Here is a 137,185-nt window from a genome sequence, read left to right as displayed (position 1 = left end):
CACACATATAAAATACAAATGAAGTACACAGAGAGAAGAAAAACATTACTGTTGTCATTATTTCTCTGTTCTTCACGGGACAGCATGTTATCTGCGAGGGTGTAGATTTGTTTTCAGAAGTGGGCGGAAATCAGAGGTTCAGTTCAAAGTCACTGTGGGATGCTGTGTTTGGACAATGTGTCAGTCCAATAAGTCTGAGTGAGACAAGTTCAGTTGACTCTGCTGACATTTTCAAATGCACTGTGGTGGGGGAATGAACGTGGCGCTCCAGCCAGCCCAGATGTTGTTGAGCTGGCCACACTTCCCAGCAGTCAGCGTTTGCTCCTCACCCTGAGGAAATCACAGGAGCTCAGTGTTGCACTCAGTATGAGGAATCATGGGGTTTGAATGGACTTTTTTGGTCACCAAGGAAACTCAGCTGTCCAGGTAGCGTGACCAACAAAAATTATTATTTTTTCCCCTCATTGGCTATGAAGGAGTGTTGACGTAGTCCACCCGCTGTTTTTAGATCTGATTTTATTTATATAGTCCAGAATCAAATCAAAATTTGCTTGAACCTGAACAACACAGGCGGCTCCCAATCATGGAGACTCGGAAAGAGCAGAGGCAACATAAACACTCACACAGACAGGAGAGACATACAAACACAATGAGGGAGAGAGAGAGAGATGAAGGCAAAATAAAGAGAGGGGGAGAGAAGAGGAGAGGCTGAATCTCCTGCGGGATGAAGATCCAGATCCAAACGTCTGGATGGGACCAACAGCCAGGAGGAAGAGAGAGGTTCCCGGACGGCCGATGGTCCTGCAGAGAGGAGCACCGGCGAAAGGAGAGGAGGAGGAGTAAAGTAGAGGGAGAGCGAGAGATGCACACAGCTTGGCAGCTTGTGAAAAACAGTAACAAAAACAACAGAAGTTAGAGACATGCAGTGGTTTTTAGAAAGTTCATTATTTGTTGATTTCTCGTCAGACTTGCTGCAAGACTAATGGTAACAGGGACAAGGCCTGAGGTATCGGACGATGAGAAATAATTGAAAGTTTGAGTTTTTAACTTAGATTTAAAGGCCTCAATAGAGTCAGATTGTCTGATATCAACAGGGAGGTTTGTTAGAAGACAGGGGAACGATAGGAAAAGGCCCTGCAGCCACCTGGCTTCGACTCACAGGAGCCCTGTACTCTGAGAGTGGAGAGCACGGGACGGGATATTATGAGTGAGATCAGACAGATGTGAAGAGGTAAGACCATTTACAACTTCATAAGTCATCAGAAGCACCTTAGAGTCTGATCTGACATGGATAGGGAGCAGATGAAGTTAAAAGTGGTGTAAAATGGTCAGATTTTCTAGTTTTAGTTAAGATCCTAACTTCAGCATTACATACGTACCAGCATGTGGCAGAGCAGACAGCAAAATATTACGTAACACATTATGCATTTTGCAAATGTGATGATCAAAGCAGAAACAGTGCTGTGAGGAATAAACCTCATGATTGCCCTAGGTGGTTAGATATTTTACCTGACACATTTCAAATATTGTCTGTTGAAATAATACTCCTTCTCTTAACATTACTACAATAGTTTTACATGACCATGCAAGCGATAGATGATTTATTCTGAAAGTAACAGCATTCAATCATCCATTGCATGGAACTGTTTTCTCCAACGAAACAAGCAGACGCACTTGGTAAAACTTGAATGGTGAAGGCGAGAAAAAGTAGATCGCGTCCACAACCCCGAGCGTGATTCTCTGCAGTGGTGAGATTACGAAGACGATAATAGACCACCCTACCCATCCCACACACACTCACACAATAGAGCATGGGACCAAAATGCAATTTCCATGCAAATTTTGAGCACACTTACAAAAAGATGTCCATATTCAGTGTGATTGTGACTCAAACTCTGTGTTTACTCTGCTTAACCTTTTCATTTATTTATACATTTTGACTTTTTTCTTTCCACTTTGGCTCCATCTCTGTGTCTCTGCCTCATGTGTTGACTTAATGCAGGTTTTGTGCATTGACCAGAATGTACGGGCATGGGGCTGTTTCACCCTCCTGTTCTTGTCGTTTTATTTATTCATGTGACATCTTGTCCTTTTGCCTCATCCAGCTCAGTGCTTTGCAGGGATACAGATGCTTTAGATAGCAGACACATTTGGGTTGCTCAAGCACTGATCGTATGCCAGCCACTCAGACAGCACCATTAATCTCTCTTATCAGCATCTCAGTGGGTGCTCTGGCCCCAGAATGGTATGTTCTGCATTGGGCAACCATTACTCAACGGATGTTAAATAAACGACATTGCTCCCTCTGATTTACCCTCAGTACTGAGGTACAGCCCTAGCTGGAGAGACAAAAAGGGCCATCGCTCTCCCAGTGGCATTGACTACTTTGTTATTGTTAGTTCCTTCAAAGTGTTCCTGGCCTCTTACACCAACGGCTTGACAATTTTGTAATTGCATTGTGTGATAAAAAGCTAATTAAGTTATGGAAGATCTCTTATCTGTTTTATTTTCCTCGGCACTATCCAGGGGATGACCTTGATAAGATCAGTTGGAGGCGGCTGCCTTTTTTTTTCCACTGGTGCTCTCTGTTAATAGGGACAGTGATGACTACTGTGGATGGAGATGAGAAAGGGCTCCTTGATGACAGTAAGCTTAACACAAGATACAGAGATACAGGCCCTGATAAAAGGCAGGGAGTGCCTGAGAGAATCACCCACCAATAAAGTTCTGGTTCTTGTGATCCCATAAACAACTGATAAGACTCGGAAGCCTAATGAGTTGAATTATTTTACTGACACTTAGAAAATGCGGGTTGACTGGCGTCTTATGAAGCAAGACAATATGCTCACACTTGCAAATTTGAACCATAAGCCATGGAAAATGACTTTGTGAAGCCCCTGGTGTTTTACAGCAGGGGCTTCACACAAAAAAAAAAAACAAAACATTGAAAGCAAACTCATCTCCGCCCACTGTCACTCAAAAGCCAGACATGCACACATACCTGTTTCACTCAGACTGCAGCTCTTTACCCACTGTACAGGTGTGGTGATTCACCAGGAGCCGAACAGAGCTGATATCCCATGATTGCGTAAAAGGATAGATTAGGATTGTGCTGTTTGTGCAGAAAATACATATTAGTCTGGGATTTATTGTGGCCGGTGGGTTGTTTATGGTGCAAAGCATGGCTAGCTGAGCAAGCGTAGCCCCAGACATAAAACATCATTTATTTTAGTTAGGAATGCCCGGGTGGACATGTATGGCACAGGAATAGTGCTAAATAGCCTTTTCATTCAGTCAAACATATGTCAGGGATTCTGTACTCCATCTGAGGCTGTAGACCTTGCCCCAAATGGCCCTCTCCTCCATCTAGAAGGTAACAGATATATAAGCTGCATACTCATTCTTGTAAATCAGGCTATCATGATTCAGTTATTTATATTAAAACCATACTTACGGACACAAATGTCCATCAAGAAAGAGTTTAAGATGTGGTGCCGCTACATTTAAATAAACACATAATGCCTCTCAAGCTAGCATATTGTCAAGGCCCAGCAACCTTTCACAACGAATGATTTTAGCAATATTTTGCAAGTGCAGACAATGTGGCTTTATATTTCTATTCTGTTGGATGTGTTCAGAATGTATCTGGGGGAAAATTTGACAGCGCTCTCACCATGCATTACCTAAATGAACTGTTATCCTCAGCACTCACCCAGGCCTTGTTTGGTATTAAATAATTCAGGACATTCTCTGTTGCAGACTTCAGCTGCATGCGCATCATGTCTGTGCTCGCTGTCTCCCCTGTGTTTCAGAGGCGTAATATATTACATCGGCCCATGATGCAGTGGAGACTGTTGCACATACTGTATGTAACATGTCAGCCTCGCATTCACCTGCCCAGGGGTGTGGTTTGGGTGAGGGTAGGGAAACAAATACACTGTTGTACATCATTCTCTGCATCATTCTACTATACTACTCTAAGTGTATAGAACAGCAACGAGTGATGTGGTTAAAAGAACAGAATTTGATGGTTCACATAGGGGTAAAAAGAAAAGGGAGCGATGGAGAGAGTGGACTCTTCTGTCAATTAAAGTTAGTGCAAATTACCTCAAGCTTTTTCTTAATGACTGACTCCATGGTCCTTCTTGTCTTCATGCAGCAGGAGGTTTATACTCTTACAAAGCCTCCATCAGCAGGACTTGTCTTGAACACCTTCTCTTGCAGAAATTTAACTGTCCAACAGGCTAATTACTTCTTTGGCATGTGGCCTTTCCATTACAGAAAGAGAAAATTAGAGCTGTGTTATCACTGCTACACGATGACCTGCTGACAGACAGTGTCAGAGACCCAGCTGGGATTGGTGTATTGATCAGTTGGGGTAGAACCCCATCACAGTGTGAATTGGCTGTTTACATGTAGGTAGACCTGGGGGGGTCAATTAAAAATGTATACAGTGTCACTAACTCAGGTGAGAAAAAGACACGTCAGCAGCAAAAAGAAGAAAAAAGAGTAGGAATAAAAAACACTGTATGCATTGCTACATGTTGGAAGCTTTTTGCACCTATACATGCATGCCAATTTCTTAATTTCAGGTAATACTCTACAGGGAAACGTGTAATGGATTTTTTTTCCTTCTGTGCATTGGATGAAGAGAGCAGCTATTTGACACGGCATGGAAAATGTGCCCTTGAATGACTTCCCTCAGTACTCTGGCATTTGTACTTGACAAACAGGCTCATTATTGGATGACTTAATGAAAGCCTTCCATTCCGAATAGATTTCTGTCTAAGACAAATGATGTACACGTGGCACCAAGAAATTAGAAGCCTGGAAAGGCATAGCGTGGCGCGCTCCGTCAGCACCCACTCAATTGGACAAACTCCTGCATCCAGAAGAGGTATTGAGCCCCGATCACTGCAATGATTGTAATTATGACATTGTTTTGGTCAGTTAGTCCTCCATATTAGACTGGTTTCAATAAGATGGATTTTGAAGTCCTTTGGGATTCGACAAAACCAAAAATTATGCCATTATGGTCTGCTTCCCAATACATTGATTCCTATTTAGTTGCAACATAGGAGGGCCTGAATAAATAAAAAAAGATCTTTTAGGATACAACAAAAAAGCCAACCATGTAAAAAAATGTGCAAAAAGAACCACAGTGAGTATTTTTGTGATCGTAGCACAGAATAGCACAACTATAAACTCTATCCACTGTAACAACTGAATTCTGTTCCCATTAGTCTGCAACAAGTCAAATACGGCATCTGTATTAAAAACACGACATTCAGTACAGTATCACATTACCCAGAGTCATATTTGATTTATATATGGAGGCATCTGCTGTTCCAGATCTTAAACCTACGCAGTTATGGGTAGATTACTTGTAATACAACCAATTCCAATTTCAAGTTTTTCTACTAAGGTAAGAAACAATAGCCATCAAACCCAAAACAAGTACAGCACAGGCAAAAGAAATGACTTTCTGACCACAGTTCACAACGTAAACCAGCTACATCCAAGCAGTTTACCCAGATGTCTTCTTCTTCCGACCTCTTCTTTCCCTCCCTTTACTCCTTTGTACTATGTTGCCCTAGTTCTTCCAACCTTAATCTCTGCCCCTCTCTGCACAATTGCCCTCGCTGTCTGTTAGGAGAGGTACTGGAGTCAGCAGAAACCCATCTTGTTCGCCCTGAGCTTTAACTTCACTTTAGTAAACCACTGGATTTTCAAAGATCCAGGTTTGACAAGTGCCTCATCTGTTTCTCCACCACTGGCTTGTGATTTTTTTCCCTAATGTTTGTGCTTGAAAGTGTTCTCTTGATACATAGCTTGACATCAAGGAGACATCTGTTTTTAATAGTACAGATCACAATGAGTAATGCCAATACAGTCAGCCCATTCATTTCAGATTACACAAACAAAGAACAGACGATCCCTTTTTGGATTCGCCAGGTCAATAACGAAAGCGCTAACGAAAGTGATTACACATACAATGACAGGCCTCTCATCGGAACGGGCCTAAAAGAAGCTGCAGCTTAATTCACAACAAAAAAACAACCCTTGCCGTGTGAGACGAGAATGGCGGAGGACTTCAAACGTCTTCCTTTCCACCCAAAGCCAAATACTGTAGGATGCATGATTTATTGTGGCATTAAAATTCACTTAATTTAACTACAATACTTTAGTTATTTGCTTGTCTTTTTAAAGCTGCAATAACAGATTTTTGGCCACTAGGGGGTAGCAGAAAGATGCTGTGAACACTGACCAGGACACCAGAGTTTTTAAATCTGGCATCCTAAATGACTGAAGAGGTTGATTGCTAATGACTTCCAAAACTAGATATATGACCGTTAACAAAAAGACATATCTGAGCATTGGAGAGTAGGAGTGAGACCTTTATCGTCACATCGTTAACTTTGTGAACGGTTGCAGTTTGCTTGGTTTAGGCACCAAAATTACTTGATTAGGTTTAGGAAAAGATCAGGCTTTGGGGTTAAAATGTTTCTGTTGCGTGACTTTTTTTTTTTTTTTTTTTGGCCTTTATTTGATAGGGCAGCTGGAGGAAGACAGAAGGGATGAATTGCTGCAGCAATAGTTTCAAATGACAGGTTTCACTTTAAGACAAATGTTGCAAATCATAATAGCTAATAATAACATGACAACAGATTAGAAAATCTATTAATACATTTGTACAAAAGTTCATACTTTGGTTCAGGCTTATCTTCAACTTTTTAAACAGCTGAGGTCAAATTAATTTTCAGTAAATAAATTAAGATTAGCTTCTGCTCATCTGAGCCTTTTGGGGTGCTTTACCTTCTACTATTTGCTATATTGATAAAGCTGTAAAAAAAATTGCCATACGCTCAAGTTTTATGGCTGGTAACTTAACATTTGGCTACTTTTTAAATGAGCTTGAAATTTTCTTTGATTTGAGGAATTGGGATTTTTTTTAACATGTTCCAGGCAAGAACATACCCTTATATATTGCCGTGGACCCCGGAGGTTTAAATAAAAAAACAAAGAAAAACAACAACTAATGTCTTTGCGAATTTAAAGGCACAGTTGCTTATTCCAATCAAAGTTCCTTTTGAAAATAACTTTCATGTACCTGTGGCCATAGCAATCACGATGTAAACTATATCCAATCACACATAAAATATCTACATGTATGCCTTCTAAGGAATACAGTGCAAAGGAAACATTCTTTAAACTGTGACAGATGTCTGGCAGTCTAATAGCCGTAGCTATTTGCAATCAATGGCATCAAAGTGAAGGTTAGGCAGCAAATGATCCAATATGAAAATGCACGCCTACTCAGGTTTTCAAATCGTTGATTTCAATAGTGCCACAATGTTCATTAATACGTGTCCTGAGCTCTATTTATGCCACAAAGCCATAGATCACATTGCTCAGACCACAAATAAACTGCAGAATGTTGCCTTTAAGTTCACTTGAATTTCCTCACAAGCCATTTAAACATGCATCTGTTCATGCCAAATCTGTTGGAGGGTACTAAATGCATAAGGGAAGATGTGTGACCAGGTGGAGTAGGGGTAGTGGAGGCAAAAGTCAGTCACCTGGGTTGGAAACATCAACATCATCAGCATTGAACTGATTGGTTGTGATTGGCGACACTTGGTGAAGAGTCAGCTGATTCTGATCAACAGCTTCAATGCTCTGTCAGAATAAATGATTCATTTGCTTTGTGGGTACGTCTTACTGACCAAATTTTAACATGTGGATGCCCAGTGCCTGTAATGTTACAATATGCATGCCTTGCATATACAACAAACAATGTCAACATTCCCATAAAACACATGGAGATGCTAAAATTGTACATCAAGTGTGTCCAGCGACAGAAGTAAAAGTAGAGATAGCAAACTGTATATATGTATATAATATACTTCTTTACAATTGAAAGTCCTGCATTATAATGTTACTCATATAGAAGTACTTTCTGTAATATTAGCAAAATACACTTAAATGAATCAAAAGTCAAAGTAGTACATATATTTGGTGCCTGTGTGTGTTACTGTTATAGAGATAGAGCTTTAAGTGTTTGATTTACTGTTGGATTGATTCATTTTCAGCTGCAATTAACAATTATTTAACAGACAGAAAAAACGGACAGAAAATAGCAAAAACCAGAGAGGGACTTAAAAATGACTTAAACGATTACATGTATTTAATCAAATTGTAAAGTAGTAACTATACCTGCCAGATAAATGTAGTGGAGTAAAAAGTACAATAATTTCCTCTGACATGTTGTGAAGCAGAGGCATTAAGTGGCATGACAGGGAAATACAGTACTCAAGTAAAGTACAAGTACTTCAAAGCTTTACTTAAGTACAGTGCTTGATTTAATGTATTCCATTTGTATTGAATCTTCTCAGTGGAACATGTAGAGGGAGCAGCGTTTCAGCTTCATGGCACTTCTAATAAATGTGAAACAATACTTGAACTTTGATTTGAGAATGATGTTCACTGTGCAGGGCTGATGATACTGAATTAATGTAGGAGAGATAACACAGTCTTCCTCCTCTGGTCCTGGGAGAACCAATGTCTAATGGATTAACTGGTTTGGCAAACAGCAAAAAATAAGCTTGCATAGAACTGCAGGGACGTTTGTCCATGGGAGCGAGCGGGGCTTTCCTCTGCAAATCACATAGTGGCTATTCAGGGATTTGGATGGCATTCTTCATTTCACAGTCACATGCCCTCTGCTCTGCCTCATCCCACGTTGGCTGTCAAGTTCCCAGCAAGTTACCAAAATATCAGTCATGTGCTGCTAGGAAAGGGCCTTTGTTTTGTCAAAATCAAATGATGACTTGCATAGTCTCTAATAAGGTGAGTTATCGTCAGACTACTGACAGATCATTTTCTTAAACTTGTATATTTGTTTTATGTAAATATAAAAAGATACCATCTTTCTGATCACTGATTGAACACATGGATTAGATCAAAGATTCTGAGAACAATTTCTGATTTACTCACCCTCGTGAGGAAATGGGATGCTACCTTTTATTTTGTATGCCCCAGTGTTAGATATTGAGATGAATGGTTGCATTAAAAGATAAAAGAAAGTGAACATTAACTGAATACAAAAGGGGAACACGAGCGTGGCTCCAGAGATACGAACTATAATTCTTTTCATGCAGCAAGTTTTAACATGCGATCCTATTCTTCGCGCTGCACTCTTTCTCTCTCTATTGTGGCATCTGGTATTTTTCTCAATACTGAAAATGCATCAAAACTCCCTTTAATTTAAAGTACAGTATGGCTATTCAGTCACTGCCTCCTCTTAGTGCGCCGCATAGAAGTGTATCTGTGCTTTCAATCTCTATTACGCAGTTCTTCAGCAAGACAGTGAGCTTGTGTGTGTGTTTTGGTGTATTATTGCTGCCCACTGAGCCCTTCTCTCATGATATATCCGGGAAATGATTATGTCTGCTGGGGATCTCATGTCAGTCTAAAGGATGGGAACAGACATGATTGATAGCTGCCTGTTTTGTTCTGGACTGAGCAGCGTGCAAACATCATGCGCAGTTGGTCTGGCTTCACTTCTCCACCTGTAACTATTCCCTCTATTTAGTTCCATTACAGAGTACCCCATTAAACAAGCAGCTATGTGCCCTATGCTTTCAATATGCCTGTATTGATCTGGACAGTAACTTTGTGCCTTTGTGTTGCCGGCGTCACCTTGAGTCATGCCTGGAGAGTGGCCAGGCTACTTGCAGCCAATTTGCGTCACACTAACAGCACACAGTGTTTTCTTAATGGGATTGTCACGGTGCTAGTATAGGGTCCATCTAAACCCAGTGCTTTTCCAAACTGCTGATTACTCTTAGAGAAGACCCGCGCCTAATGCCTTCACTTATCAGTAGGGAAGTAACATACCAGAGTGAAAAGCACTTATTAGTCTCCTCATTTGCCTGCATTTCCCCCACACGAGTGTACACCATATGACAGAATGAAAAATTCAGTTCCCTTGAGCAGAGCACATAAAATCTGAATATTGCTTCAATCTGGGTCATCTACAACCAGTGAAAGTGTGTAAAATACAGAGCATGCATGTTAGCTTGCACACAAATATGTACATGCGTGGGAACACTGCAAACATACTACTGGTGATCAACAGTTATTGTGCTGCTGAAGCAGGACACGTAAACCAAACTTTACTGCATATTGATGTTGACATGCCCATACCTAACATCAATTCCATACACCATAACCTAGTTATTGAGGGAATGCCAATGTAGAATGCACCAAATTGAAATATAAAACTGCATACAACACATCTGCTCTTATCTGATTCTTTGTCCAATAGCATTGCACTAGTGCACGTCAAACGGCAGAATGCATGCACACATGGAGGCAGAGAGCAAAATGAGAGTAAACACAGAGCACTGGCAATAATCTGTTTTTCCTGCTATGCCAGCAGCAGATCTATATCAAACTTTTTTTACAGCATGCTATTGTAAAGGTAAGAAATTCAATTGTAGTTGTGTACATCTTCATTTAACATTTTGTAAATTTTACATCTTTAGGTGTTAAAGGCACTTTGTGACACTCATTAAACACATAAAAAAAGCCCTTTCATTTTATGGCCCTACGTTCTATTTAACAATCTGAGCGCTAAATTTCATATGCTTTGATACAAAAACAACAGGGCACACAGCAGCTCTCGAAGACATGGATTTAACATACAGCATGCAGTGACTGATTCTGCTGACTATGCTTATTTTTAAGCAATACCCCATTTCATATTTATACTGCCAGCCACATCTATAACTGGGAGCAGCCCACAGCACCCAAAGTCTACTTCTGGCCACAAGAAGTAGGAGAGAAATAGTTTTTTTTCAAGAGTCCCTCATTTGTGTGTAAGGTGACAGCATTTTTATTCATGTTTCCCCATCCATATTTTTCCAGCTTACAGGATGAATAATAAACCTGCCAGTCAAAAAGCCATATCTATATCCTCCAGATTATATAAGGGGCAGAAAAAGCTGATAGGTCCAAAGTGCTTGAGTAGAAACTAGAACATACACATCTCATTTAATGTAACCTCACAACCTCATTTGATGAATTAAAAATCTGACTTACATTAAAAAATAATGGCATGTAAGTAGCTGAAGAGTGTAATTCTTTCTCTATTTATTATCACAGTATATTGGTTTCATTCATTCATCATTGAGGGTGAACCCCCATTTACAATGATGTGGACTAACATATATATACAGTTAACAGTTATTATATTAAAAGATACAAAAAAAAAAACAAGTTTAAAAACATAGTTTCTAAAAGATAGAAAAAAATTCATATAAAATAGGTAGGAAGAGGAGATGAATGGTTTATGATCATGGATCATGTATTCATTTTTAAGGGGCTTTGTAAAGAGTTCCAGGTAGTTAGGGCATAAAAACTGAAAGCAGATCTTCAGTTCAGTACAAACTCAAGGGACTTGCTGTAAAACCCAGTTGCTAGACCGAGTTCACATAAAGCATGGATGTGACGTAAGATGGCAACTATAAGGGCCTTACAGATGAACAAATACATATGCCTATCATGTCTCACAGACAGACAAGATACAGGTACATGCAGCAACTGCACTTAGATTGTAAAGGTCATGCTGGTTTTGTGCAATACATGTTAATTTGGGTGCTTTCTTTCACACTTCCTTGTCTTTGCATCGTTACAATTTGCAAAGGGCAAACTTATTTCATTGTGTTAGGACATAATGAACTGCGGCCACAATTTTAGTTTAATTTCAGTCTGCACCAAATTATACTATTGCTATGTCGAAAAAGTAAAAATAGTCAGGTACCAACCTGCCTTCAGAGAAACACCAAAGTTATTGCTGCACTTACACAAAATCTGAGTAAATTGTGGGGACGTTGGGAAATAACATACATCAAATAAGATGCTGCTATTGTAGAATTAACTGCCACAAATGGGTGACTCAGTGAACATAGTGACTCAGAGGTTAGGAGTCTTGCCTCTCAGCAATAAGGAGTTTTATTCCTGGCTCCATCATTTCCTGTCTTGCCCCTTTGTTCATGTGGTTTTCCTCCCATAATTCCAAGCCATTCAAGGGAGCTGGTTTGGAGACTTTAAATTGCCAGTCTTGTCTAGGCTGGTCAAGCAGAAGGTAGTCTATGATGGACACAGCCCAGGAGGGTGGATGTTACTGACGGATGCAAAATTTTCACACTCATCAGACTGGTGATGTTTGCCCTTTTATCATTGATGGAGACCACTGAGTGTTAAATGTTCTTTTCCCTAAGGGAACACCTCCCCTGCCCTTGAAATAGAATTAATAGAACTGGTCCATCAGTGGCGTTTGGCTCTGAAGAACGCCTTTCTGTCTACAACTTTCCATACCACCAGCAGAAAATGCAGCTAAAGAAGATAAAGTGTGAAATTCAAAGCCACCAACGCATAGAGTCAAGGTTTGATTCCTGGTAACAGTACCTCAAGCTTGGTTATGGGCTCCAACACGCACAATCGGCCTTTGTCACAGGTGGGGAAGCAGGTGAGGGTTCTCCTCATTGCTCACTACAGTTGTTTGCTGGTAGGTTAAAAGAAGCAGCTGGTGACAACATGTATCACAGAGGAAGCAGATGGCTGCCTACACCCTCTTCAGGCCAACTGTAGAGTTAGCTGTGACGAAAAAAATGCAGTGCAACAGGAGTTGGACATTCCAAATTAGGGGAAAGCTGGGGAAATTGTGTAAAAATAAATTGAATTCAAGAAAAAAAATCTGCTAAGAGCATTGGGAAGCAGCAGCCTCTCAACATCTCACCCACCATCTTATTGCGCAGGTTGTCTGTATAAGGTGCAGGTGCATATCCTGCAACCAAATCCAGCATTCCTCTCAAAGACCCTGTCTAACCTTCTTTTGGACTTGGTTGGAGGTGATGCAGCCATTGAGGGTGAGCTCTGATAGTGTACACTGAACACCTGCCCACCAGTTGTCTCATGCCAATGGATTATGGGGGTTGTACAATACATGAATGCTGCTGAAGCACTGCCATCAGGTGTGTGGGCACATTCTACCTGTGGCTGGGCAGCATCATTGGCACTGTGGGGAGGGTGATGTGAGACAGAGAGAAGCGAGAGGCAAGATGGCGGACATGGGTTAGGGTTAGGGTGGGGGTTAGGGTTAGGGGGTTAGGGTTAGGGTTAGGGTTAGATGTTTGGGAATTATACACCTCCTGTAACAACTTCACATCACAGTGGAAAGGCAAGGTGGAGGTTGGGGCGTTGATTCTTATATCCTTGATCACGTCATGGGTGTGTGGGGATTCTCCTGAGTTATGGTGGGTCTCGTCCAATGGGAAACCAGGATTTGGTTTCAAACTAAACGTTACACTCTAAAGGGATTTGCAAGGCCTTATGGGATTTTGTCACTATTTTCTCTGTCCTGAGTTCTTAATTCAGGCTTTCAGTTTGACATGTGACCTTTGTTCTATTGTATGGTTATACACGCAGGCCTGTCTTTGTTCACCCACGTGGTAAGGTCCCAACACAATAAATAATAATAAACTTTGTGCTATAGAGATTATGATACAATCGTGGTCATGCTTACAAGAATGTTGACTGTTGTTTGGAAACAAGAAATTGTCTGAATTTTTGTTGACCCATCCATACAACCCAACCCCCTATAACCATCTTTAATACTGTCACCTTATTTCCTCCTTTGCACCCATCATAATTCCTCTGGCTGTTAGATGGCTTTGTCACGCGACTCTAATGATATGTTGTTTTGGAGCAGAAGCTGGATCTAATGATGCTGTCATTCATCTTGGGAGGACAGCCTCTACGTGTTACATCCTAACCACATCTGCCATCGTAATGTGGCTGTTGAAGTTTCATTTGGGGGCAGCAGGTGCTCAGCAATGCCCAGCAGTAGCCATTCTCAACCCATTTATGCACCCTTCATAATACAAGTAGGGAAGGAGAGGTCTAAATGATGGAGACCTCAACTCTCAACCTGCCCACTCCAGAACCTCACTCATGGAACCCTCTTTAACTGGTGTTAAAATCTCCATTTATTGCTTTATTGTGCCCCATTTCCCTTTCTAAATGCGCACTAGACCCGGGTGACTAGTTCTAAGTAGAGGTTATAAAGAAATTCAAAACAACACTTGACCAAGCCACATAAATGGATAACCATCCTTTTTACCAGGCCTGTAACCTCTTAAGGGCTATAATGCTGTTTCAAGATGTACGGGTGCACATTAGTTAACCCTTTTACTGTACACTCAGTAAAATGGTGAGGAGAGCACAGCTGTTGGTCAATGGAACACGCTGAAAAACATCAAACAGAGCAAACCACTTTAACACTGAGTGCTTTTTTTTTTTTTACACCTATTCAATTCACACCACAGCTGATAATAAGCAACTTATCATTTAACACATTTGTATATAAAACCACTGAATGTTATTTACAGCTAACTAAATCAAACTAAGGTTTCATGCGCAAAGGTGGAAAAGCTATTCAATAAGGCATGCAGCCCTGTACATGAGATCTCTATACCTGTGGGGATCCCCTGCTCCAATCTCTCATAGCTTGCAGTAATGCTGACAGCTGTAGCTGCACTGACTCCCCCACCTGCCTACACTAATATATACATTACGCTCAATGAGTTGGAGTTAGGGAGCAAAATGTACATTGCATGGTTTTCCCTGATGCAATTTAAGACTGCTAAGCCATGAACAGTGGCATAGTCTGTTCCATAACCATGAAGCGGAATATTAGATTTCCCAGCTCCCCCTGCTTGAGCACTGTGAAAATGATAAGGAGATGGGAAACCCCCTGAAGGAGACCTGGAATCAAGCACAGTATGTACCCAGCTTGGTCTAAGGACCAACCAGATATAATTACAATGTGATGCCTGACATCAGAATTTACATTTAATTATTGTCAATTTGAAAATTCTTGGGAAAAGACTGCGGATCCGTCCTTGCCTGTCTGTCACACACAACATCTTAGAAGTTGTTTAAGTCTACAATGATAGTTACAGTCATAAAAATGTCACCCAAGAGTAAAGAAGACTTTCCTCGAGCAGAACTTCAAGTCCAAATGTCAGATCTCCATGGACAAAAAGATAGCAAATTTAGCAGTGTCAGAAGTGATATTAGAGGACCTAAAACAACATGAAAATATTAATCGTGCAGCTATGGGCAATATGTGGTGAGAGCAGAGCTGCAAAGAAGAAATGTCATGAAGTTAGATGCTAAAAAACAAGACATGGTCAAAAAGGATGAGACAGTCACAAAGCTCTGCACAATTTTGGTATCGCATATAAACTCAAAATTCAAGGCAAATTAGCATTTTTTTCTTCCTGTAGACTGAGGCACATTATCTGTACATCGCTCATGTGAGAGGTCTCCACCAGGTGGGGGTTTCATTTACACCTCTGAGAATATCGGTTATTGCCACAAATTCTCGTAAATCACTCATCCGTACCAATTTAGAACAAATCTATATGTTAGAGTGGTTCTCGCATCAGGGCGATCGTATGCTAAACTATCCTCACTAATAAGTATGTTGCAGTGGTGTAACAATACAACAACATTTTCCTGCCAAGGGAACACTTATTATTTGCACAGTTGCAAGAGGTCACTATGCAGTTACCTGACAGTAGCCTAGTAGTTCATCTTTGATACAAATGACTCTTTTTCAAATTACTCTTGAGTTTTCTGCAAACTCAATGCAACAGACAAGGTACAATGCATGCATGGGGATGTGGGGGATATGGTATTTGGGTTGAGCGGACAGTACTTTGTTGCTTAGGTGCATAGTTTCAGAATGGCGAGATCACACTGTCCATTTGGAATCTGACTGAGGGTTGTTAAATGAGAGGGCCAGACTATCCATCTGATAAAGATTCATCTAAAAGGCAGAACTGTTTGAAGACTGAAGCCAATTAGACATGATATGCAAAGGGCTCCAAGATTTACATTTTCCTCCATCAAGCGACAGATGGATTTATGTCACTAACGCCTCAGATCAGAAGAGGAATGGAGACCAAAGGCGCGCACATTATTCATTCAACACTGCTGCATGCATAATGTTTAGTCTGTGTTCGATATATTGTCTCTGAGATCTGCATCCACGGCACAGAAATGGGAAACTCTTTACTATAGCTCATGACTTCTAAATTTGAGTTTCTTTTGCAGGAGGGTTTAATTCTGTCTAGATGTATTAAAATAATCAATCTAATTACAAGCCTTCCATTTGCACAGGGAAAAAAAAAACATCAATGGGATTTTGAAAACATATTTACAGAGGCTGAGGCAGGGAGCGTATCTGCAAATATTGGATTTTGCTGTGAAGGGAGCAAATGGGTCAGGGTAACATTAGACACAGGGAAAACGATGACAAAGAGAGACCAAAGGGGGAAAAAATCTGATAAATAAGAAAAGCAATAAGTCAGATATCAATAGAGTGGATAAAGAAAGCACATCAATGCTACATACACATACACACACTGTTTATCAAGTGACTGCATGAAATCTTTCAAGCTATGCACTGTAGTATCACACAGCAGTCACTTATATAAAAACTGGGAACCACTAACTAGTGCTATAGTGTTGTGATAGTGCTCTGATAGCATGACTGTATGTCATGCTGAAGGATGACACTAATCTCATTAGGAATCTGGTGTGGTAAAATGAAGCAAACCAGCATACATGACATGCTGCAGCTAGAAAAGAAAAGAAAGAGTCAGCAGCAAGCAAAGCAGTGCAAACAATTGGGGTGAAGAGAGGCCATATTTCCAATTTTTAGAAATTAGGAAGTAGCTGACATATTTGCTGCCTGGTTAACATTAAATGTGTTATTCCAGTCTGGGAAAAAGCTATAATAAAGACGTTTAGGTACAAGGTCAGGCTAGATGGGTGGACGCTAAATGCACAGGTGAATGCAGTTGACATCATGTATCTCGCTCAGGTTTAGGCTGCTAAAACAACTGGATGGGGTTTGGAAAGGATTGCAGTTTTGGTTAAATAGTTAAAAAGTCAAAGGGTCCCGTCTCGGGTTTCATGCCAACATTGACATTTGCCAGTCAACAGTTTACACTGTGCGTATGTTTTCTATGAAGGTTTTCTCATTGTGTTTATAAAAGACATAATCAGGGCTAATTTATGTTTCTTACAAATCATTAAAAAACACAAGTATCAGATACTTAGTGTTGCGTAAGCAGAGTTCACTCTGACTGCTAATTTGCTGTATTGTCAGAAGTACGTTTGAAGAAGCTGATGCACATTTGCAGTTCCTTCATTGTTCCATCATTGTTAAACTGAGTGGAAGTATTTTTGTTGAGCCCATGCTGAATGTGTGTTGTTAAACAGTTAACAGACAGCTACATACTTTATATATGGTCAACAAGGTAAAGTCTATGTCACTATATCTACACTATACCTACATCGGTCATTGCACACACATACCAGCTACTAACAGGCCGCAATGCACACTGAATGTCTTGGCTACCACCAACAAGAAAGGGATGTCGGCCTGCCATCAGCTGTGCACAGGGCCTGCCGTTGGTTTCAGCTCATGCAGGTACTTCAGGGATGTGACTTATCATTCATCGTCCATCATGGTCTCAACAAAACGCCCACATGTTACTCTCCTCTCTACTTTCGCTATTCTCTGTCTCTTTAGCATCTGCCCTCTGACCAACTCTTTAGATAGGAAGTTTGGCAAACAATCAGAATGATGAATGATCACCTCTGAATGTGACAGCACACAAACGCAGACTTATTTATTAAGTTGTCTCCGTTCTAGATTTCAACTTCATAATTCACTCTCAGAGTAAATAAAGAGTAGCTGTGAAATATCTACATGATAGCTACAGACTACTTCACATAATGAGCACCACTGAGGTTCAGCCAAATCACATTTATTTCTAAAACCCATTGAAGAAGATATGAATAAAGACAAAAAGAAGTAATAATCACACCAGTTTGTATGACTGTGTACATGTATTCAGTAACAGTGATCAGGTGAAAGCGGTATCAGGAGCTAAATGACAGACTAACAAGAGATGCTGGGAGGCTACATGACAACTGCATTGTATGGAGCCCTGGAGTTTCCTGTCATTTCATCAGATGAATGTGGCTGACTTGCACATGCACACACTGACCGACACACGCACACGTCCACCAACCACACACACTTTATATCGACTCCTTTTTCCCCGGAGCTTAACACTTCTCCACATGCGGCGGACGGCTTTGACTAAAGTGCATTGTGGAGATGTATGGGCGGACATTTTTAGCATGAATGCTTGCAGCGGGAATCAAAGCCCTTGCCATGACTGTGTATACAGCAGCACACACTGCTGTATTCTAGATGGAGACGAAATAAAGCAGCTGGACAGATTTCAAGACAAGCCAATGTTAGGTCTATAGAGAATGCTGCAGGTGGGTATAATCTACAATAGGACAGATATGGAGGACCTGTAGGCATCAGTTGTGGGCAAACAAAACAATTTCAAAAGCTTTTCAGTTTTGAAGCAGTTCAATTTTCAGAGCGGCTGAAGTGTACTGAAGGTACGCCTTGTGCATGCCTCAACAATATATGGCAACTGGCGCAGAAAGCGATATGCACAAGTAGGAGAGTAGCAATTAGAGGCACAGTGGAGTGCTGAGCCAATACAGGCAGATAAAGAGCCCCTTTGCCCACAGTTTTCAAGCTGTAATTATGTGTAATTGTGATTTTTTGTGTGGCTTCTGAGCTGCTCTCAGCACCACGTTCCTCTCAAATGAGTCCTTTGGGGCTCACCTTCACTTTCCCTGCTCAGCACTTTCACACCACACCCACTGATGGCCCGCTCCAACTAATTATTGTGGAGCCATGTATGGTTGGGTCTTCACGCCTACATACCCACAACTGCTGCCTCTGCTGCCACCCCAAACTCCATCAGTTTAATTTAATTAAATTTCAAAATTTGCATTAAAGGGACTGTCACCACTGAGCATGATAAATGTAAAAGCATTCTGATCCTATCAGTGGCAGTCTTGCAGAGACACACAGTACAGTGCGTGACATGACCCAAATCAAAACGTGCAACGCATGACTTCAGCACAGTGTGAAAATAACAAACATAAGAGTCTTGAGCCGTGCAGCAGCTATGTGAGGCTGTGCTTTGAGCTACATGCTAACATTAAAGTGCTATCAATGACATGCTAACATACCGGTGTTAAGAATATATAGTGTTTGCAGTGCTCACTATCTTAGTTTAGCATTTGCTAATTAGCACTAAATACAAGAGTAGAGCTGAGGCTCATGGAAATGTCATTAATTTGGGCCAAAGCCAACCCAGACATGATTACGAGTTTATTAGGTAGCGTTACACTTGTATAATCTACAATACAATCCAGTTCCACAACCCTGCAATAAACTCATCCATCGTGAAACTTATTAAGTTATGTTCACACACTTCAAATGAAAGTTCTTTGAAGAGCACAGCTGAAGAGATGGAACTTCCTGCTGGCACACATTACTTAAGATTTAAGTGCAAACTATAGTAAAATGAAACAATTCATGGTATTTAAGCTACACAGTGTAAAAGTGCAAATGAGCATGATTGACTCTTGAGCTCTTCATCAAACACTCTATGCTTTCTGTCTGTTCACGGAACATTTAGACAACCACACACCTGGGAGAAGTCTCCACCTAACGACACTGATATGTCACCTGAGACTTGCAGCAAGTTGCTGAGTAAATGCTTTGCCAGATTATCTATTTGTTGCTCCTCTCTCCCATTTCACTCCCTTTGGTGATGTCTGCACAGGATTGGAATTTCAAATTTCCGCTTTTGATGACATTTGTGTCGAGGGCTCCGACATAGTGTTTTCTCAGTTGAATAAATATGGAAATAGAGACCACTGTGTCACGTCTGATTAAACAAATGAACGACTTAATCAACTGAAACTTTTTCTTTGCCAACTTTGTGCACTTTTTTATGTGAGAACGTTGTGATCGCACTGATGGCTGGTTGTACTTGTTCGCTGGACCTATGAATGCTATGTTGAGAGTTTCAAATCTCCAGTCAGCAGTTAAACTATGAAAGTTCACATACGATGCTGACTCATGTCCGTTATAGTCCCTGTTTCCTGCAGTCTTTATATTGGCAGTAGAGAAAGCAAAGCAGAGAGTGCTAGAATTTGAGAACTCAAAAAAGCCCCAAGTTGTGGCAGAGCTGGAGCCTGGTGGTGTGAACATTGAGTTTGTTCCACCATGACGCCACCCTGTGAGCCCCCAGGTGGATGCCTTGGGTTTTTCTCCACAGTTCAGGGTTTCTTTCATGCCATCTGTGCCTGGCTCCAGGACATGGCATTCAAGCAGGGCACAGAGCAGGCAGGGCTCCTACACCCTCGCTCCAAAGAGGCTGGAAGCTTTCACTTTGAGTGAGCAGACCTCAGGTCAGATGGCTACCACGGCAACCAGACATGGCATTAATTGCACCAACAATGAGCACGTCATCCTCTACCCAGTTGTTGCTACGCTTCTTATTATCATCACCGTGAGAAGACTGACACAGCTGCTCATTGTTAAATCAGTGTAGGTTGCATGTGCGCCCTCATCCGACGCTATCAGCTTCTACTCAAAAGCCATGCAGATACATTTGGATATCTGCTCCACCGAACATTGCTCATAAAACAAGCCGCGAAAAACATCTTTCGTGACATCAGCGAGGGCTGTCCCTTTCTCAAAACCAACATTAAGACGACGCAGCATCAGGTCTCCGTTTAATCAGATGCTTAGGATACAGAAGCGGGATGGCCGCCAGCTACTTGTGTTCCTGCATCCACAGCTCATCTTGAGTCCCACTAATCTGGAAGAAATCAAAGATTAGCATTTTTGAGAGGTTTGCATTTGCCTCAAAGACCGCTGACTCAGATGTTCTCCAGCCCTCCAGAGACAAATCTGTCTGGCACATTTCATATTCCACACTGCAAATAACTTATATATATTTTTTCAGAGAATGTAGGCTGCTGCTGACATGTGCCAAAGTTGAATTGATGGGGACACCACCTATTTGATAACAGGGGCGTGACCGATGGAAAGATTGACTGTGCATTGAAAATTTCAATGTAATGAAAATCGTTCTTTGCAGGAGAACATTTCAGCACTACTTCATCGTGTGGAACAAATTGCCCAGTCCTCTATTTCATTGGCAAATTAAGATTAATCACTATGTACTGTAAACATGTTAAAGAAATTAAGACTGAAATGAATTTGCCAGCATAGCCTTGATAGGTTCAACTCACAGCTCTCCGTAGTTTTATGGCTGAGATCAAGCTGACCTAGATTCCATTATTTCTAAATTCTGCTGATTTTCCAACAGCAGGTAATTAAGTGTGATTCTTTCACCTTGTTCAACGGGGCCCTGGATGTTTCAGAGTTGGCTGCTGAGTCAGATGGGGTGGCGCTATGCGGCTAACTGAGATCTAGGGGCACATCTCAGTGCTGCTGCCTTTAGTGTGTGTGCCAGCTGCCTGCCAGAGGCCCAGCCTCATTAGCTGAATTACAGAGATCAAACAGAGAGGCCGAGGAGCAGAAGAAAGAGAATCCGCTGTCCCTCTCCAAGAGGATGGGATGAAAGGCGCACAGATAGTGAAGTGGGGGCAGCAGAAGACATTGTGTAACTCGCTCTGAGTTCGAAGGGTGGGTTCTTTGATTCCCTGTCTATTATAAATGAAAAGTGTGTAGCACTTTGATGGGCCTGCACAGGTCTGTTGACATTCTAGTCTGCTTACTGATATACTGCGGTGAACGAGCATCAGCCCTATTGTGTCTTTGACCACCAAAAGCCGAAGGCATGTTTTTCTGAGAGAATACTAGATAAATAGAAGGATAATGTCGGATTAACTTTTAAAGAAGTGGCTCTGCCAATTCAGCAGAAATTCTAACTTCATGTTCATAAAGCTTTAAAATTCTGTTGTGTTCTTGAAGTTGTTTTATCAACTTCCAAATCCTTATTTTTGTACAAGACTGTGTAAGCATATCAATCTGAAAACCTGCAGACCACACCTGTTGATTTGCTTTGAGCCAACAAAGACACAGATGAAAAATACATTAATGAAGTGTATATATACAATAGATGCTCCACTACAGAGTCCACCCTTACCGATTAATACAGCCCAGCGTAACAAGCAGACAGTCCTTTCTGCATCCCTCAGTCCTACAGAATTTCTGGTCTGATAATCAAAAGGTCAAAACAGCTTGGGAATTGTTTCTTATCTCCAAACCTCTCAGCATTTTTCATTTATAGCATGGACATTCTTTCACCGATATATATATATATATATAGCAAAAATGATTTCACTCTTGAATCAGTTTATTGCCAACTGAATAAAGTCATGCTTTATTTATTTATTATTCAGTGCATTAGCTCAGAACTGGGATAAGCAAAGCTTACACAGATTAAAAGGTCAACAGGGGTGGAAAGTACAAATCAATAAATATTGCTACGCAGTGTGATTCTGAACACACTATAGTACTTCTTCATGTGTGCTACTGTAGTTCTGGGCACATCAATTTTAATGTCAGTACGTATTGATTTTAACATCGTTTTAATCTGTATGCCACTGGGATGTGCACATATTGGTATAGCACATAAATACTTACTGTGTGCATGCTTCTCAGGCAAGTTTGCATGTAACCCATGAGCTAATTACTTTTGATTTGTTTGGGCCCTCTATCTGATTTCACACATTACAGTGCAGAATACGATAGAGACTTCTTGGACCCCTGAGATTCAACAACAAAAGCCCTGTTGAAATTGAAGAGATTTCAAGTGCATCACCAGTATCTGTATTGAGGTAGTGAGGCTTACTTGAGCAGCAGAGGGGACAGCAGTGGATTTAGAGAGGGATTTCATTAGGGTGAGATAGACGAGATGGTGGTCCAGACCTCAGGGGGTGGGGTGAAAATCCTGCTGGACTGCATCACCACTTGTGGCGTTGACAGCATTGGTTTAAAGCATCTTAACAATATAGACACTTCCCTAATTAAGTCCTCACTTGCTTTTAGAAACTTAATTGATAAGATAATTGGGTGGTGGTGGGGGTCTCTGGCTAATTACGCCTTTGGAGGGTTTTTAGACACAGGAGGTGAAATTGCTTTTATAATGGTAGTCATAGAGGCTCTGATGCAGCGAAACCATAAAATCAATTGATGGATCGTTTTTTAGGAAAATGTGCAAGCACATCAGAATTAAAAGTATCTAAGTGATTTCAAGTCACTTCACCGAAAATAACCATCTCAGAGCATCCAAATAAAATTGCTGCACAATATAAATATGTGCATGATAAAGCACATAAAATTAAAGGGTTAATTGTAATAACTTTGGTGACCCTTTAATAAACAAATACTTGCTTACCTAATGACTAATTAGCACATGTTAGCGTGCTGCCATGTTAAACTAAGATGGTGAACAGTATACCTACCATATATCAGCTAGCTGTTAGCATTGTCATTATGAGCAACCTGCGCCGAAGTGCAACCTCACACAGCAAAATACTGCTACACACAGATAACAAACGGAGTTAGCACACCTTGATAAAGCATTTGTAGTGTGTCAAAGATGAAAGAAGCTTCTGCCTCATGTAATTCTAAACACAACAATACATTAAGTAGGATCCTTTGAAATGCAGTTTTAATTGTGTTCAGTCCTTCAAACAGAAATGTTAATGCCTTACCTTTTCATGTATATCTCAGACTCATACAAACATGTTTTCAAATCAAGGAGTCTAAATTTTAATGAAGAAGATGAGAATATGTTAAGCATCACAGACTCGGGGCGAGGAGCGAAGATGAAGCCGTTTCGAACACTTCAGTCGTATTCAAGCGGAGTTCAAGACAAGTGCGCTCCGCGTGGATTTACTGTCCCTGCGGAAAGGGACAGACTTCATTGCAATCTCCTTTCTCATTTTACTCCAAAAAGGTGTCGCAGTGCTTTGCATCTAAAGTGCCTTAGAAATGATCAATGTTAAAAGACCTGACATTAAGAGACACAACTTAAAGATCACTTTAAAGACCACTGAAGGAGAGGGCAAATTAAGAAACAAAGGCGCCATGTGATGAAAACTGCTGTGAAACAAATTCACTTTAAATCGCATGTCACTGCAGAGAATACTAAAGTGGTGATCCTGGTGAGTAGTAAATAGAAATACCATACTGCGCTCATTTTGTGATGCATTAAAATACACTGTAAACCCAGAAGAATTTCCCCCATAACTGGGTCACACATCAGATCTGCAAACTAAGCATACTTAGGCTGAAGCCCTTAAAAATGCTTGAGACTCCCAAACCAATCACACTGTAGCAAAGGAAATGCATGCTTATTATCTTTGCTAATTCATAGTTCATAATACGTGGGAAAAGATTAGATCTGCAGTCATCTGCCAGCCTTTTCATCCCGTGATCCATCGTGTCAGAAGTCTATTAGCACAGTGTGTTGATAAGAGAAATAGGTCACAACATTGTGACAAAACACTTGCTCTAGCTTTGTTCAAAATATGAAAAGCTGTACCTGATTTGAGAATCCTCTCCCGACAAAGATTGCAGTTTAAGCGAGGTTTTAGCTGTCACAGTAGTCATTTAAATAGTCATTCTATGCCTTTCACACATCTCTGCGTAGCTATGCCAATAAGGATATTAAGGAAATGCAAATGCACCACCATGCTTCCTTACCCGAGGCAATGCAGCCTGCTCTGTTTCAACACAGCAACCAAAGCCGAACTGCTTGCCGTCCCTGGTGTACAACTGCAGCCCACGGCAGCCAAGGGAATGTAGCAGTGAACCGTATAGTAAACTGAAATGTGGTCGCAATAACACCCATTAACAATGCTTGTTCCGTAGCAGCAGCCACAGAATTAGCTTAGCATAACTTCCACCTGGCTAAAAAGAAAACCAGCTATGGTTACTGGTAACAGCTCTGTGTACTGGTTTATTATTCCCAGTGATATAAATAAAAGATCAATATTCACTTCAAAAAACATTACTCATGTTTTCAAGAAGAAATCACTATATTGGAAAACACAGCCTGTGCCGATGGATTTCTCTTGCCTCCCATTTCATTTATGCTCGACTTCTTTATATTGCAGAAGCTGAAAGGTGCATCATCTGTGTCTTTTCTTCCAAGCAATTCAACTTCCACAGTGGAAACCCAAAAGGGCCCACCAAAGTCATTAAGCTGCACCCCCTGGGGTTCATGACAAAATTTCATTTTAATTCACCTAATAGTTGCTGAGATATTTCTGACTGGAGCAAAGAGGTGGACCAACAGACATGCAGACAGGCCGACATCGCCATTCAAAGAGCCACGCCGCCAGAAAAGAAATCTTCCATCCTTTGACATAATGCCTCCCAAGGCAGAACACAAACATCTTAAGCATTCAATATGCATTATAAATTTACAAGGGGTGGAGGAGGGGGGCTCAGTAAAACCACCACTGCGTGGGACCTTCCTGAGAACAGCAGAGAGGTCACATGTTCCTATCGCTGCACAGAGCCAAATTTTTCACCAGCCATTCATCCATATTTGCATAACCTCATTTGCCATGGGAAACTTCTATCAAAGGTTTCTAAGAACATTTTGCTTCAGCATCTCCATGAGAGTGTGAGAGAGGAGGAAGAAAGGCAGGCTAAAGGAAAAGGGACAGTGACTGAGCGCAGACTACTTTTTTTGTTCTTCATAGCATAACAGTGGTCTTTTTAAAATTCTTCTTTAATACAATTGGTCAGTCAGTAACCCTGATTCAACACGCACAACTTTTAGACATCTGAAAAAAAAATCACGTTGACTTCATTGACATTCTTGCATAATGAAATCAGATTCATTTATCCATCTATTTACATTTGAAAGTTGTTTTTGTAACAATATCCTCAACATACACACTACAGGGTTGTCTTATGGTCAACAGCTGGAAACGTTTCAACTTTTTTTCCATACAGCAGCAAATGCCCCATGTGTCTCACTGGTCTCGGATATGAAGAAGACACTGGGCACAGGTGCAGTCAGACAGCATGACACAGGCAACAACAATGTTCTTATCTGGACATTTCTTGCCACAATGCCCACTGGAACTCTTAACCTGATTGATTATTTTCCTGCCAAAGGAAACCTCAATTAGCCCTATTGAAGATCTTTCAGCCTGCAAGCTTGCAAAGTAATGCTTGTTATTATTTACACATCCAGCAGTTGCATTTCGTGTTTCTGGCCACCTGGCAGATGTAAATCCACTTTCTTTTAGCTCTGCGTTTGGTCTAACTCCTGAGGTAAATATCTGACTCGTTAGCATTTAAATGCTCTACTGTGTTCACCAGTTAGTGGCTAATTGTGTCAGTCTGCCGTTTGTTGCTGAGCCAGTGGTATGCAGAGGGTTTTTAGAGCTTTTTCACTGAAAACAACTGCTGCTGGGGCTGAAAATGACTCTACAAGAGCAGTGAGAGTGGAGGGGGGGAAAAAAAGCAAAGTTGTGAGCTGGACAACTAAACAATGAGCTGAAACTCACTATAAAGCACCGGAAAGCTGGGGGAAGCAGCAGACTTAGGTGATAATTCTATGTGGGTACATATCCATGAGCTATCCCTTTCATACTGTCATTTAATACAATGTTATTATAGCGATTATATCTGTTTTAAATCCCCTTTAAAGCTCCAACTGTGTTTCTTGCTTTGATGCTGATTTCTAAGTTTCTCTGGCTTTCTATAGCTGAAATCTCCCAGTTAAAAAAAACAGAAATGGGGACAAAACGCAAGCATTGCTGATGCACCAGAGTCCCTCTATGTTGAGTTACGAATACATAGAAAATGAAAGAACGAACAGAGGGGTAACACATTGATTTTCTCCGAGCCCATTGTCTGATATGCCTAACTGTGTCAGCACAGAAAGCACACAACACTTTCCTGAACTGTGAAAAGCTGTAAATCAGTTTTACCCAAAAAGCACCGTAAGTACATTTTGTCAAGCAGTAATAGCTTTTGAATGACAAGTCGTGTTTATTGTTTCATGTGTCAGTCATGATCATTTGAAAGATTATTTAGACACATCCTAAAGTTTGCCATTTCAGAGTTTTTCAGTATAGAAGCCAGTCAGGTCTAACTGAGTCATTGTCAGAATGATAGTATCGTTTCTTTCATCCCCCCATAATATGCCAAGAGTCAGTTTAGGAAGCTTCACACACCAAACTCCATTCAAAGATTGTGATGTTTAACAACACAACTATCTGCAAAGGTAAAGAGTAGACCTTCCAAAAACAAGAACAAAGAGTCTACCAATCCATAGAGTGGAAAATTACTTGATTATTTTTAGGCTGAATAAAAAGTAGAAAAAACTGTACAGTCCCAACAGCATAAATCCAGCCACCACATGGTCAAGGTTCTTTTCTCTTGCTACCTCAGGTTTCTCTCCACCTTTTCGAAAAAACGGCTTACAAACAAAATAGTCCTGCAATCAAGATTCATCACAGTTTGAATGAGACTCCATTGATCTTGAATTCTGTGAGGTCTGTCATACACCATCTGGAAGCCGCTGTAGGATTCCTCCCAGAGGCCCTTGCAGCAGACAGCGCTTGAGGCTTGCAGATACTCAGATTTTACTTCATTTTTTCATAAACTGTCAAATCAGTGGTCCTGTTCTTTTTTTCTTCTCCAGAAAGACTTTGACTCTCAGATTTTGAAATCCAAACATTTCCACATTGGTGTTTGTGATGCGGAAGCAATTTCTCCACTTGTCCACAGTGTTCTAAAGCTATTCTCAGTCTTTATTCTACCCTCTGTAGATTGTCAGGCAGGGTCTGAAGAACACATCTGAGCAGTGTGGACTATTTTGGCATAGTAGCAAACATCTGAACTGTATGATGCTTGTTGGCCCAGAAGATTACAAAAGCAATTACAAATTCCATTACAGAAGAGTAAGCTATTAATAATAGATACATTTTGGGGTATCATGCAATATAGAACAGTTGGAGCCTCAATGTAAACACCAAATGAGAGTCAGCGCTAAATAAAACAGCTGGTATGTCCCCTGTAAAGAAAGAAGTTATTTCCATTCTTTAACAGCAGTCTCTTGCCACCCATGAAAGTAACTTGCATCTGGTCAGAATTAAAGAGTTGCCTGGTCCTTGATTACACACAGAACTACACAAAAACAAGCATTTAACCTTTTGCCAGTGACTGTTGGGTTTGCTGGTAATAATAATTTGTCACTGACAGGTTTTATTATATATGATGCTAACAGGCACTGTAATATGCAGAAAAGACAAGCTCTTCTTACAGGTACCAAGAAAAAACCTCAGCATCCTTTCCAGATGATGATGCATGTTGGAAATATGATTGTTTCTAAGTGCACTCTGGTCACATACCTGTTCAAACAACATATTTGGAAAAACCACAATTGAGATTTATTCTTCGCTTCATTTTTTAAAAACAATATGTTTCACTTTTACAAGAGAAGAGGTTGGCAAAAGAGAGGAACAAATCTGTTTGGTAAATCTCAGATATATTTCCTCAAATCCAATAAAGAACAGGACAAAGCCTCTACCAGAAGCAGCTGGGACCATCTCCCACATCTCCAATATCTTCCTTCAATATCGCTCCAGTATCTATGAACACTGTTTCCATGAGCCTGACAGACCTGCTGTGCCTTAGATTTGCCAAGCTGTGTTTTGACATTTGATATTTAGCAGAGTGGATCAGTGCAGGGTCAGTTGGAAGAAGAACATGTGTCTGCATGCTACTAACAGCAGAGCTAACAGTGAAAAAGACTGCAGTGCATAGGGATTGGATTGAACATGCCACATTGGCATAAAACAGGAAAATCTGCAAAAGTAAAAATGAATTAAATAAACAGAATTAAAAGGTCACTTGCTGTCTAATTCATGATTTGACTGACAAAGGCTGATGTGCTGTTTCATCCATCAAATTCAATTCAATTAATACATTTTAATTAATTTATCAATACGTTTATTTATGGACATGCAGTCACTAGGCAGAGTAGTACACATATTCAGAAACCATTTCATCATATAGTCTACTATAGATAAACAGTATATTTAGATGCATGACAAGCTTTCTAAACTGTCAACACATGAATTTTGCTGGAAAAACTCAGCACTTTTTGAAAAAGTTTCGATTTTTTTTGTTTGTTTGAATACAGCAACAGCACAAAAAGCGCTTTAATATGCAGTACTTGCATATTATAATACTAGTGAGCAGTGCTGTCAAGGCCTCCTCTCTCTGTAGAGCCTATCATAATTAATTGCTGTAGGAGTTCTTCCTCCCCGTGAACAAAAGAGTCCGTTTTAAATATCAGACACTATCTGAAGCTTTTGCAATCCAGCGAGAAGTCCAAGCTCTCCATTCAGACCTCCATCACTTAATCTTTAATCTGCTGTGCTCTGTCACTGGAAATTTCCCTTTTCCATGTCCATCAAGACCTTTGCTGAGCACTCACTATTCGCACAATCAATCTCATCACTCCACACAAACGTAGGCACCCACGACAAAATGAAGAGGTGTTTCTTGGTGAAAATAAAAAAGCTGACTTCCTGCTTTTTTGATTTGCTTTTTTTGCTACCTTCCTTGGGACTACTATAAGCAGACACTCAACAGCTGAAAGAGCAATAATGCAGCGTGCACACAAATGAATCAATGCACATACACATGCAGAAACACTCAAGCATGTCAGCACAGAGACATCATTTTTGGGGCACTTTCCAGAAATACTCTCTCTTTCGGCTCACACATTTTCTATTTAAATAGGGTTGATGACATCATCGAGCCAGAAAATGCTGGCAGCGCTGGGGCATGGCACAAACAAAAATGTGCAATGTTGCCTTATGTCTGAAAACAAACAGGCGAAACAACTAGAAACTGAAAGGTTAGCCAAGGCCAAATAAACACATAAAACCAAATATTTGCCACAGTGTTTGTCCAGACCCCATGCCTCACAAAATACATTTCCACATCATAGCTACGCTGCAGCTAACCCGCCTGGCATCAGTCATGCTTTAAAACAAATACTAACACAGTTTTTCTGTCTGTCCTCACAAACTGTTACTTACGAGTCCCAAACGAGGCCAAAAGATTACACATTCAGAGCAGATAGTCAAGCAACTAGGCTACAAACGGAATTGCTATTGACGGAGGGGTTGAACAGCCCCCGCGAAAGGTAATTGTACCATGTTCTGCATGTCTTAGTCTCACTACATGCTTGTGCTCCCAGTGCTCCGTTTTGATGTGGTTGAGAACATGCTGAGCCTCAGATCCTGTAAAAATCAGCGACTAACAAAGATCTTCAAGATGAAGAGCTGTGGATTTACAGCGTTTGACGACACCATTCAGTGATATGCAAATACCGTTCTCTTCTTGCCGAAGATTTTTTTTTTCTAGTCAGCTCATGAGAATGGAAGGAAAATATGCATGGTGAAATGTGTGCGGTACTGTAGCGCAGGAAAAATGATTTATGGTATTCAGGTCTGAAAATGGCCAGAGCATTATTATACTGAAAAGCCAACAGGTCCTCACACTGTATAAAAATACTGCACGTATCTGTCAATATACTGTTGATCATCATAGTCAGATTGTGATACACACACACACACACACACACACACACACACATAAATACATACATACATATATATCACATATCACATAGTATTACTGCATGTAGCATTGTATCTTTGAGGCTACTGTACAGAGGTTCTGAAAGCAAGATATCTGATGTACACTAAAGCCCCTTATGTCAATTGTAAGAGTCATGAAACAGCTCAAAAAATCACAAGCACTGCCTGTTTTTCTAAAGGGTTCAGATACAGCCACATCCCACATGTGCCCGCTGGAATTGTTGTCCTATCTGTGTTCCCAAGCAACAAGGTGTAAACAAAGGCTGAGAGAAAAACAAAGACACCAAAGACAGTGGCAGTAGTGAGTCACCTCGTTGTTTGCCAGCCACCACAAAACATAAAAAGAACAAAAAGCAAGGTGACCGAGGAAATGCAACCAGCAGCCACCATCCACCAGAGCATCAGTTACAAGTAAGAAGAAAAGGAAGCCCAGCAGAGGGTCAGCAGGCTGAGGAAGACAATAAGGTGACAAACAGCATAACAAGACTAACCACTGGTCCATCAATCACCCAATGGAAAGAAGCAAAGATGTCTTCTTTATCAGACTGGTGGCAGAACTTCAAAGACTGCTCTGGGCATATATATATCTACATATTGCCACGGACAGGTTTACATTGTAGTGAGTTGAAAGTCCAGGCTCACATAGACGCTTAAGCAGAGGCAGGGAACCTCTGGTCCGGCCTACAAGGCAATTCATAAATAGAAAGAAACAACTACTTTTTCAGGACGCTTCAGGACGTGAACAGTAAACTAAAGGAACTGGACATATCTGCTGTTTAATGTGGAACCAGCTGATGAGCCTAAGAACCAACAGCATGAAATCATAGAGCTGCAAAGCAACGACCTGCTACTGAGAGCAGCTGTTGTCTGAAACTGACTCACAAAAAGACCGACTCACCCAAACCTGGAAAACCATCATCATCATCATCATCATCACCATCACTACCATCTGACATCAAAAGCTTAGCCAGAGAGAAGAAGTTCCAGTCAACGCAAAGGTTAGTGTGATATATGTGTTCACTAAACGTAGTATGGCCAGGGGTGTCCCCATGTGAACATCCCCGCTTCCCCCATCGCATAAACAGAACAAGATTCTCAAGTGCTGCCCAATCACCAGTGACCCCAACCCCCTCCCTTTGTGTGCTACCCCATGGAAAAAAATCCGGTGGCGCCACTGAATACAGCCCTCAACGGATGTTAGAAAAACTGAAATCCATGCACTAAAGGGTACCTTGTACGTCTGTATGAGACACCAAGGAGCGTAACAAAGCAGCGGTATTTGACACTCTGGGAGAGAGAACGGCTTGGTGACTCAATCCTCATGACGGCTTCTTTGGAATTTCAGAGAGCAGTCACACTAATACCTCAATGACACTGCTACACTTACATTTGAATACTCTGTAAATACACTGTGGACATTCAAATCCCTGCACCATAACTGCTGCACATTCACTGAAAATGTATCAGCTTATTACAGTCATCAGCACTGAATATATCTGCTTTGTGATTAATGCGTTGGTTATTTGCTGTCTTAACCCCAGGTAAAGCAGAGCAATTGCTGTCCTCCCAGGCTTAATCCTTTGATTCAGGGAGAGAGGGGGGGTAGGACGTCAGTGGGATGAACAGAGCTGTGACAGGTGAGAGAGGCAGAGGAGAGCCATTCTGTCAGTCAAGTTAGTTGGAGAAAACCGCACACTTTGCACCTTAATGGATGAGCCAATGTCCCTTTAAATGGACAAGCATGTGAGCCACACTTGCAATTTGTTTAGTTGAATGAAGATAAGTGGTGGAGAGACAAGGGGGAAAAGACGAGGAGGGGAAGGAAGAATCCACCCTGCCCTTTAACGTCGGAGGTGGCGAGCTTTTGGAGCCGATCCATGGTCAGGAAGAGAGGGACAGCCACAGTGGAGAATATTATAGAAAACAAAGTCAGTGGAGATAAAACAGCCTCTAAAAGTGCCTTTTTTAGAACAATGTGGAGATGACAGGCAACTTTACACAGAGGTAATTTACATAAGACTTATCCTGAGCAAGTTGCTCCCTTGTGTATGTAAAAGTATCCGGTTTAGGGTACAGGACAGATCTTACAACAAAGTGATATCAAAAAGGATTTACAATAAATGAAATGTACATGAGTGTACATTTACAGACTTGCATGTAGAAGTAGATATGTAATTTCGACGTGATACCAGCCTACCAACATGCAGTAACCAGCACACATGTATTTCTGATAACTTGAAGCCGAACTCCCAGCCTTTTCGTCCCCCGTGCAGAAAAAGCAGCTCCTGCCACAGTATTCATTGATTCATATCTAATCTCTTGTCTCCTCACCTTGGGTTGATATATCTTTAATGGTTGGTGTTCACTTCAGACGGATTGATGCAAAGTCATTGACTCTTTTGCAAGGTTCATTGCAGACCAGTTCATCCTGCTCTGTCAGGGGCTAGACCACAGTATCATTAATAATATAAGAGGAAGACAATACACCTTGGCTCCCAATGCACAATTCCAGATTATTGAATTGACTTGTGGGACAGAGAAATAGTGTACTGGCCATGGTGTAAATGATTCTAGTCTTCATGAGTGTAATACTTTTAGAATATGAAGTATTTTAGCTCTTGTGCATATATACATTCTGAGTGACAAATGCTGTTTGATAGCTATGTTTTTTTTTTCTTAAAAAAATAGCCTCGGGGAGAAAGCTGAGGCAGGCAAATTGCTTGAAGTTGGTGTTATTAATGCACAGGTTTACCTGAGTGGTAGCAAGGCCTCAAACTGACAGAAAACCTCATGCTCGCCCTCTGCGGTAAGATTACTCATGCTTTTCAGGAGTAAGTTGATTAGAAATGACTAATCTGCCTTTGTACTGTAGCAATGTGCATCAGTGTGCGATGGAGATGCAATATTAGGTTTTACTGATTTATTTCTTTGTGTTTAAGCATCTGTCAGTCAGGGAATCACCTGGTTAGTTTTTGGTTTAAATGAAAACGTGCTTACCTTAAGCAGAGTATGATTCATTGCACCTATTTGTGGTTTTAAAAAGTACAATAAAATGTATATGTCATGTACACCTAGGTCATTTTTAGAAGAGCAAACTGAGGTATTTTACAAGGAGTGAGTAGTTTTCCTGTGCCTGAAGCAGTAATATCACTGTAGCAGTGACACAGTGTGGTACTTATATTATTCAATCACTGCAGGATGATACACTGCATAATGTATACGCTAAAGCATGAGAATGCGGCACCCTACACAGCTGGGGAAGCACATCTTAAGGCATTGTTACTGTCTTCCTAGCCGATGCCTTGCAGTCGGCAGAATTTGCAGGAGCAAAATAAAGAAACAACAACAGAAGTCAATATGTGTCAAATAAAATCAATTGTCTCATTAGGGAAACAACAAGGAGGATTTTTCACAGACAAATGAAATGTGATAGCCCGCAGTTCACTATGCTCTTTGCCGTTTGAATATTGCCAGCGCTGTAATCACGCTGAGATTGACTAATTGTTTAATTAAAATAAACAAAGGCAGGCAAAAAAGAAACCAAATCCCAACAACAGACATACAGGCAGATTTATAGTTTCATTCATTTAGTTTCATTTTTTGCCTTCAATCTACCTTTTTCATGTGGATATAACTCTCCTTACCATGCTGAGTTCGAAATGGTGTCGACTGTATTGACACCATAAGCTTTAATATAAAGAATTCAAGATTGTTATTCTTTACAGTGCGTCAAGTATGTCTTGATTTTACATACTGATCTTGATTTACGGGACAGTTGAGTTTAGTGCACCAGATCAAAATGAAAAATTGACACAGGTATTTTGCATAATGTCAATGGTTCATACTCCATTAACAGATGCAGGCTACAATAATCATGGCACCTCACCACCACTATCACACTTTAGATGACCGCTGAGCGCACCTGTTGGTTATAGCACATGCAATGCTACCTGTGGTGACCAATCATGGCTCCAACCTCCACAGTCCCTCTGATGGGTTAACTGTAGTGAGCCTAGTCACACTCAGGGATAATGAACAGAAGTCACGGCCTGATGGTTCAGCCTGGCCTCACTCCCTCACCTTCCCCCTCCAGCTGCAAAAGTCACTTCCTGTGGGTTTAGATGACTCACTCGCCGCCAGTTCTCAAAGAGTATTGGAACGCCCGCCTCTTGATTTTCCAGCAGAAACTTTCCCCCTCTTCTCCAGAATGAGCAGTTTTGTTTATTTGCCCTCAAAGTAAATGTTATACAAGAATATACAAGCAGGCTAGGTTTAGTACACTCTGAATTCAAAACACATTGGACTGCATATCAGTCAAGACATTTCATATTAAACACGATTTGTCACGGGGCCAAGGGAAAATAAAGGTCGGACAGAATAATAAACAAATACTGTATGAATAGGGTATGACAGTTTGGGCCATAAGCTTGAGACACGTCACATTTTCAATCTCCACCAGTGGGAGGACAAATCGCCTGAGAGGAGGGATTAGGGTTGTGAATCACTGATGGAATAAAAGCCTCTTGTTGTTGCTTTGTAATTGTCTCTGCCATATTTACATGTTAAAAAATGGAAATCTTTTGTTAGGTGCTGGCATGAAAATCGTCCTCCTATGAGTCAGCAACGATGTTAAATATTCATGACTTTATGTGGAAAGCAGCATTTAGGTTCAGGATGCCAATGAGAAGTAAGCAAAGGCGCGGATTAGCAGAGGTGACAGGGTTGATGAATACAAACATTTAGGAGATTATGTTTTTGATTGGAATAATGCTTTGCAGGCAGATTTATTCAGAGCATTGGGGCAATGATTAGATTTCCACCCCCCATCATCCATATGGAATTTTGACATGCTGTGTGCACCGGCTCCCCAGAGGTGGGGTGGCATTCAGTTTTCTACTGTGGAGGGGGAATTGATCCACAAGGTGACACCCAGTATAAGAACTGTCAATAGAAGGTCAGGAGCTCTCTACCGCCAAGCATACAGAGTGTGTACTAAGCCTCCTGTGCAGCCATGCAGCGTCGATCAATGTTATATGAGAAGGTTGTAAACATCCAACCGAATCACCCTGCAGCTTTGCATTGGATTGCAACAGACGCTGAGCCGCATGAGTTTCGGACGAAAGGGAAGCAGTTCCACGGGTGAATTTAAAATTCTCGACAATCTTGAAAAACAACACTCTCAAGTACCGGTAGTTTGATAACTTGTACAAAAAACAGAAAGAAAGAGATACAGTGATTTCTTACGGAAGACTAATAGATGTGATCACTTTCAAGTGACAGACAAATCATCTTCAAGCAACACTGTTTCTGTTTGATGTTTCCTTGTCGGTGTCGGTGAGATAACAAAAGAAACACACACAAGCGCTGACGCACAGACACAGCGGCGGCCTCAGATGCATGCACACTTGTAGTGGGGCAAAACTTCAGAGATGAATTTCTGTTCTTAATGTTTGACTTTGATCTGCTTTATTTGATGTGCACTACTGAAAGAATGAGTTCCACTATTTTTTCTCTCTGACCTGCTTCCTGCTGCGACATCAAAATAAGCAGTGACCTCTTGTACAGGGGATTGACAGGTTGCTAAAGTATCCTGAGGTCTAAATCAGAGAAAATATCCGGCTCCTTTAAGTTGATTGCAGGAAGTCAGGAGTCTGAGTCTTACTTCATTCTCAATAACAATTATTTAAGGAAAAGAAATTTAAGTCCAAGCCTGACCAGACCAAGAAAAAAAATACTGGGAATTCATGTAGTTGTCCAGATATTTCAGTCTGGCCAACTGGAACAACCTAGCTATGCCGACAGTGGCATTCTTAGAGCGAGTCGCTAACATGGCGAAAAAACAGTCAACTAAGGATATTACCAAATTCATTCCATTTGATGTATGTCAAAGAATGTTTAACACAATTACTGTTTGTGCAACAATTCAGAAAAGTTTCAGCATCATGCTGTAAACAAAAATACCAACATTATATTTTTGATAAGATTAGCAGGCACAGTAAACCTGTCACCACTGGGATTTAGAAATAAGGGAAAACGTTAGGGCACCCCACCCAGGGCCGTCCCACCCTTTAGACAAGGATGCACACAGTGGATGCTTGCTGTAAAATATCAGCACAACAAGGACTGGGTTAACTAGTTCCTACATGAAGTGACGTCAGTCAGGTGGTCAGAATCAGACACCTGGTTGAAAGTGAAATGCTGTGAACATCGCTGCATTGTAGAAATGAAAACACAAAAGGACATCCAGAACATCCATCCATCCATTATCTATACACCGCTGAATCCTTTGCAGGGTCACAGGGGGGCTGGAGCCTATCCCAGCTGTCTCTCGGGCGACAGGCAGGGGACACCCTGGGCAGGTCGCCAGCCTACCACAGGGCTACATATACAGACAAACACCACTCATTCACACCTATGGACAATTTAGAGTTATCAATTAACCTCAGCATGTTTTTGGACTGTGGGAGGAAGCCGGAGAACCCGGTGAGAACCCACGCTGCACAGGGAGAACATGCAACATGCAAACTCCACACAGAAAGATCCCAGGCGGGATCGAACCAGGGATCTTCTAGCTGTGAGGCGACGCTGCTAACCACCGAGCCACCGTGCAGGTCTGGGTACAGCGGTAAATGGCCACTGGAATATGGAGACATGATATTTCAGCTCACCTCCCTTCATTCAATAGAAGTTATAATGCAACACAAGCTAGCCCAGAGGCCAGTCTGTTTGCCAGCAGTGTTACATGAGAACATAGAGACAGGTACTTAGCCTAGCTGTATTAAGATCCTACACTGTGGCTACAGAGTCGATTCCTCCTGTTACAACTAATTCATTGGAACAGCAGTTGACACTGCGTCACTTCCTGCTTGGTCTGCTCATTATTCCAGGGCTTAGGCTGTTAGACTAGGAGGGGACTCGGGAGGTAATCCTAGCAGCAGACATCTAACAGTTCAAATTTTGTACTTAGCTGCACGTGTGCTGCTGCACGAGGGTCCGGTTAGCTTGACTTTTGTAAGTGGTGGCTTAGAGAGCCTGCCAGTCATTCAATTAAACAGTGTGTGCGCGGAGGTACAATATATACCTTCCAGGGAAGCTCTGTCACTTCACATCACTGCTGCTACTGCTGATATGTTGCATTCCCTGGTCAAGTGGCATGTTCACTGTGTAGCTCTAATTGCATTGTTCTATTTTCTGTTAATTTAAATTACTGACTCAGTGCTGGTTCAGACCGATGATTTCCCACTATGTCAATATTTAAACTATTTATACTGTGTCAAATACTTTTTCTTAACAAAACCGAAACAAATACAAATTGCTGCTCCCTACTGTAGACCACTTAGCTTGACGTTTTGTCAGAATGCATGGGACTATTTTGGTATTAATATTTAAATATTAATACGAAAATAAATAAAATAAAAGGTGAGTTAAAAAGATCCAATTCCGGTGGATTTTTCACAGTCAAGTCCACCACCACAAGTCAGCTTATCATAACAAGAAAGGCAACAAATAAACTCATGAATAAATGCAAATGGATATAAATATGCACATACATAAGCCAGGCCACGCTAGTCTGATGACAAGAGGTGGTTGGATACAGAGCTTTGCTCCATCGCTGATGCACTGTTGAGCAGGGCACCCCTGCTGGCCCTCAAAAAGACTCTGCTACAATCCCCGTACCCCATTTGCAATCAAAATGCACTTAAGGCACAGTTCCATGTTCCTCCCTCTGTTTGCATTGTGTCGGTAAAGGCGTCTCTGTATTCTGACAGTAGCAGGGTGCTGTGTCGAACTGTACACCGTGTCTTTCAGACTGACAGGTTTGTTTGTATGCAGAACACACACAGCCATCACCTGGGGAGCAGCTGGGCCTCAGAGCAGAATAGGAAAGTTCAAACTCACTCAACAACACCTAGGTGAGCAGACAGGGCTATATAGGACTAGACACAAAAAGAGTCACAACTGTATACATGTCAGTGCACATGAAGTGCTGGAATTAATGGTGGTAACAGCATACGGGGTAATGGATGTCAATGACCAGTCCCCTCCAACTGTTCCAAGAACCATTAGAGATGCGGATCTATATTAAGAAAACAAAGGTGGAAGCCTGCTAAAACACCTCAGGGGTAATAGCATTAAAAAGACAAGATTGATGCGTGAGGAAGGACTGACACGCATGAAGGACACGGGAGCTTGGCCTCATCTTCAAAGACAACAAGGACTGTCATAGCAGTGAAAATGGGAACCAACTGAATTATTTTAGAAAGTGGCTCCTAGGCTGTCAGCCAGCACTCCACCAGCAGAGTGAGTGTCTGCTGCTGCTTACAACACTGTTATAACATCACTGCCGCCACAGTTTCCAAAAAGGCCATTGTCTCAGCCCGGTGCGGGTGCCACCTCAGGAAGAGACATCACGTTTAGAGGGAAGCACACTTTTGGTGCCTTCTGTAGAAGCAGCCTTGTATGTTGTCATGCGCTCGGGGGCGTAACATCCTCACAAACACTGCCTGCCAGGAGGATAGAAGTCATTTTGATTAACAGCAAATTGCCTTCAGCTTTATTACAGCTAGCTAGTTGTTTTGTTTTTTCCAATTGACATTGAACTATCATGTGGGATTAGATTACTCCACACAGACATGTCAGACTAATAGACATTCAATTCGATGAAATAGTGGCTCCTTAACGCTTTTGCACATTTCACTTCACCCAAGATCTTGATATATAGTCTGTGTTCAGTCTAGCACACCACTTTTTTTTTCTTTTAAAGCTGCTTTAATTGAATTTTGATTACTAGTGGCCAGATAGACTTCAAAACAATCCCAGAAATGCTGCCTGGGATGAGAACAGAGCAACATGTATTTCCGACAACCTGCTGAACCTACATCCAATATCCAGAGCCATGACATGGCAGCCACTTAGGTTTATGAGCCTTCTCATTCACTATCATCTGCCATTGAATGCAGAATAGTCCTACTGTCAATGCTAGCAAATGTGAGTCCAAACTCTTCTCCTGTGTGCTCCCTCAGGGTGGAACAATTACCTAAAGCGATTAAGTCAGCAGAATCCCCAGTCTTCAAAAATCGCTGGACGACCTACCTATTCCAAGAGTACCTACTCATTTAATATGTCCTATCTCTCTCTCTGAAAAAAAATGTCACTTTCCATGCTTGTATATGTTACTTCATGCACTTGCAACTTTGTGTCAGATGGAACACGTAACTGAGTAATGTGGCACTTGTTCTCGAAGGCTTGCTTGGTCTGACGTTGCTTGGGTTGTACCTCATTCATATGTCACTTTGGAAAAAGCTTCTGCCAAATTAATGGATGAAAATGTAACCATCCATTAATTTTCAGCCACTTCAGAATAATAAGATAATCGTGATAATCATCCAGCATTCACAGGCAAGTATGTTCTGGGTTTACCAACCGGTCTCCCGTAGTTGTGCAGACAGAATACAAAGTGGCTCCTATTCAAGATGTGCACAACACGCTTCTGGATCAGATGCTGAAACAACAGTATATCCTTTTAGGGCAAAGTAACAAAAAGTTACTATTGAGCTTGTCCTGATGTCTAAGCCCCTCAATCTGCTCGAACACAAAGCAGAGGAATCTCATTTTAACACGTTAGAACTATGGCGCAATTCTTTCAATCACTAACCTGAGCTCACTACTGTAGGTAGGAGCTAAAACACCAATCGTCCAGTCAATTTCACACTCCTCTCATGCTCACTAACAGAATGAACACAAGGAACAAGACCTTGCCATACTTGAACTGCTTCAATTCAAGGCAGGAGCCTACACCAAACCAGAAGGTGACAATTCACAATGTTCAAGAGGTGAGGTAGGAACTAACTAATTTCAAATCATTGATTTTATTTGGTGAATATCAAATTAAATTCGTTTCTATTTTAGTCAGGTTTTGGATTTAATTATTTTGGACTCAGCTTCGAGCAAAGACGCCACTGCTGCCACATCCTTTTTGTCCCTATGTTAGGTCTTTGTCATGTGCATGCACACATGTAAGGAACCCTAGAAACCCAGTTAAGCAAACATATCAGGTTTGTCTAGCATGATAACCCACTTATTAATAAAATCTGTACCCACTAGCATTTACCTCAACTTCTCTTCAGCAATTTGCAATATTGTTTCCGGATATTAGAATTCAGGCTTTTTACGTGCAAATTCAAAACGTGCATAAAACAGATGGGTAGAAATGTTCGTATGAGCTAAGACTTTTAGCTGTCTTATTACATCAATCAAATCAGCATTTCCTGTCCCCAGTTCATCTTAAGAGAGAGGAAGAAGTCACTTGGAGCACATTAGATTGCAAATAATTATGCATACACTTAAACAGCATGATCAAAGTAATTAAATTTGTTTTGCATTCAGACAGCAACGTGGGAATCATGTTGTAATATTTTCACAGGTCCCTGGAGGGGACTGTATGTGCCCGGATTCTTTATTGTCATTTCTATCGGAATATTTCCAGAGCTGAGGAGATCCTTTGCTCTTTTTTAGATGGCTCACCTAATCAGATTATGTCGGCAATGTTTGCCCTGTGAACAGATTTGATACAGTGCAAATGATTCTAATTTCACCAGGCCAGCCTGTGAGACAGCTCTAGGCTTGCCTTGCTGATTGGTGAAGTGCTGTTTAATTGGTTTAAACTTTGCTCTTGCTGCTCAGGGATCTACACGCTTAATTTCAGCAAAAGGTCAATATCAATAAATCTGATGCTAGAGAGGGGAGGAAGGCAGAGCCACGGAAATAAAACGCTCCACACTCCTCTGGCTCCAACTGACCACTGGGAGGGGGAAGCGAGCTGACCCTGGTAACACTGCGAACCAACAGGGTGCTAAGAGAAGATTAGAATTTGAAGCTCTGTCGGCCCACCCTCTTGTCAGGTGTTTATTGCCCATGACCTCCACGAGATGAGGTCGGATTTTCATATTATAGCAAACCAACTCCTTTGGCGCAATTGGTTGCAGTATATTCAACAACAGCATAATGAAATGGCCCAGCAGGAAGAGGAGGGGCTGTATCAGCAAGTGAAGAGAGACAAGCCAGGATAGGTAGTGAGTCTTGAGGGCCAAAGTAGAAGAGACTGCACAATATTGTTTGCAGTGCAGAGCAGATGCAGAAGGAAGGAGAGTGATATGAACAAAAATTTACTCTGTAGGGGTCTTTCTTGTTGCATCAGCTCCTCTCTTGTGTGAGCATTACAAGGCCCTACAGAGGCAGGCATGAGAGGCTGCACTGCTTTGGGCCCTTAGGGGGGTATCCACATTCCACACTTGCCCCTCAGGATTTCACTCATCCAAATGGAGAGATGAACAGCCCTACTGATTACATGTCTAATACGTTCTGCGGCTCATCACTCTCTGATGCTCGAGTGGAATGCTCGCTCAACACATGCATACACTCACACGCTCTCTCTCTCTCTCTCACACACACACACACACACACACACACACACACACACACACACACAGACAAAACTAAGTTATAATCATCAACATCCAGGCTCAGAACTACCATATTCATCACAAGATTATGTCACTTGTCAATGAGAGTCAGCCAGCGCTATCCAGGTACGATTAAAATAAACTACCACAGCTCACCCTGTGCTTTTCCTAAACTGTCAGCTGATTGGTCTAGACTGTGGTGGTCATGGCTTTAGCAAAGCAATGTGCACTCCTGCACAATGGAGCTGAAACTGGGTAATTATTCCGTCTGGTCACCATGCATCACTGCTCACATGAACTCAGAGAAAGTCAACACCAGCCAGAGGGGAAGTACAAGGAGAAGAAAATAAAAACAAAATTAATGCCAGAACTACAGTATACAACATCAGGACACAAAGATTGGGCTTTCTGTTCAAACTACATTTTACTGCTAGCAAAATCATCACTTGATTTCTTTATTTGTTTGTTAAATCCATCCCGTTAACCATTACTTTACATTTGGCAGTCCCCACCGTCAACATGCAAAAAATGGAAAGAATACAAGAGATTGCACCATGACGAAATCAAGCAGCTTGAGTGAACTCATCCCTGGTTCGAACTTTATGAGCTTTGCACTTTGATTTGGAATTAGGCAACATACTGTAATAAATGTACTCGGCATTGTATGCTGCTTCATTATATATCAATGTCAATACATCTTTGTGCTTGTTAATATTAGCAGTTGCTGAGAGACGGCGGTCGTCAGAATCAGCCTGAGAAATGAAGATCCAAGCTATGGAGACATGTCAGAGAGAAAAATATTGAATATTACTTCCTAGTGTATTGTATTTCAGTTCCTGACACCACAAAGTACTTGTCATTGACGTGGATTATTTGCATTGCCATTATTTTGCCTGGGACTGGATGTAATGCGTTGAATGTGTGTCTCTCCAATGGGAGATCCTGATAAATGATCTCCAATCGCGGATGAATTTCAGTATACGGTGCTATAAAGAGTTGCACTGTGTGTTTGTGTGTGTGTGTGTGTGTGTGTGTGTGCATCTGTGCACGCATGTGTGTGTGGCCAATTGTGTAGCACTTCGATTTGGAACAAAAATCAGTACAATCAGTAAATAATCTATGTCTTGTGGCTGTGGGGTACAGTATGCCAATGGCGCAGGTTTGTTACAGGTTTCAAGTAGTTTATTGCTGTTGCTTGAATGTCATTTGAGGGTACTGTTTTCGTAAATCTTCTGGCACAACAAACAAGGAGAAAGAAATTTATTCTGCCAGCAGAGTGCTTTCAGTGTCAGAGTTTGAAATTAACAAGCAGTGCTTATTTGGTTATCTGGAAGGAGCAAATTGGCTGAAACAATGAGACAGTTACAATAACAACAACAACAACAAAAGGTTTTCCTATACGGGGTTGCACTGGTCAGACTAGAGAAGCACTGATGCACTTTTTTCAGTTCTGATCCAATTCCTATATCTAAATTTGGATATCCAGCTGATACCTATGGCTCTTTTCTTAAATTTTATTATTATTATTATTATCTTTATCATTATTGTCATTATTGCAGAATTTTCAGCATCTGGAAAAGCATGTTTAGTATTGTTGCCAAATTGTCACTCCACTTTGTCCAGAAATTTCAGTTTTGCCTTGAGAACCTGTTTTTGATGGGGCAGTTAGCCATCCTTAGTTTAGCCCAGTCAGAGCAGGGCCAGACTCCAGGGCCAGACTCCAGTGGGCGAAGAAATTTTAAATTTCACAACTGTAAAATGGCTGATATATCCTGTCCTATCCTATCTTATCCATTAAAACAAATCGCCACTTATTGAGCCAACAAACCTGTATCTAAGAAAACGTACAGTGAAGCCACTGTGGCAGACATGATTGTTCTGAAGAACAAAAAACGGACACAGGTTCCCGTCTCGTGCTGCCCCGAGGTCAGCACGAGACGCCCTGTGTGCATTGACTGCTTGCTGTTGTGAAAAGTTTGCCCTGAAGGAAAAATCCTCCCATGTTCTCATGGTCAGCATTACCATTCAGCACCACTGATAGACAGCGACAGGCAGACAGCGACAGCTTACAGAGCGCCGGATGCACCGTCTCAGTACCATGTCTTTCTTACAATGGAATAACATTAACATAAAGTAGACACGGTGGCCTACATCACACTATACGAGGCTTATTCAAAGCGGGCTACAACACAAACTTAGATGGTGTATTCTAATTCAAAGTTGACAGTCTACAAAACCACAGGCAGTGACACAGACAGGTGCCATTACAGCCACTTCACTCACCAATTATTGTACCTGCTCAGCCTGTTCCATTCCATCATCCTCTGTAGACCAATATAATCCATATAGTTTAACCAACTTTATATATATCACGACTCCTTTTAAAACTTCATCCACCTCTCCTTCATGGAGGCAAACCTGCCAACCTCTTTGTCTTTGTCAGTGTTTATGTCCTGCTCAACACACAGCAAAATGAGGTTGGATAGTCTGTTCTGATCTGCATTTGAATGCAAATAGCTCTTAATGAGCCTCAGATGGCTCAAACTTTTGTTCAGCACTAGCACTGGTCATAGGAATGTTTTTTTCTATGGAAAATGGCCAGATGAGGGTATGCTCAATCCATGTCATTAGCAATGAAAGCAAAGATTCAATATGATGTACGAAAAACAGTGGAACTCATCCACAACTTCATCTGGCTTGGAGATGTCTTCTAGAAATAAATGAGCTCCAGCAATTTCTCTTCATCATCATAAGGGGGCTCAAAGCTCTTTGGGTTGAGTACTGTGAACAGTTTGGTCATTTCTTTAAAATCGGAAAATCAGTTCACAAACTGCCCCACAAAAATACTGAGGATGCAAAAATAAACCTTTATTTTAGCAACTTCTGCTGTCCTAGACTGGATCATCCTCTGCGCCCTCATCGAAATCTAGTGACCCTTTTTGCAAATAACTAGACAGGATCTATGTCCTCTTCAGTAAATCAATCCAAAACACCAACATTAATTAATCTCAAATGCACTCAAATATAATGTAAACAGCTTTAGAAGCTGCCTTGGGTGTGCTTTCGTATGGTATCACCACTTCTGTGGCCTGCTTCCTGAAGGCCCACCTTGTGTCTGACGGGCAGAAGCTTTAGGTTCCCTCCAGTTGTATGCTATCCTGTTCATCTTCTGGTATTTTAAAACTCAGAAGAGTCAAAGTTAAAAAGCAGTACAAGGTTTCAAGCATACCAAAAAAAACCTTTACTATAGAAAAAAAACTTGTTATACAAAGAACACGCAGCATCCATAAGTACTAGATTAAGATTGTATGCACAGCAGTGGACATATAATGCTTTGTTGGAACAGCTTTGCCCCACTCTGGCTTGCAGTGCCGTTAACTGTCCAGACATCACCCTCGTTCCATCATATGCTCGTCCCCTAATGTGATTTACATTGAGATTCTGGTCCTTGACCACCACTATCAGACAACTTGATGATATTGCCTGTTCTGGTGACATATCTCAGTGAAAACTGATTTATAGTCATTATGTCCATGATTGTGTCAATAATAATGGAAAACAACGTTGCTGCCTTTACTTCATCTATTATAGGGCTCGATATCTCACTGGCAAGAGCTCAACTGGCAAGAGCTGCAACAAGCTTATTTTATGACTGGTGGCTAAAGTATGTTACACGGTTTACCAAGTTCATCAGGTGCTGTTCAAGGATTGAGTCGCAGAGTAACTTTAATTTCAGAAGCTCCAGGAACTCATTATTTGAGTCAGGGATGCCCGGCCCAGCATATTCCCCGTGGTCCCACCGAGCTAAAAAGAGTGGTATCGACGAACCTGTGAAGGATCCTCCTGTTCCTTTCCAATTGCTCTCTCTCAGCTTTTATGAGCCCCGCAACCACAGTGCTGTCCTGACTAATATGGAACTTTGTCATGGTATATGACTTCTCTGCCTCGTGGTGAGCACTGGACTTTGAACATCTCAATCCACTCTACCCCATACATGGATCAGCCCAAGCTTCCCCGGCAGTTTTGTTGGCTTTTCTGCTAAACAGCCAGCAACAGAATGAAAACAGTCTGTTTGCTTTAGGAGAATAAACTGACCACTGTCGCTCCACGGTGCCTGAGCTCATTGTATTGGAAAATAGAGTTAGCCGTCCTTCAAACCGGGCTGACATGTACCATGCTCGATCAGAGCCCAGATCATTTTGGTGGTGAGAGCACGAATGGGAACAAAATACATTTGTAATGTTACTGTAGCACAAATCCAAGGTATTTCCCCTTCTGGTGGGAATTTCCGTGTATCGCTGAAAGAATAGCAGAACATTGCCCAGGCTGTGATTGTTATAATGCCCCAAGATAAACAGCTAAGGCATACTAAGCCAAGATAGCGTTAGCATCCCTGGCTAGCGGCTAACAGCTTGAGACTTAAAGTCACGTCAGCCTGTCCAGGATGTGCATACCTTGCATTGCATTTATTTGCATTTAGTTTCTAGTTTTATACTGTAACTGCAGATTATAGTTTTCTTTTGCTACTGTGTTTATGAGTTCTTGTCCACTGTGTTGGATATCATTTAGTGTTGACATTGCTGAGAGCTGCTTCTGCAGTGCAATGTTTAGAATTCGCAATTTCATATGACTATTGAATTTTGATTGGTATGCAGATCTGTCATGTTTGTCCGATATCCAATAAGTGGATTATGTCAGTATCAGCAATCGATAGCATTATTGGTGGATGGCATTGGTCCTAGAGGGAAAAAATGTACACACACGAACTGTCTGCCTAAAAAGTGTACCAAAACTGCACAGCTAAATGTCCATAACCCACCATAGTTGTACCACACTACCAACCCAGGGAAGTGCACTAATTTGGAGACAGGGAATGAACAAAGAAAAGAAAGAATGAAAAATAGACTAGCCCAATGAAATGCCATAGCCCATATGCTCTGCGGCTTTGCCTTGGTGATTCAAGCAATGATTAGAACCAAGAGACAGCTGTGTTACATGTTTACCACAGGTGACTGGACCTGGCCTTTGAACCATCTGCAGTGCTTCTTCCAGATTAGTGACTGTAGAAGAAACGAGTGCTTGCCTCCTGGTACGATTCTTGATGAGCGCTTCATGAAGGCATGAAGGACACTGGGGATGGACTGTATGTATGATGTGCGATGGGGTTTGTTAAAACCCCTGCCCTTCCTCATATATCACCATAATGGAACACAGGAGGGGACCAAGGTGCACATATTTCAGCTGTCAGGAAGAGGGACTTAGCACCATCTCAAGCAGTGATGATAATCCATGTTCACCTATCCCCAACCAGGAGATGAGAATCTGTAATGACAGGCCCCAATCAACTTGAACCTCGGTAGCTAGGAGGCTAATAGCATTTCATGTCCAATTAGGTTAGTTGACGCTGGTGCATCTCCCTGCAGCCTCCTTTCTGTGATAGGCAGACTCTGACGGAGAGGGAGGGGGATACCTCTGACTGGGTTGACAGACTGGGTCAAAATCAGCTCTCCAGTGGGTTAAGTAATTCTGACACTGTGTCTGTCTTCCTGTGTAACTGAGCTGAGCCACAATATACAGTGCACGGAATCATAAAAAATTGAAAATGATATTTCGCTTTTGAAACAAAATAGCCGAGGCATCGCTTTCACCACTGGAGTCCATCTTAAAGCTTAAATACCGAGGTGCATTTCAGACCAGGCTGAGACAAGTCAGGAGGGGTGATGCCTCTGAAAATACTTTGATAAAATGGGAGACTTGAGCGGTGAGGCGTGTGATGCAAATTAAATTCCTCTAACAGAGAATCTGATTGAAGTCAGAGAGAAACTGACCAAGCTGAACACAGACCTCACAAGCTCATCATTCCAGCCTCCGGCTCCTTTGGCTTGTGGCAAGATCTACCCCGCGTGGCCATGCAAACACAGATGTGGCAGCCTCATTTAAATACTTTGCCCAGGGGGCTGCAATCTCGTCCGTGCTTTCCCCAGTTGGCAACCAAAATCTCCTGTGAAAGGCAAATTTCAGTCTTTAGAGAAATTGCCTGTTGTTTCCAGTCACTGTTTTGCATGGTTGGAGTGTACAGAAATATGATTGCATGAGTGTGAAGAGAGTCTTGATTTGTTTTTAAGGGGAAAATTACACAAGTACTGTAGTATACATCAAGCTCAGCTCAGGCATTGCGTTGTTCAGAGAGGGAGGACCCCTGTGATCCTCAAACTACAGAGCTGCGGTATGGTTGCCCTCTTCTCTATAAAACAAACCTGAGTAAAAACAGTGGGGAATAAAAATAAAAATCAGTGTGCTACTGCCAGATGGAGCCCTGTTTGGTAGATAATGCCCATCGCCAAGCCCCTGAGGTACATTAGCAATGCTTATTTAAACAGCTGGGCGGAATACTGCCCTTTTAAAAGGAATGAAATAGTCCCATTAGCGGGCCATGCACTCTAGTGTTTCCACTTATTGTTTCCCACTGCTGTAAAACTCCCTCAACATCGAAGGAAAGTTGATTAACAGTAAGTGAGGCCGAATGGGTGGTAAGGTGGTGGCAGAACAACAACACTGCTGGAAGCTGGATCAAAAATACAAAAAGTCTGTCAGCATCTACATGACATTCAACCCCTTAACGCCACATTTAATCCACATGCAGCTGAATCACACATGCATTCCTCTAATGGCGGTTTGTGCATATTCAACACACACCTAGGAACCTTTTGGAAGCACTGGTTTCTCATCAGACAGGTCAAAGTAAAAACTACATCCGTTGTGTTGTTGTTACAATGTAATGGTTGTAAGCCAATTTTGTGGCTGTTTTGATGAAATAAATGAATTTTGAATAGGTTTTATGATGCACATTTATGAATTTTGGAAAAAAAAGCATTTTTATTACATTTAAGAATTAGCGCCTGTTGTTGCTAATTTGCATCATACCTAAATTTATATCTATTGTATGTGCTACAGAAAAAACTCCTCTTAATTTAGGATCATTTTGAAAGCAAAAACACAAAGAATTAATTTTTTAATAAAATTCCAAAAAAATTCAGGCGTAGAGGGGTTAACCCTATCAGACATATGTGCTCCACGAAAGAACACACTTTTAGCCTGCTCATGCTGCTCCACAGTTGGTAGATTTTAAAAAAAAGTTTTACATTCAAAACATATAGAGAACCAAGGCCCTGACACCAATTCAGATTCCAGTGGAAAGTGGTCATGGTCCTCAACTGACCCGCACAAGCAAAAAAATATACAACATACATCATACAGCATCACTCGCAGCATGCTGTCGTACAGAAGTAAACGTGGAGGCCACTGAAGTCAGTGTTTATGGTTACATTTATAACCTGAAAGCCAGCTAATTTGTGACCAGATGATGAGGAGGAGGAGGAGAAAGACAGCCAAATTATTATTATTACTATAATAATGGATTTCTGTGGAGCAATGGCTGCTACTTCTGTACAAAGGTGTGTGTGGATGCAGAGTCAGAGCCAGATTGGACTGTGACATGAATGGCTTCACAGAAACAGATTTCACCCAAAATTCCTGGATGTCAAGAGCTGCTTTTAACTAAATCTGTCAGCACCTCTCCACAAGAGTCTCTGGGAAAGACACACGAGCGAGTGAGCGCCGTTAAAGTCACATGAATTCTGCTATGAATGAGGTCCCAAAAAAGAAAAATCTCACCAGGATCTCATTTAATATCACATATGCAAGTGGTCCAAATCAGAACTGAAAGGATCAGATTCCATGTGATTTTAGCTGTTCATGCTGTCATGTGAAAAACAGGTGTAAGTCACACATGAGCAAGAAAATCATATTAGGACCACTTGTCTCTGCAGTCTTAACATAGGAACACCAGCATATACAAATGGGTTTCTTAAAGTGCCTTTTTTTAATGTGGTACAGTAAGTTACTTTTCCATATTTTCTATTCCATAAATAGGTTGAAGGTTACACTTTGAAATGTTAACCATATCAACATAGGAGAAGCACTCCATTGGGCTGTGTAGGCTCAACATCACTCCTTTAAAAAGCAACAAATTGAAATTAATTTTAGGCCAGGACTTCTCAAGGTCCAGACCTCTGTCCAGATCTGGACCGAATGGCAAGCCAATCCGGACCCACAAGTCAGTGAACACCAATTGGCAGCACGTGGGCCTTACTGGTCCCCCATACATGAATTAATTCAGAAAATGCACACATCTAACATTACTTCCATCCTGACGGTGATCACAGATTAGCTCGCCAACCCCGGGCATTGAGCCAAAAAGTCCAGAATCACCCCTTCACCCACCATCATATTGCTCGGCTCACTGGCTGGCACAGGCTCTTGTAGCATGACAAATTTTTCTAGGGTCAGATGATGCACAAGATCTCTAATCCATAGATTGAAAGTTGGAGGTCATCTTTCTCTTCATTTTAGCAGAATAAGTCTCCTAGCCAGGAGCGTAGCAAATATTGCTATTATGGCGAGAGGCTCTATGGATATTTCTAGTATCTCAGAAAAGAACATGAATAGAGATTTCCAAAAATCTGTAAATTTTGGACAAAGCCCAAACATATGTAGTGGCTGGTGTTGTTCTGCAGCGATCACAGTTAGGGTCGATACTTGGTGTACATTTAGCCAAACTCGCTTTAGGCCAATGCAGCCTGTGTACAATCTTAAATTGTATTACTTTATGTTTTAAACAAATTGAGGATGTGTGTATCCATATGTGTGTATGGTGTATCTAATGTAGATTGAAATATGTCCTCAGAAAGTTTTATATCTAATTCATCCTCCCATTTTTTTTTTTTAAATGTATCAGGGCTTCTAAACTGTAGAAGTTGAATAGAGTGTAGATTTCACCAATAATTTCTTTAGGGTGGAAAATGAGCTCTAAAACAGATTGAAGGAGAGAGCTGGGCAGTGGTGATGGAAAGATATGAAGATAGAAAGCTGCGAAGTTGCAAGTATTTGAAGATTGAAATTTTTAATCTCAACTGCTCAAATGATGCAAAATTATCACCAACATGAAACTAATCCATTCTTAGTCCAGGTATCAAAGGAGCCACCTATAACAGAGGGTTTAAACATATTGTTTCTTGCTATTGGGGCGTTGATTGATAAATTACTAAGTGACAGAGCTCGTCTGAACTGTGTCCAGACCTTCAAAGAACGCCTAACCACCGGGTTCATAGAGTAACTGGATATAGGTTCAGGGAGTGGGAACTTGGAGCAAAGCAAAGCATGTAAAGAGGCAGGTCGACAGGACAAGTTTTTGGGCTGCTATCATGTGATGGGTTAAGTCAATATGACATAGGGCGTATATTAGCTGCCCAATAATAGTATTGAAAGTTTGGTAATGATAATCCTCCTTGCTGATGGTGCTGCTGTAAAATGCTCTTACGTATTTGTGTATTTTTCTTATTCCAAATGAATGAGGATATTAGTTTATCAATGAGCAGAAGGAAGGCGATAGGTATACAAAAAGATAACAAATATAAAACACTAGGTAGCACATTCATTTTAATGCTTTTAATTCTACCTCCTAATGATAACGATAATAAGTTCCAACGTTCAAAATCTTGTTTAAGAGAATATAAGTGGTGGGAAATTAGCCTTGTGACGGTGTTTAAAATCATGCGTTTATTTTTGCTTATTTTAAAGGGCAATGAATTAAACATGATCTGATTCACTGCAGGATTCATACGCATAATTTCACTTTTTTGTATATTTATTTTGTAACCTGATATTTTCCCAAACGTACCGAGTAAGGTGAGTGTTTGTGGCAGGCTGCTTAACAGGTCAGATATGTACAAGACCATATCATCTGCGTACAGGGATACTTTATGTTCAGAATTCCTCCTCTATAAACTTTGATTAAAATGTTATCATGTAGCGCAATTGCTAGTGGTTCGACTGCCAGAGCAAATAGGAGCGGGAACAAAGGGTAGCCTTGTCTGGTCCCACGACATTGTGAAAAGAAAGATGATGGTTATTATTAGTGCAAATTGCTGCTAAAGGAAATGAGTGGAGAAACTGAATCCCTGATGTAAACCTTGTTTCAAAACCAAATCTTTTTAGGGTATAGAAAAGATAGCCTCATTCTACCCAATCAAATACTTTCACAGCATCGACTGATAAAAGTACCTCAGGAATGTTGGGTGGGGTGGGATTGTAAAGGATATTTAGTAATCAATGTATATTAAAATAGGAATAATGATTTTTAATAAATCCAGTCTGATCGTCAGAAACTATGGTGGGTAAAACTGTTTCTAAACGGCGGCCTTACATTTTAGCAAGCAGTTTACTGTCAACATTCAATAAGGAAATGGGTCAAAATGAGCCACACTGTAGGGGGGCTCTATCCTTTTTAGGAATTAATGATATGGCCGCTTGTCTCATTGCTTCAGGTAGTGAACCAGAGATAAACCATTCCTCATAGACTGAGAGTAGGATAGGAGAAAGTTCAGTGGCACATTTTTTAAAGAACTCACTTGGATATCCATCCGGTCCAGGGGATTGCAATAGTTGCAATTATAAGTTCCTCTTCTGAGAATGGACTTTCTAAATCTGTGGCAGTTTCCTCAATTTTTCATGTTTTTTAGGAGTGTGTTCATACTGATACAAACTCATAAAAATCCTTAATTTGGTAGGAAAGTGAAAATCTGAAACAATAATAGGCTAGTCAAGCCCATTGGAAAGTCTGGCGCCCACAGTGTCAGCTTGGAAAATTTCAAGCCCTTGGCCAAATGTAGTTGAGGACCCTGCGGTACCTCTTGTTATGAACAGGCTACAGGCTGCATTAGGACAAGCAACATTTTCTATTTTGAAATACATAATCTTTTTGGAGCCAGCTAAATTTGTAGTGATGTTGAGTATACAGTGTCACTGGAGATCATTCAGAGCGATCTTATACCCTGACAAACATGGTTTTAATGTGGTCATGGTGACGTAAACTGCAGATTTTGCTATCACCTCTTAAACTGCAGATACAGAATGTGTCTCCTTTTCTGTCTGAGGCTGGTCTGTATCAGTTTTGTGCTGGCCCAGTGACAAAAAGATGTGACATTAATTAATTGATTCAATATTACTTTGTTATCTCCAATCAACCTCTGACCTTGAATAAAAATCAGACGCAGATCGTTGAGTAATAATTTTAAGAACCCCTGTTTTAGAGTGTTTAAATCCATTAAATTTCGTTTTATCATTATCTCATCATCAATCAGTGATCATGGAGCTGCAGGATGGCAGGTTTTGTCTGTGCTCACAGGTCTATATGGGTGGTAGACTCTGCCTACAATAGACTCCCTACAAGTCTATTTCACTGGTAAGAAGACTGTCCCTGCCACTGTTAGTCAGGTATGGCAAGAAGGACACTGACTCACTGAGTTGAGCCATGCATAAGAAGAGAGACGGGGTCTTTCTACACTTTAGCTTTGTCATATTGATATACATTTGGGAAGTGAAGAAAATGGATGAAAAAATAACAACAACAAAGAGCAAACCAAGATTAAATTAAAACAGACTACTGGTAGACATGTAGACAAAATTGGTGGACAAAATTACGTAAAGCCACCTTTGTGGATAAATTAATAATACCCTGGTCTGGAAAAGCACACCTTACTATAATTCCACTCTAATAATGAAACAGCTGTAAATAGACATACCGACAAACATTTCTTATAAATAACATATATTCATATATACAGTATTTAATAGAGTATATATATTGCAGTATGTGTCTTGGTGATGCAGCCATGGTTTGACAGCAGCACCTTTCTTAGAGAGTGGCTGTCAGTCCGTCAGGTGAACTATGCTTTTTTTTTTCAGGTCTGATTAGGTTGACAGTTCTTTCTGTAACGAATGGTCATTTCCTGCAACACTTGGCGGCATGGCTTCCTGCAGTGAACACTTTCATACCTTCTCTGCCTGCACTTTAAATGAATGTGGTACTAGACAGGAAATGTAGCTGGGGGGCATTGTGGACGATATATACCAAGTTGGAGCCAATATTTCTCACCTGCGATTACATGCCAGGTATGAGATGTACACGTGAAAATAAATTGAGTGAGAAAATAAAAATGCTTACAATTATCTAAATTATTTCGTGTGTGCATTGCTCTAAAAAAAATATCTGATGGACACGCACGTGTATGATGTATATGCATGTGGATAGTTTGACGGTGGATCTATACATTACAGCACTTTTGTGTGTATGTGAGGGATCAAGTAGGTGAGTGCGGGGTGCGTATTTTCTTTTTTGCTTCCATTTGACAAGAGTATTGCAACCCTGATTGGAGTGCTAATAAAGCAAACAGTTTTTTCTTTGCCCTCTGAGCTCTCAGAACAACATGAGATGGAACTAAAGACCAGGCGACTGCTGCAGTCCTTTCAATTCTACACGCTATTTCCAGATCAGACACATCAGACAGACCACAGACATGCATGGATGGATGGATGGATGGATAGTCTGCATCCTCAGCCACAGACAATTTGTCACAGGAAACACCACTATCTATTGCTTCAGTTTTTTTAAGGTAGCGACGGGTGCATCTTTTTGGTGTCAAAAACACCAACAGAGTGATGAGTCTGTCAGTCAAAAAATGATCTCGCATTAGCTGACTGTCATAATCTCACCTGGTGCGGTGACCTTGGATTGCAGTCAGGTACTGACCATTCTGTCAGACGGCTGAGCGCCTGGACACACCAGAATTTTAAAAAGTGTAATTTTGAAGTTGAATTCATTGAAATCAGCCATAGCTTTGGAGATCATCATGTTAATATCTTAATCACTTTAATCAGGATATTTGGACATAAATGACTGAGCAGCAGCTTGTCCGGTCAATTTGTGCAGTCATAGCGTTCGTTAACATGAGCCCAGAGGTCAAAGTGAGACTGAGCTGTCAACAGGAGCATATAAGATGACATCTGCAGCTTTAATTGTCAAAATGACATAAAAAATGTTAGCCTTCACCACTGTATATGATTCTACCTTTGTATTAATGATGAAAATATTGAAAAAGTAATGCAGGTATTATCACTAATTTTGAGCTACTGCTCTGGTTGGGCTACAGGTCTAGATACAGATTAAGCATTTAAATTCTTCTTCTAAAGCTGACTTCATGCAAAATTCAGATGAAAATCTTAGTCAGTGGCTCAGTTAAACCCTGGTCAAAGGAAGGCATGTGCTTCATCACCCTTTTTTGATCCATCAGATTGTATTATTCCTTAAAAATTCTCTTTTGTTCGGAGTCATCATAGTTGTATGTCTAAAAAATTATGTCTTACATCAATTCTCATAAAATGTTAATGTTATTTTGAAGTGCTCACGGGGTGTACGATTTTCACAGAACCGCTTCTTTTGTTTCCCGTTGGATGGAACAGTGCGGTGGTACTAGTGGAACGAGCTGACCCCCTCCTGAACAATCCGGGCTCGAACACTGTAGACAGACAGGAATTTAGGGCATTTTCTTATTTGGTTCAATTTGAGGAGGATGGCCATATTGGTGAATGACAGGAAAGCGGAGGTGTCAGTGAAAAATGAGTTGTCCCCACTCAAATATGAAACTTGGCTATTACCTCAATAGCAATGCACACTGATTGTGCACATTTGTCATTCCTTTTGACAGAGCTTAAATAACATATAACCAGCTTTCAGACACATTTTACTCAAAACCAAACCTGCCTGCACCTTTTTTTTAGCTCGGTTTTATATGTCAATATATAGACTGATTGATTGAGGCAATAAACAACCCCCCTCCAAGGTTAACTGCTCTACAGTGATGCAAAGTTTCCTAAACTGCACTACTCTCTGTGTGATTTCAGCTGCATCCCTCAGAGCTCTGCCAGTTTGTGTCCGGAGGTTTGGCTGAGAAAAAGCTGTCTCCAGACGGACAGGGATGATATAGTCACTTCTCCTAGGCCCCCAGTACTCTAATCGGCTTTGAGAAGAGAGACTGATAGAGGACATCATTGTCTGTTGCTTGGTGTTTCAGCCCTCAAGGCCTCAGCTCCTGTGTACCAAGGCCAAGCATCTCTCTGGCCTCACGCAATCCAGCTTCTGTGAGCCACGATCTGTTTTGTGCCCCAGGGAGTTAGCCATTGCTGGAGCTCATCAAATGTTGTGAAGTCATCCCAGATTGACTTCTTTCATGTCTAGATGTGTCAGTGCCTCCACAAGATCCCAGTATAGCCATCTGTGGAGAGGAACCCCTCTCAGGCAGTTGTTCATCATTAAGGTTAGCATCTATTTTGCCTCTCATTTCACCTGCCTCTGAAAAATGGAGCTGTTGTATTAATGCACAGTTCCCCTACAGTAAAAGGTTTGTTCTTTTTTATTGAATCTTTCGGACTGCCCACACAGCTCAAATTAAGTGTCTCATAAAGCTTCCACTTAAATTGTCCTCTAAAGCGTATGCAAAGGTATTGCAGATTCTGCCATTTAAATCTGTATCAACAATTCCCCTGGCTTTTAAAAGTTGCACTGGCTTTTAGAAATACACAATCCCACTACAAGGAGGGAGCAAAATTACAAAGTCAAAGTCCCATTTCACCACCAGAAACAAAAGTCTGCATCCATTATTAATTAGCAATTTTACACCATTTTGCTCACCATATTGCCTGTTATGTCACCCTGTATTTAGCATTCCCAACACTAAATTGTACCGATGTGAGGTTTGCACTTTCCCCAGACTTGCTTAAATGTGATCAGTGTTGTTTTTTTTTCAATAATGCATGCATAATGCACCAGTTCAGCAATGCATCATGCTTCACTGTAGGGGAGTTTTTTTTCACTGATAAATTCGTAATATAACCAACCTTGGCTTTGAAGGGCCCATAGCACTGTCTCATTATGAATAAGATGTAGTTGCATTAGTATCACTTTGGCACCTAGGCGACTCGGGAGATTCAACTCACCTCATGTTTTGGCCCAGAGTAATGGGAGGGATGTATTTGATCAATAATGCATCATCAAGATAAATGCAGAGCACTCCTGTTGTTTATTCCAATGCATACAAATGCTTGCACTTTAAAGGGCACTACAATTGCCATACTATATCTTTAGTAAAATCATTCCATATCTATACACATCTAACCCAAAGAATGGTGCCCTTTATTAAAAGACATAGGACACGTCTGTCAAACCTTAAGGTATTTTACAGGAGTCCTGGTCATTGAAGTGATCTTGATATTGATGTGCTTGTGCTTGACATAACTGTAATTTGTGACTGAGTGTCTCCCACTTGTGGCTGGTTGACCCATTCAGTAGTGTCTGTGTATTTGTGGCTGTTTATTGATGATTAGCCACAAAACTTCATTTTCACCCATAAATAAATTATTTTTTGTACTCATCTTTATTCTAGTTGAAATATTATTAGGCTAATTTTTGGTGGTCAGTAAATACCTGCAAAACATAGGCTGGCTCCTTTTCTGTTTTTTTTCTGGTGGTAAATACAAAAGTGGCAACTTTTTAATGGTTAATACACAATGAGTAATTGGTTAAAATTTTCAAGTAACCGGTGCAACACTGTCCTCAATGCTTACGTATACAAAGCAGACAAAACTGCTGATGCAGTTTTTGCTGCTACAGTTCATCCTGCATAAAAATAATTAACATTAATTTCACAGCATGGGTGCCTGTGCAAGCGTCTGAATGTGCAGGCTTGCATGTGCACATGCCTGTCTGTGGAAATTTATATCTGGCTGCCTCAGTGTGTGTGCGCGCATGTGTGTGTTTGTGGCTATGCTGCTACTTTGCATGGTGACTCAATTCCAAGGCTGTGGCTGAGCGCAGGGCTGTCCTTGGCTGTCACTTCTCATCATTTGCCGGTCAGTGAGACAGCTGTGCAGAGGGCAGCATATGAGCAGTGAGGAGATGGAGGGAGTCCTGGTGCTGAGTGACAGACTCTGGCATTGAGTGACTGCACCCTGTTAGGACCCCTGTTGTCTTCATGGGGAGCCTGGCCCTCAAGTGGTATATAAAGGGATGAGGAATAATGCTGCACATCCACACATCCACACGCACGCAGGGGAACAGGCGAGCAGATGCAGAGGCATTGGAATACATACATATAAATGGGTTTGCATAAACGTATGCAGAGACTTACACAGCCACAAATGTACAGGCAAAGACAGAAATGAATGTATTCACCATGCAACCACCCACCTGAAGACGCATGCACACCTACACCTACATCTCTACACACACATCAACAAACAATTGCACTGTTGTCAGCTGCCATTGATATTCCTCACAGCTGTGGCCTTCATGCACTTACAAGTCATCATAGGCTGCCTTCAGCCAAGGCATACAGTATATTGGATCTCTGTAGCACATCATTCCTCTCTTTCTCTTTGTCCTCTCAGGAAAGAATGAGAATGCATGCAACAGTCCATCCACACATGCATGCATCTACGAGCAGTAATACAGCAACATATAGAGTAGCTATGTGCATTTATAGAATGCAAGCTCACAGAATGAAGAGACAGAAATACACATTCAGAAACGCATGCATTTAGCGCCTCTGCAACACAGTAAAATGTCTTTAAGCTGAGAAGACCTTCAGCCAGGGAAATTCACAGGTTGCTATAATAAATGACCCCTCCTTGGGATATTAGACATAAGAAAAACAAGTCGTACGCTGTGTATCAACAAGAATCCCTTATAGCTCAGTCACTCTCCACAGAAGCATCGTCAGTGAGCAGGCTGTAATGCACAGAGGACCGTGAACAGGAATGGCAGCGGTGCCTGCCAGAGATTCAGCTGTTTAGAAGACTGACTACAAAGTAAAAGCGAGAACATTCAGAGCTTTCACATTCACTGCATGATTCCGGATAAGCCCATAGTGCTGTTCTTAAAATTTAATGATCCCCGATTGCCAAGCAGTTAGGCGTAGGTGAATTTCCATGAGACAAGGCGATGGAAATTCCAGGTATTAAAAAAAAAAAAAAAAAAAGGAATATTGTAACACAAAAAAGGACATGCACACTCTGCTCCTGTTCTCTTTTTTTTCTGTAATTACTAAAACGGGAAGACAGGAGAGCGAAAAGTTCAGCACAGCTCTAAGCCTGTTTCACTTACATACCAAAATAAGAGACGAATACATCTGCAGTGATAATAACAGTGTCCTCTGAAAGGCAATGCTGTAATGCTTTAACATGGGAAAGTGTGTATGAACATGTATGTATTTCCAACCATCCTCTGTGTTGCAAGATTTAATTGTTTTTTTTTCCCTCATTTTTTATAGAAACGCGGCACCGCTCCACACCCCAACTGGAGGCTGTGACAGTGTTGTCTGAGCTCTGCGAAAACATCTTAATAAGTCATTTAATTTTATATGCTGCCTTGAAATATGATTTATGAGTAAGTACGCGCACTGCCAGACGAGGTAATGTCACCTTTTCCAATGCCATCTCAGTTGCTTCAAGTTTTAAAGAAAATCTGCCTTTAAAAATAAATCAAGGCTACAAGATTAATTTTAAGCAGAACAGCGATAAGGGTTTCGTGAGTGTTTTATTCTGCTGTCAGAGTGGCGTTGATATTTTTTTTTTCTGGCTGGAAAAATTCCCTGCTTCCCTCATTTCTCTAACCCCTATCCCTATATCTTCCCTGACAATCTCTGCTGTAGGCAGAGATTAATCAAATTGTGATATATTCTACTCTAGCAAAAAAGACTTTACTTAAGTTATTACCTTCGCTTACGTCGCAGCAGAAAAGTAGAGGCCTTGAAAAATTCTTGATTACAGGGTAACTCACTTTTACCACTATACCAGCACTTTCAAACAAAACCGATTTGTACATGCTCCAAAATCGACACAGAACCCAGAGAGTCCCGGCTCTGGCGTGGTTGTTGCAAGCGACTAGATAACAGCCAAGGGTTTGGCGATGGTTCCACGTTAGCTTGTTATCAACAAAGCTACAGTTCTGGATCAGTTTTGGGAGATAAAGCCCATAACGGCTGCTTGACTGCAGGCTCAGACGCTGGTTAGATTCATGTGTCTAGAATAAGGAAAAGTACAGCCTTGCTTCTTTAAGCAGCGCCATCTTTTAGCATGAACCGTGCTGCTCAGCAGCGTTTCCACAGCTACATGCTCCTTATCACGGCCCATGTTATTCACGCTCTCATTAGCACCGTGGATGGAGGCATTAATGTCCGCTGCGTGCATTTAGATATTTTACATCTCATATCCCGAAAGACAACACACAGTGGGTATTAATCTTTTTGTCGTTTTTCGCTCTGGTTACCTGCTGAGATGCTGCGTGTGAGCTTTGTGTGTGCGTGTGTGTGTGTGTGTGTGTGTGTGTGTGACAGAGGGAGAGAGGCTTTGCATCAGAGGAGGTGGGTAGCACATGGTGTGAGAGCGCTTTGTTTTCTGAAACTTCCAGCTGTGAGTTGTGTTAAGCACTGAAGAAAAGTGTTTTTGAGCAGATTTAACTTGTTGCTGAGTTAGTTAAATTTCCAAACGTGAGGTGTGCCTGTCTCTTCAGTGTACCTTAAATAACCTCAGTAATAAAGTTTAGAAACACAACCTCATGATGGATTTGCTGTATTCTACAGCATGCATATAATAACGTATATAGTGTTAGTGTGGATACACATGTTATAGATGCAGACGCACTTTCAGCTGGTGTGTGTTTGCTCCTCTATTTTAAAGAAGCCCAGCATCATGTCAGCATGTGGCTCAGGATGACAAATCTCCTCTCGCTATCTACAGCCACGCAGCCCTCCACCGTGTGGCCGGGGCCATGTCTCCCAGCCTCTCTGACACACAGGCAAGCGGCCTGCCTGCTAAACTACCCCCGCTCCCCAAATGGAGTTCTCATTTTCAAGGGGAACGGCTGCATGGCATAACGCACTTTGTCTTGGGAATTACTTTTTCTCTGCCTGTGTGGCTCTCTGGGATGGACATGGCTGGCTGGCTCGAGGGAGAGACAGATGGAGGCCGCTGGCTAGCCTGACACATGTTGAGAGGCTGTGATGAGTCAGTGACGAGCGGCGGGCAGGATAGGGGGGCACAGCACTCTGTCTATGTGATGTGTTGATGAGAGCGGGGAGAATCGGAGGGCGGAGGCCTCGCTCGGCCTGAAATCTGCTGTACCGAGACTCTAGATTGGAGCTGCACTAGCCTGGATAGCGAATGTGATTTGGGTACGAATAAGGACAAGAAAAAATAATCTCTTATAATATTGTGCTGAAAATATTTAGAAAACAGTGTTTTTTCTTTTTTCAGATTTAGATTCTATACATTAGTTTAAAATTCCCTTTCATAAGACCCACCGAAAATATATGTAATTGTTTTTTTTTATTTGTGCGTAAACAAAACAAAGAGTGTACAGGTATGCTGGTGGAGTGAGGCCGTGCTGAGGCAGTACAAAAAGCAGCTAAATGTTTACTATGCTCACCATCTTGGTGTTAGCATGCACTAAACACAGAGTACAGCTGAGGCTGATGGGAATGTCATTACAAGCCCCAAAATTTGAGAAATGAAAATTTGATGATGGTGCTGGAGGAAAAGTCAAAGGATCAACAACGATTACCTGCACTTACATGACCTGTGGTGATCATGAACATCTGTGCCAAATGTCATGAAACCTCATTTGAGTTGGTGAGTTGTTTCACTCCAAACCACTAAACAGGAAAATTCAGAGGATCAACAAAGTCATCCAAAGTTATCCTCTGGGAACCATGGATATGCGCCCCAAACAGATATCCATCAAAAGTAAGGGGGTGATATGATAAACTGAATAAAAACTAGCCACTGTCAGTCCAACAACCGGTGACAGCTGATATATTCACGCAGGTGTGTGAAACAAAATAAACTCACAAAATGCCAAGATAGTAAATCTTTTCACATTCATTTTACTTATTAAACAGAAAAATGCAACCATACACCTTCTGAATTCAAGTTTCTCTCTTCAACCAAACTCAGACAAGATTAACTGCCTCCACCTCACCTTTAAACGCACTTCTTTCAAACTCTTTTTTCCACTGTTCTAACAATCATCAGCTCTGGTTTGGTCAAATTAGATGTGAAAATATATTTACATGTAAATCAATCAAAGGCTAAATGCTGGTTTATAGGAGCCATACTTTTCATTACACACACACATGCTGTTTTTTTATTAGAAAATGAAATCTTGTGCATCTCATCTGTTTCTCTTGGGGTCTGCTTATCCAAAAATATCAATAGATTTTAGCTGTGATGAATGTGAATACATGTGAGATAAATACATTTACACAGATGGCGGGTTGGGCTACGTTTATATTGCAGACCAATTATCAATTATTCAGATACTGATAGCTTCCATCGTCCCCAGCAGATTAGCATACAATCCGTGAATTTGAATATCACGTAAACTGTCTTCACAAAACCGATTTTTCCATGGGAGAACAGCAAGGCAGAGCGTTTACTTTGATGAAGTGAGATCATGGAGTGAGTCTGAGACGCTAATGAACCGATCCACTGATTCATGTAATTTGTAGCTGCCTGCATCCTTACACTAGATCTTGACTGCCACTCCACAAACGCTAACTGGAGGATAGCCGCCTTCCTCTGGAGCCTCCTGCTAGATTCCAGACCGTGGCACTGAGAGAGGGACTTGGGCTGCCTTAGGCACTGAAACAAGAGTGGCAGTCGGCATCAGGGTCGAGCTGAATAATTCAGCCCCTGGATCACAGTACATTTTCATATTCAGATTTTCATGGGCACATTTATCTGAGCGACCCCCACCCACACACCTACCCCCGCCCAGCCTGAATGCATCTTCCTCTTCAGACCCCATAAATATCTGAATCAACTAATGACTCCTCTTGAGGAATTAAAAAGGCATCATTAGCCAGCACCTGAAGGTTGGGTCTGATGCACTGTGAGGACTTTGTCGATGCTGATTAGGAAAAAAGAGTCTCAAGGGTTGATCTGTATTACAGCAAAGTCATATGTACCGAGGAAACCAGGCGGACATTTAATGTTGCATGTCCCTTCCTTCTCGCTATTGTCAACACAAAGATGAATGCGTCTATTTCTTGCAAATTTATGTCGGCATATTATTTAAATCTCTATACACTGCAGAGCAGTTATAGACAGCAGAGACACACAGAAAATAATTTATACATTTTAATGTCTTTTTATAGAGTGACAGTATTTATACGGCCCTGGAGAGAAAAAAAAATCAATCAGCTGTCCTGTGACTGACATTAACATTACAGACACTGCATGGCAGCTGGGTAAAGTATAAACAGAAGTTCATTAAGTGAGCAGTATAAAAGACTGATCAATGAAAGAAAAACACAACATATGGCACTTTCGTTTCTTTTTTTTTTCTCCCCATGCTGTTTCATTTCAGCTCTCTGGATGTTGTCAGCATGGTTTTTCATAACTTCATTGTGCTGCTGTTCTACAGGTAACGTCTGAATCCTCAGAGGACACAGTAGATTCAGGATGTTGCACAACAAAGTTTTAACACAAGAAAATGGCAGTGATTCTCACAAGCTTTCTTTTTAAGTGTTTTCTTCTTCCAAAATCTGGTACCTTAGAGTGCTATTTTTAATTAAGCACTTTCTTGCGCAGGTGACAAACACACAAACACATTAGTGATTTCACTCACCCTTTCAGTGAGGTAGACTTGCAGGAGAATACATTTCATCTACTCAAGTCCGGAGCACAGCTGAGAGAAATGATGCTTGTCATGTAGACAACAGGTGCTTAAAAAAAAAGGGAAAGGGTGAGAAGGAGGGGCAACAAGGAAGATGTAGAGGCAGCAGAGATGACCCACATTGGTGCGACTCGTTATGAATTTGCAATGATGCTGCTGGGCTTGTTAGCACACGGCTGGGGAGCCGGGGGTGATGGGAGATGCACAGTCGGCTATCTCGGCTAACCCCTCTGCAATTCTATTACACTTGTTTATAGCTCTTGGCAAACAGCACACCAAAGATACTTTAGCTTCTGAGAGAAGGGCAGGGTTAAAGGGGGACGGCTACTTAGCATTTCACAAGGAGACAGAGAGGGCATCCTGAGCAAAGTGAACACGCAGGGGAAGTGAGGAAAGAACAGATCGAAAGATACAGACAAAACTGGGCTGACTGTTAAAGTACTGCTGCATGGTAATAGGACCAAACAGAGCAAAAACACTATGGGATTAAATGTTATTATGGATTATGTTTTTTTTTTTTTTTTAATCTTTCTGTGAATTTGAACCTTTATGTCCTATCCCTGGCACAATTTGAGAGGATTTGTAAAAACCTCCCTGGTCTGCATGAATATTGAGAACAGTTCTGAGTGACATTCTCTCATCCAGTTTCAAATGCTGCACCAGTTTCATGACATAGACTTACATTCATTTCCTGGAGACTTATCATAAGCATAAGCATAACCATGACCACTATTTGCCTCACCCTAACCCTGACCTTAAGTCTTTGCCCTAAACTTAAATGATTTATGTTATTGGAACTTGCATTTCATCGCCATAAGCAAGACATATCCCCACAATGCTTATGTCCCCACAACATGAGCAATACACGTCCACAGAAACGTGCTTTTGTGCATGTGTGCATGAGTGAGAAAGATGATGCAGCCTGAGCTGCTCACAGCACTCTAACATGATTGGTTTAGGCCGTTTTCAATTCTCAATCAATTGACTGTGTTATCTATGTGGCTACTGACCTACAGGTGTTACCATGTTTTCCTTTTGATATAAATTGTGGTAATTTATGTAAATTATTTAAACTGCAAAGGCAAGATGTTGAAAAAATACTCAATTAAAGTAAGCAGTCACTTCACCGCAGCAGTCAAAAATAGTGCTTACTGTGAACCGACAACAAAGCTTGCACAATGTACTTTCAAATTCAACTGCTGAATAATTGATACCAATATAGGTTGCATAAGCTTATATTGAAGATATTTTGTATGACCTGCAGCTTTGAATTTCTCTGCTATCCTTTCCCCTTTATCTTCCTGATCAAAGGCTGGATTTTGCTTTGACATGATGTACATCTGATGATGTACATTTTTCTACCGCCTTCCACAGTGCAAGACGAAGGTATTTTCTACTGTTGCTATGAATCCCACATTTCTTAGCCGCTCATGCAGAAGCACAATCAGGGAAAATGAGGCCATAAATTCAGCAGGGAAAGTTTGCCTCACAAAAAAAAAAGAATATTAACAGGGAAAATGATTACCTGTTAGCAATCAGAGTTAATTGGACCAACAATTTAAGCTGTATTCAGTGGTGCAACGGTAACCTGTCAGACAATCCTCCAAGACCTGAGGATTCAGTCAACAATAACAACAACAAAATAATCAAGCAGCGATTTATCTAAGGATTTAGATGGCTGAGGTAAAAAATATCCTTTTTGCATTTCTGAGCAAGAAGCTGCTGTTGAGCCACGTCATGTTATTGCTTTATTAAAAAAAACCATCAAGAAATCAAAAAGAACAATTTACTGTACAGATAAAGACCACAGGCCACATGTCTGAGTAAAAACAGCAACAAGGATTTCCAGTATAACAATAAATAAACTAACAAGTGATATGAATCATCAGTGGCAGTTACTGATGGAGGAATGTTGATGCATTCAGTTTTTCACTGCATGTGACTCTCTATCCTTCGGGCAGTAGGAGCATATATAATGGAAGCCCCAGCATATCTTGGCATGCTGGGCTCATTTCTATTTCCACTGCATCCTCACAGCAGGGGACAACCACAGTGACCCTCAATAAGCAGGACCAAACCGTGACGGTGCCCGTCCTCCGTCATGCGGCGCTGTCGTCACAGTGCAGTGACCGGCTCAACATGTGTGGTCGTGCGGGGAAGTCGGTGTTGATTGGAGCTGAACACGTCATGCTGCTGTTTCACATTAAAAGCGTTGCAACAGCAAATCATTTGAAAGGTATAAAACAGCCACAGCAAGTGTCAGCTTAGTTACTGAGGTATAGTCATGATATAATGATGACGAACTGCAGCCTCCTTTTTTAAACCTCTAGTTTTGGACATTTTTGGCACTTGTTTCATAGGTGGGTTTGAAATTTTTCAGGAATAAATGGCAAGGACGGTAAACATGCAGGCAAAAATGAAGACATGAACTCACGACGCACTGTTGCAGCAGTCTGAGTGACCTTTAAAGGGGAACTCCACCGATTTTACACATGACAGACTGTTCACAGGTCTTGGGGAGTACTACTGCATGCGTGAAAAAAGTTGCATGAAACCCACTGTGGTTGCAGACGAAGCTGCGCAAAGCCTGACAGATTGCCTCAAGTGATGTCACTTGAGTCAGCATTCATTAGGGTTGAAGACCACAAGCTTGAAAATGCAAATAAAATCTGGTGGTGTGGATTTAGAAAGAAGCGAGCTTACCAGACCTCTGTAGCCCCCTCCTCATCTCTGCTTGAGGCTAACTGCTCGAGGCTACATTTGCCGCTACTATCCTGACACAACCGACTCCCTGACCCAACTGTTGACAGTCTATGATAGCATTACTTACAGTAATACCACTGCTTTGCACAGAAGCTTTGCTTTAATCTCATCAAAAAGAGACAGGTTGCAACCATGAACCTAAAGTCTCCTCAACATGCTCGACAATGTCCTTTTCATCTGTCCCATGCCATGATATCTTCTCAGAGGACATGATTGGTCAGCTAATTAAGACTACGCCATAACTAATTTTGGATTAGTTTTGATGTAGAAAAGGATCTCTGTAGTTTCAGTGTTATTTTTAACAGCTGCTTCAGACTTTAATCAGAATTCTGCAGTAAATCTTCAGATGCAGAGTTGTTTTGCAGAGCTAACCACTCAGGCATCTGTAACTGTCCACATTAAAGGTCCAGTGTGTAAGACTCAGGGTAATCTATCAGCAGAATATGGCAGAAAAGGAATAGAATATTCATATGTATGCTTTCATTAGTGTATAATACCATACAAATAAGAATGATTGTGTTTTTGTTACTTAGAATCAGCTCTTTATAACTACAGAGGGAGTTGGTCCTCCTCCCCAGAGTCCACCATGTTTCTACAGCAGCCCAGAAGGGACAAACCAACACTGGCTCTAGAGAGCACCTTTCGCATTGTCCACAAGTCAGCTTATTGCGGCCACCCTAGGTTCTCCGAGACGCTTTAAAAGGGGGGTGAAGCAACGGCATTCCGTTGGTTGCATTCTGCAACCTCAGTGCAAGATGCCACTAAATCCTACACACTGGTCATGAACTCCTCACAAGTATGTAGTTTCTCCCACATTATGAAGTGGAATAAAATGGGCTCAAATACATTTTGGTGTCATGCAACATTTACATTGGAATCTAGTTTGATTTCCCATCTATGTGAACAATGCATAAGCAGACTGCAAGCTTTCGCAGTATTCACATACATGCAAACACATTCAGGCTATTGCATCATGTGACACTAAATCGTAGAGGCTCATATTGATCCACATATGTTGGGTGATTTCAGCTAAAAGACATGTCTTGAATATGACACAGGGCCACTCTTCAGAATGAGACCACAGGCCCCCTCAGACCAGGGGCCCCCAGTGCAGCTGCATGCATTGACTATATTTCCACCACTGGTGAGGAAAGTAAATGAGAAATCAATCAAAGACTTCATTTCATTGTATAAAAGCGCTGATCCATCACAGGGTGTTATGATCTGAAACAGCCTCTGCTCCTGTGCATGCTGCAGGACTGCTGAAAAAAAAAAAAAACACACACGCAGACAAACACGCACACACAGGAAGCAGACTGAAATATCAAAAGGTCAGCAGACAGGCAAGAGGAGAGACTGGTGTCGTTGTAAGACAGGCTGGGCCTCTGAGCTCTCTGTCCCCCAGTGTTCATCTGTGTGAAATCAAGGACACAAATGGAAATCATAAACAGGGCACGCTCTCTGTTTTTGGCCATGCATATTGCAGATGCCAGATGTGCCTTCCAATTCCTTTGGTTCATAATCATCATTCAGTCTCAGTCATCATAAAGCCAAAAATTCAACTACGGAATTATGATGGCTGAGATTATATGGAAAAATACTTAAGCCTCTTAGAGAGGGTGTATTTTATCAGTGGAAAACATTTGACTATACATACTTTTAAATAAATGATGTCCAGACATGAACCGATCTTTTAATTTATTCATGATTATGTGTCGAATGTGCATTAAAGACTGCAATGGATCCTCCTTAGATGCCACGTGGTGTCTTCACACGGTGGTCGTGTCATGTGACAATTAATATTTCAGTATTTAACTCAAATACCAAGAACATGGAACTTCTCTCTGTCTGTCCACCATTTTAGCCCTCAGTCAGAGCAGAGAGAGAGCAACACGTCACAACTACACCACAGTGCCACACAATGGCCAGGAGAGGAAAAGCATAATAGATTCAGATTAATTAAAGGGGTCATTCCACAAAGTATGGTTTATGTCTTGATAGTGTGGGAAGGAGGTTGTGTTTTCTCCCTTGTCTGTGTGTTTGGAAAATCTTAAAACACTGCAAACAAATCTGGCTGAAATTTGCAGGAAAGACAATCCTTTACCCAGGAATTAGCTGATTAGAATTTGATGATGACCAGGATGTGGGATGTCTACCATTAGACAGTGTTTATGTGCTACTGGGATGGACTTTCCCATGCATATACCAAGTGTCGGCACTAAACACGATAGCATTATGCTAGTTTGTTTAAGAATCAACACCCCCCCCCCCCCCCCCCCCCCCCCCCCCCCCCCCCCCACACACACACACACACACACAAAAATCTATGTTTCTGTTTTTTTTTTTGTGTACTGAAAACTGACTTTAACCTGCAAAACCTGTATCTAGTCCATCACATCACTTTCTGAGATGTGTCCCTCTAAGTCACCTTCAAATGCAGAGCGTTACTCAACACGTGTCAGAGAATGTGTGTCAGACATTTATGCAAAGGAATTCCAGCTTGAAGTTCAAAGATGGGTGCAAGAGACTGACTGAGAATGAACCGGTGAACTTTTTTCTGTTGTCGTTTAAAGCACATGAGCAAAATCCTTTGTAGGAGAAATGTTCAGGTTCCGTGTGTTTGCAGCTTTTTGGGCGCTGAGGGGAACTGAGCATATTGAGGACTGAATGAAAGCTAATTAGCGAAGAGGAAAGAGTGATGTATTGCTGGAGGAGGGGTGGTGTGTGCTCTTGAAGCTGGAGGGAATGTGGTCCCACACAGATCCATCACATTGAAATGCAAAGTTACTTTCGAATGTTATATGATTTTTCAAAGTGTATACCTACATAACATTCATACCAGGATTTCTCATATTTCTATGCCCTTTTATCAGAATCATATTCTGTTATCCTGGAAATAACATGTTTTTCCATCTGCAGGTGTAAATACAACCTCTAATTCTCCCTGCCAAACCTCATTATATATAACTCAATTTTCTCTACAGATTTCTTATTGGTTATAGGAATGGTTTGACATTTTTAGAAACACTTCACTTTCTTGCCTAATGTTAGATGAGAGAACTGATACCTCTCTCATGTATTTACAATAAACAAAAAGCCTCCGCCAGTGGCCAGTTAGCTTAGCTTAGCATGAAGACTGGAAACAGCTAGCCTGGCTCTGTCCAAAGGATAATAGCTTATTTGAGTCTCCACTGATCTCCTGGAGGGCCTGAGTACATCTTGGCCAAGAAACAGCCTAGTACATTAACCCGCCACAACACATGCTGTTGGTCATTTTTATACTTTGTTTTTTACGAGTTAGACAAATTAGACATATTGTATTATCTAGCCAGCTTTAGTGGTGCTGGTGGGTGAATCTGTTAACTTTGGACAGAGCCAGGGTAGCAGCTTCCCGCTGTTTCCCCTTTCTCCTACTTAAGCTGATTTATATTTTTGAGGTTGAGTCTTTTCTTAACTTCGGTGAATGCCTCTTGTGTGAGACACAATGTACTTCAGTTAGTGTCTCCTACTGCCGGGTCTTTTCTATTATATATCAAATTGGCTCGAGTACAACTCATAAATAAGTCAGCGCTCCAAAGTTGATCTTACCCGTCCGTGTAATCATACATGTGGATGCTGTGTGGAGACAGTCAGGATACAGATAGAGTATCAGTATTGATCGCTGTTACTCGCCTCTCTCCACTTTATTATAAAAAATAAATCCTGTGCACATCTTGTATCAGTACCAGAAAGCCAGAAACTGTGAGGAAGGTAGCCAAAAAAAGAACAATAAAAAAAGGAAAACACTGTTGATCCCTGCTGTATCAAATAAGTAGGAATATGATAGCTTATTGGGAGGGAAACAATGCAAGTCATATAAAATCTCTCCTGGGCTTTATTCTTATGGTACCAAATTGCCAATATAGTTTCCTCTGGATAGGAATGCCCAGCCTGGTTTTTATGTGTGTGTACAACTGTATTTGATGTGCCTATTTGTAGGTCTGTGCCTATGTGTGCCAGTGTGTAATAGTGTGTTTATGCATCTTGGTGCTTGTTTGTGAGCCTGTGCCTGACTAGAAAAAAAATTACGTTCTATAAAATGTCTCTATAAACGGGCATGGCACAATAAATCCAAGGCAGAAATATTAAGTGGAACCAATATTTTGCTGCACCCACTTCAGATTCCTAGTAAAACTCACAAGTCAGAATGACCTTAGCATTAAAAAAATATATTTTACAGGGGGAAATAATCCAATTCCCTTCCAATGAAGGCATCACTGACATGAAGCTATCTGTGCTGTGCACCTGGGAGAGGTCATTTATACATTCTCTTTTAGGGCGAGCTCTATTAAATACACCATGAATATCCAAGCAAAAAATATTTTGCAATGTCAAGAAAAAAGGGAACGATGGCCAAAAAAAAAGAAGTGCTGCAACATGTTGCTGTGTTCTAAGGAGGGAGCCTCCCATATGTGCAAAGAGACTGAGCAGTGAAGCTACAAAGGAAACATGCTCAAGGACACCTGTTTCTTGGAGGGAGCAGTTTGTGAGAAGCATCTTGTCTGTGCAGCGCTGCAGCAGCCATGTGTACATGCAAGGAAGGGCACAAGATCCCTACTGCAGTCGCCGAACTCCACAGAGAGCCACAATGTGCTTCAGAATGTGACGACATGCTAAAAATTTGATGAAGTCCTAAGATGACACAATGTGACTGTGTACTCAGAAAAGGATAACATAGAATATGAAGCATTTCTTATTATATTTCTTAAAAGCCCAACTTGATCATTTATTAATCAAAGAAAACATGCAAAAGAGAATTTATTATACTGCAGAATATTCCCCCAATTAGCCTTACAGCATCAGCATAACGTCTGTGATCCTAGTCGTAGAAACCACAGAGGACCCCGATACAAATTCATCTGCATAGAAGATCCACCTATTTTGAATCCACTCTGCGTTTCTCTTTACAATTATACTAAGGAATGCACTGAGCCTCTGGCTGTTCAGTACAGTTATCTGCCAAAACCCTCTGCAAACTGCCGTACATTGCTCAAGAAGTTGTCATTATGAATTTGCTTTACTGTTACATTATCTCCTTTAGAAAACTAATTTCATATTAGTGTAATTGCCTCTGGTGGGGTTATGTAGGGCTTTTGTGTTGAAAAAAATGCTGATGAAGAGGACGGGGGAGAGAAAAAGTCATGCTGGCCCTCCCTCCCTATTTCTGTCTCTCAGTCAGATGAGGTCATCAAACACCAACCTGCTTTGTATATTAATGATGCAACAGCCAGGGGTTTTTGGACACCCCGTCCCCAGAGACTGCTTGGCCGGAGGCAGAGGAAGACTTCATCTTGATTTAAGAGGGAGATAACACCCTCGATAGAACTGTGACAAAGGCTAGATAGGCAGCGCGAGAGGAGATAGTGAGGGAGTGTGGACGCCAGCAGAGAGGAGAAGACAGGAGAGGAGGGACTGCGCGGTACACTGTGCCTTTAAAGCACCAAAGCCCCTCCCTCCACCGAGCCGAGCAGAACAGCCGAGTGGTGCTGGCAGGAGCCTGAGCCCCACGATAAACTCTGGCATCAGCTTCCCTTCATCCGGCAGTCAGCGAGGACACTGTGAGGGCGCAGGGGCAGAGAGACGGGGACGGAGAAAGGGAAAGAGCACGAGTGACAGAAGGGGGGGAGAGAGAGAGATAGAGAGAAAGAGAGAGAGAGAGAGAGAGAGAGAGGTGAAAACAGGCAGATAGACAGAGAGGGAGAGGCTGTCATAGGAATCACACAGCTCCTTTTTCACAGCAGCAGCTCAGCCGCTCTGTCTGCCGCCTCCCGATGCAGGCGAACGCTGACGGGGATGACGGGTGGCGTGTTTTCGGCAGCACAGTCATCTGAGTGATGGTAGCGGCCGCGGCGGCATCGCAATCCGAAGTGGGAGCTCTCCACGCCGCTCTGGCTGTTAGTCATCTTTCAGCCTCCTCTCTCCCTTCTCAGAGTGCTATCAGGGCCATTCATCGTTCCCATCTCATGCCTCCTGCCTCCTCCTCCTCCTCCTCCACAGCTTCATCCTCCACTTCTACTCCTCCTCTGATGAGCCACAGCCTCAGAGTGAAATAGCCCTGCTGATAGAAGCTTCTCTCTCTGTCAAGACAGTAAGTAGCGGAGGGAGGGAGAGAACTGCGTGTGTGAGTGTGTGTGTGTGAGAGAGAGAGAGAGAGTGAGAGTGTGTGTGTGTGTGTGTGTGAGACAGAAAGAGAAAGAGAGGAAGAGAGAACAGCAAGCGAGAAGAGAAGATGTTAGTGTGTGCGACAGAGGGACTGCTAAAGAACCAGCAGGTTGTGTGTAGCTTGAATGATCCTGCTGTGCGTGGACAGTGAGCTCTGGGCATAGCAACAGCAAAGTGATGCACAGGAAAGGTGAGTAGGTGTGTGTTCTGGCGTGCGTGCGTGTGTGTGTGTGAAGGTGAGGTGCTGCTGCTGCTGAAGCAAGAAATGCATTTTAACAGCGGCTAAAAATCGTCAATGCAGTTAATTCCTGTCCATCTCTGAGGATCTTTAACTCTCATTTCTGTTCCTTTTTATGCTTCCATGAGGAACGAGGGGGGAGCAGAGAGGAAGGATGGTGGGGGTGGGGGGGTGAGACATAAGAGAATAAGTGATTGCTTTCCCTCCCGTCTGTCCAGGTGCCATGTGTGATTGGCCAGCGCACCCCGTGGCAGTGGCATCGCCCCGGATTTGGCGAGAAGCTCTCCCCCCTGCTTGTTCTCTGGGGCTCCACTGGGAAGCTTTCATAGGATTTATCTCGTCCTGCTGGATGGCACGGAGCTCCCTGCCTCTCTGAAAAGAGTCCACAGAGAAAACATACACTCCACGGATAAGAAGTTAAATAATTATCCAATCACAGCACAAGGAGGCAGACCGGGTTCCCTTAGCAACAACTGAAGGAGAGGAGAGAATTCTTTTCTCTTTCTGCTCCCTTGTTTTTTTTTTTTTTTTGGGCACACCCCTGTGGACTGCTGTGGGTCAGTGTTTTCTGAGAGGACTTGGATAGCGCTGTTGCATAAGACAAGCTGCCACCCAAATTCCAGGGGAAGGTGCTCATTCGCCCCCCAGCCCCCTTCTAACTGTGTCTCATCGACACCATGATTTTTTTGTTATCCCTCCACAAATCTCATCACAGGTCACATGCCGCTGGCTTGGAAATCAATTCATTCTGATCCCACGCCACCCGGAATAAGCCCCGCTTTGGGGGGAGATTGTGAAAAGACCCGCACCTGCCTCCCTCCCGTTCATGGACGACACATGAAGGACAACATGAGTAAGTCATCATCTGCAAAGAAAATGGATGTCAAGCAAAGTTTATCTTGATGTGAGTTTCTAGTGACAATCTTTTTATTTTTCCCAGAGGAGGAAACGCCACACTGCACAGAGGAATATCCCCCTTTTTTCCCCCCACAGGATCTGTCCTTTCTCTCTTTTAAAAGACAGTAGCCCTCACTGAGGGACTATATTTAGAAGGCAAATCTTGTCCCTGCTGGCCAATAATGTAGAACACGATCATTTTGAAAACTGAGCCACTGCTGGGAGTTCTATTTTTCTATCGATGTTGGATAGCTTTCTCTATAAAGGGGTTAATACGAACCCTTTTTCTGCTCTCACTTTTGTATGTTAGCCTGCCATTATGTCACTGTGTTTCACAAGTGAAAAAGATTGTACAGGACAAGTGGAAGAGGGAAAAAGTCTCTTCCCTGTATAGACAGGTGTTTTAAATAGCATCTCCTCTGGAACAATTTCAAACGTACACACTGACACATGAGATGAGTAGGCTCAACACGATTATGTAAGAGTTTCATACCAGCTTTAGCCCATGTATTTTGCCTCTTCCTTTTCCATGGATTTACAGCGTTTGACTTTTCCCATGCTCATTTTCCCTTCGTTTTTGGAAGCGTCTACCAGAGGGCATGGATGTCAGAGTGTGACCCTGTGCCGAGAGTGCGGGCGAGGCAAGGTGTTTTGGCTGCCCAGGTGCTTTTAAGATGTTGAGGTCTCCCTGCGTGGCCGGGGCCCCTGTTCGGATCAGTAGCACTGAGGCTCCTTGTAGCCAAAGACATGGACCCCGACTCGGCTCCCCCACGCCCTCAGCCTGTTGGCCATTGGCCCCACGTCGCCCTGTAAAGGATGTCCCTCAGCAGAGCTCCGGCCCGGGACACCTCTGAGACCCCCAGCCCGAGAGAACGCATCCGCAGCCACATGAAGATGGTGATCAGCCAGCTGGAAGGCATCCTCATAGAGCTCAAGGATGTGGCCAAGGAACTCCGGGAGGTGAGGTTCAAAGTTAGCTCACACACATCAAGCATTTGGGGGGATTTAGAGACGAACAGGGGAAGGAAGAGACCGAGGCAGGGAGGGATGTAGGTGCCAAGTGGGTGTGCTTCTCAGGAAGGCTGCATTTAATTAAGTGTAAAATTCCTTTCGCAGCGTGGAGATTTTGATTAAGATTTGAAAGTGATGAGATTTTTTTGTTTTGTTTTGTTTTTGTAGCAGGAGGATATTGTTGATTACAACCACAGCAAGGCTTGTCTTCCTTTTCCAATCAAATAATCGCTTATTGCCAATTACAAATGTCCTTCATGTGTTCAGTGGTGTCTTGTGGGAGTACAGTAGATGTGAAGAGCTGTTGAAAAGCAGCAAAGCCAGGCTGAAAGGAAACACAGAGGCAGGCTTAGATAAGATACAAGACTTAGCGCCGCAATAGTTATATAACCATTTTGTTAAGGATCAGCTGGATTCCTACTGTATTTTCGCAACTGCCATGGTAACACTGGGAGATTTATGCATGCGTGTGTCTGTGTGTACATTACACAGTTTGAACAAAGATCAACAAAGGGAGATACCTGTGTGCTTGTGTGTGTGCGCATGTGTTCTTACATGCATCTACAAGTGTATGGACTAAACAAAATGTATGTGTGATGGCTGACAGAGTGCATCTGTTCGTGTGTGTGAGTACAAAATGGCCCTCATCATCTCTTTGGGATCTTCCCCCTGCAGCGTCCTCAGAGTCATGAGCTGTTCTCACAAAGCTCCTCCAAAGAAAGAGATGAGGGCAGACAGGGAGGCAGAGACAAATGAAACCTGAGCAAACAGTTGTGTCTGACCCATCCGACATCCTCCAAGCGCATCACATGACTAACCTCCCACCGGCTTCTGATCGGGGATGCAGAAGGAGTGTGTGTGCGTGTGTGTGTGTGTGTGGCTTCTAAATGTGTTGAAGAAGTGAAACGTTGGACGTTCGCACATGTAATCACCTGAAGGAGGAGGGCTTTGAGCAGCCGGGCTGAAGCAGCCATAACTCACTCCATCACCGCACGTGAATCTCCCCACTTCTCCCTGACTCCCAGCTTTGTCCCACTCACCAAGCTCTACTTGATGCACTTGCACAGTTGGAGGTGCAAGGGCACAGCTCACTGTGCACCTCCTCTCTGGTGAGCAGGAGAAGCCAGTCTGTGCGCGGGAGTGATTGATGATTATGGGACAACTGCGAGTGGAATAATGCTGGCTGGAGCTATTTATAAACAAAAACACGGCCTGTGCCTCTGCCAGCTCCGACGCATATTACCATTCTTATCCCAGACCCCATTAGAGAGGGCTCTGCACAGTGGCTCAAATGTCATTTTTTATTGAGGGAGCACAATCCCACATATTGAAATGGCGAAGGAATCGTATTAGCTGCAGTGGCAGGTCATAACGCTGGTATCAATATCCTGCAATTAACTGACCTGCGAGATTGCAGACTGTATCAAAGGGAGATGAAGAAACAGAATCAGTGTAGCGCCATCAGATGCATGGAAGCCTAATGTACCATAAAATCTCTCATTCTTGGCCACATGAAAGGAACAACATAATAGATAACAACTGTCACATAAATAAATGATGAATTGCTGCGTGAACGTAGTGAAATAAATAACTCCGTGAAGGAGCGGTAATGACTGATTATCACCCACAAGGTCTTTGGGGAACCAGAGATACTGCAGTGCTCCGAGGAGTTCAAGCTGACACTCCAAGCTACATAGCTGGCCAGATATTAAGGAGTTACTGGTCTGTCACAATGCTTGTACTGTTTTCATAGCTCAGGATCACATACATCACATCCTCCTAAAAGTGATTAAAACACCTAATTCCAACCCATTTATTAGTCACACTGCAATAGAATCTGCCATATGTCCATTGCCTCAAACGGGCATACATTATTGCAGTGTTCACATAGAACATTTAGTCCATCTACATGAATTAAAATTTTAGCCTGTCTTGTCATCATGGCCTTATGCATTACCCATTTAGGCCATCAGATTGCAGGGAGTAATACTTTTATTGCGGCTTTTTAAATGAGGTTTTACAAAGATTACCAGTGTTTGATTGGATAAATATTTCAAGCCCCCAAGGAAAAATTTAACAAGGCCCAAAGGGAATCTCTCATCCACAAAAGTAGGTGGCAGAAAAGTATTTAAATCAATTTCATAGATTGATTTTCCAATAGTTGGCTTGGTTTCTGAGAAGTCTAGGAAAAGGTAACTGGAATTACCATTGCAGATTTGGGATCTTTCAAACATGATGAATGATCTGTCCCAGATGACTTGTAGTTTCTGCAGCACAATGTGATGTTAGCTCACTGATATCAACAAGCACCGGTAACCAAAGTGATTAAATATTGAACACAGTCAACAACATGATGGTATATACTATGAAAATTTTAGGTTGAAAATAACAACAGTTGTCCGTCGATTCTTCCCCAAAGTGGCTTTCCTTTCCTCATAAAGGCACAGAAGTCTTAAACAGGAGTCACCCATGGGTCTTACTTTCTTGTCTGCCAGATTTCATCATCCTCATTGTCCTTTCCCTGGAGAACAAGTGCCAACCTCACATCTTAAACACTAGCAAAAACAGGTTTGTCATCTTTACCAGAGAGTTGGGACCTCTGCAAAAAACATGAAGTGCAGTCTAATTGTTGTGTATGGTGTGCATTGTCCCATATGCCAGAGCCACAGACAAATTTCAATTTTATGTAAATTTAATGGACAAAGTAATCTGAATCTGAATGGAACTCTGCAGTGAAAGTATCATTAAACATTAATCACTGTCAAAACAGGGATTGTTTCCTGTGTGGCAAGTCAACATATCCTCATACCTAAATGATTGAATAGGCTGATTGCTAACGACTCCCAAATTGACATACATCATTGTTGTAGAATATCAGGCAAAATGATGAAGGTCCACCTTCGTCGTACCGGACCTTTGTCCTCACGGCATTAACACTGTGAAACAGTTTCTTAGGTCTAGGCAACAAAACCACTTGGTTAGTATTAAAGGAGTTCTGTTCTGATACGGAACTACTGAGGTGTCACTGACGCGGGTGGTGGCTAGGCTGACGCGCTAGATGTTACCTGAGGCTATTTGCTAACTACACTGTGACTACTTTGAATTAAAACGACTGCACTTTTGAGTCATTGGTGATCCATTTATTTTACGAGTCCAACATCAGGTTACACACCGTAGTCACAAGCCGAAATCAACAACAGTGAGCCAACATAGCGCTTAGCTTTGCCGTAGCGTAGCGTATCGGTGTACCGGTGTAGAGGTGTAGCGCGTAGCGGTGTAGCGGTCAAAACCCTTTGCCCTTCCGGGTAGGACGCCTGACCAACAACAGATGGTTCCTACCTAAATACCTGACGGAAGGTTAATTATTATGCGCCACCCAGTGGACAAAAAATAAATCAAACTCATAAAGAAACCATACATTTTGGCTCCTACAGTTAGGTTTAAGAAAAGATCATGGGTTAAAAAAAATATTTCACTTTTCCGTACTATAACAGCGGTCTTCTGAGTGAAGGTCCTGTGTGTTTGTTAGACCCATCCATCCAACTCAACTTCCTCCATGTGCAGACTTGCTCGTTGTGCTATGTCTCCCGACTTCCTCCTTTGCTTACGTCTTAATTACTATGGCCACTAGAGGTCGTCGCCTAGCAATCGTGAATATGGGTCATAATAACCCACTTGCAAAGTTTACCAACTTTTTGGGGAGGACGGGCTCGGCAAGTGCGTGGCATTCAGATCCTGATAAATGAGCACTAATGAATGCTGAATTAAAAAGCAATAACAAGGAAATTTCCATTTAAGTATATGAGGCCTGTGTTTTTTTCAGTCAGATCAGTTTATCCATCATAGCACTCTGGTCCCTGACTACATTAATGCTGTTTTTTTTTTTTTGTTTTTATTACTTAGCAAGTACAGAGGTAACAGCGCACAGCAGCCAATAACATGACATGGTGGTTCCTGAGTAACTCACAAAAAGACCAGTTTGAAAGCCTCTAACATGCAGTACAATATATATAGTTTCTATGTTTTTGCCGAAGGTGTGTTAATCACTCAAATCAGCTGGTCTACTGTGGATTAAAATCTACAGACATTTAGAAACCCAGGACATGTGGTAACCTTCCCCAAGGCCATCAGATAAAACATATTAAATTATAGGCTGTCTCTTAAACTATGCATTTATTGTATTATACTTATATCAGTATACATAAAGCGGTTTCATTAGAGAGATCATTTTAATTGAGGTATATAAAGTATCACAGTTGCTTGTCCAAGCTACTGGACAGTCTCAGGCAGTAAATCTCCATTACGTGTCAAAGATAAATGTAACACTAGAGCACACACAGTTTTTCAAGATTGCTCCCTTCAAAAGCCTATTATAGTCAAATGCAGCCTGTCTTACTTGTGAATCCCATTACAGGCTTCATGACAGGTAAAATGAGAAGGATCTAAAGGAAGGACATTGGAAGGTAACATACTGATAAACTGCACCATTTGTAATAATAATACTGGCAGGAGTGGCAACTCTGGAGGAAATAATTCATTTGGGTATCATGTCAACCTTGGACTTAGATGTCTGAGGATAAACAAGGGAAGAAATGATCCAAACAGAATGCAAAACAACCTCCGAAATTCCTGATGCTGACTAGCTCCTTTTCTGAAACTGAATTTCACCGAAAAAAAAGGGCAACTAAGGAAACGCAAATGCAGGAGTGCACTCATGTTGGTTATTAGAGAGATACAGACTGGTAAATTGAAAGAATTTAATGAAGCACTGAAAAAGAAAAAAAGAAATTGAGACTGGGGAGAAGAGGCAGTGGCATGACTGGGGGGATGGGGGTTGGCAGTGAGCAACACATCTTTATATGGAACCAAATGGGAATGATGGACTGTTATTATGTGGATGTAGTTATTATGCAGAGTCGTACCACGAGCAGACGATGCTGCACGTCTGTGCCTGGCTCAAGACAAATGAACACAGGAAGGCAATCAGGACCTGTAGAATTAAAGCTCCAAATGAGAGGAGTGAATATAAGCTGGACAAAGAGAAATTATCAGTGGCAGAGTACAGCATGTCCAGGACACTGGCCTCGATCAGTAAGCCACGCTCATCGCAGTGCTGGAGACTGGCTCACTGTTTCTACTCACATACAGGCCTGAAGAGAGAGGAGCGAGGCAGCGGGAAAACAGTCGTGTCAGGTGAAAACTGCATCCACCTAATGTCAGCTTTTTAGGAATGAAGTCCTGATTAACAGCTTCAGTAATGAGCCTGGCCACCATGCAGTTTTAGAACTATATAATGGCTTTTTGAAAGTGTGTCATGAATGCTTTTGATCTAATGAAAATCACCCGGGAGCATCAGCAGCAGGACTACCAGCCTTTCAGGTTTTGCTCGCTTCTAGAACAAACAGTCAACTTTGTGCCCAACGAGATTAGCCCACCACTAAATATGCACGAGCACATCTCATTCGAAGTTGCAGGGGGCACCATGGCAGACACGGTGGCACAAATGGGGTGGTCTATTCAATTTCTGTTCATCGCCAAACACCAGACGCGTGATCCCATTGGCCCCGCTGTCAAGTCAAGGCAATTGTGCTAAAATAGAGTGTGTTAAAGAAATCTGCTATGTAAATGATTTGATCAGAAGGGCTTCCGTGGTGCTCTTTCATGTCTGAGGCACGCTTAAATGCTGCATTGTTAAAGGTATGGAGGGTGAGGTATCCAAACAGCTGGCCCCCAGATCAGACAGCCAGCAAGGCAGCCAGCGGCGCCTCCTTACCGAGACTGAAACCAGTTATGACACATCGACGTCTGGGGGTGGAGGGGTGGGGGGTGGGGGCACGGGCGCTCTCTGTGCTGAAGCTGCCGCGCTAGCTCAGCACTGAACCAAATCTGTTCCAAACCCAGAGGCAGCCCAAGGGAGACCAAAACCAAAATCAAAGGGCCATTTTTTTTCTGCAGGGGCCATATCCTCGCCTCACTCCGTGTTTCCCCCTGCTGATGCTGCTGCTGAGCAGGGCAGGGAGGAGAAAACTGCCTAGCAAGAATCCTTCAACATTTAACCATGAGGGGGACTCCAGTAATCACTACCACTTTCACTCAGGGAGTAGAACAATCTAAAGGCTGGTGGTAGACACACTTTCATTCCATGAAAAAGAAATCCTATTACTAGGGAATATTTTGGGGAACGTTTAAGGGCATGGCAAAGATATTAGGAAATCTGAGGATTCCTGTGGGGAAAATGAATCACTGCAGAGGCACACAATGCAATAGACTGGAATATTTCAGAATTATTATAGTAAGTAAGTAATTATGCAAGCCCAATTCTGAAATAAGTTGAGACGCTCTGTAAAGCATAAATAAAAACAGAGTGCTGTCATTTGCAAAAAAAAAAAACTGTGATTATCGACAACTGTTTTGCAAAGAGTTCCTGAGCTCATGTAGTAATTTCCTTTATACCACATGTGTTCACAAATTGGTGAGCCTCACTCCATCCTCCCTTGTGAACCACTGAGCCTTTCCAGGATGCTCCTTTCATACCCAATCATGATACTATCACCTGTTACCAATCAACCTGTTTACCTGTGGAATGATCCAAACAGGTGTTTTTGGAGCGTTCCACAACTTTCCCAAACGTTTGTTGCTCCTGTCCCAACTTGTTTGAAGTGTGCTGCGGCATCAAATTCAGAGTAACCAGATATTTGCAAAAATCAATGAAGTTGATGAGGTAAAACATTAAATATATCGACTTTGTACTGTTTTCAATTGAGTAGATGTCAAAAAGAACATTCTGAGTTTTTATTTGTGTTTTACACAGCGTCCAAATATTTTTGGAAACAGCAAGTATTTACATATTCCAGATTTACCTGTAATTATTTTCACTTTGATAAATCTTTATACCATATTAAGATCTATCTTCATAGCCACAGACTTGGGAAAAAGTAGGGAAAACAACTACATTTCACTAGTGCTTCTACTGTACATGTGCCAACATGCTGAAGCAATTACATTGTAAATAAAAAGCCAGTTTAATCCAGCCATTAATGATGACTTGATATGGCTAAATATCAAATCATCCTGGCAGGAGATTGTGGCTCGTTCTGTTTGTCCAAATGAATGCCTACAATCAGAAATTACAATCAGTCACAAAGCTGTGTCCTGCTGGATCATTTCCCACAACGCAAACCATTTTGACTTGGCCGCCAGTGTTGTGGGTTTCCTGCCCAGTTGACCACAGCCCACTGATCTCCATTGAGGGTGACCCAGCCTGTTCTCCACCAGAGAATCCATTTACTTCAGATTAAGGCAGGGTTTGGCCCAGTCTACGACCTGTAAACAGGCCAACCAGCTGTCCTTGCAGGGCAGCAACACTCAGCGGGCAGCACCGAACGCTTAACCACTCACAGAGGAAAGTACCCTTCAACCTGACATACCTGGGCCAAAGGGGTTCTTCTCATTAAAAGCCATTTGGAAGAAATGACAAGTACCCGCCTGCTGTGTCTGTCAATTTGTTCCTCCTTGCCTGACCTCTTTTGTGTGTGGAAATTAAATTCCTAAATTAAACTTGGTGACGTGCCTCCAGCAGAGTCCTATTTGCTGGGGAAAACAACAAGAACAAGGTACCTCAAGCCTTATCTATTCTTCGCTGAACACAAAACATTGTGCCATCTCCACACCTGTGATGCTGCCTTGAGCTGAGCTTCACATAAATTTGTCCATTCTTGGAATGAATCAGAGGCTCAGTTATTCTCAGGACTGATGAAATACCGCTTCGGGATTTGAAGTAAAATGTCAGATCGTCTCTTGGTTGAACTGATTTTAAATAGATTCTGACCTGGCCACAGTCCATGCTCATGTATGCTAGTACAAAGTCTATTGTTGTGCATTTAGTTGATGCTTTTACCAAGACCAGCTTGCAATGGTAGGGACATCAGAGTAATTTTTAAATCCTAGACCCTGATCGTAAAAAAAAGCTGTACTGAAGACTGAAAACAGAGTCAAAGAAGGAAGGGAGCGGTGGTAAACAAGGGGTTAAGACTTCAGCGACATCTAACCTTGACAGCTGTGGAGAGAATAAAACTGCACCACGCAAAGCATTCCCCTGAGCCTCTTTTACCTAGCTCTGCTGTGAAGCTCGAGCTTCTTTAGGATGCAGGCCCAGCATATTGACTAGCCCATCATGCCTGTAAAACCCACTGGATTAGCTGGCCCTTTGAGCTCTGCCTCCCTCCACGAACCCTGCACTCAGCATAGACTGTAATGAGGGCTTTAGGTTAGACCTCTGCTGAGGTAAACACTCCAAAAATTGCGCTCGTCTTGCTCATTGATTTATATCAACTAACACGCTTACTGTGGGCTAGTTTCAGATAAAGCAGGGAAAAATTTTTTTCCATGCATGCTTATGCTTTGTGATTCAGCCACCAAACCCTTTTGCTTGTCCTTAGGCAAGGATAGAGCTGAATAGGATGAAAAAGGGGAGTTAAAGGCAGAGCAAAGAAAGACAGAGAATGTGTGAAAGAGACAGAGAGACGGAAAGAGAGAGATGAAGGGTGGATGGAGATAATGGTTTCTCTTGCTGCACAGAATTGCGACAGACTGGGTGGAACAGCTTAGATCAATTGTTGCAATTGTGCTCGTTCGTGGGCGTGTTTAGGATTGTTTTGGCCTATCTCTGTGCTGTGAATAAAACCAGTAGGCTGTAGTTAATGGTGTGAAAAATGGCATCCATCGAAGTGCACAAGCAGCCTCCAAGAATAGCTACATCATTTCATTGTGTCAAAGCATACAGTACGCAGAGGGAAAGCTTGCTCTCCATTAGCCCGTCAGACCGACCGTCTCCTTCACCAGGTGTGGATACTAATTTTTAGCAAGAGTGCAGATACACGTACGGAATAAGTAGACCTACTAATTAATAATGTAGTCTGATGTTTTCTCCCATTTCTGTAGCCTCTGAAAGTACGCAGGTCAGCGTGGGCCAACCCACTCACCAGTGTAGCAGCTTAATCCAGCTACAATCTTTGGAACTGTGTTACACTGAGGGATCATCAGGAGGCTTTTTTGTCCTTCCTTTTATTTTTAGCCGAAGTCTGTGATGCATCATAAATCAACCCAGTTTCAAAAGAGATTGTTCAGTTTTAACCAGCAGAAATAGCTGAACTGAGATGGCACACTACCGAGCATCTGTATGCTCTGGCCTTAAAAAACTTCAAAGCTTTTAGAACGTGTTTTTAGGAATGTCAAGCTGTTGCACATACTGCGTCCATCCTGACATACAGTATAATGTGCTGGTGCTCACAGATAACCTACAAAAGGTTTTGTAGTGCTATGATGATTCAGTATTTAGGATCATTTGGACAATGGAAAAATGATACAGTATCTGGTAGTTTGTTCTGAGGTTCTGCTCTGAGGTGAGCAAAGTTGCTGAATGATGTTTGGCTTGTTAGTCAGTGTTAGCAGCTGAAAGGGCATGGAAAAAAGTAGCATTTTGTACAGTGAAAGGTTGTCATTTCCATAAATTTCTTTCATTTCCTCGTAGTTTGACACATTAAACGGCTGTCATTCATTATGAGTTTTGTGTTAAAATGATGAGGAGGGAGGAAAAGTCAGCGGAACATTTCTGTTTTGTCTGGGTGTATTTTAGAAAACATTTCATGGGATAATGATGAATAAAGCTTCGCCTCCTCTCATCCACCTTGTTTTAGAGAACATTTGTGTCGAGTTCTGATCTTATTATCTCAAAACTCAAACGTCCAGTGATTCTATAAGGAAGTTGTCAGAGTTGCACATTAGCAGAGCCTCTAGTCATTCATTACTAAGCACATTCCCCAAGCACTATGTCTTTGTAGACGGAAAAAACACCACACGCATACACAGTCACAGAGGACAAAATAAGGACAGACCGCCATGGAAAACTCATTTTTTAAGGTCTATAAATTTTGGCACAACATCTGCTAGGTTGTCCTGTCTTCACTTAGACTTGTTTTATTGATTGAGTTGGAGCCCAGACAGCAAAGCCACAAATTAGAAATCTTCTCCGCGTTGCAAAAATGATCTCAGCTGCATTGTTGCGAAAGTGATGTTACTATCATGTTGGAATTATATGTGTGAAGATTTTGGAAATATTGATATGAAATACTTACAATTATAGTCAGAGTTTCACATCCTGCTTGATTTTCTCCAGCTGAATTTGGCCCTTGAACACCACTGTGCTGATTATACAATGCAAAACTAGAAAAAATTCTATGACTAAATCACTGAAGAACCAAAACCCCTGACATTATTCAACCAAACTGCCACTCACTTGTTCCACTAAAGAATAACGTCATCATTCTGAAGCGAAACAAGTAGTTGAGGAGTTACAACATGATACATATCTTTATTTTGAAGATTAATTACAAATCGTTTGCAGAAATGAGAGCAGACTTTACAAAGTCACATACAACCAATTTGCAACAGGTGCTCAGAAAACAATTAACTGTGAAGAAGAAGTCCATTCAGAGCCTCAACCATGACTGTAGAGGGAACAAAGTCTCACATATTTTATAGTATTTGCATGTATGTTGGTCTGTTGAGGGTGAAGTTTCACCCTAATGGTGCTCGTAATGACATTTGTGGATTTGCCTTAAAATTACAATTTTCAATTTGTCTTCTATTCTGAAAGTGCTGCAAAGAATATACACAACTACCAGTTCTGGCAAATAATGCAGGGATTAGTAGAATTTGCATTAATTTCTCTGATCGCTAGATCGCACACTCTTGGAGGGAATAATAAGCTTATACCAAGGAAATGCACCTTGCCATGTGAGCAACAAGACTCTAGAAATGCCAAAACATTAGATTCTCTTCTTGGGATTTGTTTCTAATCCACCTAATTAATGCCAACTAGACAGAGATCCATTTAACATTTAAATGTCATTAATTTCTTCACTTTGTGAGCAGCCTGTCTGTCCCAAGGTGTCATACTTAATCTGCATCGTGGACCTGAGCAGGACCTGTCTTTTTGAACAAATCAGTTATTTTTGTTTTCACTTATCATGCAAGTGAACATTTGAATTTCACAGCGGATGAGGCTGGTACAATAATTCTACCGACCTAAAGTGATGTACAGTAGCTGGTATGGATATTGAAACCCTGCGGTGACGTGGCCACCTGCGCATCGCAGAGCTCGTGCTGGAGAGCGAGATATTAATTTTAAAGGAAACAGTGAATCCTTTCAAGACTCACCATAGACAGCTGTACTAAACCCATGAATCACACGAAATTTGCATGGAAAATGAGCCAAGAAACACAGAGCGACACACAGAGCTGAATCAAGGCACAACACCTGTTCACTCAGGAAGCCTCTTTGCATGCTGGGAGTTGGGTGCATATATGGGGAATAGGAGACTGTGACCGGTGATTAGGTAGGTCCCTACGTTTCTGCGGTTTCCTTTGCTTTGGAATTGTTTTCTTTTAAGTGCACTATTTCAAATGGACTGGCTGTTGGCTTGGAAAATGGACCGGTGGTGTTAAATTTCATCGGGGACGTTATCCAAGGGGAAGCCTTGGATCCAACATGGAGCGAGGTTTGTGCCAGTGAGTGTTGTGGAGCAGGTGTTGAGGCTGCAGGTGAATAAGCTGGCCATGGTAGTGACTTATACCTGCAGTACGAACTCAGCGTCACATGTGCTTCTGAACAAAGAATGCTTTTTGCTCATCTTATGAGTAACCTTTATCGAACATGTTTCACCACAGTCACAGTGATTCTCAGTAAAGGGCAGCAGCTTTACAGTCTCCGAGTTTAACACGTAAAAGCACAAAACGTAACTCTGTCGAGCGTCTTCAAAACCAGCTCTCCATGTTTCTGGAGTCTCTCTCTTCCTCTCATTGCCTCACACTGACAGCTCGCACTCTGCCGGTGGCGCGGCATGGATGGCTGCCACCACCGTCTTTGTCAATAGCATGACAACGCACCATCTAATGCGGGGCAGGGCAAGATGAAAGAGGCACAGCAGAGAGGACAGGCTAATTATTCAGACACACAGCTAAGAGCAGACGGGGACAGAACATGTCAACAAACTGTTTGGGTGATTAATATTTTTTGTCATCTGTGCAGTCACCTGTGCAGTTGGCAGTTTATGGCCAAGAAAATGAAGCCTAAGATTTCTGACTTTTATGCAAAGTAGATGATACAGCAAGGTCTGTGAGGGTGAAAATATAATTAGGCTTTTTGGTCTGCCGTTATTCTCGAGGATATTAACTGGTGATGGGACTGCAGGTTGGTGCTGCGGCCGACCGTGTGCTGCAGGTTCTGATTAGGGAGAAAAATCGTAATTATGATAATGCAAAAACCAGATTGGAAAAAAATGAATTTACTGATGAATTTACTGATGAACATGCATTAGCAAATTCCCAAGGTTAATAACCCTCTGGACTGGCTTCTTTGTTTCCAACATTGTGCCGTGTCAACCATTTCCCTGAAGTATAGTTTTTAATATTTCATGATTCGAATTCCATGGATGCATATGTGTGTATACACACACACACACACAAGGAAGGGTCTCCATGATCCAAAATCATTTCAGAGTAAAATATTTGATCCTGCATATACATAGGTAGACCCGACGATTTGCTTTACTTACTGTTTTGCTCCAGTAAACACAATCATCAATAATCACAGGTGGGAGGTCTGTGGGAAGGTGTTTGTGTTGTCAGATGGTTTCATGATTATAAAGACAGTGATCCAAATGAGGGTCTCAAAACAGCTCAAGGATTTCCATTACACCATCTTTAGCTTGTTGAATAACCATCTATTTTATGAGCATGCAGCTGACGACAGGCTTTGACGACAGAAACGTAAATATTCGCCATAGATAAACACCAGTGGTTTGCGACATGATACATCACATAACTATCTGATAGTGGACTTTTAACAAAAGCACTGCACATGCAACGTGGTCACTAAATATAAAACAGATGCATGAAAGAACATACAAAGTTTTTTCATGCATTTTTAAGCATAAAGCAGAATAAATTAAGAGAAAAATAGAGAACAGAATATAAGAGCTGCAACGATCAATCAGTCAACCAACTGAACAATATTCAGCAACTACTTTAATTTAACTGATTAAAGCAAAAATGCCATGAGAGCTTGTTGTGGTTTTCCTTGTCTTATATTGTAGTAAATTGAATATCTGCAGAGTTTTAACTGCTGTATGGGCAAAAAAGACATTTGATGGCACCATCTTGAGGTTTAAGAAATTGTAATGGCCATTTTTTTTTTTTTTTTTTTTACTGTTTTCGGATGTTGTAAATAGAACAATCTGCAGATGAAAGCCTAATAATAATAGTAAGTTGCAGCCCTAAATACAGATCAGCATTTTACCCTGCACTGTCTTTGATTTTAGGCTGTCCCAGAAAAACTCTTCAGTATGCGGGAGGACTTGTGCTTTCTGATGTGTAGGTTGTCCCAGAGCCAAAGGGAAAAAAAGGGGCAATACTACGCAATAATTCAGCCTCTAACTGTTCAATTATTACAAGTCTACAGAAGTCGACAGCATGATTCATTTTATCAGCTCAAAAATAAAGACCCAGACAAAAAGCCATTTTAATGACATATCCAATTGATTCCAGTGGTGGTCACCTTCACCGCAGCCACTGAAGCGTGCATCTGTGTGAGGTCATGCACTCTATGATTGATTGAAATTAACATGCTTTGATCGACTGACTTAATGTAAGGACTTCTCCAACCACTCTCCTTGGCTGGTATACAAAAAGATAGTGCCAAATATATTCAATACAGCTACAGAGGTACATGGTTGATGGTTAACCATGGTCATCTCTTGAGTAAATCCATTATGCAACGTGGTGTTCAGGTTTGTCCACACTGACTCACGTGTACAGCCACAAGGATTGCACATGCACAGAGGACATATACTTCAACACAGGAAAATCCATATTTGCATGCAGTCTGTGGTAAGGAATGTATGAAGCAGCTGAAGAGTCTGACAAGTAAAGCCGATCCACTGTCCTTAATTCAACTATGACTCACTCACTTATGTGGCTCCCAATGAGTGAGCACAGATTATTCTCTGGAAATGAGATGGTTGATAGAGATACTAAGAATGGCTTTTTTTCCGGACAGGATAAGATACGGACTGATTTGTTACCGTAACTTACATTGTTGCTGCGCTGGCAAATGAGGATAAACAAATTCTTACTTCCTTTTATATATCCATTCTGCTGTCCTTCTTTATGTAATAGAGTACATATATGGTTTTGATGGTCAATGAATACAGTGTGATGATCAATACAGTGTGTGGTCCAGTTTGAAGAAAAAAGTGTTGGCAGTTTGTGTGTAACCAAGGACTCCAGGTTAATCATGACTGCAGTGACCCTCACAGAGCTACATTTTCTGGTACTACCACATAAATCATAGTGCCCAGTCTGCAGCTTGAGGTTTATTACCAATTCTGCGTGCATCTGTGACTTGCCAAAAGGCAAACTACGTGACTAATTGACCTAATGTTTAGAGCCTGTCCTTGTTTGGCTTTGGAGCCACTGACATGGATTAGAAGATGGAGGGCAGGAGAGATGAAGTAGAGGTGGAGTTGCAACGATGACCTCCACAGTGGCTCTCAAGGTCATAGCTGGAATTATAACTCCTAGAATCAGCTGTTCATGTTGGCAAAGAGGGCAGCTTGATGGAGTGGTTTGCCCACAGTCAGGACTTTCAGAGTCGGGTAAGGGTGAAGGCACTCAGGTCATCCATTGTTGGGTTTGAGTGGGGAGGCTTTTGTCAGCACAAAACAAATAGGACAAGAGCATCCGATGTCCGTTGCAGTCTGTATAGGTGTCTGTGCGTGCAGGGAAAACATTTTGAGACGGAGAATCAAGCGATGATGTGGGGAAGGAGGAAATGATGGAGGCTGGGTGACACAGAGGGGGAGAGGGGGAGCGAGGAAGAGGAAAAAGAAGGGAGACAGACAGACAGAAGGCTTATCTCTTGGCCTGCAGACAACAGAGCCGTGTGTGTGTGTGTGTGTGTGTGTGTGTGTGTGTGTGTGTGTGTGTGTGTGGTGGTGGAGGTGGTGGGGGGGTCCGCTTCCAAGTGCGTGAGACAGACAGTCATCAGTTCATCCTATAATTCTATGGCTGCACGTCCGTTGCAGATGCACGACAATAAAAAAACTGGGTACAGCTATTTAACACCTGTCATTCCTGCATCTGTACTGGGAGCTGAGGAGAGGGGCTGTTAGCCACTGCGTATCTGAAAGAGTTCACATAGGAGCATGAAATATTTCTCTTTAACCATCTGTGTGCTTGTGTTTTTTAAGGTACGACTTATTTATAACTGATGGTGAAATTTCAGGAGTTCTTTGCTGAGAGGCATCAGGTCCATCTGTCTTGCGTCACTATTGCTTTGCAGAGTCATTTGTAACAACCAAAAATAGCTTTGGACTACATTTAGTCAATGACATCTGCTATGACCTAAATGAAGGCGATATTAAGTGGGCTGCAAGTAGCTAAATTTGTGGTGGCACACACACTCTTTAAAAGATCTGTGTTTTCAGTACATCCTTATGTCTAAATTATGACGAACGAAAAAAAAAAAATCAAGGGCACTGCCTACATCTTCAAAAACTAAAAATGCCTTTAAAGCCACAGTACACAAACTGGAGAGCCTCTTGCTTCCTTATGTCGATGTACTGCATTTCCAGTTGATACAGGATATGGGGGCAGAAAGTAATGTGGGGCAGCACTGTTCAGAAATATAGTCTGATTTAATATCGGTTAGGAAGAGAAAAAGATTTTTATGCGACGGAGAGCTAAAGTGCAGCATACAATGAAGACACAATTTTCCATTAAGTACAAGAACTAAATTAGTATTCAAATTGGATTTTGATTTTAAACCACAAGAGTATTTTTTTAAAAGAGCACTTTTGGGGGCATTTATTGCAATGTAAATGTTTTTACATGGAAAATTAGCATACAAAATATTTCTTAATCCCCCTGGGACTTAAAGGCATTTTACAAGGAACTGCAAGAAGTGCTGAATTATACTGCTTAAAATCACCAAATATTCACATACACATATGTATGTGTGCATTATATATATTATATATATATATATACATATACGTATATATGTATATATATATACGTATATATATACATGTATAAATATATATATATATATATATATATATACATACACACACACCTATTTTTTCTGTTATTTCAGTTAGTTAATGTCTAATCTTTAAATAAACAAAATATTTGTGGCTAAAACTTTTATTTTTCAAATTTCTGAGCCGAATTCATCAAATATGAATATGACTGCACCTCATATTTATGTGGTCAAAAATACAGATTAGCACTTTAAACATGACAACACAGCATGGACACACAGCAGCCTGGCTAGGCCACATGTGCACTCGTCATAGAGAATTATGTGTTGTGACACAATAAAACACCCAATTCACTTTAGGAAACTGTTGGCACGCCTGTGCGCGAGCGCCATATTTCACCACATTCTCAATGCAAATGAAAACCTAATTTCCCTACTTATCATCCCACTTTGCTCAGATCAGTGTATTCTCTCTTTCTGCTTGTGAGCAAGTCCCACAGTGTTTTGCATTCATGGCTAAGTTGCCATTATGATGCCCCACTTTGATTCTGCCAAAAAGAGGATCTCATCCTTGCAGAGCTTCATTTCCTTTTAGTCAACGCTGCTCCTGTGGATCATTTTAGAACTTCAAAGTGTTGATTAGAAACTTAATAACTAAAGATAAACCATTTTGACATTTAGTGTTACTTTTTTGTCATTGAAGTCTAAAAAACAGTGTGCTCATCAGCCGAGTCGTGTCTCTCTAGAGGAATGAAATAAAAGAGTGAGAGACATGCAACGGATTCTAGTTTCAAAACTTTTTCTTCATACTTTCCTTTGACACAGGCAGGAGACAGTGTGACCTTTGCACATAACATAGCTGTGAATGTAAATCTCACATGGTGCTCTCCAGCTCCACTAATTGATGCCTGCAGCAAAAAGACAAAAAAAATCTGTTGCTTTGACATGCTCATGTGAAGGCTCCATGCCATTCCTGCACCACTGCACCTCTGGGAATTTGCAGTAGAGCGCCCTCTCCTCTGCTTGACCAGATGCAGCCCATCCGGACACCTGGAGGAGGGTGACACCATTACCTCTCCCTCAGTCTAATTGCATGGATGTAATATTGGCAGTTGGGGAACTGTTCCGAAGCCAAATTCTGCAGGAGAGTTAGCAGGGGCTTGATGCTCTGAAATTCATTCTGACAATCCCTGCCTGATTGACAGATTGATAAAGGTTGACTGTGGCCTCTATTCACCACAGGTAGACGGGCCATTTGCCCTGCCTCCACGGGGCTCCAGGGAGGTTGGCTTTGGGCTGAGAAGTGGAAAACAGCTCAGGAAACATTTAGTGTTGGATTTGAATTTGGCTGTAACTGTTGGTGGTCAGGCAATTAGATATACACAGTGCAAAACACAGTCTCATGCTGTTCTCAACCCACTCCTGCCTGCCTGCCTCAGCACTATACATATGTATGAGAGTAAGCTCAGGAAGAGAGAAGGAGTAGCAAACCGCCCTTAAGCCATGACTGTTTTCATTTTTGAATGCAGGTTGTCATAATGGGTTATAATGCGGAGCTGGTGTTTCCCGTCACTGACGTGCTTTGACTCTTGCTTAATCAGTATATGTTATATTAATAGTGTTTTTACACGCCGGCGACAGCTGTAGCCGGAGGCATTATGTTTGCAGGTTGTCTGTACGCTGTCCATACATCCCATTCTCGCGAACACACTGTCGCAGGAACGCCTTGAGGGAATTTGTTCAAATTTGACACAAATGTTCACTTGGACTCAAGGATTAAGTCACGAGCTTTTGGAGGTCAAAGGTCAAGGTCACCCTGACCACACAACATGTTTTTCGCCATTACTCAAGAATTAATTTGCTAATTATGACAAAATTTCACACAAATGTCTCATAGGATAAAATGGTGAAGTGATGACTGTTGTACAAAAGGTCAAAGGTCAATTTCACTGTGACATCATAATGTTCTGCAAAAAACACGCTTCTGGCCATTATTCAGCACCATAACTCAGGAACAGAAGGCAGATTGTGATATTTCACATTTGGTCAGATAGTGAATTGGTAACACTAATCTTCTGACTGTGCTGATTGTAGAGATCTTCTGTGCAGCCGGGTTGAAGATGTGTGTGAAGCATCCACATTTTACAGTTTGTAGCGTCTTTGCAGCAACATCTGTATTTGAAGCATTGTAGTTCACCACAAGCTCATTGGTTCTGCTGATATTGAGCTTCAGCTGATTGTAACTCTAGTCATTATAGTTTTATTGGCGCTTTAGCTTTATTGTCTGTACAAACTTATGGCAGCAATGTCACCTGATTCATGCTGTTAACCGCCATAGTTGCAGTCTGGGTAATGAATTTAAACCTGCTCTTTATGAACTTAAACATAGAAAAATGGGGAACCAAAGATCAATAAATGCTACTTTCACTTCACAAATATGTTGTTTTTCTTTTATCAGCGAGCCGAGTGGAGGCAGAAGATGCACTATTGATTTCTGATCCTAGGACACCAGTGAATATCCTTGAGGAATAACAAACTTTGTTGCTTGAACTTTGGTTAACATCTAGCGTATCAAAACACAGTCATATCAGGGGTTTTGCACGGCAAGATCTTGTGCAACCGAGCCTTACATCCTTGAGCAAACAAATAATGAAATAAATAATGTTCAAGCACTGAATGCCAACAGTTTTGCATTGTAATGAGGTGTGCAGAGGTAAATCTGCATACCGCCATTTTATCTTAGAATGACTGGCTTCAAATGCCCTGGATACTAAAATCTCTGATCCATGAAGATGCATTAACTCTACTCATGTACTTCTCTCAATATGCATGTCCTTTATCTGACAAATAACAAAAGGGAGCAGATAATTTCAGAATGGTGGTCCTTTTTTTTTTAAAGGGGGAGAGGAAAGAAAGAGAAAACAAACAATTGAAGGTTGCCTCGGGTATCATCTCTCTGAGGGGCATTGAGCCATTAAAGGCGAAAACAAGCATCAAGGAAGGAAGTAAAAAAGGAGCGCTCTGGCACCGCTAACAACATCGTCACCGAGCCAATCCACCCACTTCTTACCCTCCTTTCACACCACATTGTCAAAATAACTGTCAAAGTGTTTCATGCCTCAGAACTGCTGGATAAAATGTCGGACTTTGTGGGAGGTGCTGTATGCTCACAATATTGAGGACAATAAAGAAAGAAACAATCTGGCATAACTGTGCAATTTAGAAATAGAATTTATCTGATGAACGGCGGACCACGGCAAGCTTCAGCAACTCTCACCAGCGAGACTCCATTTTGAAGCAGTGCAGAATATTTCTGACGACGAACCCGTTGTAAACTTCTGTGACAGCCAGTGGCTGTATTTTCCATCCATTTTATACTTTATTGGATTTCCTTCCTTCATCTGCTATTGCTGTATTTAGTGTTGATGAGTTCCAATGAGGGAGGAAAAATAGGCCATCGGATTCTCTTAATTCACCGCACACACTCTGCCCCTGTCATTTAATTGATAGATGCACGCTCTTTCTTTTTTCACTCTCTCCCGCTCCCCACAAAGCTATCCATTTATTGCCACTTTCATTACTCGGAGCAGAACGGTGAGTTTTTGAGATCAGTGCTGGGTATCTGGTGGCTAATGAATTGGGTGGACTGCAGTGATTGCAGGAGCATCTGCCTTCACTATCTGAAGACACTAAATGACATGTTCAGAGTGACAACAAAGAGATGAGGGACTAAAAGCTACTGCTGCCTGACTCATTACAAAGCAGACACAAGTCTCTTTTCTTGCATTTATCCCCATTTATTTCTTCAGTAGTGACCAAATGTTAATCATACAGCTACAGATGGAGGCATCTTAATGCCAATTCTGGATATAAGAGCTCTTGAGATACATGTTTGTTTCCATGTTTATTCATACCACTGATTAAAGTGCCTCCTTATTGCCATGCAACTCAACACAGTAAGTATTACTGATGTGCCCTCTCTGAGCTGGATCCCAGAAATACAGTAGTAGGGCTGTGCTGGTGTTCAGTGTGGGCCCCAAGCTTCCTGCCAGCAGCACTGAGGCATGTCATTAGAAGCACCCAATCAAGCCCACACGCTGGACTGTTGCTCAAGCTGCAGAATTGTGGCCAGAGGCAAAAAGAACCCCACAAACATTGGTCCTCCAGCAGGTGTAAGGAGCAGTTCAGGTCTGCTCTGCTCTGTTCTCTCAGAGTCAGAGGGGTGAGTCCCCGTTCCTTATTTCTTATTGGTTAAATTTAGACCAGTATCCTACGCTGCAGATAGAATACTTATCAGGCCAGTGCCAAGCCAAAGACAGAGCTGCAAGAGACTCCACTCCTGTATTCCTCCTCCATTTCCACTGCATTAAAGCTCTCAGCACTGGAGCAACCCTAGCCCTAAGTTTAACTGTAGCCCAGAGATATATTGACTACTTTTCACGCAATTATGAGCAGCATTTGAAACACCCAAGGCATTTTAGTGACACATTAAAGTCACTTAATGGGATGCTGATTTTCAACACTGGACTATCCAAATAAAGTGCGACCTATTATATGAATATTTCATATGCATTTTGATGGAATCTATCTGAGACTCTGCAAACATTACCTATTATTTATTGCCCTGCCCCCTGATTTCTTTCCATTCTGCATCAGAGAGTGGATGCTTCTTTGCCCAATCAGTCATTTGTTTGACTGTATAAATTATTGAGTAGGTACAGTATATTCACATGCATCATTGAAGAGTTTGAGTTATAGATGGAAAAATCAGCATCATCATTTTGTGAGTCTCTCAATCGATCATATTTTAGAATATAGGCTGTAATTATAGTTAATATGTACAAAAATTGCTGATGTAGACAACATTTTTACATTATACAAGAGACTTTAGTTGGGATCTGGTGGCTCTTATTTTGTCAATCAAATCTCAGATTTTTAGAATCATACAGCGACACATGGATAATTCATGCTCCCTTAAGTGCTTGCATAGGAGGCTTTACTGGCTACTTATGAGGCAGCAGCATGTCCGGTAGACTAGCCAACATTACTGTTTAACATCGATAACACAGCTCTACTCCAAAGATTGCAGGAAGAGCTAGAGTAACATTTGTGGCTGACCCCCATCTTGCTACGTCTCCTCTTTTTTTCTTTTTTTTTTTTTCGCTCTGGAAATGAGAGCAGATGCCAAATGATACCACTAAGCAGAGCAGTACTGAAATAAGAAATAGCTGTAACCGGGACACACTGGGTGAATATTTAGAGCAATGTACATATTTTAGCACACTATTTCATGTAATTCCAGGTCAAAGTAGACCTCGCTTGTGCCTGCGCTGATTTAACTCCAGGTTTGAGGGCATGTGTATATGAAAGTACAGTAGGGTGGTGCCACGTAAGCACTGTTGTGTTGTTTTTCTGAAAGATGGGGCATGGGTTATCAAAGGGCATGGTCTCTAGTTTCTGCTGTCTCTTTCTCCCCATCTCTGTCTTTCTTTTTTACCATGCTCTCTTAGTCCTTGAACTCCCCTGAGACAATAGAGACGCTCCACTCTGGGGTCCAAAGTCAGGGGGCTAGGGACACAGTACGCACGTGTCAGTGCTACATTTGCTCCAGCCTTGGAGAGAGAAGGAAGGGCTAGGAAGGTTAGAATAAGGGCGAGACGAGGGAGCTGAAGACAGAGAAGGAGGGGAGATTCAGGGTGCTTCATCATCTCCAGTGACAACTGCACACAGAGGGAAGCAAAGTACATGTCCACTTACAATCTGCAGCCTTATCCAGCAGGCTGCCAGCTAGCGGTCACCTCACAGACGTCTGGCCAAGCCCATCTATTAACCCAGAACAGCTGGCCACTTTCCAGCTTGAACGACTGCGCTTTTAATTGTGCTTGTGTTCTGGGGGGCAAAGGAAAGGGGGGGGGGGGGGGGGGGGGTTGCTACGATTACATTTACATTTTGATCATTACCAAAGAGTCTCCCTCACAGGATCACTGCTCAAGAGACACAGTGTGACAACAATCCATAGACACAACACACCTGCTGCCGTTAAAATCTATTAATTTCCTGGAAAAAAAAAGACTAAACATAAAATTATGTTTTGTTTTGTTGCGTCTTTTTACTTTAGTAACCTTGACTCCATCTAAACACACACACACACACACACATGCACACACACCTCAAATGCTGAATCCTGTCGATGCTGCAGAATGCACCAGCATCTACATAATACAACAAAACTAATTTCCCTGTCTCCTGCTGTTCTTGAGTCCTGAGAAGATGAAAATATTCATCGCTGTTGTCCTGAACACAGCGTAATCATCGAGGATTTATGCTTCTTGCTTGTATCGAATTAATTGCGCATGGAGTGAGGAGGGTCAAGAGAATATCTCATAGCAATGGATTTCACCATGTCATCACACAATTGCATAATGTAAAACTATATTTCTTATATTTCTTCTTTTTCATGTCAGCAAAGTCCACACAGCTGTTGCCTCCACTACAATACAGAATGCAGTGCACAGATACGGTGCGGCATTGTAGCAGCTAATTTCCGAGCTTGTCAGTATGCTGTGGTGAGGGATGGTATGCACGGCAATTTGCCTTCGGATTACCCGATGGCTGTTGGTGCACTGGTTACTTCTGCCGAAACACTTGAGCCATGGGATGAAACTTGTCAGGAATAATTAGAGGTCTACCTTTTCTTAATGAAGAGAGAAAACTCTACATAAACACTTTATAAATAAACACTACCCTAAAAAAAATTAAAAATCTGGTTTATAGTGATGGCTACTGAGTGACCCTGAGGTGAGCAGGTTGGGGTTTTCTTATCTTCTAATACCAATTCATTTATTTTTGTATATTTTACAAAATAACCCTGAAAATAAAGCTACTGCATCATAAGGTACCTCTACACTGCATTCAACATGCAGCTGTACTGCTGACCGCTTCAGCAAATCCTTTGAAACAATCTTGGTCATCTTTGTGAATTACTGTTATCGAAGTTATTATTATCAGTATCTTTCCATGAATTAAATGTGTTTTAGTTGTGCACATTTATCATCACATAGAGAGAACTTATCTTATGTTCTGATTGAAAGACTTGGTGTCAGTGTGATGAAGCCACTGGTGATTCAATGCATCTCTCAAGCATTACTTCTAAACATGATGAACAATGTCTTCACACAGTCCATAAGTTTTAACATGTGAGGCAAATAACTCATTGCTTTGAGATGATTACACCTTTGTAACCTTAATTAAAGGGATGAGAAAGATTACATAAGTATGCATGACTTCACATTGGAGTATGTTCTGTGTAATTTTCTATTGTTGGCCAGGGTTAGAACTACCTTCAAGGAGCTGCAAATTCTGCAAGTTTCCCAAAGGTATTTGATGAGAAAAGGGTATATACGGTATAATTTGTCATTGCACCCCTCTTCTAGATACGTAAAAGAACAGTATGAGCAAGCTTCCAACTGAAAACTGACAAGGCAAGCAATGTTGAGGAACAGCCATGTTCACTGCAGTGTTCAGTGTTTGGACCCTGACAGAGCAGAGGCTCTAGATTGGTCCCCACCACAAAATCACCGCCCTCCAAAATAACACATATGGAGTTTTTTTTCTGATCTGAATCTCTAATCCACTTTGTCAGTGCCCCCAGAATGGTTAGAAATACATCCATTATACGATGTGGTAATGCTACAGTTAAGGTCTGGTTAGACGCAAAAATGGCTTGATTTTGGTTAAAAGTATTTTCTCACTAGGGTTGAGGGGACCTTCATTGTAAAGGTTAAGCAGTCATGGTTAAAAGAAAGCCATGCTGCTTCGCTATGGGAAATAACTTCCTTATTTGCTCCCAACATAATTGCTATGGCCACCCAAGCACTTGGTCACTTGAACGTAAATAAATGTCGTTTTGGTTATTTCTTTGACTACAACAGCATTTTCTCCATCTTTATCTCAGGCTTACCAGAAGAGCAATGAGGGTTTAAGGTTTAAACTATTTAGACTTGCTGTCATTCCATGATCACCTCATAAACTTGCGGTATATTAAGCTAAGACTGTACACAGGTAGAGACATATGTTACATGTGAAAGTCATGATAAGTTAGTCAGTGCCACAACAGCAGCTCGCAACAAGAAGAAGAATGACCAAGTCATCATAAAGGATTGGATAGTGTATAAATTAAAAAAAACTGGAAATAGAAGACTGTGCCACATTCATAAGCCCAAAAAAAAAGGGAGGGGTTGACAGTAAACCCTGTAAATCCATTTGGTTTTTCAGACATGGAAGGAGAACGGAACTGACAATAGCTTGAGGGGCCAGTGCTCCATGGAGTGAATACCAGAGCGGAGGAGAGGAAAAATAAATAAAGAATGTGTCACCTAGTGGGAGGAGGCACTGAGGCAGGATCTGTCAGAACTCTGCTGCTGTCTGCAGATTAGATCTGGGGCTATTTAAAGAGGGAGAGCACGCCAAAGCCCCCTGACGCCAGTGTCCACACTGCACCCGCCGCCACTCTGACATCATTGGCAGCCATCACCTTGTGACAAAAAAACATGAAGCATAAATGATGGCTACAAAGGGGGGTGGGGAGAGGGGGCATTTTCCTGTGACTGACCTGATCACGTTGCACGTTCTCGGCATCCGTGTAAATTCACCACATAACAGCCAAGGTCACACGAGAGGGAATTTGCCTGATAATGCCAGAGATGTAGTCAGAGCTGTGGTATACGTTTCAAAGGGTTATTGTTGGCTTATAAATATAACTCTGTAACCCTGCAGTCAGATGTACAAGCTGCCATCAGAATGATCACCGTTTCCCACCAGGATCAAACTAGCATGAGCCAGCCTGGCAGACTGATTTGGCGTGTGCTGGCTATGTAACTGCTGCGTGTGTATGACGGTGTGTTTTTATTTGAGAGGCAAAGAAGGAGCCAGTGACTGATGCATGTGTTTGCGTGGGTGTATGAGTATCTGCCAGAAGATCCGAGATTGGCTGTGTGTATGGGAGTGTGTGTGCACATACTGTAGTTTTGTGGGTTCCTGTTGTGGGTGCGTGTTCTTGCGTGAGTGCACGGTGTTTGTGCGCATTTTCTGTCCTCCCACCGCAGATTGATTAGATAGGATGCTGTTGGCGAGGCCCCGCTGTGTGTTTGGTCACATCGCTCTGACTGTCTGTGATGTTTCTCTTCTTAAATAAAGCAACATGAGCCCAGTCATGTTTGCCTCCCAAACATGGAACAGGGATGATGAAGCTATGTTCACCACCGAACCGCGAGGCCTCATTTACCCCATGATACCCTCTCCCTTCCCGACTCGCTCTCGCACTCCTGTCTTGCTCTCTTCCTCCAGGCTGCAGTAGACTGACTCTCTGCTACAGACTGAGTCATTCTAAGCCAGTCAGTTATCTCTCCATCCAGCCCTCAGATTTCACCACTCCTTTTGTTGTCATCAATCAGAGCACGGCTGCCAGAGAGAGAGGGGAAGACCGTGAAAGGTGTCAAAACAGTGGCCAACTAAGGACTTGCACTTGTAGGTTGGCACCACATTTACGCATGGACACGGAATCCATGGATTATTAATGCAGCCCCTTTTCAAATGTTTCCAGGAACCTTGTAGAATGGCGTGTGAAAAGCAAAGAGCTTGCGTCAGAACTTGCATTGGCGAACACCGGTTATTGCATCATGCAGACTTGCAAACAGGCACTACAGTAGGTTTGGAGGAGGCGATTTGCTGGCAGGCTGAGCTGATAGGGGAGAGGGTCACGGAGACACCCAGGTGAAAACAAAAAAAGTGCGGGAGGCTCAGGCGCAGGGATGCTCACAAATGTCCCCCACAGATGGCTCGGAGAAGCGTCCATACTGTACCTCTACCTGCTAATTACATGCTGCGCCTGACTTCACACTTTCTCTTCCCTACCAATGCCAACTTCATTGAAAAGATGAATATGCTTTACGTGGAACAATACATCTCCATTCTTCACTCCTTCCAATTTGTGTCAACAGCACAGTACAATGGGCCCACTGTTTATGGACTGGCAATTTAAATCGTGAAAGCAAGAGATGAAGTGAGAGGAGAAAAGGATAGAAAATTGCCTCTCCTGTCCTTCACCTTCACTGTACATTTCTTATTTGTCTGTAGTAATTGGCCCTTTTAATGTTCCTGGACAATGCAGGTAGAGACCCCCACTGTGTTATGTGCTTTTTTGGCGGGGGGGGTTGTGGTTGTTTTTTTCTAACAAGACAGCAGAGCAGAATGCGGCCAACAGGAGAAAGTCTGATGGATGACATGTGTTACAATAAACTACATTCCTGGTTGGCTAGCATGGACTTTCCATTTACATCTACTATATTTGAGCCTGACAATCTAAATTCATTCTGGAGACTTATTTTTCCATCACTGGGCAAACATTCGACAAGTGCCTTTAGTTAAATGCAAATGAACCTAATTAACCATGATAGGATTTTTTGATTATGCATGTTGAAGTAGCAGACAGTTATCTAGTGGTATGCCTTCCTCTGGACAACCAAAGCCCCTTCCCCTACAGTGGGGACAAGAACTATAAAAAAAAAACGAGTCCAGAAAGTAGTAGAAAAATATTAATAGTGCACTAAAATACTGCCCTAGTTAAACAGAATTTTTTCTCTCACTTTGTTGAGATTTGTTTACCAGGCTCCTCTTGCCGGAAGGGCTTGTGTGAGTGAGGTAGCGCTTCTCCACACACCACCATGTTTCCCTGCCAACTCTGCAACCTATAATTATCAAGACCCACACATGCGCGCGCACACACACACAGACACATTAAAACTCAAATCAAGAGAATTGTTGGGAGGAAAATACGTCGAGTTATTGCTCTGAGGGGAACATATATGTATTCTCTGTATATTTCAGGCAAGTAATCAATAAGTTTTTGAGCTTATGAGTATTATTTCAATATGTAATTAAAGGAGCTGATCCTTTCGCACTGACTAATTGTCCTCACTATGAGATGGCTGATGAAATCCATCCAAAAAAAGAAAGACAAAGAGAGAGGCTGTGGCAGCTTCTTAATGGGGAACTGCGCCAGCATATCTGGATTTTGATGACTAATTTCACATTCAAAGGCTGTATTTTACATTGGAATTTTGTGAAAGTTCATTCTTGCTCAGAAAGGATAAAACCTTGGATCGAGCGTAACTGGAAAGAGGATATGTTAAATGCACAGATAAATAAGGGAGTGTTTGGAACATCTGTTGGTGAGGCAGTATTTTGCAGTCCTTGCTTGCTTAGATTTAATTATATATGTGACATTTTAGCATTGCATTCAAAGTAGTACATTGCTGTGAGGGTTCTTATAGCATTCAAAATATAGTCACTGTGGACCTTATCCAACTGCAGCAAATGCCTGACTAGCTTGCAAGTGCACGTTCTGTGTTAGGGCTCTCAATATCATCCCCTCTCTGGGGAATGCTTGTTCAATAACATAATACCAATGATTAGAATTCAGCCTACTCCCCTCAGTGATGAGACACTAATTGCTTTATTGATAACTCTGATAGCCCGCTGGTGGTGGATGGCTGACATCCCACATCATAACAAATTCTGCTTGTATCAACCTGGAATACACAAAGATTAGATCACGCCCAATACCCTCACCATCTGCCCCCACCGGTCGCCGCAGTAAGTTTTTACCTCACACTTAGGCGCTTCATTCTTTTTCACAGCTCATCTCACTACTTACTCGAAGTACAGCCAAGCTAAAAATAGGCAAGGGGTTCAGATAATGACAAAGAAGGTCACTGCCGGCCTCGCTGTCTCCGCAAGGTCTGGCAAGGAGCCGGCCGATTGTTCATTTCTATTGTTAGGGACGCAGACTGTTAGGAAGATCCACACATTACAGGGAGATGTGTTGACATCTGTCACCCTGATGATTGATTGCCTGAAGGAGATTCTTCAGTTTGCTACATGTTGGTTGCTGTTTTACAAGATGCAATGTGTGGGTGGTTGGACAGAAGAGTATCTATAAATAGAGAGACTGGTGATGGTGAGGGAGTGATGGAGGCAGGTATGTGTGGCAGCCAGATGGTGCCTTGTGGGGAATGTCTCCCAGTGATTTTGTTTGCAAATAGGTCTCTGTAAAGTCGCCGGCTCCTCTCCTCCAACTTGCCTGCTGTTATAGGCAGAGCTTTAGGAACTGCCATATCTGATAAAGGTGCTGCAGACTCAAAGATGTCCTGCCGCTTGCAGGAGAGAGAGTGAAAGTGACGCACTGTGACAGGTTTTGTCACTCTCTGAGGCGACCGCCCTACAGATTGTCACAGATAGAAATGGCAGAACCCTGGAAGCAATGACAAATTGTTTTGAGAAAAAGGAGTAGGAGAGCGAGTCATGTCAATATCTGTGGCCTACTTCAGCACGGAGGGGAGCGCGCCATCACTCAAGATCTTTGTTTTCACTTCCCACAGCCGTATGTGTAGGTGTCATGACCTTTTGAGAATAGGGTTCTTGCTGCAGTTAAATATAAATGCATTTCAGTTTGTAATATACTGTGTGAAGAGCTATCATCAAGCAAACCTGCATAATTTAACACTCAACATTTAACTAAGCTACTTAAATGCATCCTAAAGTATGTTACATAGACCACCGGTTGTAATTAGATAAAATTTGCTCACAGGCTAATTTGAATGCAAGAGTTCGAGTATTCATGACAGATTTATCAAAAACAACACACGTTTATGTTGTCTGATTTCATATAAGTGATAAGCTGAAGTTTTTGTTGCCAAATGGCCACATCAAAGAATGAATCTTCCCTCCCTGTGATAACCTACGGTACAGCATGGTTACAGTACATATATATGTGCACTAGGGCTGCCAAATAAACGTGAATGATCCGAGTTATCAGTTGAGGAAAAGTCGACTCGCATTTCGTCAGTCGAATCACTGCACTTTCTTTTAAGCTGCTTCACTGTACACAGAGCAATGCGGGAGCAGCAGCGTGCCCGGCTGTAAACTTTACAAACCGCATCTTGTCTCAAAATGACATTGGCACAAAACTAACTGTGGTGGAAGTACAGAAGGGTAATGGAAACAAAGGGTAGCGTGACGCCGAACAGACGCTCTCAGGTCCAGTGCTGACACTAACTGAAGTTGGCTAAACTACTTTTGAGCCACGCACTGGTACGACCTCCTCTCCTGCCATCCAGCGCGACCGAGCGTTCGGCTGACAGCTGACGGCAGGACAGCGGGACAGATGTGTTGTGCACGAGGATTTTATAACTGAACTATGACCAGGACTCCCGCCTCATGCAGGTTGATGCAGGAGTTTAGTGTGGGGTGGCTGCTTTGCAGGTGCACTAAACTGATACTTACTATGCAGGGGAGTCAGGCTGATGAATCGGGATTGAAGTGTTGACTCTGAGTCGACTCCCAACATCATGATTTGGGGACAGCCGTAATGTGCACATGAACATTTTCTTTATGTCATCAAGAGAGCAATCCTTGATCTGCTCCACTGAGTGAGCGCGAGTACGACATTGTGAACACAGTAACAGAAGCCAGGGTGATTTCACGGAGATATGGGCACATTTTCTGGTTCGTAACTGCTAGCACCACACCAGATAAAGCTCATTTGGGTGTAAAAGCTCAAACAAACATTTTACGAGTACACAAATTCAATCTCCAATTATCTTTTAATAGCGCAGCTACAGGTTCTTATCTCTTGAAGTCTTCACTACTTAGGGTTCCCCCATCTGTAGCTCAGGAATAACACGATCACAGGATTAATCATTTCTTATTTTTTTTAAGGATCACAAATTTACTGTGAAAGTTTATATTTACAGAATATAGTGTGTCTCTTATGAGGCAATATCAGTTTTTATCACTATTGCTGGAATTGTTTTAAAGTTGAGTGCAACTGCAAAAGTCAATAATGCCTTGGGATAATGCATCACTGTAAATGGGACCTTATCATAGCATATCAGTTACCGTAAAATAGGCTGCTTATTTTAAACAGCTCACTCCTCCAGACAGTGACTCACAGTCACAGGCCTGAGGGCAAAAAAGCTTTGTTGATGAGAGGTCACAGGAGACTGCTCAAGCTAACAGTGGCCACAAGTAAGTGTTTAGTGCAGCGACAGTGTGAAAAGAGACATCTAGAGATTCAGGCACCTATGATGGCTGGCTGACAGAGCCCATGCAGATCCGTATAAATGCTAAATATTTATCCAGAATAAATACTGACCACCAACTTTGGAAGTGTGGATGACCTGAGACATGATGCACTAACATAAAATGTTTTTCTTGTTACAAACTGTAGTAGTTGTCTTACTAACAGTTGAGAATTGTATAAATGTCACAGTGTATTATGCAACCTTGTTGCTGACTAGATGCATCTGTTCATTGCCAGTCTTTCTGCAGAATGATGTACTTTAAGTGTGTATCATTCCCACATAGATGTCTAGTAACCATACATACATTTCTGCCACCACCACCATAAGCAGCAAAGAGAAGGTTAAAATAATAACAAATTGTATAATTTTGTTGTTTTGTTTTTTTTTACTCTGAGCCTCAATGTTTTCATTTCAGCATGGCACATCAGGCTATATTTGGTGGGCAATGATATATGGGTTCACACAATAAAAGAAAATGGGAGCACACTTCCATTAAGATAAGCGCTGCAGGCCAAGGAAACCTAGAAATGCCAGTGGCATATTGATTGCGTGCCCTGTATTAATAGTAGGGTTAGTTGCTGCTCTCTAAGCTCAGACATTTCATCCAAAGTCACCCGACAACAATGAGCAGCAACAACAACCAACCTCAAGTTTTAACCAAATGAAAAATGGCACAAGTGCTGAAAAGCTGAAAAGACAGTTGTAGTCTGTTGATTTTTTTATAGACCTTTGATTTCATTGTGTCAGTTTAACATTAGTTCAGTGCGTAATAGTCTGGATCAGTGCTATAGCTGTTATATTATTTTAGAAAATGTGTTGGTGGTAATTTTTTGCTGTCAATCATAATAAATGTCTCAGAAAAAAGAAACAAAACAATAACCATCATTTGTCTACTAAGGACGTACTGTCAGCTGTCAGATATGATGGGAGATGTAGTATGAAACTTGCTCAGTGTGACTCACTGTAACTGACTTGGTTAAAACGTAAGAAAAAGATGTACATTTGACGTGACCCTGTCTAACAGTGTTGTCGGGTACTATGAAAATCCACAAGCAGCCAAATATTAATCACTTGTAGCAGGTGTGGTGATTAGTAATTAACATTGATTAGTGATCAATAATCACATATACATTCCTAGTTGCCAGCTAATTAGCATCATCAACTATAAGCATGCTAATACAGAGAGCAACAAGTCTAACTGCCTGATACAGTCAGGAAGATTTTTTTATTTGACATGGGCAGTTGATTAATATTTTAGTGCAGGATTTACACTTTCTCTTGCTGGCATGTTGTTGATGGATATGTCTTACTTCATCAGGGTATACGAGTGTGTGTGAACAAGTACAGATGCTACACAGTAAACCAATGCAGTTGCCGAAAAGTTACAGCCAGGAAAGCAGATTCACGGCTGACACTTAAATCAAAGGAGTGACATGCTTACACAATTCATAATAGCCTGATACATTATTGCACATGGGGCTTCAGGGGGGGCCTGGATGTGGAATAGTTTAGGTAACATGTCATGATGTGTAAATGGTAGTATGCCTGCGACTGACATTGCCAACAGCTGTCTCCAAATTCCCTGTGCACTACTACTACTCATTCACTGCCACGCATTATCATGGCAGTTTGTGAAATAGCCACAAAATTGAATCTATAGGATATGTGTACACGGTCATACATTTTTAATCACAGACAGAACATCCTCTACCTCAAATTCTAATCCTTTTCGTGAAAACTACAGTTTGGGAAATGCATTTTTTACTACTATGTAGCAGCCATTCAATGTATTTACGCTCAGCAATTACATCTCCACATAGTGGCTCAAACTGCCTTCATGAATGAGGGATTCACAGGAAACTCTGCATGCCGGTGGTGTAATTTTACCTCATTGATGACAGGTTTTGGCATTTACTGTTTACTCTTCTAACACTGTATCACAGACATATTATTGCCAATACGAATTCTTACTGCTAATGCAAATTGGAACATCCTCTTGCTCCATGATTGCAAATATTACTGACTGATGTTTTAATTAAAGTGAGTTTGGTTGGCTTTCAAACACAAGTTTTTCTTCCATTTCTGTAAATTTGACAGTAGTAGCTGCTCAAGGGGTGTTTGCTTTAAAATTAAGACGCACATCGCTGATACCACGAAAACCATGGGTTGCTGAATTAACCAGGGCTGAAGTCTAAAGGATTACAACTTTAACTAGCAGATCAAAAAGCAATATGAGACATTTTTAAAAATGCCTCATACTGAGAAAATTACCTATTTTGTTGTTTAGACATGGCCTATTTTGAGAACCTCACAAGTCTTTGTTCTTTTGATGCCGTTTTCTAACCTAAATTGATTTAACTTGTAATTAATGGTTGAAGATTGGACTATTTTTTCCAGCATAATCAGAGTTTTTCTAGCAGCTAACATCTTCAGCTATAGAAATTTCAGCTGTGACAGTATGGACAGTTGACAGTGTGAAGCGGACACTAAGCTTGACACAAATGATGTCAATAAAGAGACCATTTGCAATGTTAGAAACACGGAGAGCAACAAAACAACCCCTTCATTTACTCATGTAGTACATGTGTATCAAAGTGTTGACAGCAACTGTGACTTATTGACATAAGTGACAGTAATGTGAACAACTGAAAACAGTCTGGCAGCTGTCATGGATGATACCTGCGTGATTACCTAAGTGAGTTGTCCAGTTGTACACGTCCACACATCTGATCCTCCTCCAACAGACTGTATATTCGCATCTCCTTTCTTCTTCACCGCCAACAGAGCAGAGAGATTTAACTGCAGCATCGTGTAGGGAAAACAGCAGACACATGCTTTTCTTCTGTTTTTTTTTTTTTTTACCTTGGTGTGTTATTTCAGTTTTTTTGGGGGGGTGTAAATCCATTTACACTCCTGGAATTGTGAAATAACACCCAGTACGGCTGCATGGAAACTGTCATTAGGTAATATCATCTGTCCCCAGCCCAAGAAGACAGACAGTGATGGGAGCCATAACGTAAGAAGGATTTTTAATTAAGAAATGAGTGCAGGTGATAGCTTTTGCTGAGTGGTGGGGTCGCAGTTTCATTCTCACTTTTGATAAAGCCCCTGATGGCCGTATGTAACTGTAATGTGACTGTGAGTGAGGTGGAAATCAACTCTGATGTTGTACGCAAGTTGCATGTGCCCGAGACACACATTTTTGTCAGTATTTCCGCCATATAACATCTTGGTGAAACCTAAAACTTGGATTTTGAGTCAGCATTTTTTACAGAAAATGTGGAACAGCTGTTCCTTTTGACAAAAAGTAATCAACAGCTGAGATAAAAACAACCAGGTTTAAAAGTGCACATCATTTTCTTTTCAGTTATATCATTTTCCTTCGATGCAGATCCAAATCTTGTTAATTGTATTGACTGACTGACTATATGAACTACTACTATTGCTACTACTACTGCAGCTGCTGCCTCTATACATCATTGTCTCTACACAACAATACAGACCCAAGAAACAACCCAAACCCCAAGAAGACACAATAACTCAGTCTGATATAAAACATGTATTTACTTAATTTTCAGTCAACCTTAACTTTTTGTTCCACTACACAAAGCATCTGATGTAAACAGGCTTTGACAGGCCAGAAAAATTGTTTATGTCACGCTGTGATACTTTTATGTACTAACATGTTTACAGCAGTTTTTAGTGCTTTTCATTCACGTCTATTGTAAGAATTATGTGAGCCATTGTTACAGTGACAAATCAACTTTAACAATGGCAAAAAAACATAAATGAATAACTACTCTTTTTTTTCTTCAGGGTGGACTTTTATCTGCTTACTGGTTTGGTCTTATACATACTGGCAGTGTGAAGTGTCAGGATGAGGGATTTACTGCTGGCTTGGCCTAAGTAAGATCCTGTAGTGTTATTCTCCCCAACCGTAGAGATTCTCCCCTTTTTCCAGTATGGGTCAACAATGTTTACTCTCCACCACAAACACATAAACCGCTCTCACTGCTGCACTCTGACAAACTGCAATCACTGCAACCATGTTGCTAATGAAAACCCCACTGAGTCATTAAAATGGTTCAGTGTGGCCTGGCTGCGCTCACATACACACCTTTTTTCCTTGCATGTGACCAGGGTGACCTGACAGTGCTCAGGTCTAATCCGTGTGCTATCTCAGGGAAGCAGACAGACTGAGGAGCTCCATAGCGTGGAACTACCATCTTTTTCTGGTCATTACCGGCACTAGGCCTCTCAACATGGATAGAAGCAATGGAGAACCTCAATAACGATCGGTGTCCTTTGCCAGCACCAACGCATGCTGCATCTGCTGCCTCCCTTTTGCTGGAAGACAGACTTCCAGCTCCCTCACTGATTGTACAACCCATAACCTCTCCAGCATAATGGTATAAACCTTCCAAATTTGCCATACAGCAGGTGGATGAGCCTGCCCAGTCTAAGGACCTAAATTTGGCTAAGGAAGTGGTTGATTTCCGAGGCCTCAAGGACTGCAGGAGCCCACCTCTTCTAAAGCCCCAAAGGGATAAATGAGGCCCATTATGCGGTGAAGTTTGTAATGATGCTTTTGATTAGTGAGTTGTCAGGAGGTATTTGCCCTACGCTCATCACAGCGTTGTTTAGCACTTTAAGGCCTCCATAAAGATGAGTGTTTTTTGAGCAAAGATGAAAAAGCAGGGGGCATGTGCCTAATGAAGTCTCAGGCTTATAGCCCCTCTCATGACAGGATAATTACACCAAATGCTTCCAGCGAGCACTTCAAAGGACACTTCATCCCTGTGCCAACACCACGCAACACATCTCACCAATCAAGATGGCCTGACCTAAATCAGGTCCCCCTGGCTTGTCTGTAATGTCCCCCGCCCACAGACCCACTGGACTTCTGCAGAGCCAACAGCATCAGAATCACAACTGCACTCCGTGTAATTGAGGAGGACAAAACGCATACAGGAATTAGTCTTTCTGGTGTTGCAGCAGAAACATATTGACAAGTTAGTCCTATAAAAGGATGTCACATGTAGCGCTACCGAAGAGAGCCAAAGCGCAGTAGCGGCGTGTGCACTAAAATTCTGAAACACACAAACACTTGTCATCTGAATTGCACCTTTCATATCATCAGTTAAGTGGCCCCATCTTCTACATGCACATGCTTTGAAGGGAGGATGACAGTACTGCAAGTGCAGCGTTCGTTCTGAATTTACTGAAGTTCACACAATTTGTGTCAGTTTGAGAAATGGGATTTTGAAGCGGGGCTGTGAAAATGCAGCTATATTAAAGGGATATTCTAAACAAAAATCTAGTGTATTTTTTCTGGGCGAAAGTATGAAACGCTCACTCGTTCCCTGTAAGCTCTAAATGTAACTGCTGTAATTTGCCTGTCTTAAAGAAGGGAGGCTATGGTCAGGTTGAAGGGTTATGGTTAGGGGTAGTTTTCACGACAGAAAGAAAGCATGAAATTGTCGATTGAAAATTCTGAATTGGCTCCTGGAGCATAATTAATTCCTCTGCTGTCCACCCATGCACCCAGCATGTTCTAAACACTCATATTTTTAACTATATATGCCTAAAAACTCTGTCTCAATCTTCATACTCGACCCTGTTGAGATTGCGAGCAGCAGCAGCGGCCTTCTGCTTCACAAATCTGCCCTGAGCTTTCATGTAATGCGGCCCAAGCTTTCAAGCCCACAGTGCTGTGCAAATATTTCAACATTCTGCACGTTGTTCACATACAGCTGGGTAATATAAGTACGCAACAAGAAATTCAAAATACTCCATAGTGAATAAGATGTCTAGAAGAGATTGCACACGTTTACGAGTCACTGGACAATTTTTCTAGTGAATCCAGGAAATATGTTCCTTCAGAGTAAGTCGGGGATGATAAATTAGCTTCTGGGGGATAAGATAAACCACAGTGTGAGTGGCTTGGATGCTTCCCTCTTCACGTCTTGAGGAGAATTAAATTGAGGGTAAATAAGCATGGGGTAGAGCGTAAGGAGGAACTGCAAAACTGCAGGAGCTAACCACATTAAAACAATATTTGCAAATGTTTTACTTACAAAGTCAGCATGCCAGGCTATTGTGATAATTGCTGCGACTTCCTAACTGGCATAAACCGCTTCCAGCGCTGGAAGTGCAGCGCAGGGGAAGGCTGGAAATCTATTGTTGTTGACATGTTGAGAAAGAAATAGCACTTAGATGTGTTTGAATGGCTCCTATGAACACATTTTAGTTTTTCCCATGGAAAAAGCAAAGCCATGCAAGACGCTGGATGCTGCATAATTAACAAACAAGCACTGCAAACTTCTCTCAGTCTACTCTGAAAATGACTCCTGGAAGAACGGGTGGCACAGGAACAGATGGAGAGAGGCCACTTGAACACAGCGTAATGAAGCGATCCATAGAAAATTCACTCGTACAGAGTGCATTTCAAATGAATCCAGTGAGGGTGTTATGTCTCATTTATTTTGGTAACTCACACCTGATGTATTTTTTTTTTACATATGTACAAACCGCATTGCTACAGATGCCATATTTCAGAGCAGTTTTTATTCACTGATAAATACTTAATATGTGAGATGGCAGAAAGATGCACTTTTACACCATTTACGTATATAAGACTTGCAAAGGATGGCAATCTCCATCTGTTTACTAGACAGCTAACAAAAATCTTCTCATACAGAAAGCCATCAATGCACATCAAAACAAGCTATTCCCGTTAAACATCTGTTAAAAGATCAACAGAGTGATTAGAACATGTGGTAAATACTCTCCTCATCAGAGGCAATTTTACACCCAAATATTCCCATTTTCTGATTTTGACCTCAGCCTGTATTTTTCAACAACACATTAAACATTGGTAGTGGAATAAGTTAATGTTCCAGTACATTTTCAATTAGCATTAACAGAGGACAGGCGTTCACTAGGGGGCAAAGAAACGGGTACCCACTCACCATAAATAAATCATGATACCAGGTGGAGCTGAATATTAGTGAGAAGGACTCGTGTAATGATACTGGACAGTACAAAATCTATTTCCCAAATCACCTCTTCACCAGAGAAGAGGCTCTTCAGAGAGTTTTTACATTACTGACCATCACTCTGTGTTAGACTATCCCTGCCTGTCTTTTCCATCACTGTACCTTTCTGTCACAGACAAGGCTCCAAGTGCCCTCTTTCACTCTGACCCTCAATTACCCAGCACAATCATCTCAGACAGGTGTTGAGGTACAGTAATAAACCCTCGCCTGATGCTGTCGAGGCAGCCTCTCTTTTAAAGCACCTCTGAGAGCTCTGAAATGACTGAACTCGCTGTTGATCAGGTGCTGTGACCACAGTTGACTCGTGGCTGCTGGCTGATAGTGTGCAATGAAAATAGAAAAAAAGAATTACAATTCCACTTACTGCTGTGTATATAAACAAGCTCAGATGTGCTTTGTGTTGGCTGGGCCACCCAAAAAAAAAAAACAACAACTATGTTTATTGCTATAATTTGTGTGCTAATCATTCACACAGAATCACAGATATTGTTATATTCATCATTATAGTTTTTAGTAGCTTCCACTAGACGCCATTTACTGTAAAGAAAGTAAGTTAAGTTGTCAGCAGAGACATTGAGAGAAAATTAAAGACTGAAGATAAACTCAAATCCCCAGCACTTATATCCACGCTGATACTATACATTACTGCTTAACTGTGTTGCAAATGGAGTCTTTTCAGTCACAAGGATATGCCATCACTGCATCATAAACTCTGTAGAGTGGTAGTGCCATAAAGTCCATGGGGGATACACAGCCTAACTCCAGAGGTTTATCACAGCTTCAAGCTGCATATCCAGAATGTTAAAGGAAACAATACACAGGAGAAGTCAAGAATACTTTGCTGCATTTACTATTAACTAGTATTAAACCAACAGGCCTACATTTCAAGCTATGTTCGAAGCTATCACAAGAACTGTCAGGAAGTTATTAGTCAGTTTTAACATGTAACTCCACCCATGGGTTGTGTTGTCCACCCACACAGACAATTATTCTGTCTGATAATACTCATGTGAGAAGGACCATTAAGTGTTGGTACAGTAAACATGGGCTGGTTATTGCACAGGGGATGAGCACTGGACTAATTCTGTTTACTCACGCAGTGCTTGGTTCATTTTCGACTCGTAAAAGGACCTGTTATTTGATAGCGGCACTATGGGACCTGCGACAGGATAATCTCAAAAAGACATTTGATGTCTTCTTCACTGATGAACAGATGTGATGCTGTTTCACTGAAAAATTCAGTCACATTAATTACTTTTTCCTTTTATCTTTGACTCTTGAAGATTTTAATAATGCGTTTTCTGTTTGAAACACACTGTGGTCATTGTTAATGACTGGTTCCTGACATTCATCCTTTGTGTTAAAGCAATCTGCTCCTCCAATTCACTCCATAGCTCCTTCATCACACATTCTCTGACTGGAAGAAAAAGCAGAGACTAGTGTTCATTGTTGCTGCATAGAGCATGTGGTGCATTGTGACCTAGAAAGATTCAGCAGAACCCTTCTAGCTGAGACACTTATCAAGCTAAATTAGCCTACATACCACAGGCAGGGGTCAGGCTAACCAGCAGTGGAAGCTGCCACAGCTTACCGTTAACACTCGGGAATGCTTTTTAAAAATGGAAAATAAGCAGGGTCATGATCCGCTGTAGAGAAATTTGGGTGATGTTTAGCAGCCAGAAACTTTATTCTTACAGTTCTTTTCAGCTTTCCTTTCACATGTCACAGCAGAGTGGTTGTGTTCACATTTTTAAATGCACATTTCTATGGGATTTATTTTAGAAAGGACTTCTACTAATCGCAATAACTAACCAACAAGTAGTCTCTACTGGTGTCATGGCAAGCTTTTGAAATACACTGGATGGATAATTTTTTTAACAAATCGATTAAATTAAGTCCCTCGCTCATGTTGTATAATCAAGTAAACAAAGCTATCCAGCCTCCTCTGGGCCTGAGAAACGTCTTACATTAACAACTCTGTGAGTAGAAAGTCGGCAAATCACACAGCAAACACGTTGAGTAATTCAAGGATTAGAGGATTCATACAGCCCAATTCCCTCTGGGCAGTCTGCCAATAGAGAAGCACGGTCCAGGTACTCATGAGGTGTACGATGCCACAACTAGCAGATCTGCAGAGGAGCTCACTGACAGATGAGCCAGTACCGTGCATGTAGACGTACACAGCCAGATTCAATTGCAGCCGGTGTGACTTAACAGCATAAAATGTGTCTGAGAAAAGGATACAGGAGCTAGCGAAAATGCATTAGCGAGTAGAATGGCAGCATCAACTTATCCGTCACACTTTCCTTCTCTTAAATTTGTGGCTTGTAATTTAAGTCAGTGTTCTTATTTTTCATTCAAGGATTTAGTGAGTAAATTTATGTTCGATTCATAAATCGTGAGATATTTGCACAAGCTCATCAAGCACATGGATGTCAGTCGCCATATTTGCAGTGTGGACCACCTGAGCTTTTAGGGAGCACATGAGCAGCATGGTACTCCACCAGAACACTGTCAGGACGCTTGAATTTGCAGTGCGAGACTTGTAAATTACTCTTGAAAGTTGGACAGTGGATGAAGGAGGATTGTAATTCTACTTGCAGAGATAAGACTGTTGTGGTATTGATGCAACTGTACTCATTTGTAGTCATATGAGCCAGAAAGAACCAAAACTCTGCAAATAATTCTAAAGGCAGAAAAAAGGGGGATCATGTCACATGGATCTGAGAGTAAAAATACACTTTCTCTGCTATTAAACTGCAATTATGCTGCAAACTCATGTGTGCACGTTGTGAAAAAGTTTTTGGAGTTAAAACCACTTGCTTAATTGCTGAGCGGTTTGTGAAAATGTATCATTTACACGCTACGCGAATGCTGAGTGTTTTTATTTTACAATAGACTGTTGTTGAGAGCAAAACATGCTGATTGAAGGTGCTAAAATGTCAAGGATAGAGGGCTTGGATTTTAGGTGTTGTCAGCAAACCAGTGTGATTTCAACTGAAGTGCTTTCTATTCAGCAAACACTCAGTGCTGTGGCTGCTGATGACAGAAGCATTGAGGTTAATTTTGAGGTAACAATGAATTAAATGCTTTTATGTGATACATTTCCATGCAGGAGGTGAAAATTTGAGTTTATTTGGTTTGACATGGACATTACATAAGCGCTGGGATTAAAATGCTATGCATCAATATACGAGCATCAAAGGCACTGGGTTAAGTGTATCATAAAGCCATATGCCTGTGTAGGTTCATTTCATTCATCCAGGTAGCTACAGCACAACATCAAGGCAAAATGAATCAGCCAGTGGACTGAGGATGTACTGCTTTCACCATTCATTTTTTTCAGTTCTTCTCTCTTTCAGAGCTGAAGAAGCCTCTTTGATGAGTCGTGACACGTCTTCAATGCTACAACCTTGTTCCAGTGGATATTTAATTTTGTCTTGATGTAGCATAAAGCTAATTTACAACACCTGTCCACAGGAGGCCTTGTCGGAACGAAAAACAATATTGGAAACCGTGAACAAACAATTAAGGATTTATGGATGAAAAGTAGTGTAATGGCGTGCTGCAAACGCAGCTCTATTAGCAGCTGTGAATAAATCTTAACTTTTGTTAAACCTGCCTGTGGGGGGTAAATCAATGGAATGCAAAGCACCTGGAAATTTCATGTAATGAAGTATTGGGTAAGCTGTCACAAAGAGTTAGATCAAAGTGAGTTTCACGATTTGTGCTTTTGGTGAAGTTTCTGCCACACTTTTGTCAACTTTTGTCATTAGATGGAGTCTATTATTATTTCCTATTTAGTTTATTTATATCTGTGAAAAGGAACATCAGTATGCATTCTACATTTGTAATGCTTCTAAAAGTATCAAAATATGAGCAATAATGAACCCCCTGTGTACACTAAAGGGGCCCTGTGGAGATTTGCTGTAAACAAACAAAAGCTATGATAACATTCACCAAAATACATTGTGTGCATCCCAACAAAGATGTTTATTTCATTTCCTTCCTAAGAAACATTTACAAAGCCATTTTTTAAAGGATTACATGTTTATTAGCTTGCAGCCTTCTTCTTTTCTGCCTTTGTAGGAGCATTACAGGATAGCTTGGCGTGTTACCACCTCCTGTGGATCATTGTAGTGTGACACCACTGGTAGGACTGTGTATCATGTCACCCACATGAGCACGCACATGCACAGGATCACCAAAATGGGGGCAAACTCATTAAAAAACAGCTCCATCACACTACTAGAAGTCTAAACCTCCACAGGGAACATTTAAATAATGCAGTGGTGGTGCAAAGAGCCTCATGTAAAAATCATGTAAAAATCACACCGAAAGTCCATGTGCTATGTACTATGCTCTGAAGGTCTCTGACACAGTTGCTTAGTCTTTAACTGCTTCAAAATGTTTTACCATTGCCAAGTGTTGATGTGAATTGTAACTAAACAAACATCTGTCAGCAGCTGCACTGTTATTGTCAAATATTGACACTAAAATCATTTCATCCAACACTTACGTGAAAACAAGACAAAGAGTCTTCAATCATGCCAGCAGCTCTGTGAGGCTGTAGGCAGAGTGGTGCTTTGAGCTAAATGCTAAGGTCAGCATGCTAACACGTTCACAATGGCAATGCTGACATGTAACATTTTTAACATATATAATGTTTACCATGCTGAACATCTTAGTTTAGTGTGTCAGCATGCTAACATTTGATAATTTGCACTAGACACAAAATTAATTTGCGTATGGAGGGGATGTCATTAGTTTTGCAGGTCATATTTGGTCATAAATCAAAGCACCTGACACTAGGAATTTAGATGGTGACCATATAAAAAGTTAAGGGATCACGTTCATCCTGAGGGGGTCATGGATGTTTGTACCAAATTTCATGCCAATCAAGCCGATAGTTGTCGAGACCTTTCACTTTCTGGACAGTATCTCATGAGTTCTCTCTGTCGTTCTCTCCCTTTTCTATTGCAGGTGGTGGGTCAGATCGATAAACTAACGTCCGACTTTGACTTTGACCTGGAGCCAGATGACTGGACGGTGGCCACAGCCAGCAGCACGTCCAGCAGCGAGCGAGGTTTGGGAGAGGCCTTCAGGCTGGACTTCCTCAATGCAGATGTGCTTTCTGATAGCTGGGAGTTCTGCAGCTACCTGGAGGCAGCTGGCGCGGCTGCCCGCCGACCTGGCGAACACCCAGGAGATCCGCGATCGGAGCTGGGCCGCGGGACCATCCCCACCCAGACGCAGACCCCCACCCCGCCCCCCACCACTGCCTCGGTCTACTCCCAGATGAACGGCGGGCTGCCCATACCCAACGGGCCCCGCATTATTACTCCAGATTCATCCAGCGAGGAGGCCAGCAGCTCCACGCACAGCCACAAGACTTCCCGTACCTCTGGCACAAGAGAAAGAGTCCGCTTCAGTGACAAAATTCTGTACCACGCGTTGTGCTGTGATGATGACGAGGAGGAGGAGGAGCAAGAGGAATTACAGGAGAACAAGAGTGGCTGTGCTACACCAGATAGCGATAGCGAACCCAGTCTGCTGACAAGCTCAGTCGCCCCAAAACGTTCTTCCTCTGAGCACTCACTCCTCCATAACTGTCTGGACCCTTCCTATGTCTCCTCGCCAGTGAAGGGGACGACGGGAGCTCACACACTACCCAGGAAAGGTCTCTTAAACCCCGGCTGCCGCAAAAAACTGTTACGAAATAGCAGCACACAAACTGTCTCTGACAAGAGCACCCAAACTGTACTGCCCTATATTCCAACCAAACAGAAAACAAAGGACCACTGAGAAAGCCCCAAGTTTATCATAAATCTCATGAAGAGGACTGTGCATTATTTAATATTAAATACATAGCTCATAGATTAATACACAAATAAATTAATTACTAAATAAATAAATGATATATGGGAAATCACTCGACTACCTAAAGTTTTTCTGAGGCTCAGGGAAAACACGATGAAATGAGGCAAAGCAGATCATTACGATGAAAGTTACCGGTGGACCAAAAGGTTAGTGCCTGTTCTAATGTCAAAAGATACACTGAATGGATTCCCTGTGTGTAATCATTTGAAACGATGACAGAGATTTTAAAAGCAATCATTTTTACTAGAACAGTGAGGTATGAAGAGGTCCTTTCCCCTCCTCGTACAATAGTATAAGTCACGAAAAAAAAAAGAAAAGAAAATGCTTGTTCCTATAATGTGGATACAAAACGCTGCACATTCTGTACTCTGAATCTGTATAAACATTGTCTTTTTCCATGTTCCAGTTATTTCAAATGTCAAGGGGATTGTTGCTTTCAGCGGGGTAATGTATCTAGATGCACATGTCAAGCCTCTTCCTCTCTTTGATGTCAACAAACAACTTCGAGCAAGGAGCCAGGAAACAACGCTATTTACCTGCCCTTGATTTTAGAAATCATCTCAATGGGATCTCATCTTGGTCTGCTGCAGAAGCTGAAGCACAAGAGCAGCAGGCAGATAAACAGACGCATACACACAAACACACACACATATATATAAGTAACTTGAGAATGTGCGATCCACAAAAGTGACATTTCCAATATTTTTTTCTTCGTCCGTGCCTGGCTGTGACGTCATTAGACCTAGGATTGGGGCTAAATAGCACTCTGCAAAAAAGGTTTTGTCTCTATTCAGTTGCCCAGTGGGGAATTGAACTCAGCAGAGCAGCATTGTATTCACTGGGCTAACGCCAATAGCCATTCTTGATCAATATGTTAGAGGGAGGTTGCAGCAAGAGGTCTCTCTGCTGAGCCTGCATGCCACTCTCCTGGGCTCTGTGAACAAAAACTCACAGTCAGACGTATTTACTTACACTGAGTGGAACAAAAATTAGAACTGTGGCCCTAAAGAACTGACATTTCAAAAAATGTGCATCCAGGAGTGAGAGCTGATGGTGGAAAGAGAGAGTGTTCCTGTTCAAAGATTTTTTTTTTACAGAGCAATAATCTACCCTGGGGAACAGCTTTGTGAGTCTGCTCCCCTGGCCCTTTCACCCTAACTTTCCTAATGTTATGTTTTTTAGTTTGAAAAGAAAAAAGTAAAATGTCATAGTCTTAAAGAGGAAAATCCTTGCTGACTCCTGTGAAGCTGACCTTTGTGCCTCTGATCACCTAATGTGGACTTTACCTTCCACAGCAGGCACAGACGATCATAGAATCTTACTTGCATACTGCAAAAGATTGCTTTTCCTCTTAGTGGAACCAACAAGTCAATTTATCAATATATTTTACAAAATTCATATAGATTAAACAATTTTAATGCGCAGAAACCTCCTTTAATGACCTATAAGTGGTCAATGCAATAAATTGGAATCAACAACCATAACCCTAGATCACCAGGGGTCGGCAACCCGCGGTTTTGGAGCCGCATGCGGCTCTTTCATCCCTCTGATGCGGCTCCCTGTGGCTTTTGAAAATAATTAATGAGTATTTAACAAACATGTATTTTATTTTGGTTCATTCCTTTTTAAAACAAACATTGTGCACGCTTCACAGATGACATCTTACGATCCTGTATAAGATGAAGGTGATGGCATACAGCCCTGATGTGCGGACCCTGTACGCAAATGGCTCTTTGAGTGGTAAAGGTTGCCGACCCCTGCCCTAGACTAATAAAGTACAAATGAAAATATCACGCTACTGTAAACCAGATCATTTAAATCTCCATCGAACGCACATTATGGTACAGATACAATTTTTACTAACTGACAAGAGCAATAATTGTTGTAAACACCTTCCTAAGTGATCTTCCAGTGCCGGCACTGGTACCCTGCATATGCTGTATTTCAATTATTCTCAGTGTTCAGTCCTCTCCAACTGGACCACTGCAACACTGTAGATTATTAGGTGCTCTGCAGAAGCACATCCCTAACAGCCCACCTCTTTGTTTTTGTTTGTGTGTTCATGTATAACAGTTATTGCATAGTGCACTGCTGAGGGGAATTACAGCTGTGCTGTTTAGGCAGCATCGAGCCTCAAGGGCCCGATATAAGGGAAGCAGAGTGAGCACTTTTACACCAGGCCGCTTGGTAGAAGCCACACAAGCATCAATTAGTCTGAAGCCGATGTGCTATACATGCATATACCAGAAGCAATTTGGTGATTTTTTTTTTATTTCCAGGTTTTATAATGTTTTCCTTTTGTCTCGCTCTGGCTCAGTTAATCCAGAGTACCTGTGAAGAAAGAGGCACTGAAGAGAGATCAATGGCTCACTCCCCAAAGCATTGGCTGCCATTTCCCTGCTAGATTGGGGACCAACAGGTCATCACAGCCATTAGCATAAACAAACAAAGCTATGCCGCCACACAGGCAAAGCTTCAATTACAGGAAGACAAACTAAGCTCTTGTTGTGATGCCTATACACCCGCCAGACATTATAATGTGAGGGGGATTTTTTTTTTTTTTTTTTTCCAGTCTAAAGATTTTATAAGTCATATCTGCGATGAAATCACCTCTTCAAATATAGAGCTGTTTGGCACTGGCGCAGAATACATTATCATTGGGGACAGATTTGAGATATTTGGACAAAACATTCACAACGTCTCTTTTGCCAACAGGCTCATTATTCATCTCTAATAGGGCAGAGCTTCGTCCTCGGTTCTCTGTAGGACAAGGATGGGAGGCATCCAAAGGTTATGAAAACCTGAGCACACTGATGCCAAATCATCTGCCTACCAGGAAGATCTTTTTGTGATGCCACTGCATACAAAACAGATGTCGTGTGTTGGTGTACGTGTGCATATGTGCGTGCCTCTTGTCTGAATGTTCACTGCCTTTGTGCCTGCACATTGTGAGGAGATAAGTGACACTTTCCGAATTATACATCGCCTCATGCTTAATTTCATATTTCACTGTCACAGCAATTAATGGAGATCAATACAAATAGACGCCGCACATCCCCCTGGAAGTCATTTGGCCAGACTTGTCCATAAGACACGATTAAACAAACTCGCTTTTCGAAGGCTGCAAAGTAAGTCATGCCATCTGTGTTTTGACATCAGCGGTGGGCATGTATTAGCTCACATCCCAGATCAATCCACTAATCATTGCCAGCGGGACATTCTATGTTGAGTGACTGACAATCAGTGTGGAGAAAAAAACACTTTAAAAAAGGTAATTATGACACACAAACACAGAAGCATACGCCCCCCCAGTCCCTTCCAACCTTCATATATAATTACTGCACTTCACTCTCACGGCCCCTTGCCCCCATCAGTGAGCAGAGGAAAACAGATGACAGATCTCTGTTTTCTCTGCTGATTGGTAAGGGTCCATGAAGCAGAGAGCTCAATGCAGCTTCACTGATTACTATGGATTAGCTAACGGCCGGGGATACCTAAGGTTGATTTGTTTCATCTTTGTGCCATTTATATCCTGCCGCCACTAGAACAAACTACTGCTATTCCAGCTCCCTCCTCCTCCGCTCTCTCCACATGCCCCTTTCCATTCATGACATCGCTGGTCAGTCACTGCACATCTACTGAGCACACCAAGAGGTGGGATGATAATTTAATGTCAAACGCGCAAAAAGTTTTGTGTCATTGAGCAAACCTGTATGGTACTCAGATCACAGCTTGAACTCTATCAAATCAAAGTCATGCTAAGAGCTCACTGCTGCTGATGAGACAAGGTCAGAAGCGGCAGAACAATGTGTTGAACTTCAGGTGCACTGGACAGTTGGCACAGGGTTACATGGTGCACTGTGTGCCCCATGTGGAGGACACCGCCGGGTTTATGCATACACAGACACCGGTCAGAATCAGCCACATAATCTGTACCGCAATACGCCCCACGCCAACCCAAGACCAGCTCCCGGCACCTGAGGGATGGCCGGACAAGGCCACGGCAACCATCAGTCACCATTTGATTGGGCGGGGAGAGTGATTAATGAAGAGTCACGCAACAGCCGCAGATAAGATTAGACCTTCGCAGGTGATGAAGGACAGGGCCTGTGGGTGCGAGTGGGGGGCTGGGCGGTTCCTGGGACAAAACGCTGCCTTCAGATGACTTGGCACACAGTAATTAAAGTTAATGAGAACCCTGTCACTTTCACATACACCGTGGTATTGTGATTGAACAGTGTGTCAAGCAAAACAAAGAAAGGTAATAGGAGGCAATAATTATTCTATGATAGGTCAAAAAGAAGGTGACCATACAGCCTTGATCAAATAAAGCTACCAAATCATTTTTAGAGTTTGCACTGGACTTTGGGGAAACAGTGCAGTTGAGATAACGAGCATAAAAAAGTACACAAACTTGACATTTGACGTCATTCCTGTGCCTGTCCAAATTTTGAAAAACAGTTAAAATGCAGTGGCTAATACCAACCGACCCAAAGACGTCTGCAGTCCTTTTATGCCAGCAATTACACTGACAAGAAACCATTTCAGTACAATTACCATTCAAGAGTCAATGAGAAGTCTGTGAAGCCGACCACTGTTATATCCAGTGGAAAGCACATAAAGCAACAGATATAATTTTATGATGCAGTCCCCTTGAGAAAAAAACTGATCAGCACACCCAGGCTAAAGACAGCAAGTAACTATTTTCATCACATTACCTGTCTGATAATTGGAACATCTCCCAATGTGAACTCAAAATGTGGCATGACCGAGCAAGGCAGAGGAGTGCGTAATCATCGCCGAAGCAATTTATGAGAGCGAGTGAAAAGGAGAGACAGAGAAAGAAATGATTGCAGCTGAAATGCTGCGAGTCCTCAAATTGAACCACCATAGAAATGTAACCTTGTTGCATACCACATTAAATTGCACACAAATGATGTGTGTAATGACATGCTCAGCTGAGCGAGGAATACATCAAGAGACAATTGAATCGGTCCAGAAAAATACACAATTATGTGAAAAATCACTGACACAGACTGCAGAAATGGGTGAAGCATGTTTCAGCATGATCAGAAAATATATATTACCAAGTTACTGGTGAGTTGTGAAAGGAAAGAATCAATCGGAGAAGGCGGCTGTTAAATAAATTTGTATTTGAAAGGTGGACTGTGGAATATAAATGCAGCTAAGTGCAGCTCCGTGCGCGTACATCTAATTCTGACAATACGTGGCTGAAGTCAAAGAAAAGCCAGCAGCAGTCTTTCCCAGAAAGCTCCGGTTTGGCAGCCTGTCAGCATTTCCATGGCATTTTGCAGGTAAAGGCCAAGAAGGCAGGGAATTGCTGACAGTTTAGTAAGACCAACAAATAAGAGTTAAATGATGATAAGACAGGTGCAATGTACAAGGCGAGTCCCCAAGTGCCCCTTATTTCACCTTACAAGGGGCTTTCCCCATTGCTCATATTTACTACTTTCTTTACAGTCTACACCCTTTACTCTCTCTCTCTCTCTGTCTCTCACACATGCGCGCTCTCCTGTATTCACTCTTTCCTACGCACTTGTCTCCTATGGCTGTAATGAGCTCTCCACTCTAGCCCAGGAGGCTGTGACTGAGGTCTTCATCAAACACACAGCAATTCACAGGGTGCCAAGGACAGGTAAGAGTCACCCTCCTATGAAACAGTAGGGGAATAGGCTGGAGTTCGGTTATGCTGCAGCACTGGATAATTGATTGTGCCACGGACTGGTTCCCGTCTTTGCCGATTCTGGCAAAAATCAGACTGGACATTGGGGAAATAAAAGATCAGTAATTACAATTGTACTTATTTTGCTCTAATAAGTGGAGTTTCTTAATGGTTCAACAGCTTCTTTCTGACTGTAAAGTGGGTCAGCAAATGGGGAGAGGTGCCTGAACGTTGTGGTATGCTGCTGTGCATTTCCAATACATTACAGAAGTGATCATTCTCAAATGACTGCAATTAGTCAAATGTCAGGCTCGGTTTGTGCTCTCATGGTGGCTTGCTGACAAAGTAGCTCAGAGGTATGTCAAAAGATTAATAGCTTTGGGATTTCATTAAGTCAGGTGCCTGAAAGAAACAGGGGGAATAAACGCAGATTTATTCAAACTTCAGTGCTTTCCCTTAAGTTTAGTCCATAATTAGGCACAGAGGACAAAAACAAATCTGTCAACAGGCTCAGGCATTGACCTGGTCCGCATATACGAATGTCACACTGACAGCAGCTCTTTACTACTCTTCTCACGGCAGTCGAAGTCGTAAACACTGTTGTATTTACTGAGCAAAAGATCATTTTCAGTAGATTACAAAGGGAAATGATGAAAACAAATCACGTCTGAAAAACTGTCCTGAGCAACTGAGTAAAGAAACATGATGAATATTTGCAAAAACAAAAATTATTTTTTTAAACCACAAGTCACACAGGGGGGCAGGCATTAATGAACAGGCCACAGCAAAGTCAGACCTGATCCCAATAGCCCAGAGAACATTAAAAGTGGCAGCAGCATGGTGCACTATCATTAAGTAAGCACAAAAGAGCACTAATATACTATAATAATAATGCCCTGCAAACAACTGTATAAAAACAAATTCCAAAACTTAAAGACCTATTTTCATCTCCTAAATCAACACACTGGGGTTGAGGTGATCCTGTGAAGGCCTCTTGTGTAGTCTCCACAAAGCATTGATTCCAGTTTTGAACTTATTTGCTCTCAAACTAAATTAAGTTGTCCTACACATTAAATAGGAATACAAATGTGGAAATATTATTGTTAGAATTAAAAAATTTCACTATTATTTATCTTCTCAATGGACATCGCTACAGATACCTGGAGAAAAAACCTGCCAACACCCTCTAGCATCTGGCTTTTGTCTTCAGTGGGAAAGGGTACAGTCGGTATTCATTCCTGGGTCAAATGACTCTGCAGCTGGCACAGGTGTTTATCGGCTCCAGCTCCAATTGGCAGTGGTGGAAACATGACACCCGAGTGGACATGGTAATTTTCAATCTTTTTCCGGTGCGATGGTGACGGGCATTGAAGTTCCGGACGTTGGCAGAAGTGTCAACTCACTGCACTCCGTTTCCATCTCATTGTCATCATCATCTCATAAAAGACATAAAAAATGCTGCTTTGCGCTATTTCCTGTAGTCTGGTGTGTGAAGGATATCAAATGTGGCACAACAGAAAAAACAAAAAGGCAAGCTCGTCTGCCGGCAATAGGAGACTAGTCAGTTGCCTATATGCCCCAATTTTGGTGTGAAACTGGCATAGCAGAGGAATTAAGTAGGGGTCAGTGTGAAATATACTGCTATGGTTCGTCAGATGCCAAGTTGCGTCACAAACAAACATCACTGCTTGTCCTTAAAAATTTATCCTAAAGCAGCAAATTGCCTGCGATGTAACTTGGATAAAAAGCAATCAGGCTGCAGTTTTAAGCTATAGCATCTTGGCCTTGTCCAAGTGGTCAATCAATGTTCTCTTTTGCTTGCGTCCTCAGTCCATCAGCATGAGCTATAAAGCCTGGAAAGCACAGCTGTTAAATGCCTGTGTGGGCCCTTTGCTAGCCTGGTGTCTGGCAATCTCGCAGGGGTTTCTGGCACCCTTGGTGTTGGACCAGGACTTTAAGAGCATGTAAAGTGTAAATCTCCCAGCTGACAGACTGATCTCTGCTGTCTCCAGACTGGATTTACCATCTTGCACAGAGCTGTAAGAACCCAGCTGTAGCAACACGCTATTGTCTGGAATAAAGTATACATTGTGGAAATCTTTTCATGGACACTAACAACAGTGACAACTCACAATCCCAGAATCCCAGAGCACTGTAATTTGCATGAGAAAATATTTAATAAAGACAAATAAATATAGTATGAATTTATTATGCAATTTACAGTTGGAAAATCAACAGCGGCAGCCAGCCAGCAAACTCTGAGAAGTGTGGTGGTGTTTTTCTTCACCTGCACCAGACTGGTAGTTTGGTGGCTCACGATTCAGCAAAGTAGGAGGAGATGCAGTAGGTGGTGTGTTTAATTGGCAACTTGTCCACTGCAGTTTTGGTATGGAGGATGTCACTTTGCACTGTCTGCTGCTCACCTGTGTAAGTCAGGTCAACAGCAAACTGCATGGTGCACCTGTGTGCTTAGTGCAATTTTTTATCAAACTATAGTTTTGATTCATTAAGCTACAGCAGGCAGGGACCGACCTGCACAGACTCCAAAAGTGCAAAACCATGTAAATCTTCATATGTCATGCTTGTTGGTATTATCTGATTGCACATTCTCTATAGGCACATGTAACAGCACAGATGCAGTTTTAGTCCTGTAAGATGACTATAATACTAGTAAAACAGAATTTAAACCAACCGTTACACAGTCATGTGCTAATAATAACTGTTTATATACTGTATATATAGTGCTAATGCACAAAAAGGTGTGTCCTATCCGTAGCAAGGCTTTAAGCACCCCATAGTTGCAGGTACAGATAGCACAGAAAGCAAGAATGTTAAAAATGTTGCCAGACATGAAATGAAGTTTTGCAGAATTGTCCAATATTGACGCTCTTGTCTGCACTAATTTATAATATTTTATTCCTTGTAGGAAAAGTCAGTCCGTAGCCTCTACATACTTATTTGCTGTCAATAGATACCAGTCCCTGACACACCCATTTATAATGTATGGTAAATGAATGTTGATTTCACCCACTTACACTGTACACCTCTGGCCATAAAATGGCAAAATTGCACTACCCTGACCTCTCAGCATTGCAAATGGTATGTTTGATTGCACTTCTCGCTGTGCTTGAGTCTTCCTACTTTCCTGAATAAAAGTGTAGTGTGTTTTACAGCATAGGAAACGCTGAGGACTTTATCTTTGTGGTCCAAAATTGCACGACAGCAGATTCTGGTAAATGGCACAAGGCGCACTGGACATTGTGGCCCTTTTTGGTACTTTAACAGAGAGGGCTATCAGCAGTGCAGATGATAACAGTAAGAAACAGGTACCAGTACCTTATCATTGGATGTTTTAGATGCTGGCATTAAGCTCCTTTCATCCCCCACTCCTCTTTAAAGCAGTGACTGATATCACACACACTGACAGGAGCAGGAGGTCCATACCAGCCTCCTCCAGGAAGGAGCTCTGGTCTCGTTCTTCAAGCTGCACACAGTAGAAAGGAGGACATTTTTACTTGTCAAACGCAAGTGTAACTAATAACATTAATAATGGCTGTATCCCATTTAAGTGTGCAATGTTGGCTTACTGGCATGGCTTACTAGGAGACTTAAATAGAGTGAAGCCATAATTAATGTTATTTAGTCACACCTGTGCTTTCCCTGCATTGACAAAGTCAAAATGTCTGCCGTGAAAAAGGCCAGTAAGTCACATTCAGCTACATTTCCATGCACACCACAGTGTCACCAATGACAAGACAGCAGGTAAACCTTGAGTGTAAAACCCCATATCATTTACAACATCCCAATTCCACAACAGTCATGTCATGGTTGGATTTACACCCACATTCCAATGACAGACTGCAGTTGAGTACAACTTGTCTGTACTCAACTGGATCAAACAAAAGTGCACTTTAAATATGGACCATGTGGCTCCGGGCACTAAACATGCTTTCAGCACTTCTTTTTTTTTAACTATATTAATTTACAACTGCTTATAATTACTGAATTTACATGACATTACTTAAATTTACACGAGAAGTGATTCATTGTGGTGATACTGCTGCACCATATTATGTTTGCCACAGTCGCAAGCCTGTTTTTATTGCAATTAAAGATACAATGCTCCGGGCACTGCTGGGGAAACTGCCAAATAATGAGTGTGGTCACTGCTAGGTAGCACACAATTTTAATGAGGGGCAGATACATTACCCACTGTATGATACATGCACAACTGTCTTCGTTTTGATGCTGTTTCACACATATACTGACATGCTTTAGTGTTACTATGGTTGCCTAATGCAAATCTCAGACCACTAATTAAGAAATCTTCTTGTCAGTTTTTTGTCAGAAATCTTTTAAGGGGAAGAAAAGAGCAGCAAATGAATCGATCAGATTTTATTGCATTGCATTGTATAGGTTACACTGTCAGGCATGTGATCAAGCTATAGCTGACTGACGGTCAGACCATTTTGGCCATGTGGAATCAGAATATGAAGCAAGGACTGGCTGGTAACTAGAGTCCTCAGTGAGCTGATTGACAATGACTGGAGAAATTCAAAATGCCTCAAGAATAACTTTTACCGCTGATGCTTCACACTGTATAAAAGCTGTATGGAATACTGAGTTCTAGCTATATTAGACTGTAACAGGTTTTGCATTAATCTTGCATGAGCAGGGTATTGCCTCCACAAGAATTAAGGAAGTTGGAAGAGGAGCGTGTGATTGTGCAGTGCTATTAAAATGTTCACCACTACTAAGGCGCAGATATAATCCAGTGAAAATGCATTTTCCTGTCACCTGGAGTTGGCTATAATGATCCAAGCAACCGGAAGGGAAGGCCATCATACAGCCATCATACAAATGGCCACTGGCACGTTGCAGTAAAAATATGATATTCACTCTGTAAAGACTTCAATGAGCAAAGTCAAATATATAGACATTCTAGACGTTTACACCTGAATTCCAGATACGAGGCCGTCTGACCAAAACCGACCAAGTGCTTCAAATGAGCGAAGCAGGGACAAGAGCCAGAATGGAGAATGACTCCAATTGAGACTGAAAGGCAGCCATGTCCAGCAGCCACTATGGGAACAAGTCAGACAGTGAATCTGGCTATGACAGTAACCATTGCTCTGTTCTGTGTGGGATCGTGCTTGTGTCTTTCACTACCAGAAATTCTGGTCCCAGTGAAATCAGCAGTATCAACATTTTGCATCTTGAGCAAAATTTTCACTTTACGTTAGAAAAACAAACAATTATAGACTATAATAAGATAAATTCCATTCTTTTCAAGATGTATTTGCTGTTAATAGCAGTCATCTTCATTTTCATCCTTAACTCATGCAAGTTTATGTATTCAAAGAAACAGGATCTCCTGATATGCCGGAGTGATTACAGCTACAATACACAGCTTTTCATAACTCACAGTACTAGAACAAGGATGATGGAGCATCTAGCTTTGTGTGTGTGAACTTATTTTACTTTTTTGCTGTTGGTATGCAGCGTAAGTGTCATTGACTAATGGAAGTGTTTACTAGAGTGATAAAGTTCGACAGCATTGCTATTGTCTACCAAATAGGTGTAAACTGGCAAACAAAATCAACATTTCTCTGCAGCAGAATACAGAACAGACTGTCCCCAAACCATGGTATATGTGCCATTTATAGCATTTCACTTCTCTTTACCATACAGATGGATATTAATAATGATATCTTTATTAAGAACCATTAACCTTTAAAGGTCATGCTTTCTCAAGGAACAGTTGTGCAGTCATAAATCCTTTGTCTTCTAAACTTCCATTTCTCCCTCTGCCTTCCATTTTATGGAGGTGGCTGCTCATGGACTTATTCATTCATTCATCCACCCAAAAAGAAGTAGTGAGCTGAGAAAAGGAGATCCCTTTCTCAGGCCATTACCAACTATTTCCCTGAGGTACAAACCCCATCACACAGTGTTTTTAGAGACTGTGAGAAAGAGACTTGGCAGAGTAGAAGAATACATTTATGCTTAATTAATCCCATTCCTTACTTTGGGTATTAAAAGGCAATGGTCTGTTTAACAACTTTCGGCGACACTAAACGGGTAATTAGTCACAGCCTAATCATTTTTCATACATTTTATGGGTATGTCCAGGGCGGGGTGTGCTCCCCGGAGGGTCATCCCACTAGCCACGTCGCTTATTCCCCGCCCTTTTCACAGCTCCCTACCTCCACGCAGGATTAAGCCATTTCCTGTCTTCTCAGACAGTTTGTCATTAAACGTGTCGTGCTCTATGATCAGAAAACCACACCTTAGTGGTCCTTGCCTCCAGATCCAACCACCTGTTTTGACGCACTGGAGACAAACTTGGATCTTCTCAATGCTGGACAGCTAGTGGCGGTGCGGGAGAAACCATTTCCTCCAATATGAAGAGAAAAAAACAGAATGAGAGTGGGAGCCTGGGCACAATCCACTATGGCACACTGACTAGCAGCGTGTGCCAGCTGTTGAAAGCAGCCAATCCCAAAGCTGAATACAGTGTTTGTGACATTTATTCAAATGGTTTGAAAATTTGAATCATTTAAATGGTGAGAGCCGCCCACTGCCCAGGTGTAAATACAATTTCAATAATGCTTTCTGTTCTCTGAGTAAGCACAGCTGTTCAGACACACAGCCAGGATTCTGAATCGAAAAACACGGTGCAGGACATGTCATTCTTTTTTTCTGAGAGAATATAGACTAAAATAGCTGAACACACCAGTGATTGCTTTTATCTTGGCCTGGTAATAAGCTTTAAACACCCACAGAAGCAGAGGCTAAAGATAAAATCAATTAAACAAAAGTGCACATCTTCACAGCCAACTCCAACATCCGTTTGAGAATTAAAATCAGCTAAGTGCTATTCATGAAAAACATGTGTTCATGCCCAGACTGGACCTACAAAAATGAGACAGTGGTGGAAAGCAGTGTGGGGGCATTTGGCTGGACCACACAGAGGAACAGGTGGGGGTAGACCGGAGAGATTTTCTTAAGCGTGTTAATGTCAGTAACCAAACTACCAAAAATCATTTCAACCAGGCCACTTCATTATGCCAACTATTGCAAAATCAATCTCAACATATCAATCAGCTTTAAACAAGCCAAAGCTTCGACCTCAATCCTCAGCCATTAACCCCTAGAACGCTGAGGTCATCTCTGAGCCGATCATATGACACAGTCTCATGCATCAAAAAGGCTAGACCTCCCCAAGCTCATGTCACTGGTGCTAATGTCACATTTCTGTGTGCTGTCTGGAGCGACTGCTGCACTTCCACTAATGCTGTTCATTCCTCACAGCGCTGCCATTTTCACACGATATGTAATTCAGCCACCATTTCTATTTGTCTGCAGCTCTGATATCTGTCCACAAATCAGTGACTATGACCAGTAGCGTGCAGCAGTAAAAGCCACAGGTGATGTGACTACAAAAGCACTCAGCCCTAACCATTAACCTTTAAACACCCAATAGACCTTTTCTCACTGCAGACATTTTGACCTGCAGGTGTAACCAACAACATTAATGATGGCTCTGTTACATTAAAGGTGTGTGAAAAAGCCATGCCAGGGAACACCAACACACAGATTGGTCCCAATGTCAAAGAGGTTTCTATTTGAGCAAAATAAGATGACATTAAATGACAGATAGCAGCACTCAAAACATGACATGACTAATAGAGACGAAACACTCCAAAACGAGTGTTGTAGTTAAAGAGGAGCAGGGTAAGAGTAATCTGAGATAGTTATAGTAATTATGTACAGTGTGTATGCTCAAGGTGAAAAGGTGCTCATTTCCAAGGGCAGAGAGATACAGTGAAACTCCTTTAGGCATTACACTGCACTTGTGCCCCAAGTCATGAGCGTGAATTTCAAATGGCACAGCCCATGAAAGGGGGATCGTTAGAGGACCTGAAGCCCGGGCTGAACCTGCACTTCCTCGACAAATTCAACCGGGCTATACAAACGAACGGCTGCCTTGAATTGGGACACAACAAGAGGTGCAGAGAGGTGCCGCTTCAGCTTTGGCTGTAGGTGAAGAAGCACAGAGAGCAGCTCAGTCAGACAGCCACAGCTGCAGGTTATAAGGCTGATTAGCAGCTTCATTAATAGGCTGTAATGATTTGCTTGCTATCCAACATGGCCGGACTAGTTTCATGTAAAACAACTCAGGTGCTGTGTTTTCGATCCCCGGCAACAGCTTCACCTCATGCAGATGTCACTGCAAACGCTCGGGGTTGCAGTTCTGCGTCTAGACTGGTTGTTTGTCCTTATTGTAATGAAGGAACATGGCTCAGTAATGTGCTTTTAATACGGAGTTCTATGGCACAGCTCCAGTTATAGGCTGTGTGTTGCACTGACAAATATACTGCATATACCGCATTAAGGCTGAATACCCGAAGTCAACTGGCAAAGACGCAGTGAAGGCTCAAGTCGTACAAGATTCAATAACAAAAGCTGAGTGAGTGTATATACAGCCACTACTATAGATGTTTAAGACCCTGGAATTCAAATTCCAAGTGTCTCTCAAGTGAAGTGAGAATGTAAAGTGTTTTTTTTCCCCTCCCATATGATTTGTTTGATTGCAGCAGGGACAGAATTCATTTATTATTAATGGTTCTGGAAAAATGTCAGAGCCCCTGTCTGTTTATTGCGTTACAAGGCTCCTGTGTTGTTGTTAATCCTCTTGCCTTTAATTAACATAACAAAATTATTAATGTCTCCTTTTTATCTTTATTATCGTGTCTTAAATCCCTTTAGCAGCTGAGAAGCATGCCTAATCGTGAGGAAATGGGTTGCGATATGTGTTATTTCAGCTTGTTTTCCAACTTGCAGCTGCAGTTAAATAAACTAAAACGGGGCCCATATTTATTCAGCATCGCAGAGTAGGAAATTAGTCCAAACTGGCCCAAAATTCTCACTGTGACGCATATTTGTTCTTGCTTTCAGACATGTGAGTGAGATCGTTTTTAAATGACACATCTCCCTCAGGATTTAAGACAGCTGCTGAGCGATCCTTCGCGTTCCCAGTGGTTTCACATTGATCCGAAAAACATGCAATGCACAGTCTGGATGATCTGGAGATGTGAACACACTGAAGAAGCTTGTGGTGACTAATTTTGTCCAGAATAATCCATCTACGTGACTGATGGAAACAATAAGAAACAATAAGAAAACTCATCTTCTTTCCCCCCTTTTAGGTGGAGAACAACACATTTTTGCATTTGTAAGGAAGACACCTACTGTTCTTATTCCTTCACTAGATCGTTTCAGTGTAGCCATACACACAACTTAATCGTCCCCATTAACATGTTCTTTTTTTCTGTTTGTTCAATCAAACAGCTCAATTCATACAATTCAGGTTTGAAAATGGCTACATGATTTTCAGAGCTGCCGCACTGTGAGGGCTAAACAAAGTGAAGCGAAACCTGGTTGGTGAGGTGCCAGCTTCCAAAACAAAAATAAAAAACCTCTTGAATCAAATAGGAAGTGAATCCACACACTCCTTTAGCTCTGATACATAATTTATTAGGATAAACCGACATTTCTGAGCTAAAAGAGTGTGTGGCCTGACCTCTTACTTATTCTAGCTGGCTACAAATTTAATTAGTTTCACTTTGGTTTTGTCTTTTTAAATTAAGAACTTAACTCTGGATAAACAACAATATTTATACCTTCCCTCAATTTTTAATAAGAATTTACACATGGATTGATCCCCTATTAACCCTATTATCTCTGTGGACATACTAAGCAAGTACAGCTATGAAAAACAAGGTCATTCATACCGACGAGATCCCACCTGTCCTAGTCCATTGGTCGACTATTCCAGTCAGCATTCTCTTCATCATGTTACTATTTTGCAAAGGCAAATCGCTGCATCCTGGGCTTACCACCACCCTGGGATACTTTGCACAACTTTCAACTCATGATCGGCTTCAACATCCACGCTGCCACTAAGATAATACTTGTTTTTCGATTTACACAAATCTGGATTTAACGTCACTTAGCGGACTTAAGTGGACCAGCAACAGAGTTAAATTAAGAAGGACAAGAGAGGATATTAGATTAGAAGGCTGGTGTAACCTGTGGATTTGAAAAAGAGCTGCACGGTAGGAGAGAAGCCAAAACTGTATGGGCTTCAGTGTGTCTTCAGTGTACAGATAAAGAGGAGATGGATACCTGCAGGTGAGTGAAATAAAGAGAGCTAGTGTGAGTGAGAGTGTGAGTGTGTATGTGTTAGTGTGTGTGTGAGTGTGCCAGGGGTACAGAAAGAAAGACAGAGATGAGTATGTTTGTGAGAGAAAGTTAGGTGATGCGCACCTCCTGCTGGAAAGATAATCTTTATAATATCCTGTAGTCTGTGATGCACTGCCATTTTCTAATCTTGTAGTTTGAGAGCGTTCGTGATTCGAGAACAGATAATCAGTGAAATTTCTCTTTACGTGCACGGTGAAACCCAAATCAGGTTGGATTTTAAACCTCCTGCAATCCAAGCACAGCTTTAAAAGTTGTCTTTGCGAATATATGATCAAAGAAAAGTCTGAGCAGCGAACTTTCAGCTTCGTTCAGGGGAAATCCTCTACACTGTGGCACCTGGTTCAATTAATTAAATAAATAAACAACACTACCTGAAAGTCAAACATCTATGAAGCATTGCTTTAATAAATTATGCCGACATGAGTACAGAAAAATGGTTAAATTAAAAGCAAAAAATAAAGGCAAAATAAAGCAGAGTCTGTGTTCATTTTTCAATGTCGCCATGTCTCAGTTGATGTTGTTGTGAATTCTCTGTGTGCAGGGAGGGTTTGGAGTGATATTTTCAATACTAAAATGATGAATCCCCTCATGAAATGTCTTTGGGTTTCAAAATTAATAAATCATAAATAAAAATTCGACTAGCACTAGCTTGAAGCAGCTGATGTAGCCCTAACTGTGCCTTAAGTAGGATGTGTTGTTATACATGAAGACGTTTTAAGGCAAGCCTAGTAACAAATTAATGAGTCTCATATAAAAATAGGCTCTTGAGGTTGTTATCCATATAATTTAGAGATGTATAAATATCATGATTCACAGTCCAATCTTTTGAACAGCTGAAAACATTATTATCTTTGAGGTAAGAAGGATCACGGCCACCTTAAATCTTAAGTCGGGCCACTGGAGCTGCCAACTGTGCATTGGTTAACATACTATGTAGGCTGAGGCCTCTGGAAAGTTAGGTTTTATCAATGCTCCAGAAATACTACTTTATGCATAAGCAGTCCTCATGCAGCTTTGTAACCTGCATATATCATAGGGTTACAACCCAACTATAACTTCACACTGGGTCTATTCATCAGGTGCTGTGATGCCTAGTGTGATTTTCAGTGTCAGCACAATGTGTACAAAGGAGTAAATCACATAGGTTTTATGTATGTGTGTGTCTGAGAGGGTGTGTGTGTGTGTGTGTCTGAGGAGTATATTCGTACTCTGCACCAACAGGAGCCACGGCTGACATTAAGTTGAAAGACGCAATGTGATTAGAATTGATTAAACGCGGCTTTGTTGTTTCCTTCTGTGGCGAGTGTTGATGCTATTTGGTTAGAAAGAGGGTGCACTTCAAAAAACATTCCTCGGTAAACAAATCAACCGGGAATGGCTGTGTGAATGAGCTGATGTGTTTGTTTGGTGGGGTTTGGAACAGTGACACACTGCGGCATAAGTTTCGTTTTGATGAGCTTGTGTGAAGAATATGTGACCATTTCTTACTCCACTTTAATATCAATAACCCCTCAGTGTGCTTTGGATTACCTTGTAAATGAATCACAGCGAACCGTTTTCCTTTGAAGGTTCATTTAAATTTTTAGAACATCCTTCGAGGGCCATACTCAGTGGCAATCCCGGAAATTCGGGCAGCACCTGAGAGGCTTATTATACATATGCGATATGTGGGGATTAAAATTGGGACCCCCCTGGCGGCACCGCTGGCCATACTGAATTATTGAACACATATATCACACTAACCTCTGTGATGGCTGGAACTGCTTCTCTCTGGCGAGGCCTATGATGTCAGATGGTAGCGATGATGATGATGATGATGATGGTTTTCCTGCTTTGGGTAAGTCAGTCTTGAGCAGAACCGAGTCCTTGCTTTGCAGCTCAATGATTTTAGTTTGTTGGATTGTACTTTGTCTGATGCTAGCAGCTCCACAGCAGCAACAAGGCTCTCCTTCAGAAAGGTTTCAGCTTCTTAGCTGTTAGCTGGCTCACCACAAAACTTACATAACGCAGGATGTGGTCTGCTGAAAGCTGCTTGTTGGCCACGCACACCCCGCAGAACAAACCTTGTCCAAGCGCATTTCTGCCTGTAATTAGCTCACCCAGTTAGGCATGTTTGTAGCTGTAATGACTCTTGAAATTAGCCCTTTTTCATCTCTGAGCGCATCCACACAAACTTACTTAGACACACTGGCTGGGCTATAACTTCAACAAAAAAATACAAATAAAAATAACAATCGTTTGTCCGTTTCTACTAGAGAGTGCGAGACCTCCTACATACGTTCAGTTGACGGACGCCATGATGTATTGACGTGATATCAACCGCTACGTGCCTGTGGCGTTCAGGTAACGCTCGGAAAAACGAGCTTTTAAATAATGATGACGTGCTTGAGCCCTAGATTTCTTAGCAGTCCTGGGTTGATGGAAATTAGTCATTAATTCAAATGTAAGTCTCAGCAGTGCAGACACTGAGATGCTGATCCATCAGTCCACACAGCTCCTGACTGTATCAAATATCAGGCCTCAAAAGTTACTGTAACACTGTGGTATAATCAAAACTGAAGTCTGACTATTTCAATTTCGATTTTCAGTGTTATGTTGATTGACAGACCCCTGTGAGGTCTTCTCCAACACCACTGTGTGCGTGGCTATTTCATTATATATTCAAATGCCATAGAACTGCAAGATGCAGCATTGATTTTTTTTGTAACACAGGATGATATACGACCTACTGTTTTAGTTGAGCATACAGTAGATCTGTGCTGGGACACTCACTTTAATACTACAGCCAATTACAATAACCCACTAGACAAGCAGTTGTATACACACACACACACACACACACACACACACACACACACACACACACTCACACACACACACAGCAAACTTTAAAACGTGTTCACACAGGGAAAGACACAGCGAGTGTATCAATATTCTCATGCAGGATTCAGTAGCTTCATTTAAAATTTACTCATGCACCATTGAGTGAAATTAGCCAACTTTAGGCCATAGCAACACAGTCAATTCACCGCGAGAGCTGCTTCCCAAGAAGTCAATTGAATGTATTGTATTACATGCTGGCAATGATGAGGGGAGCAGTCCGAAGGGATAATACAGACTGAAATGCTGCATACCTTAGAGGGGCGCACTGAAATCTGCAGTATAATATGAGCAGGGAGAAAATAACAGCCCCACTCT

General features: G+C 41.8%; 1 protein-coding gene across 1 annotated transcript; it reads left to right on the top strand.

Moving 5' to 3' along the window:
• The first annotated feature begins 74,191 nt into the window (after window positions 1–74,191).
• insyn1 (inhibitory synaptic factor 1) lies at window positions 74,192–118,141 on the top strand. The gene is made up of 2 exons (XM_041941895.1): window positions 74,192–74,803; window positions 117,139–118,141. The coding sequence occupies exons 1-2, from the start codon at window positions 74,660–74,662 to the stop codon at window positions 117,958–117,960; spliced, it is 966 nt and encodes a 321-aa protein (XP_041797829.1). The 5' UTR covers window positions 74,192–74,659; the 3' UTR covers window positions 117,961–118,141.
• The last annotated feature ends 19,044 nt before the right edge of the window (window positions 118,142–137,185 follow it).

Source organism: Chelmon rostratus, chromosome 1 (assembly GCF_017976325.1).
Source record: "Chelmon rostratus isolate fCheRos1 chromosome 1, fCheRos1.pri, whole genome shotgun sequence".
NCBI lineage: Eukaryota > Metazoa > Chordata > Actinopteri > Chaetodontiformes > Chaetodontidae > Chelmon > Chelmon rostratus.
The sequence above is the reverse complement of the archived record's forward strand: the minus strand, read 5'-3'. Positions and strand labels throughout refer to the sequence as shown.

Coding starts and splice junctions, on each gene's coding strand:
- insyn1 (XM_041941895.1), top strand. CDS start 74,660: ATGTCCCTCAGCAGAGCTCCGGCCCGGGACACCTCTGAGACCCCCAGC. Junction 74,804..117,138: donor TGGCCAAGGAACTCCGGGAG/GTGAGGTTCAAA, acceptor TTTCTATTGCAG/GTGGTGGGTCAGATCGATAA.